Consider the following 144,179-nt stretch of genomic DNA (forward strand, 5'->3'; position numbering starts at 1 on the left):
AAAAGCAACTCAAAGAGTTTATGCCTTCCAAAGACACATCAATTAACAAAATCGATCCAGCAGAACTGTAGATTTAATTGTACAAAGTTAAAAAGTAATCTCCAACTTTTTTACCACTAGAAATTTGGAGTTTACTTGACGTTTTTGCAAATAACTTTTAAATGGTGAGGAAATCGACCATAAGTGGAAGGTAATGTTCCGAAAGAGGATAAAATTTCCTACAATCTACTATTACGCATTTCTTGAAAATACTCAATAAATGTAACCTAAATTTGGCTTAAAATAAAAAAGAGTGAAATTTATTGTTTTCTATGTTTATTGTCTACATTGAATACGGGGATTTTAAATTTCTTTTCATTTTGAGGCAATTTTTGGTACCTTTCTTGAGTATTTAAAAAAAATGCATTATACTAGATTGTAGGAAATTTTATTTTCTTTCGAAATATTACCTTCCACTTTGGTCGATTTCCTCACCATTTAAAAGTTATTTGCAAAAACGTCAAGTAACCTCCAAATTTCTAGTGGTAAAAAAAGTTGGAGATTACTTTTTAACTTTGTACAATTAAATCTACAGTTATGCTGGATCGATTTTGTTAATTGGTGTGTCTTTGGAAGGCATAAACTCTTTGAGTTGCTTTTTCAATTTATGTGTATTTTATAGCGGTAAGTTTAATAGTATAAAAGTTATAAAGCGTTAAAACTGTGTCATTCATTTTGAATCACCCTGTACTTTGACCAAACAAATTCGTTCTTCCTAATTGTAAGTTATTGAAAGTTTGCTACCAAGAGATAATTTTAATGTTTTAACTTGTTCTGTACACAAAGTCCAAAAACGTTATTCGTAACTATATTCCTGTTTTTGTTGCTACAAAAGGGATACATAAATATCTTAAAATCATTTCATATTGGTTTACCTTTATATTCTTATTTTCTACTAGAAGTACTATGTAAACTTTTTTTTTCGAAGATATAATATTTAAGTCATACATTCCAGCTAAAATAAGGCATAGCGTATTTGAAAAATCCTACGAATAAGCAAGTTTTCTTAGGTACGATGAGACAGTTTCAGACACAACTTTGTAACTTCCCTGTCGAAACTTTCAACAAGTCTTAGTTGTAATCCCTGGCGAATCCTGTGCAGAAGTCGTGCTAGAAATTCAAATAAACCATTGTCTCCATATATTACAACATCGTGTTAATTTACCCTTTTAGCTGTTAAGTATTGTCGTATAGAGTTCGATAGCAGTTATTCTTAAAAAAATACATTACTTTAAATAAAAGAAGTAAAATAAAAGTTAAGTTCTTGTTGGTACATATAACCTCAAGGTATGCTTATTGGATTACACTTCATCATGATTTAAGAAAATATTTCAGACACACTGCAGGGAGAAATTCACTATAAGATAGTTTGTAATTACTTGAACCATTGACGAGTTGAACATAAAAAAAACTTTAACAAAAAGCATTAGATTGTGTAGAAATGGATATTCACAGACATTCAGGTGAAAACGGTAATTAAATGATGACTCCACCAATATCCTTACCATAATATATGATTCTTACCAATAATACAATTAAAGACGATGAGTTATAATTTAAAACGTTTGAGCAAAGCGTCCGTGTTATACTCTCACACGTTTAGTGTGAAGGAATTGAACCTACCTTAAACTCCTAGAGGTCCAACCACGAACAGGGTTTAGTTTTCTTACCACGAAATGAAGGAGACATCGTGTGGATTTTTAAGGATCATCACAGGAAGTACAATACGAGTTCCAACATCAGCTTGAGGCAGACCCAATTACCCTTTGGTTAGATACCCCTGGGACATCTGACGTTCAAATTTTCCTCATTTAAATAACGTATTTTGTATGTATTATAAAAGAAATTCATTCAATTTAAAATCCACCGACAAACCTTACCAGTTGTCATTTTTAAGTATAATTGGAAATTTGACAGCAGGCATTAAACAAATTGCGTTTAAAACTTTTGCCCCTGGGGACTTAGCGCTTCTTTATATGAAGGTTACGATGAAAACTCCTTACATACTTCATTATTCACGTGTCACTCTCAGTTATTTCACAGTTGACCATTGTATACACATTGACTTAGCTACGTATGCTGCTTGTTGACTAATTGGGTCCGTCGCTCGTTGGAGGTGATACATTCGTACTTAGCATCAAAGAGTCGTTAGAATTCCTCCGTTGCATAGAGTGTTTGTTCATGAACCCTTTGCAAAATAAATATGTTTAGTTGTTGAAATATAAACAAGTATGTACGTATATAATTACTCAGAACCAATTAAACATGGTAATCCAGTGACATCAAAAAGTGTTAATGCTAGATAAACGCGCTTATGCAAGTGTATTATTGTGGAAAATCTTGGACGTTTTACTAATATTTGGGATGACAATCTAAAAAATATGTCTTATCTCTTTTGTTGCGATATGTATGGAATAATCTCCACAACGAGTTAAAACGTACGCCCTACATACTTGTGCACTTTTAACAATCAAAGTTTACATTTAAAAATTTAAAGTTACTAACAAATAAATTCTACACCAATATAAATGTTAGATAAAACAAAGAATTCACATGTTACTTTATTAACTCATCATTACAATTATTGATGTGTTTCAATACTAGTATGGACAAAATCAGTAAACAAATCCTTTTAACTCTTTTATTATATTAACTTTTTTAAGAACTTTCAACTTATGGTCTTTATTTTTAACTAAAAGGGATCTTAAAATAAAAAAAACTTTATGTATGAAGGGAAAATGTCAATTTAAAACTTAAAAGGCATTCAGCGCTCATATATGTTTACGGCTACAATATTATGAATAGAGATGTTGACTTTAGAGGGTCAGGGTGGCCCGAGGGAAAACGAATTATTAAAGTATTATGTTACCATGTTTACCGACCTCCCTTATGGATTGTTGGTTCTCATGTTATAACATTTTATGATGAGGAAATATTTTGAAAATATATCGGTTTTTAGGTTGGATGTAAATACTATACAAGCCGTCAAATAAATTTTCCCTCATTAAAAGCACAATATTCTGAAAACTAATTTCTTTTGTTTTATTTCCACATTAAAATCTGTGTTACAACATTTCATATGCCAATATTTTTTTTTTAAATCATTTTTCGCCCTTCCTTGAACATCTCATAATTTGTGCAAAGAAGAATGTAGGTCCAAATATTGACGCAAGGTTCATTAAATATCCAAAACTAAATTCTGAAGAGATTTCACCATGTTTCCGAATGTTCACGAATCATTTGATTTATTATCTGGAATGGTTTATATATACAACATTCTTTTAACCTTAGTCAATAGTTTTGTTTTACTAATTCAAAGGGTTCATATCACTAATATGAATGTATATTATCAGATTTAGAAACCTTTCCTTTGTACATTTATCTAGGTGAGTTTATCATGTATAATACAGTTATATGAAAAGTTCAGGAAAGGTTAGCCAGTGTTCTCAGACTCCTAAATGCACTTCCTTAAGTATTCGCTTTTAACATTCTTTCTCAAAGCAGAGGTAAAACTTTCAAGAATTCTGGATAAAAACTACTCAGTCTCGTACATTCCTTTGCTAACTTACTTCAAATATACCCTATTACTACATTATTGATGTGCGTTGTTTTGCATATTGAAGTTAATTTCTAAAGTTAAAAAGGTTAAGGTTCCAAAATGAGTTATTGTAAATTGTAGTTTTAACAAATATCATCTTTATGTACAGAACTATCAGTTGATAGGATAATGAGGAATAAATAAACAATTTCTAAAGGCATTACAGGTTCTGATGGTTAATATTTATCAAAATGCATTGCAAATGACTGTTTTGATAATATATCAGTGGTTATATCATACTTTTAGCTAAAACCTAAATACCATTAACATATTTGGTGCAGTTAAAGGCAAAACAGTTTAAGAGTTTTTTTTTAGATAAAACACCCACTAATACCCTCTAATAAGGCATCAACCATAAAAAAACACCCTCCATAGCAAACCTGCAGAATAAGCGAACAATAACTATACACCCATTAAAAACTCTTAGGGGTTTTCAAACAAAAACCAATGAAAATCTAAAAAATATAAAAATTCTACTAAAACTAAGGAGGTGGTTGCAGTTGACAATCATAACTTCGACTTGCTTAAAGTGACGAGTTACTTTAAATTATGTGTTGTTTTGGTTTACATAATAATGAAAACCCAAGAGGTAACTTGCTTTATCATTGCAGCTTTTGTCTTCCAGATTAAATAAATATATTTTATATTTTTATTTCAGACTCAAGCTGCATAAAACCACTATACAGAGAGCAAGTAATTAACCGTATTTCTACAAACAGTATCTTAAAGAGGATAAAACATTCATTAACTGGTATTTGATTTTGCAATCTTGAAAGTAATTAAAAATTAGTTAAAGAAACACAAGGAAAATGTGTTTAATTGCTCTTTAATGAGTATCGATGGTGATTACCTTTTAAAACAAGTTGTTGTAACAGCAGAGAAAATAATCTTATTCCATATTCCTTAAATCTTTAACCTCTGTTATTCCAAATTCTAAAATTATTTATAATATTTTGTCGGCAAGGTATATACAAATACTAAGAAACACCAAACGTGTTTATGTTTTAATTGTTGTTATATACTAGATGTAGCAATAACAGTTTTGTGAAATACATTCATTTATTTAATGTGTTAATTTGACACTGTTGTATAGTTAAATAAAAAAATTAACATTTCATATCCTCCTCTGAATTTTCAAGGACAAATATTTTATTTACGCTAATGTTACAATATTTCCGTTCATAAAGTTGTTAATATTAATTCGATCATTTTGTTGAACCTGACTGTTTGCTTTTGTAGTTATTTACTGAGTTGTTATGTCGTCAAACTTAAATGGATTATGTCCCATGCGATAGTTTTATTGAACAATAGTGATTATTGATTATACGAGTAGTTTTTGCCTAAACAATTTCTAAATGATCAACATATTAACATAAACATAATATTTAATGTTGTATAACTCTATAAATCATTAACCATCCAAATTAACAGCTAGCCAACAAACTAAGTTTAAAACCAATGCGATTGATTTTTTAATGGCTTCAATTCAAGAATATTTACCTTAGGTTGTAAAGTAGCCTATAGAAAACTTCGGTTGATTATGTACCGTTATTATTATCAAATCACACTTTTTAAAATCACAAATTACTCAATAAAAATCTATATAGGCAGTTTTTTTTACTATAATTAAAGTAAATCATTTAATTCAAAGAATTATTATATTACAAATTAAATATTGAGATAAGGACACCACCTGGATAGTTTTTTTTTTTACCAAAATATCCAAATATACGTAAAGGATTAGGGTAGAATAATGTAAGATGATGTGTGTAGCATTGTTACTGACTAAGATCAGCTGCTTTTTAGCCAGGATCAATTTATTAGACTCCGTTCAAAAAACTTAGATGGTTTTAGGGGAAGAAATTTATCCTCTACACGTCTTGATCCTTCCATAAAACTTTTATGTTTGAAGTAAATACATAAATTGATAGGTAAATTAGTTTAATAAAATAGAACTGAACTTATTCATGAGTCAAAAAACTAGAAACAAAAACAATAATCAAAACAAGTTAAAAGTCAGCTGCAATTTAAACAATGTTAAAACATATCACTTCTTCCCACCAAGTTTAGGCTTCTTCAATTAACCTCCTCTGTGGCCTGAAGGTCCTTGTTGATCTTCGCAGCTGAGGAGGTACATTCGGGTGTGGTAAAGCTTCTGCAGGGGATGTTCTAGGTCGTAGCTGAGGAGTGAAATTCGGATGTTGTGAAGCTACTGTAGGGAATGTTGTAGGGCTAGGGAATACAGCTGGTGATCCATGGTTTTCTGAATTCCGAACATGTACTTCTGCATTTCGTACTTGGAAATCTGAAGAAGACAGTAGCTGTGGTAATTGTTTATTGCAGGGGTCGTCTTCCTCTTCCGATTCATTGTCTTGGTAAAATTTCCGCATTTGACTTGTATGTCTTTTAGTGTGTCCATTAGAATCAATCAACCATGTGTTCCTACCTAACTGTCTAAGTATGGTTCCTATTTTCCATTTTACTTTCCCTTCAACAAAAGTACGAATGTACACTTTACTCCCAATAGAAAAACCTCTGGTTTTCTTATATCGCAGCACTTCAGAAGGTTCATCTCTTGAGTTTATCTCTTGTGAAGGTTTGATAAAATCTAATTTAGTTCGCAGATTACGACCCAAGAACAAAAATGCAGGTGTTTGTCCAGTTGCAGTGTGAGGTGTAGCTCGATAGCGAAATAAATATGTCCTCAAGTTGTCTGTGAACAAGCTAGGCTCTTTATTGTACTGTAATTTGTTCATAGCTCTTTTAAAAGTATCTACATTTTTCTCCACTTGTCCATTTGAACTTGGGTGAGCTACTGGAGTCGTAATATGTTTGATATTATTACGCAAGCAGAAATCTTTAAAACCTTGCGAAGTAAATGAAGTTCCGTTGTCTGAGACGATTGTTTTAGGTATTCCATATTTACACAACAAATTCTTGAGCGCTTCTACTGTCTTTTCTGTGGTAATAGAGGACATAGGTACTATTTCTGGCCATTTCGAGAAAGCGTCAATTACTAAAAGAAACATTTGTCCATAAAATGGTCCAGCAAAATCTAAATGGATTCGATTCCAAGGTTCACTTTCTTTAGGCCAGTTGAATAGATGTTTTTTACTTGGTAAATCTTTTGCAAACAAGTTACATTCACGGCAACGGTGACCAGTCTGTTCAATTAGAGCATCTATACCTGGCCACCACACATGACCCCGAGCCTCTGACTTCATTCTGACCATGCCATTGTGAGATTCATGCAAGTAGTTCATGATGTAAGTTCGGTATTTAGGTGGAATAACAGTTCTTATTCCCCACAGAAGACAGTTATTATGTAGAGTCAGTGCATCTTTCTTAGAAAAATAAGGCTTCAAGTTCTCATCTGGACACTTATTAGGCCAACCAACTTTTACATAGTGCATCACCTTCTTCAAAACAGGGTCCTTAACCGACTCCTCAGCGATTTCAGTACAAGTAATAGGAATCTCGGACTGCACTTCTGTTTGAATTATCGCTACTATTGTATGGTGTCCCTCATCATTGGAATCAAAAGAATTAGGTTGAAATGACGGCAATCTACTCAAACCATCGACTTTACCAAAATTTTTTGTAGATATGTATTCAATGTCATACGTATAGTTAGACAGTATTAGTGCCCAACGCTGAAGTCTATTGGCAGTTGTGGTAGGTACCCCTTTCTTAGATCCAAAAATTGTAAGCAAGGGTCTGTGGTCGGTCTGTAAAATGAAGTGTTTTCCCAGTAGATATGGGCGAAATTTCTTGATCGCAAAAATGATGGCCAGCCCTTCTCTTTCTATTTGAGAATAGTTCGCTTCAGTGGAAGTCAATGTTTTTGAAGCATATGCAATAGGCTTTTCAGAGTTGTCAGAAAATCTATGAAAAATTGCAGCACCGATTCCTACAGCTGATGCATCTGCAGCAAGAATGATGGGTAACCCTGGATTGTAATGTGTTAGTATAGGTGCATTCATTAACAAGTCTTTTAATTTGTTGAAACTGCGTTTACATTGATCAGTCCACAACCAGTCTACTCCTTTCTTCCGCAGTTGATTTAAAGGATAACAAAATTTTGAAAATTCTGGTATGAATTTGGAGTAGTATGTAACCATCCCTAAAAATGCCTCCAACTCTTTGACATTTGATGGCTGTGGCATATCTACAATGCCTTGAACTTTAGAATCCGAAACTTGTATGCCATTTTTAGTTATGACAAACCCAAGATATGTCACTGTTTCCTGCATAAACTTGCATTTATCTTTGTTCAATTGGAATCCAAACTCTTTAATTTTATTGAAAGTATTCTCTAGATTTTTGTAGTGTTCTTCATCATTGTGCCCTGTAACAATTATATCATCTAGATAGTTTGCTACGCCTGGCAACCCATTCAACATGTTGTACATAACTTTAGAAAATATAGCTGGAGCGGATGCGATTCCAAAACAAAGTCGCTTGTATCTGTAAAGTCCTTTGATGGTATTAATCACTAGTAAGTCTTGCGAATCTCTATCTACTGGTATTGACAAGTAGGCATCAGATAAATCTATGACTGAGAATTTTTCTCCTCCATTCAACTTAGCAAATATTTCCTCAGGTGTAGGTAGAGGAAATTTCTGAATCTTTAAAGCCTGATTCAATCCTGTTGAAAAATCTGCACAAATTCTTATTTGACCAGAAGGTTTTTTAACAACTACACAAGGTGCAGCCCAATCAGAATAGTCAATTGGTTCTATCAGATCAGCTTCTACAAGCCTGTCGATTTCCTCGCACACTTTGTCCTTTATTGCAAATGGAACCGGCCTTGCCTTCTTGTAAATAGGAGAAGCGTCTTCCTTTAAAATTAAGTGTGCCGTGAATTTTGTACAATGGCCACTTTTGTTACAAAAGAGTTCCTTATTAGAATCAATTAATTTACTTAAGCTCATTCTTGGAAGTGAACTTTGAAACCCTGACCTTGAAATGTCATCAACTTCCTTGGAAACCCATAAAGAATCACTTTGTAATGAATTAAGTGGCAATTCGTTGATTTTAAGCTCCTCGATCCAGTCTCTACCTAAAAGATCCTGAGTGCCACCTTCAGCAACGTACAGCTTTAGCTCTCTTTTAGTTTTCCTGAATGCCACTTTAACCGTTTGTTCACCAATCAAGTTTATGCAATGGCCACTATAAGATGTCAGTTTTGTATTTGAATGTAACAAAGAAAATTTTCCCAATCTTTCCCAAGTTTGTTGACATATAACAGAAACACAACTTCCTGTATCTAGTTGCATAATAATTAAAACACTATTGATACAGATAGAAACCCAAATTGGAGAAAATACACTGACGTTATGACACTGAAGACCAAGAGAAAAAATAGCTTCATTTGTCAACTTAGGTGAACAATCAAGTATGTTAGAATCGATACAGGTCCTAGAATCTCTTCCTTTTTCATTGTCAGTGAAATTTACTTGTCGGTTGTACGTTCCTTTTCCATGTCCACCAATTTTTTTGTTTTGAAAATCTGTTCTCCTTTTAATTTTGCAAACTTTTGCTAAGTGACCTTTTGTATCACAATTATTACATATTGCATTTCTAAATCTACATTGGTTCCTAAAATGGTTATCACCACAAGAATAGCATAAATAGTTTGAATTTGTATTTAGAACCTCTCCATTGCTCTCATTATCAGAAAATGAAATCAGATTTTTCTTTGCTGAAGTGGTGAAAACTGAACTTAATGTTCTAGCAAATTCAAGTACAGTATTGAAATCTGTGTAATCTTTCTGAAGTAAATTAGCTCTAATAGAAACTTCATTTATGCCCATTATGAAGGATGTAATGAGAGCATCTTGATAAAAGTCACCAGGGAAATCACAACTGCTGGCTAATTCTTTTAAGTTACTTGCAAAGGTGGACAAAGATTCAACACCTTGCTTCAGTGAAAAGAATTTTACTCTTTCGGCAACTTTAAACTTTACTGGTTTGAAATGTTTTACCAGAAGTTCATAAAGTTGTTCATAAGTGAATTCACTAATTTCTTTTGGCTTGCAAATAGTTACCAATGTTTTAAGAACTGTACTATCCAGGCAGTCAATGAATAAACATCTTTTAATATCATCATTTGTAATATTGCCTAAACATAAATTTGCCTTGAATTTAATATTCCAAACATCAATGTCGCATGAATTAGGGTTAAATTTTTCACATCTAGGTTGACTTACCAACATAGGATTATTAAGAGTTGCTGGTAATGTATCTTCAGACATTATAATGAATTAGCTTTTGGAATTGAATAAACTATCTTGCACTCTAAGTTTTCCATAAAATCATCCTCGTCGCCAGTTTTATGTTTGAAGTAAATACATAAATTGATAGGTAAATTAGTTTAATAAAATAGAACTGAACTTATTCATGAGTCAAAAAACTAGAAACAAAAACAATAAGCAAAACAAGTTAAAAGTCAGCTGCAATTTAAACAATGTTAAAACATATCAAAAACAAAGCTCAACAGCTGAGCTTTGTCAAAACATCTATCAGCTGCAACATACATTAAGCTGAAAAAATTATATTGTTAACGGAGCCCAATGGTCCCAGCTTTGAACCTTAACGAAAACCACAAGCTCATGATTGAAACGGCAATCTCTTAATTTCTAGGCGTGCCCTATAACCACTAAACATTATTTGTGCAATAGTCGTTGCCTTCAAGGCCTGAGTGGCTAATGACTAAGCTAGCATCCCTAACAACCACGTTTTCGTAAGATTCTTTAGAAGCCAGATGTATACTAAGACGCATTGAAGGCTCCTGAAGTGTGGATAGTGACAATTAGAGCTTTGAGCTGGATGCGCATGCATACACAAAATATTAACCATTTTAGTCATTTTGTTATTAATAGTCATAACGAAATTGGTTAAAGCTACTAGCGTAGAGCTATATGTGGCACTCGATGTTGTTAGGAGCATTCCATAAACTCTCCCACTCACAAGCCTAATAGACACGATCTTTAGCTTACCTGGTTCAGGGCTTAGGGACAATGGTTTAGCGTTTTGCATGGCAGCACGCCTAAGTACTTATTTCAATTAATGCTATTTAAATAGGAAATAAATCTGACAACTTATGGGTATATTTGATTGGAAATTCAGCCAAGTAAATGAAAATTTCCTTGGTATGCAGGTTTGCTGTGGCGGAGGTATTTATTATTTTGACATGTTATAGTGTTTTATAATCCCTTTATAATAGTTATAGAATAAAGAGTACTTATCAAAACAGATGTATGTTTATCTTATTTTATTGTAAACTTTAGGATGCATACTGGGAAGGAAATTTGAAAACATGTCCAGTCCAGGACTAAATTTGCCAATGTGATCTCAACGGATAGGTGGTTGTTTTCTTTTTACTTTTGTTTGATAGCCTAGTATTAGTTGGAATAAGCAGAATTGTTTATCGTTTTGTATATCTAATTATGTAATTACAGATAACAATTTAAATTTCTTTACCATTTCGAGCTGTAGGCATACTAGTGATTTCGGCGCAATAAACATGCAGATATACTTAATTTCATACAAACAAAATATTTTTTACCCAGGACGTACGTTTAATTAACATAGTAAGTATTTAACTAACAATAACCGTATTTATATTATAAATACCGATTAAAATTGGAATTAATTAAAAGGCAGAAAACTTCCCTCTTTAACATGATTCCACACGATCTTTGTATAAAAATGTCATAAAATATCCAAAACTAAACAGTATACGTATCCTGGAGATCTTAGCAGCAGGTAATTAGATCTGTCTTCAAATCCTAATTAATCTTCTTTGTCCTCTGGATTGTGTTAAGCTGATCCTTCTCAGAAACTAGATCACGTTAATGGGAATTGTGATCCATCCATCTGTAGAAAAGATGAGTTAACGAATTGTCTTGTTATGCAGTATTTGCATTCAGTGTAATATTATGCTTGGTGAAATACCACTTTAAATTATATGAGTTTCATCAAAATCCAAGTAACCCATATACTTATTAAGGTTTATTTTCCTTCGTATACTGAACACTAGTTGTTATTCATAAAACTAATATCGTCATACAGTTCAATACTATGAACATACTCACTCTTTGAAGAACTTACTTAAATTGTAATAAAATTGTAATTAAATTGTAAATTGTAAATATGTAAACTATCGTATAAACAATATAAACATTTTAATTAAATTAATATACATATAATTTAAAACTTGTAAAATAGTATGAGAGGTTTGAGACAGTATTGTGCTAAGCAGTTCTAAAGAACCTAATACGCCAATTTTGTTAAATCTTAAAAACTCTAACAAACAAATGTTCAATATAACACAAAGATAAGCAAATGGCAAAATAAAAAGCCATATCATGCGTTGTTGGAATTAATTACAAAACTTAACATTATTATGACTCATATCAGGCTCAGGAATTTTATATTTTTATGTTATAACTATTTTTTAATTTGACAGCAAAAATAATCAACACAAAACAAGCCACATATTTGCATTTATTTTACCACTAGATTATAAAAATATTAACAGTATTTATAAATAATGTTTAATTAGTTTTCTTGATATTTCTATCATTACCTTTTTAGTATTATACAGATATATACAATCCCCCAAAAACTTATAAACATTAGTTTTTACATAAAATACCAATAATTTTACCGTAATCGTCATTCGGGATGAAGTCTAATGTGCAACCTCAACCAAATATTTTTGTCTTTTGTTTATTTGGGATGTTTTTAAAAAGAGCAGTGAAATCTACTTTCCATAAGAAGCTTACCGAAGCACTCTAATTTATACGCCCAATTGGAAATCAAATTCAACCCTCCTAGCCTTTGTGGTATAATGTTTTATTCGATAAAGAATACATTCAAACGTAGATTAAATAATTCAAAGCCAATCACTAGCGTGTTTAGAAAAGGCAAATACAAATTTTGTATTCACATTTCCCAATTGAAAATCTTCTATAATTTTATGAATTGATTGGTTTTTAACATATAAAAAAATGAGTGATTTTTCTTCTTATTAGTGTATACGTAGATTAAAATACAGTGTCAGCAAATTTAACAGAGGGAATGTAAAACTCTTGATTCTTCAGGTTTCTTTCGGGCGTAGCCCTCTTTCTTTTCGAGACAGAACTGCGAACGACAACCGACTTACCTGATGGCCTATACAAGATTCACACGAAATCGCAAGTTAATAAACATTAATTTAGCGTATTTATTAATGATCAAAAACGTTTTGAGTATCACACGATACCAACATTTACGATACAATTTGATGCAGTAAATTTTAACAAATAAATCTAAAAGAATATTTGATTAATTGAAAAAAAATTAATGGTACTACAATTAATTCGTAAATCATTACAATTTCAACCAGCAATTTAAAAAAATTCTCAACATAATTCCAAATTTGTTTAAAACTTTTGTAGAAAAAGATCAACAAATAAAAGTGTTGTCGTAGTCACATACTCAAAAATGTTATATTTGTCTGGGGTTTTACATTCATCATCACTGTTTTCAATGGAACTGTCACTATTATATTAACAACTAGATATTTTTTGTCACTTCATTAATTTTATTATGTTTGTTTGTAATAAAATTATTCCTAAATAAATCCTAATTATTCTAAATTTTAATACAGATAAAAAGTCATACATATAAGATACATTATATCCTGAGTCAAATCGATGTTTATTTTTAAATGGACTGTCCTACAATGTAAGGAGGATCCATTAATAGCATTTGATTGTAAAAACAGACATTCAATTTGTAAAAAAAATTCAAGTTTTTATTTTGTATAATAACCTAGACTATCAGAAGAATTGGAACAAAGAGTATTTAGCATAGTAGTAGCTGCCATTGCAATAGGAATGCTATGCTTTCTCCAATAAGATGCCATTATTTTTATCAGAGATTTTGATTATCAACATCGTATTCAAAAGTGCTGAATGTAACACGCTACCTATGTCTTATTTGGAAATATAATTTTGTACCACACGTTGATGTCATTTGTATAATTTCTTGTCAAAAAGCTGTATGACCCCTAACAGTTCAAGATTGATTTTCTGGTCTGGGTAACACGTATGGTTCACTACACCTATGAGATACCAAAGGAAATTATATGCACGACTTTATGCAATCCGGACCCTAATGGAGACAACTGACATCCGCATGCCAAGGAATTACAAGTTTTACTGCAATTTCAAGGCCAAATCTCACAAAATGCCGCTAGGGGTTAATCATTTAGCACATGATGAAGTATGATGAGGGCCAAAGTAGAAAGGGTAGGAATCAAACTTGCATGGATTGAGGGTAAACCTCTCTTAGAAGTTAGAATGTGACAGCTTTGTGAAAGGACATATATTTTTGATCTGCTAGTAAAAAAATAAATCTGCCTACTATGTATTTTATTAATACACCCACACCCACAGACCTACTTATTACAAAAAAAAAACTTAAAATGCTTACAATACTTTGTATGTTATGTTTCAATTAAGTGGTTACATTTTGTTGACAAAATTTCAAAATCAGCGGTTGAGAGAGGTGCTTTAAATTCGATTTCACGTGTATCATCATACAAAAGAATCATTAGCGGATGATAACATATATTAGGCATAACTAAATTGAGTATACTACTTAGTTAATAAACAAATAAAAATTCACGAGTACTCACAATGATGTAAGGTTGCTCGAGTTCTTAGATTTGTTTCATTTTACATTTACATTATATTAGTTACAACATTTCTACTGATAATAACTTGATGTTTTTTTTTTAGTTTTTTTACAGAGAGTCAGGCTTACAAGTAGAGCGTGAAATTGCATTACAGCTGGAACAGCTTATTGTGCACCCTCATTCACAGGTCCTCACTCTTCGTCAAATTCCAGGCACTTAGTGAACCATGAGATCCTTTTGACTATGGTTACCTGTTGTTCTCTTTGATATTCATGTTTGGTTACGCAAAAAAAATCACAAACCTCAACATTTGTCTTAAATCCGATTCAATTGGCTAATACTTGTTAAATTTTTTCAAGGGTTTATCTGTGTTAATGAGGCAACCAAACTGTTACTGAGGCAAAACAATTTTAATCCCTAAATAGTTGTAAATACCTGGTTCGATGCATAACATCACACGTAAGAGCCGTAATCAGATGCATTGAAACCCCAATATATATGTTAATGGAGGAGATTAACTGAAAGCGGGATCTTGTACTAGCAAGTAATCATAGAGAAAATCCATTCAATATCACATAGTAATAAGGATATATGATTGGAAAAGTGATCAATATTAATTCTTAATTTTAAGTTCTCAGAAACATAGCCATACTTGGATATCACAAATAAAAATATTGAATTGTAAATTAAGATATGAACCTATTTGCAATTAATTACTTAAAAATGGGAGTGAATCTATTTGGGAAATTTTTAGTCAGGCTGCACACACAGTTAAAAGATTCTCTGATAACAAAACACAACTCGTGGTATTTATCGTGTGGTGTTTTGTCAATTATGAAGTTTAACTTTCACTAGCCTTTTTATATTATGGTGGTTTAGTGAGTCATAATAGATATGGTCAAATACTGCTTGTTCTTTTAATTTATCATCGTAAAATATCCTTGTTAATTGATTTTAGTGCATAAACTGCTAGTGGTTCAGTTTAACCAAGTTCTCTTTTTGGTGACATTGTGGTGACATAACAAATATAATGTTTGAATGTTATCTCGACAAAGCCGTTACCTAAGGTGTACAAGTTAATCCATTTACCTGATTCTTAAGAAACACACACACTCTGATGTTGAGCGTTGTTTGACATTTTGGTTAGTAGTTGATATTGATACACAGTTAAAAGAAAATACACCAATACAATAAAATGGTAAATACAGGTCAACTCGAAGTGATAAATAAACTATCATTGCAAAAAAGAGTTTTAGATAAAGAAAATAGTAGTACTGTATAAATATAAAATTGTAAGTACACTTTTTACCCAAGCTATGTATTTTTATTGGTTTACCATCCCACCACTTTCAAATTTTAAATATTTATGTTGTAATAAAATAAACTACCATTATTGACTTATAATAACTCAATAGTTTACGTTCATAAATAGGATCAGCGTTATAATTAACCATTCAGAAGAACTGTTATATACAAAAGTGAAACTTTTTATATAGATTGAATCAAAATGACAAAAAAAGATTTGGAAGAAAACTAAACACGTTAAAGACAAACCTAAAAAATACAGGTGCTTCTAACACAAGATAAACATGCAACGTCTGACTGCAAAGGCAACAATGGGTGAAATATCAACACGACAATGTCACACTCTTTGTCATTTCAGTATTTTTCAGCTCGCCAAAGTGGAAGAAAACAAACATTTGATATTCACAAGCTGAATTTTACCAGCAACAGATGGTGTAATTTAACTGCAGGCATTTCCTTTGCAGAAATATTAATTTAAACCGAAAGATTAGTTTATTCTCGAACATTATTTCGTGCCCTTGTAACCAAACGGGATGCATGGATAGAAAATTACTAAAGCTGGTGCTTATACAGGGTCAATAAAACGTTTAGAGACCACTTATTAACATTTAAATGGGTTACACTAGGAAAGCCAAACTCTGCACACTTCTATACAACATAAAAGTGCACTTTTTAGTTACCATCCCAATTTTGACCAAAACCCGAAATGGGTTATTTTGTGGGTGGTTCAAATTTTGTATATACAAAGCATCAAGTGACACCTTATTTTAAAGACCATTACTGTAGTTCAAGTGACACCTCATTTGAAGGCCATCAGTTTAAAAGAATATCAATACAAACTTAAGGTTCCTATCTAAACCCAGTACAGAATGGCGATAGTTTTTAGTTTTCAGGAATTAAATTTAACATTTTGAGCTGTCCTAATATGCTTTATTTAGGGCTCCCAGCCTATGTGGGACCAACTAAAAATACACGGTATTTTAATGTATGAAATGATAAGTTTTCGTGGTATATCCTATAAAATGGTAACTAATATATATATTTTTAGTGGGGTCTTCAAGGCTTTTGATGAACACTAAAAACTACCTCAATTTTGTCTGATATTTAATCCCTTATCACATCATTTGTCAAGTGGAACCATCAAATCAGTGTATCAGTAATTATGTATGTCAGATGGTTTTTTTTTTCTTTGTTCCTATAATCGTTCTGTAAGATGATGGTTTATTACAGATTTTTTGATAATTTAAACACTTACTTTTTATTATTGTATAGTTAACCATTATTAAAATTAGTCTAGTTTTTACTTAAAAGACTTATTAAATATCGTTCTACAACTTTTGTATATTACTTGATTTAAAATAGTAGAATACCCTCTCCGGCCAGATATTATATGGATATATGCATTTACTATTATACTTACTTAGGTACATAAAGATTTAAAATTATAAAAAGGAAATGAGAACATCGAATATAAGGTTCTCAGAAGAAGATAGATGTAAAATATTTTTGCAGCATATGCCGAGAGTATTGTATCCCTAGGGCTGCGGTAAACCGAAGCTCAAAATCAACATCTCCATTCATGATACTGTAAACATGACTGAGCTCTCCAAGCCCCGTAAATATACAGAGTTTTCTACCCCTAAATGTAATAAAATCATACACAGTAAGAGTCTTTGTAATTCGAGGAATTGTAATTTAATTTAATCGCTGGTTGAGATAAATTTGGCATTAAAGTTTGAAGGAAAATATAGTACCTTTGATAACGTTACAGCTTGTAAATTTTAAATCATTATTCAAATAAACAAGATTGACAAATTTTTGTTGTAATCATTGCCATCACGCTTCATATGAAAAATTTACAACAGCAACAAAACAGTTTAAATTAAGTTAAGCAAACGATACTTGAATATAAAAAATCACAACATAACCATATACAAAATTTTAATCAAAGAACACTCTAAAACTGCTCCCTCTTTAGAGGTGCAGCAACATATTTATTAAAAATTGTTTCCTACTTTGACAATTATTTTTAAACTTGTTGTTCCCAGAAGAAATGAATTATAATGATTCTGCAATAACGTCAAGATTAAGGGCTATAAGTAATTTAGTTTTAATAGGTTCACAAGGGAGTGTTAGAAACATAACAACATGTGATGTTGAAATCAAATTACGAAGTGAGAAGTAATTAAAATTAACTTTAATCATTTAAGTGAAGAAGCAGGTGCTTGAGATAACTCTTTACAAAGAAGATTAATTAGAACTACATTCATCTACCACTACTTCCACTTAAAAGGAAGGATGATTTTGACGTTTTCCTCTTCGGATTAGTATGAGATGAGTATTAGCTACACTGGAGTTTCAGTTGGATAACTTTACAACCGTAACCAATAAAAGGTATTCCTTTGGATATCGTTCTAAATTGTTTTTCAACGTTATAGTCGCTATAAATCCAACCACTTTATACACGTGAATTTAATCGAGTGAACGACTCAAAGCACTGTACATTAACTCCCTAAGTATACGTTGTTTATATTTAATTTAAACTACAGACATATCAAAAGTTGATTTAAAACTTCACGAAATAGTAATAGTAGTTTACGCAACGATTGCGTAAAGATAGTGTTAACGAAACGAGTAGAAAATTTAAGGTACGAACTTCGGCGAGTGCCTTAAAAAAGTCTACGAGTGTCGTTAACACTATTTACGCGAGTTGAGTACACTAATTTACCTACGACAGTCTTTTAATTACTAAAAACACTACTCGTAACTTCTACGAGAGGTTATGATTTCGTTTATAACCTCTAATTGCCACTGAAAGTGATGCAACGAATCATTGTACCAAACACTAATTGTACCACTCTACAATTAAATTAGCCTGAACAGCTGATTAGTTTAAGTTCGAATCATAAAAATCTTACTTCTTCTCTCACAATCCTTGAACCTTATCGGTCCATCACCCATGTTATATTGTTATGAGTAAAACTATGCTGTTATGAAAGTAAACAATGATGTTATAAGAAACGTTTCAATTCTAAGAACTGCACTGATGGTAGCCGTTTACCATAAAAACGGTCGTAGGTAAAGAATATAACGTCACTGCTATAACTTCATACTTAATATACTACGAACACTGCACACTGTTCATGGCCTTTACAACGGTGTGCAGCTTAACACTAAATATTCATGCAAAAGAAATACAATTTTCTCAGAACAAGTGTAAAAATATACATTAAAGAAATGACTTAAGTATTTCTGTAATTATTACAACTGAGGGTTGTGTAGTGTACATAGATGCATTAAATAGTCAGCCACAACTGTTGTAAAACAAACACTAACGAAACTTTCAGGACCAACAGTGACATAAACTAAGCCTCTTCTACCGAGAGTCTCTCTTTCTCTAAGCCAGATCTCTAGAAAATAAATACTTTAAAAAAAGTAGTGTTTTGACTGGCAAGAATCTTTTTTAACCATCCTTATATATAGTGATTAATTTACATATAATGGAAATTGTATTTGAAAATAGTACTATTTACATTACGCAGGCCTAATTTCACTATACTAGCAATATAAATTTTTGTCCCCGGTTTGTGTATTCTTCTCACAAAGGGAAGATGAATTTGAATGAAGGATAACTGTGTGATTACTAGGATTATGTTTGTTAAATAACCGAGGACAGCAGTTGTTTTTTTTTTTTTTTTTTTTTTTTTAGTAAGTTTATCTAGTTAAGTTTTACTTTGTGGTATCATCCATTAGGTGGGGTTATCACGTTCGCTACCGATATGTTAAAAAAAATTCACCACAGACCAACGTCAACTATTGTTGACGCCAACATGTATACCCCTTATGGCTTGTTTCAAATGTACGGTTTATTTTATTGACTTGGTCGTTAGTTGTAAATAGTCAAAGGTTGTAGGTCTAATGGAATAACCCCTAAATATGCTGTTTCTATGGTGATTCTTTTCGTACAACTGGCAGCATTCATTTTATATGAATTTCTACAGGTCTTGATGTGTTTTAAAACGTTTTGTGAGGTAACGGTACAAGCACTGGAAACATATTCTAGTGAATCTTTTTGATCAATTATTTATCAATATAGCTAATTTTACAGTAAAAATATCAATGTATATCTTTTATTACTACTTTACTTACTAAAATTAAATAGAAGAATAATAAACCATTTGCTTGCACTAGAGGAGCAACCGGCAAATGAAGAGAGTTATTTTTAATATTCAAATAACACTAATTACCGTACCTTCACTTTCCGCTCCCAACTTCCTTGTGAATTGTTAATTTTCACTCAACGGCTTCAGACACGACCACCTGCGTCAATTTATCGTTAAAGACTTACAGACATGAATATTAGTATTATTTTACATCATATCAAATTAAAATTAATTTAAAAACAAATCTAAGTAGGCCCTTCATTTTCAAAAGAACGATTAACAATAAACTTTATAGTAATTTAATGTTAAGTTTTAAATAAAATTTGAAGATATCGGTATTCTATTTTTAGACCAAACGAACTCTCACTTTTAAAGATAGCTTACTATTATTTTTTTATGCAAACACAAATTGTATAATACAATGTAATAAGACTAAGTTACAGAAAATGCGTAACATATATGATTCAACATATATGATATAAGTTTATGATTCAACTAGGAATCATATTTTGTTTAGCAGTTTATTAGACTGTACCTACTTAAATCATATGTTCTCCCAGAAAACACCAATTACTTGTACTAAGTCTTAATTTTGCACTTATCTGAAGGTGCAAGACTTAATGTTCATCATTGTGCAACTAGTATATTTATAATTTAAGCTATGCTTCCTTACGTGTATCGAGACTAAGTATTGTATAATTTAAAAGATACAAAGGGTAAGAGAATAAAGCAGTTATTTTCCTCTTGTAAAATAATTAAAAGTAAAAATCATTCTTAAGCTAGTTAGGTTTAATAACTAAATTCTAATTAGACAGTATAAACGGTTTACAAAGTTTGAAAACGAATTTTTTTAAAGTGTTGTATGCAGTTTCTGTATTATTTTGTCCTGTTGTTTTAATAGTTTCATTATTTTAACACTTTTTTATTTATTATCTTTGAAACAATGCATAAAAAATCAATCAGCTTTAATAGTTTTTGCTAAGTGAAGAAAAGCCTTTTAACTGGGACATCAAGCCACAAACCAACAACATTACAAGTTGAACAGTTAAACAATTAAAAGTTAAAACAATTTACTGAAAGCATATAATTTTAGTAGTATCTGGTGAATGGAACTTTGAAAAAGTTACACTGTAAAAATTACACTGTGCAAGTTGTTGAAAGTTTCATACGGACAAAGGGAAATGTTTCACATAATGTTAATTTTTGCTTTTGTTTCACTATTTATTTATTTCACCACTACTTACAGTATAATCAAAAAAATCTTTTTGATACGCTGGACATTTTCTCATATTCCTGTACAAGTATATTTTTGTATACGTACGTTGTAAATGGACTGTGTCTAGATGATTATTTTTTAAATTAATTAATAGATCACATATTTTGGCTTACATTTGCATTCTTTTTTTTATATGGATGGTTATACCCTTGAATAGTTATGTTTGAATACAATTTGAGAGTTGTTGTTCAATTTTTTTTAGCTTATTTTAAGTCTATCTCTTGGTGACCGGGTGACAGGATAGTAAGATGATGGAGGGAACTGATGTTAGGGAATTAGAAAGGACAAGAAAAATAGAGCTGTTGTTAGGGTAAACTTTTCAATACTGGTGAACCATTAAAAAGATGAACTTTCAGAGGAAACGGTTCAGTTAAATGAATTCAAGGGTTTGAATGATTTGAAAGGGAATCACTTCTTGAAGAAGTGTCTAAAGCCTCTACAAGAGCTTTCTAAGAGTTATCTAGAAACATACAATTAAGTAAATGTTTTAGTACAAAGTAGGTTGAATGAGTCTAGATATGATGGTTCAGCTATTTTTCATACAGCTTAAGCGTAAGAATACAAATTTAAAGACTAAGGTTAAACTTCCAAAGATTAAAATAGTCCAATTTGGCGGGAATATTGAAGAATGGCTTCCTTTTTGGGCAATATTTAAGAGGATTATGGTTCACTTCAAAATTCACTGTACTGTGTCTAGATGATTATTTAAATTAATTATTAGATCACATGTGTTAAATTTCCTTTTAAATTATGGTTTGTTTTTTAATATTGATTTTTTTGCTCTTGAATAGTTAGTTTCGAATAAGATTTGAAGAATTATCGTTCTATGTTATTTTAAGTTTATATAAAGCCTACTCCTTTTAGAAGACTCAGTCTCGTGTTTTAAAAATGTGTTTCGTATTTATTAATATGCAACTACATATTTATGTAAGGTTCAGGTATTTTAGTTGTATATATTAATGTAAATATGAGACATTTTGTTTGCAGGCATAAAAGGTTGATGTACATAAGCCCTGTTTACATATGTACAAGCTAAGGGAGTCAGCACTCGCCAATCTCACACACCTGAGTGTTAGGGATAAAACTTGTTTCCCATTATACATTTATATACCATCCTTGGTTTGGATAGTATATTCTGTCACGATTTTTTAAAATAATCTTCAAACTACTGCAGCTAATCTAACGTAAAAAATATTTTATATAATACTGGAATTTGATTATCAACGATTGTAAGTAATATACATATATTAAAAGTTTCATAAAAATAATAAAACGATGATGGATTTAAGTTACCAAGCGGGTCAATAACTTTATTAATATATAAATATAATATGTGTATAAAAGATAGAATAATGTAGTTGCAAGGAACATTGGTCAAATAAATTAAAATAGTTAACAATATATAATTGTAAACGTAAGATAATTGACAGTCAAATAGTTCTGGAGTTGAAAATATTATGCTAAAGGGTAAGGTTCATCGAAGGTGTGGTAAAATCTTAACTTTTAATATTCTTACACAACTTTATATTAACTGATGGCTTAGTATTTAAAGGTGCTACATTTGAATACGTTTGTTTTACTAATTTACATTTAAATTTAATATTTGTAACACAAAGTTTATCGCCTCACAAAAGACACCTTTGAGACTCAAATGGATAAAACATTTTAGCACTTGGTTGTTTGAACTATAAAACAGTTATTTATTAACAACGACTTTCTAAGGAAATAGTTCAGCAAAGCATTGCAAGTATAATCTTGTGTTAGATGTGAACAAAACTGTGGTGGAAAATGTCAATGTGACAACTATTGAAAATGACAGTGAGTAACAAATGGCATCGATTTGTCTTACCAATTGTTACATTGGAACATTTGAAGGTAGTTCTTACAAAGGTTTATTGTCAATAGTTGGGTTTTTAAAAAATGACACGAGGTTTTATGTATTTTAGAGCTACAAAATCAATTCATTACTTTCTAGTTTTAAGTGTTTTTTTTTTTAACTAGTGTTTTTTACTAGGATATGGAGGATCTGTAAACTGGTTGTTGCTGGTTTCTCCCCAGTATCGATTATTCATTCAGTTATTTACCCAACACAGAAAATTTCTTTTAACGTTCCTTGAAATAGAAAATAAAGTCCTTAAAAGATATATGACGAAAAGCAATAATTTTTTACATTCTCCTCCATATTAAAAATATTGTCCCACGAAGGAGTAAACAATCTTTATTATTCACCAGACACCCCAAACACGGTTTTGAGCTTGACAAACGTAACAGCAACAGATTTAAACAAGCTACATCTGTTTCCCACTTCAAGAACTTTTAAATCTGTGGTACAAAGAATGGTCTACAAAAAAAGCCTTTCAATCTTACTTCATAAACTATGTATTTATAATATTTCGCAGTTTTGACCTTTATTTAACCTATGTTTTAATCACTTCCAATTACTGCTGTTCCTGTTACACTTACCATCTCCGTCAATTACCAAGTAAATAGTATTGGTTTCGTTATCAAGAGTCTCGTCCTTTATTTATGAGGCTCTAGGGTAATTATGTTTACAGAACTTGATGCCAAGAAATAAATTGGAATTCAATAAACACTTTTCCATTAGCACTCAATAAAGTGTTTAGGATTTGGTAGCATGTTAAGACAACATGGTTAGCTTATTTATACACAAGCTGCTATAGCCGTGCTTCGTGCTGGGTATCAGGTGTAAAAGAGAATAAGTCTGCTCTTTAGACACATCCTTTGTTTATTTTACTAACAAAACTTAATTTTACTAAGGTGCTTGCATTAACTAGGGAACCATTAGAGCGTATATGTGGCCCTGATGTGTGTTTAAAAATACTCTAACACTAAGATATAATTTTAAAATATGAACATGTTTTAACCTTTATACCTCATTACTCTTAATACCTTATATGATCATATTCTTACGATGTTAGTAGAGCCAAAATAATCTATCAAAATACCTGTACAATTGAATAAAACTTCATATTAAGTCATAAAAAATTGATATTTTACCTAATGTCTTGAGTTTTATGCAAGCCTCTTTACTAACATGTTATATTAATATAACAGCACGAAGAAAACTGTTCATCAAATCTTATTTTAATTAAAAAAAAAACAAACACCTGTTAATTGCATTGACCAGATGTTTATTTAGTAAAAAAGAATAATGTAAACTCTCAAAGTATGTAAAACGTAGTCCTTTTGGAAACTGGCTTGTGAGTCCCCAGAGCCCTTAGGAATTTCGTTAATCCCAAAAACTCTTCAAGAAATAGATGCACTCTAAGATTCAATTGTCAATAGTTTTATTTGGTTAATAATCTTAAACCGGATAACAAATTTGTCCCATTTATTTTTAAATATGATCAAAGTCAAGACCATTGTTGTTTTTTATTATTTAAAACAACTTTTTCTTTAAATATAAACGAGAGCACGCCCCGTGGTCGAAAAATCGACCAAAAGTATGTTTTGTGCGAACTTCTCTACTTTCACCCCACACTGTTAAATAAAACATGTGATTGGAATGTCTTCCATTTGTTTTGATTTTCTGTTTATATTTTGTTGTTATTTCGTCATCACCATAGCAACCCATAAAACCCATGTTAATTTTTAAAATTTCAAATTCATTTTTTGTGCTTATTTGTGTGCCTATTTTAGTTTATAAAGGGATTCTGCACACCTACAGGAAAATAGCTTTCTAACGGTATGCGTAGATTTTCTGTACAATACACATGAGCTGAGAAAAAAGGTTTTAAAGAAACATGCTTGCCTATTAATATATAGATAGATTGTTATTATAAAGTTATTCTTACTGTTAAATAAATAGTGCATACTTAGAATTTCTTAAATGAAGTTGCAATTATCAAAATCATTTGATTGGTTACATTGGTAAAATGTTCATTATACCTTTTAAAGGTAAATTTACTCAGCTCAGTGGATACTGGTAATTAAGACTTGATATTTCTAAAACTCATTTTACAAATTCATCTTTATTTCACTGAAATGAATGTTTACTCTTCGTTGTTTTGTTAATATTTAATATGGTTGTAATACTGAACTAGTAGGCGGTTTATTTTGTATGCATGTTTGTGTATATTTGTTCTCAACTAGTGACGTATATCAATCGATTGATAAATTTACTTATAAAATCGCCCACATTTATTGTTTTAATCCCACTGCAAAATCGATGAATTTGGACACGAACCAATTAACCGTTACCGCGTTTCTTTGTCAAAGTTTTTTTCCTTGCTACGAGCTGGAGACATGTTGAATTTATAAATCATATCCCCATGTGACAATCCTTTTGAAAGAACACATTCCAAGCTCCATTTCGTCTAAGATTGTTTTAGTTTCAAACTGTATATGTATAAAGGTCTTCCTTTGGCAAGAAATTTGAAGTATATGTAATATTTAGAATTGTATAGTTTCGATTCTTGTCTTTTAGAGCATGTTTTTCTGCCAGATATGAGACTCAAATCCTATTTTATTTATTAATATTGTTCAAACTATGTTCGAACTATATGATTTAAGCAAATCTACAATAAACAAACACAATAATTTCTTTTCTTTTATAAATGAGGTAAATTTAAATAACTAGTGGCTGTACTCGTGCTTCGCAAAGCTAAGATGTACTATACCACCTAATCCAAACATTTGTTAAGTATTTTAAATCTATAAACAAAAATCCACTAAATTTATACTTTAAAGTATTGCCTGCATTGTAATAGTACTACTGTTTACATGAACATATATCAATTACATTAACTTTAACACCTAATATATTTGGTATATTTTCATATATTAGGTATAAAAAGTCACACGTGAATTAATTCAACTCAATCAAGTTAAAAGTTACGGTTAAAAAGTTAAGCAATTCATGTGGGAAAAATGAAAAACTTGAAGTAAGACTCCCAGAAATTAGCAGGAGATTATTAAAAACAATATGCCATGTGGCGTGTGTTTAGAAAGGGACAACTCCCTACAGCTTTATCAAACTCATATCTCTCTAAGGTTCTGATATAATAAAAAAAAATGGAGTTTTAAACGTTTAGTTGTATTTTGGTTACGTTTGAAAACCCATTAAGCTCATAGTTTCGTAATACTTTTTAATTTGTTCAATCTAAGCATATCATTAAACTGAAAACCCCTAAGTTCATGACATAGGTGTACCATTACAAACCTAACTCTCTTCTTAGTGATTACATCTATCATTGAGGAAATGTTTTTATGAGATATTAACTACTTAAATATTTACTTGTTTGGTTGTAAACCATAATTCGTTTATTCAAAATGTATGGACATTAGTAGGGTTTTAAGTAATTTACAGGTCATTCATTAAAAACAGTTACTTCTGAAATAAATGTATAACCTGGGTTAAAAATCTACTTCCTTAGTCAGCTCAGTTAATGCAGAGTTCATGTGGAGAACATCTTTGTCCCGTAGATTGCATTGAGTTTACCCGCTATCTTGTAATAGGGAGTGACACCTACTCGCTATCATATTTTATACTAATATCATTAAATTCAAATGTGTGTATGTTGGATTTTTGGGGTTCAAATACGTGCTAACCCCACAGGTCATGCTAGGATGAAATTTAGCTTGGTGATAGTTCACATTCCTGATTACTATACACTCCTATTTATATCTCCGAAATCCTCTCAGGCTCAGTGGTTCTGGAGTTACCAATGTAAACATTGGGAGCGAGCTGGCGTAGTGGTTAGAGCGCGGGACTTCAGTCCCTGAGGTCCCTGGTTCGATCCCCGCCAAGTCACCAATGGATTTTATCTAAGTGATAATGCCGCAACCCCTAGGTATAGCCTGAAGTTATTTGAAAAACTATCCCAGGCTTGTTCCTAGCGTACTAGGACAAAAAAAAATGTAAACATTATAAGTAGTATTAAAAAGAATTAATAGCTGATTCAACTAAACAAGTTAGTTCTATGATGTTCAAAAGCATTAAACATGTTCAAGATTTACCATCAGGGTGCAGCACAATTAATTGTTTTGTTTGAATTTATGGCAACAGCTAATATCAACCAATGAATACGAAATCATTGTTTGAACTAAGCAGCAACAAAAAGCGACTTGTACTATCAAAACCACGTCACCAATAAAAAAATGTGTGTGCCAATTGTACCTATCTTTACCCTAATCAAATATATTTAACACTTTTGACGCAATAATATTTACATATTATTTGCATAGTAAACTAGTCACTAAACCACTAAAGTATTTTTAAGGTAATCATATCACCAGATTATATTCGTTTGTCATGTTTAAGTAACACACGCGGAATATTTAATTCGTAATATTCAAAATGCCACTCTGAGGTTGACAACTTTAGTGGTTTTCTTTGTTATTCATATTTCAAGTAAAACGATTAAATAAAGGGTAAAAAACAGACACAAAAACTTCAGTTGATTCCCTCGGATGACATATTGTAATAAAGAGTTGAAGCCTCAGGCCAAATTTTACAGCTGGTTGCTCTTGTATTCCATATCATATGACAGAATTTTTCTTTCCTCAGATAGACTTTCTCGCTTACAGTTGATTTTAATAAAAAACAAAATAAATCTATTTTATTTTCCAATTTGTTCATACTACCCTAGTATAGATGCTACTCTGATTTTTTGGTTGTTCGTATTGCAACCTGTGTATCTCCTAATTGTTTTTATAAGTTACTAATTATACGTAAATGTTTATAGGAATGATACTATTTATAGGATGCGATACTCCTTGGTGTGGATTGACGTTCGCACTAGTGGGTTCTTCGACTATCTGCTGTACTATACTGATAATTTGATCGATTCGAAAATTACAATGCAAAAATTTGGTTCGGATTCCACTTAAAACTGTATGTCCATTAGCTGCCATTGGCTGTATGTGATAATTATTAACAGTACTGTATATGGAACATGTCGGCCTTAGTCAGTAACAAGACTACATGAACTCATCTTACACTCATCTTCATTCATACTTGGCTTAAATACCTACCTTCATTGGTAGCCATTCCAAAAGAATGAAAAGACTATAGTAAAATGCAATTTTGTTCTCAATGAATTGATATTGAGAATTAACTTCTTTATACAAATAGTTAAGCAAAAAATAATAAAAACTTCATCGTTAGCAGTTTTACTATTATTTCTCACTAAAACAATACAGGGCGGCTGAAAAGTAACTTGCACCCCCCCCCTTAGCGTTTCAACCAATTGAGATATATGAATTCGGTTTGCGGCAACCTTCTTAGATATGAGGAGCTACAATAACTATGGTGAATTTTGAAAATTTTGCCCTTAGGGGTAGCGGGGGTAGGGGGTAGCTCAAAATTTCCAAACGACAAGTATAGTCGAGCTTAGTATCATTTTACAGGTCTCGACGAAAAATAAACATTGACATAAAGAAAACCAAAATCGGCTCACTAATAACAAAATGGCGCCCTAAAACGTTTCAAATCCAAATAACCATGATCGTGGCAAAAAAAAACTTGCACCCTCTTTAACTTTTAAACTATTTGAGATATTTGAAATCAGATTGCGGCAACTTGTTTGGATATAAAGGGCTATAATAATTATGGTCAGTTCTGAAAGTTTTGCCCTTAGGGGTAGTGGGGGTAGGGGGTAGCTCAAAATTTTCAAATAGCAAGTATAGTCGAGTTTGGTATCCTTTTGTAGGTCTTGACGAAACATAACAATTAAGATAAAGAAAATAGAAATCACACCATTAATAACAAAATGGCAGCTAAAAATGATTGAGACAATGGTTATTTAAAGTAGTTTTGAACTGCCAATTTGTTATTATGGTCCGATTTCTATTTTCTTTATGTTAATTGTTATGTTTCGTCAAGACCTACAAAATGATACCAAACTCGACTATACTTGCTATTTGAAAATTTTGAGCTACCCCCTACCCGCGCTACCCCTAATGGCAAAATTTTCAAAATTCACCATAGTTATTTTAGCCCCTCATATCTAAGAAGGTTGCAGCAAACCGATTTCAAATATCTCAAATGGTTGTAAAGTTAAGTGGGGGTGCAAGTTACTTTTCAGCCACCCGTATATCTCACTTTGCTGCTGTAAGTGAGATATAGAGGTTTAGGTAGATTGTCAACAATTTATATTAAACAATCCAATGTTTAACATAAAAATTAGTGACAAATAAAAAAAAACTGATTTCGAATATTTTTTTTCCTACGAAAATATTATAAAGATATACAAAGAGGGATTACGTTTCGTAGCTGAAGTTATGCAAAACTCGTCTCTTGGAACGCAGTTACTTTGAAAAAAGTTACTTTATGTGAAATACGAGAGTAGGACTCGTGTTTGCCTTCTAACGTGAATACTTCTATGAAGTATTATTTAGACTTTATTATACCATAATTTATTAATGTAATCATTTAGTAATAATTGTTTGATAATACAATTAAAGTCTTGATGTAGTATTTAATGGACACAACGACATTACATGGTACATTTCATTAGAATTAAAATAAAGAGGAATTAATTGATCATTGTTTAGTTGTTTTTGTGCACGAGGGTACGTAAGCTTACCTCTCATTTTGATCTGTAATCTTAAGTCCTAGACTTGGTTACCATCACATAGACATTTAACCTCAAACATTGGATCTTGAATATTTTAGTAAATCAATCTTGATTTAGCTTACTTAGTGTTCATGTACTGTGTATAAGCCTATGATTAAATAAACGATAGTACCAATCACAAATTCAGTACTACTAATTAACACTTTATACGATTCCCGATTGGCCTAATATATTTGCATCGTTAGAAAGCCATAGATATGTGTTAGTAAAACAAAATATTGAGATATTAAATTAAAATCCAAACTAACCGATAAAGTTATCCTACAAACCCTTAATTTTATAAGAATAACAAAACGATTTTCCTGGAGGGGAAGTCGTGGCCCGAGGTGCGGGATAAAGGGCAACATGATCTAATGGTTATATAAAAATGGTGAGACCAAAATAGTCTTTCCTTAAACATATCAAAAACAAAATTTATGCCTAATTCTATTAGTAAAAACACAGATTATAATTTACAAAACCTAACAATTCATTCTTGTAGTGATCTCCTTAACTTGTCTTGTGATTGCGAAGCTATTGAAGAGGTAGCTTTATATAAATACTTGGGTGTAATTTTTGACCGTCGGCTGAAGTGGTTTGAACATATTTTAAGTGTAAGGAGTAAGGTCAAGAAATACATGTTTGCCTTTAGACAAATGAGTGGAATTCTAACTTTAAAAGAAATTAAAATTGCCTACTTTTCTTACGTCCAATCTTTGCTTTTAGTTGGGATTATAGCCTGGGGGGATGTTTTAAAAGTTTCCTCGAACCTCTGACGCCCTATTTAAGGAAACATCAATTCTTACAGTTCGCAAACTATATAACAACCTTTTCAACAACAAATTCTTTTTATATATCTCACATAGTTTTTGAAATTTTCTTAAATACTATCCTGAATTAAATTTAGTTGACGCCACCTCTATTGTCTCTTTTAAACGTCTTGTTAAAGAATGGCCACTTAATTTAAATACGGCTGATCTTATTATTATCTTACCGGCACGACGGGATCGGCCCGCGACCCTTGACTTGACCATTGACTTGACTTTGACCGACTGACAGCACACCCTGGCCGCTCTCTCTCCGACGCTTCATTGTTGGATTATAATTGCATGTTCTTTTTCGTTGTAGAGTACTGTCACTAATTGCATTACTATTTCTTAGCAGCTGAAAGTCAATTAAATATACTTTTCACTCATACAAATATAATTAAACTAAATTGCACCACTTAATTTCATTCAATCTTTATAGCAACTTAGCAGACGCACAGGCACAGCCTATGTCTGCTAATTCCAGAACTAAATAGTTAAAAACCTTGACACATGTATATAGTTAAGTAGTTATAGTTAATTAGTTTAGTTTTGCATAAAATCCTTTTTCTTTTTGTATTTGGTTGTGTAATTTTATATATGTGGTGGAATAAATTCATTTATTCATTCTAAAAATCAATATAACTTCTTATACCAAATAAGTTCATGTATAGATTAAACGCATTGTAGCTTGAGTATTTATAATATAAAATTAAAATTATTATATAAATTTCTTTATTTTTAATTATTTAAATTAAAATTATCATTCGCCTACTGGGTCTGATGATGATTGGAGTGTCTAATCGAAATCGATCACCACTTACCATCTTTTGTATATTTACCGTCTTGTGAGTAACAGTATAAGCGTAAATATATGTTTAAAGTGTTATAAGACGTATCTTTATTTACTTTCCGTAAATTTAATAACACGTACAATGCTGACCAGTCAGTTATACTATACACTAACCAGGGGTGCTGATGTTGTGGAGATAAAAGTTATGGGTATAACCTAGTCTACAAGCCAGAGCTGCTTGCAATAACCATAAGTACAATAGGTGTTTGGAGTTCTGGCTCAGCGACCTCTACAGGTGTGCAATGATCACAAGATGGCGTTGTAGTGTTTTACATGTTTGAAAGTGTTAAAGAATGTTATAACCACAACATAAAATTGTGTTTCTGTATTAAGTTGATAATAAGCAGAATCTAATGACCTCTTCATAACAGCTTCACACCAGCCTATTTATAAAATGTACACAAATCATAGTTGATACAAAATCGTTTTGACTAAATAAATGTGAATCATGTAACGTAGTTTGTTGGTCATTATAGTATAAAATACATTGAGTTTGCCTTCATGCTCCTTGTTGTTTAGAAATATTAAAAAAATGTTGTAAACGTCACCTCAACGTTATCTCAATTCTTCATCATTACGATACAAAGGCATTTAGCGAAGCATATAGGCTAACTATAAAGCTTTATATGATTGATGTAATTGATTCAATTAAAAAATAATAATTACGAAACTAATCGGCTTTGTTTTCATAATTAATTGTTATGTTTATGTTCGTCTTTATCAAATATTTTCAAATTAAATCTAAATGACCTCAATATACACTGTGGATCAAATGATATAATTAAGTCCATAATGGGTTCGTTAGAAGCAATTGTTTTTCCCCCTTTTCAATTTATATATTTTACAATATAGTTGTACAGACACACAGAACCAAGGCGGAGTAAATAACAAGCTGGCACGTTTTGTTTTTACTGTCTGTATCAGAAAATTGGATCCCTTACGCTGTCCCAAAAATCTTTTGCACGCGGTCAAACAGAATTATATTTTTGTATTGTGAAATCCTGTTTGGCTATGGTGTAGGCACTGCTTATACACTATCGAATGATTAGTATCATAAAGAAATATGTTTCGTGCAAAATGCTTTTAAATTTGAAAAGACAGTTTTTAAACCAGAAAACAGATGGTATTAAACTTTAGCCCTATCTAATGGTAAGGTAATATATTATAGAGGTTTTATATGATTTGGTCTATTTGTACTGTCCTACATTTTATAAAATAATCCATGTTGGAATTATTTTTTATACGGCTTAAACTAATTAAATGCTAACCCTTACTTTATTCACAAAATAAATATGAAATATTTTTACGGGCCTACTCAACCTATTTTAAAAAACAGTTCCATGATTTTAATGATGAGGAAATATGAAAACAAAATACCCCCGCCGCAGCAAACCTGCAGACTAAGCGAATTTCAACTTGTCTGATTACATTTTTACTAAAATATTTCCATAAATAAAACATAAGTTATATATTTCCAATTTAAATAACATTAGATTTAACAAGTGCTTAGGTTTGCTGCTACGGGGAAGGTAAAAAGTGTTTTTTGACAATATGTCAATAGTATAGGATGAAATAAATAAATTTGCCAAATTTTATCAACATTATATCCATAAACAAGTAAATTACAACAGTTTCATTTTCTCCATAAGAATAACATGGGAATTTTAAATTACCTTTTTTTTTAATTTTCTCCGTGACCGTTAGGCATACAACAGCGCTTCAATATACTAAATTATTTCTTTTTTTAAGCTCTACAAAATGGTTTGGAAAGGAATTGCTAAATTTTAAGTTTTTAGGGTCAAAAATGGGAAAAACCTATTTTTACCCCATAAAACCCCCCATAAACCCCTGTTCCCATGGTCCGATCATGCTGGTTCGCGAACTCGTTCGAATAAACGTAGGTTTACACTTTTGTACCAAATTTCATCAAAATCGGATCATTTTTGCTCGAGTTATCGCGCTAACGGACACATATATAAATATATATATATATATATATATATATATATATATATATATATATATATGAATTTGAACGGATGGTGTTTTTGGCCTCTGGTGACCTCAAAACGAAAAAGTAAATCGGTCCCGGGTCTAGGTCTTACCATGAGACCTACGGTAATAGCTTATTCCCTATATGGGAAATTCGCTAAAAACATAAATGTGTAAGTTTTTGCGCATTAAAATTTGTGTTTGTTAACCTAGTATACCCTATACACCAAGAAGAGTTCAAATGCCTCCTCAGGTGTTTGGGTAAAAATGTGCATGTAATGAAAAGCCTTAAGATGTTATGTAAGTTTGTACTGGATGAAAATAATTGCATTGGAAAGCTCCTTAAAAACCTTGAAATAAATATTGGAACGGTATACACAAACCTTAGTCATATATTTCAACAGTTCACTATTTAAACTGATTTGGGATAATATTTAAACTTTGCCTCTGCAATGTGATTATTGGATGTTTATATACATTAGGTCTTTTATAAAACGTCATCCTGAGGAATGGGTTTGTCAAGTTTCTAAAGTTTTAGTATGCCCTTTTTTATTCCTTAAAATAAAATTACTTTTCAGTTTTCGAAAACAACACATAATTAAATTTCAATAAGAGTTTAACTTTTAATAAAAAGAATATATACCTCAGATCCAAACTTCAACAACGTAATAAAATGTACTGCACCAGTATTTTAAACTAATATTTAACTAATAGAGATTGTAAATAGTTTAGAGTATTTGTAGTTATCAGTTTGATTGCCTGTAAACGTTGCATCGTCTGATTCAATCCCATACCTATAGGTAATAAACCATCAAAATAAAAACGTTTCATTGAATTAAGAGTTTTCCTATTACTTAGTACTGTCAAACTATACTTTTTCAATGCTCAGTACATTTTAAAGTATACCATTTCACACCTTGAAAAGTTTTTAATTTGCATGGAATGTCAATTTCCAATTATTGTGTATGATTGACACGAAACTAACTAGTTTTTCAAACACGTAAAACTAGTTTTTTTTAAGTATCCGTTTCAGTTCAGTTCTTAAAATTGATAAGTTTCACATAACAGTATAGTGTTTCTTTAAAACACGGATAATGGACCAATGAGGTTTAAGGATTGAAAGAGAATAAGTAAAAATGTAATGATTCTAACTGCATGTACTCAGCTGTTCAGGCCAATTTAATTGTTGATTGGTACAATAATTTGTGTTTGGTACAATGTTTCGTTAGTGACAATCAGAGGTTGTATATGAAAACATATCCTCTCTTAGAAGTCATGAGTAGTGATTTTTAGTAATTAAAACACTGTCGTGTTTAAAGTAGTGTACGCAACTCGCGTAAATAGTGTTAACGACAATCGTAGAAGTTTTTAAATAAATTAATAAATTTAAATAAATATTTTTTTTTATTTCTACTTGTGTCGTTGACCCTATCTACATGCAACCGTTGCATAAATTGCTATTATATAATTTATTTTTGACTTAAACTATGAAGTACCTACGTCATTAGTCTCTGTTATCTTTAGCTTAGCTCAGCAAAAACACATTCATCATAACCAAGTCGGAACGTAATTAACAAGGCATTGATTAAAGTAGTGTCACATGGAGCTATCTTCCATAAACAAATACATTTCGCGAGTAAAATAAATATAGTTTTAAAACATATTTCTAAATAAAACCATTTATTTTATATAATGTAAATATTTGATTCGTAGAAACAAGTATATCACACTACAGAGCTTTTACCTCCTGGGAAAAAAGTTCGGTATGTGAGAGAATTTTTTACAAATAAGAAAGCATACTTCTAAACAATCAAACAAATATTTTGCTTGGGTCGTAAAGTGGTGAATGTGAAATGGAAATTATTTCTACCGTTGTTAGTAAAATAGTGAATGATTTATAAAAGGATATTGTATGTACCCTAGCTGTAGTACGGTTACTTAGTAGTAGGTGTTCTTAGCAAATATTAATATCCATTTATTTGAAATAATTTTTGTGTACTTATTATATGAGATGGAGTAAAAATAAACAGTGATTGCAGAAACTATAGTTTTTGAATTTAAGTCACCATTAGCAGATATGTTCATAATTACCTTCAAAGCTAAGATATTTATTTAATAAATGAATAAAATCACAAAGGTTATAATTCCCATATTTAAAGAGCTATATAATCATAAAAAGTGTGTTAAAGTTAACGTGGATTTTACTGTTATATGACATTGACATTGTGTTATATGACAATGATCTCGCACCCTATAAAAATATAGTGGTTTTTGCAAATATCTGTTGAGTTTTGGAAAGATGTCTCTTGCTCTGGAGTCATTACAAGGGGAATGTATATCACCATTTGACTTTTAATGAAGTCATAAGTCTCAAATAACCTATCAAAAAACACGTCCATAAAGTTTGCGCCACTGTAAACTCTTTAGACTCTTTAGAAATAATTTTAGAATCCTTCACTACTACAAATGCAAATCCATATGGAGTATGGTTGTAAAAGTTTATAAAACATGCTAGAGGTAAAAAACATGCTAGAGGTATAAAACATGTAATAGAGGTTGGCAAGCCTGGCTTGCATTGTGTGGCAGAGTTTCTTTACTTGTGGATTTTGAACTTTAAAATTTTTAAGTTCATAGAGTGTTACTCAAATTTTATTGGTTATGTTTGTTTTCTATGAAGATTGCCGTTTACATTGATGTATGGACGACGTTGTAAGTAGCTTTATTATTGTTGAACCACTGCTCGTAAAATTCTACAATTAGACTGAGTGTGAGCTGTGATCTCGTGTTCTCTACGTCTGCGCATCGGCCGACGCGCAACTACATCCAGGTTGTTCGCCGCCGGGAAGTTTTCCCTGTCATATTTCCACCGCTGTGTCGGCCGCAGTTGCACTGATTGCTGGCTACTGGATTTTTGCTGCGCCTGCATCTCCGGAAACGCAACTTCTACACGCACCTGAGTTGTGCCTGCGTTCAAGACATGCTGGCGCTGTATATGTATGCATGGCACGACTTATTGGTAGGCCTTAATTTGTAGAATATTTGACTATTGAAATAAATCATTGTTTCATATCATAAATGTTTTGGCATATTTGGCACGAGTGAACTTTTGGACTGCATCTGATTTTTGTATATTGTTCTATTTATATGCAATGGACAATTTTGAAGATTTTTTATTTGGGTGTACTAATTTCTCTGAAGAAAATGAACATCTTATATCTGATTTTTGTCTACAGTTAAGTAAAATACTGGCTAATTGTGAAATTAGTAACTGTCAAGAATTTGTTAACTCAGCGAGTAATGTTGTTATCAAATTTAATTCTGTTTGCGGTGATCTGTCCCTGTCTAATTCCAAACTGGGGGACGCTGTGGCTGAACTTACGGACCTGAATGCGCGCTGGGAGTCTGTCAAGAACTCTCATAGGATAGAACTCAATGATTCAATCGTTAAGAGTGACTGTTTGTTCGATGAAAAATGTGTGCTGGAGAACCAAGTACGGGATTTAACTAATAGTCTTTCTAAGGCAAACAATGGACAGTTAACTCTGAGGAAGTTACAGTCAGAGAATGATAGACTTGTAAGCGAGTATGAGAGTTTACAGGGTGCTAACAAAAAGTTGATTATCGAAAACAGTACTTTAAAAAAGTCTTGTAATAAATTAGATTTAGCTTGTAGTGGGTTAAAAATTCAAAACTCAGAGTTGTCAAACAAACTAAGTAATCTGGAATCTACTATCAATGACAAAAGTAAATACATTTCCGATGAGTTTCTGACAACACATTTTAGTTTATTAGATGATGAAGTAGCTAAGTTCTGTAACGATGTCTTATTTGTAGGGCCATCTGTAACAATGCTGCTTAAAGTCAGTAATAAAGTGGAAGTTGAAGCCTTGTTAAATGACATTAGTTTTAGTGAGAAAAGATATGTTTTTTTCTGTTTAAATAACACATTTGACTGTGATGGTACTCATTGGAGTTTATTGTTTTTGGATAGGGTTGCAAAACAAGCAATACACTATGACTCTGTGAAGGGTTTGAATAAGCACCATGCGGTGACACTAATGGCTAATATAGATTCTGGCTCAACCATCACCTTAACAGAAGGCAGTGTGGCTCAGCAGACTGCTGGTCACGAGTGTGGCTTACATGTCCTTGTAAACGCTCGTCTCTTGGCCAGTCAAATTTCCCCTCATGTAATAACTCCCCAGATCCCAAACAATACTAATTCTATTCCATATTCCTTAAAACCTTCTCTAGTCAACACTTCCATTTGCCAAGCTCCTACAGATCCAGACACCATATGTAACGATTCTCACGCCTATGCCTCTTTGAATGATCCCTCCTGGAAAATTCAGAAAAAAAGAAAGAACAAAAGGAAAAGTAAAGCTAAAGTTCCGAAACCTTTTGATAGTTCTCCTGTTGTTTGTAATAATAGCTTTAGTACTCTTAGTGTTATCTCTGAAAATCTTCCTGACAATGTCATTGTTACCTCTTCTGGTTCTTGGTGTGAGAAAAAACGCTACAGTAAGAAAAAAACAAACTCTGAAATCAAGAAAGGTAAAAAACAAAAACATTTTACTGTACCTAGTCTTAGAGATGAATGTTTAATTGAAGTGACAAAGCAAAGCAATTGTAGTAGTTTAGCTGGTAATACTGTCAGTGAAAACACCCGTGCCTCACTCCTGGCTGACAAAGTCTGTTCAGGAACAGAAGGGGACATCAATTGTTTGCTCATTGGAGATTCTTTGTTGCGGTATGCGGGAAACCGTTGTAAGCAGGGTGGGTGTTTTGTTAGCGTACATCCTGGTGCCAAGATCAAAGATATAAAACATAAAGTTAAAAGTTTCTCTAAACTAAATCCCAAAGTAATTTATTTTCATGTTGGCACCAATAACTTACCAGTTGGTTACAGGGGTGGTCCTGGGTACAACGGCGACTGCGGTAAGCGCGAGGCTCTCCATAGCATGGCAGATCTGCTATATACCACACCAGACATCAGCAATGCTGCCCTTGCCTCTTTCAACGACCAGCTAGAGCTTATGTGCGGAAATTTCGGTGCTACTTTTGTAGACGCCGGAAGGTGGGTGCACAGGTATCACCTTGCTCGGGATGGTAGACATTTAAATCGTGGAGGGGTATCTGTTTTTGGGATAAATCTCTTAGAAACCTGCAGGCGTCATGGTTCTTGTGAGATTTCCACTGAAACTCCCTCGACCATTACGTCTCCTGGTGTGGGAGGGCAGATTTTGACTCCTGGTGGAGAATCTCGGGATTTTGAGGGTAACGTCAACCAACTCAGACCAAAAAACGTGAGTGTAAGGATGAGTCAATCTTCAGCATAGGCCACCTTAATATGAACTCACTTTCAACAGGTTTTGAGGAGATGGCTTCTGTGGTACTGGACTTGAACCTGGACATTTTCGGTGTGACTGAAACGTGGCTCACAGAAAATATTAGCTCTGATGATGTTATATTGCCTGGATACTTGTTGTATAGAAACGACAGAAAGTCGGGCATATCTGCTAGTAGAGGGGGAGGTGTGGCTGTGTATGTAAAACGTGGTTTGAGTTTCATTCCTAAGACAGTTCATTTACAGTATCCTATGGAAAATGTTTGTGGTGTTGTTAATGTAAAAGGTAGAAAATTTTGCATATGTGTGGTATATAGACCTGGAGACACCCCTTACACGCATATCGAGCCTTTCCTTTTATCTGTGTTCCATGACATGATTGAGTTTACGGACAATATAATTGTAATGGGTGATCTAAATATAAATCTGCTAGATAATTCACAGCCAGATAGCCGCTTTTTAATAAAAAAATCAATGACCTTCATCTACGGCAGCTAGTTGATAAGCCCACGAGAGTCACAAAAACATCGTCCACGCTGATCGATCATATATTGGTGAACAATCAGATTGATTACTCAAGATGTGATGTTATAGACATGTCAGTAATTTTTGATAAGCGTGGTGTCCGAGTCTCTGGCCATAAATTGACTTTTTGTGACATACCCGTTAAGCATAACAGAACCACTGAAAAGGCAAAATATATCACTTACAGAGACTTTTCAAATTTTAATATAGAGAATATGATTGAGTGTGCTTCCCAGGTTAAATGGAACACAGTCCAAAACATGAGTGATGTAAACAATATATTAAACTTCATAACCACTGCTATTTTAGAAATGTTTAATCGAAATGCCCCATTAGTAACAAAAAGGGTTACTAGAAAGAAAGCACCGTGGAGAAACCAAAATATTATATATCTCACAAAGCAAAAGAACTTTTGGAAGAAAAAGCTAATGATTTCTAGAAATGACATGGACAAAGATCAATACTGTAGAGCTAGAAATGCTCTAAACAGTGCTATTAGAAGAGCCAAACGAAATTATTTCCAGAAAGAATTAGCAAAATGCTCAAATTCAAAGGATTTTTGGAAAAAAATTAAGATGAGTGGGGCAATTAAGGCAAAAAATGCTGAACTCCCATCATTTCTTAGTAATCCAGATGAAATTAATAAACATTTTTCAATGATGGGAACTGGCTCTCAATTTCACTTTGAAACTCTTGATTATTACTTAAATAACATTTCTCAGAGTGTAGAAAACACATTTTCTTTTAGAGCAGTAACAGTAAGAGAAGTAAAAGATGCCATAAACAAGATCACCTCTATGGCTGTTGGCATTGATGAGATAACGATCAGCATGATAAAGATGGTAAGTCCGTACTGTATTGAGGCCGTCACGCACCTGTTGAATGTTTCTTTGGCTACGGGGGTGTTTCCGGATGACTGGAAGGAAGCCATTGTCATTCCTCTGGCCAAAGTTGGTGCTCCCTCTTCTTTGGCCGATCTTCGCCCCATCTCTGTGTTACCCGCCCTTTCCAAGGTCTTGGAGACTATTTTTGTCTCTCAGTTGGTTGAGTTCCTGGAGTTGGAGTCAATAATTCCAGCAACACAATCTGGCTTTCGTAGGGGGTACAGTACTTCAACTGCTCTGTTACTGCTTTGTGATGATGTCATAAAAGCTAGAGCTGAAAAGAGGTGTACTTCTCTGGCAATGCTGGATTTTTCGCAAGCCTTCGACTCTATTGATCACGATCTACTGTTGGCCATGATGTATCACTACAGATTTGACCAGCAGGTAGTGTCGTGGTTTCACTCCTACTTGAACGGAAGATGCCAAAAGACCAAAGTTGGATCTGAGATCTCCGCCCCCATGCAAAAGTCCAAAGGAGTCCCACAGGGCAGCTGTCTTGGACCTGTCCTGTTTACTTTGTTTGCCGCATCTATGGGAAGAGATTTGCGTCATTGTCGGTTGTATTCATACGCTGATGATGCTCAGCTGGCTTTTCAGCATGACGCTGACCCAGCAAATCAGGCAGTCTCTGATTTCAATTCTGATTTGGATTCTGTCTTTGCATGGTCTATGTCCCATGGCATCAAGCTGAACAGAGACAAATGTTCATTGGTGACTTTTTCTGCCAGCAGGGTTGTTCGGTCCGAGCCCCTGTCTGGAGTATGCCTTGGCGGAATTCCGCTCAAAGAGTGTAAAGCTCCCAAGCTTCTTGGGCTTCATTTCGATCCTGAGCTCTCCTTTTCTGATCATGTGAGATACGCATGCCAGAGAGCAATAGGTCGTCTGAGAATTCTGTACAGGCATCGTGACTTGTTCCCCAAACCCACCAAATTTCGGCTTGTGCAGGCACTTGTACTGTCTGTGTTTGATTACTGTCTTCCGGTGTATGGTAATGTTATATCACTGGGAGACATGAGTCGGATGCAGAGGGTGCAAAACATGTGCGTCAGGTACGTCTGCGATCTGCGAAAATTTGATCGAATTTCATCAGACCTCACATCTCTTGGCTTATTGCCTATGGCTGACCTGTGCCTTTTACGCACTTCCTGCATCATCCGGAGGGTACTGTCAGAGGAGAGACCTCAGTACCTGAAGGTAAGACTGAGAGTTCGCTCTGAGATGCGATCCCGATGCACACGGCAGGATGACATGCTGGAGATGCCCCGTGTGCGCTGTGAGTCCGACCGTTGTGGGTTTTCTTATTTTGCCCCTAAAATCTGGAATAAATTGTCATCCAGGACTGAGCCAGGGGTGTTGGACAGTGAAAAGTCATTCAAAAAATATATAACAAATTGTTTGAAGAATGGTAAAATAATTAGGAATAGAGAACATATTTTAATTTTTAATTAGCCTAACTTAAGATTTGAGAGTTGCTTTTGTTTTATATTATTTATTTATGTTGACGTGAGTTGTTTTGAAAAACATATGTTGTAATATGAAAAACGCTCAAGAATAAAGACGATTTTCATTTCATTCATTTCATTTCATTTCATTTCATTTCATTTCATTTCAACATTCAAAATCTGCACAATAAACATTTCCACTCGTTGGGCATTAAGGAGAGACTGTACCCTTTTTTGGTTCAATGTTTTTTAAATGGATATTCTCTACAAGTTCAAGTACATATATCACAAAAACTACTAAACCTATCATACTGATTTTTTGCAAACTTAATTATCACATCCATATCTTTAAGTTAAACCACTTTTTAAAGAAATAAATCAACATAAAAATTAATTTCAATAATTTAAAAAATACAAATTTTTTATGCGATATTCTTAAAATAAAAATTGATTATTTTTTGAATGAAAATTTATAACTAATCAATATATGATTAGTTTAATGTACTCACCAAGTACCCAGACTAATGCATGCAAAATTTTAAGTCTATATGTATTACAGTTTTTGAACTATGTGTACCTAAAGATAAAAAACAAACGTTCGGAAAAACACACTTAAAGCTTTGCAGCACACACTTAAAGCCATAAGAATAGTGTGACCGAACCCTCGGTAGAGTTAGCTTTGTTTATTTACTGTTGTCATAAGAAGCTTTTTAATATTCTAAGTAGTATATATTTTCTTAATCAGGAAGAAACGAAGATTAATTTTAGATGAAAAACAAAAATTTAATTTTTTAAGGCATAAAAGGTTCAGTCTCCCCGAGGAATTGGAATTAATATCGTTTCTTGAATCAAAAAAACATAAGCCAGTGGTTTGACTCCAATTTATTAAATCTCAATCCCAACTAAACTGAATTGCTCCGTTTTTCCATCAAGGCAATCGACTCACAACTATTCTTTTAGATGACGTGGAAATTGAGTCGTCAGAAGGTGTTAGGTTCTTTGGCTTAATATTAGACTAACACCTTCGTTTTTATGACCATGCCAACAGTGTCTGGATTAGGATTGGTTCTGGAATCTTTTTGTTAAACAACTGTCCTATTTATTCTGTCTTTATGACAGCCTATTATGGGTCATATACCCTCATCTGGTATATGCAGTGCCGGTATGGGAAATGTGAATAAAAGGGCCCGATTTTTTATTTCGGCATCAAAATTATCAATCAATTTTCAAATTCAGCTCACGAACTTCCTGCAAAAACTTTTTTCAAAATAGTCTTCAAATATTTCAATTTTTCCAGGCATATACATCCTTGAAAGACTATCTTTCCTTTTGAAAGACTAAGTTCCAGGACATGGCAATATTCTTTGCGAAACAATTTCAATCTACAGATTCCAAAGCATTCAATCACCTTTTTCAAAAAAACATCTTCATTATAACGTTATAGTGCTTTTTAATGCATTGCCAAACTATCTAAAAATTGAGTTAAACCCTGTTATTTTGTAATAAGATCACATCAACAATTGCTGGTGTCTAAATGCTTCTCCCACGTCCATGATTTATTGCTGACTGGTAGTCATGGACATATGGTGTACTTTGTTTATATGAATTGTTAAACGTTGTTCAGTTTTTAAAGTTTTTTTTTTTATAGGAAGACAGATTGTATTATTAGATAGTAATTTCTGACTTAGCCAATGCATTTATGTTGATCTGGCTAAATAAACACCTTATGACTTTATGAAGTTTTTAAAATAATGATTATGAAACTTGATAACGTTTTTAACGTAAACAAGACCTAAATAAAAAAATCCTAATTAGTAATTTCAATGAGTGGTGATTTTAATTTTTATAAAACTTTATAAATAACTTAAAATTTGATACTTTTATAAAAAGAATGCCAAAAACACTCTTATTTAGCATTTAAAACTCCCTATTGAACGACGCCAAGATCTAAAAGATCGGATGACAATAAATGAAATAGATAGTTTTGTTAATGTAAAAATAAGGCAAAGTTTGTCAGTGTGCACATTATTTTGCCTTACCTTACAACTTATAACCTTTTTCCTATTCCATCCTGATCTCCTTTATCTATCTTTGCATGTTCCTAAGCTTTCTATTTACTTCATTGTTATTTATTTTTTCCTACAGTTACCTAACAATGTACATGTTATCTCACTGATTTGAGAAAGCAAAGTGACCAATTAATTCGCTCATCAGTTAGACAATGTTAATATTGTCTCACTCTAATTACTTTGTCTCACTCACTCTAGATTTGCAACGTGAAGGCACGAAATAGTGAGCGCGTAACATGCAGACAAGGTCGTATGCGCGAAATACGTTGGCAGCACTGGCTGTAAATAAGCTGGTCAGCTGTTGTACTGTTGTATCATTAAATGTAATATTAAAAGTTCACTTCTGTGTAAAAATATGTCACGTTTCTTTACCAATTTATTTGTTTTATGGTAACTGTAGGAAAAATATAAAGTGCAACTCGAGTGCAAACTGCAATTGCCTCACTCGAGACACCAATACTCACTCGCCTACGGCTGGTGAGTAAGTTCTCCAGCCACGACATGTCGGTCGTCAGTTTTCAAGCCGTGCACGTGCTATAATTGTTTTTGTGTATTCGTGTTTTCGTGTGTCCGTCCTGTACATATATGTGTATTATTTATTTGCCCCATGACGCAATGCAAATGAAGAAAACTCGTGTTAAATGTGACAAGAATATAGTTTAGTGTACCACTACGCACCTGACGATGGAGTCATCTCCGAAACGGCCGTAGTGGAATATTACTCCTGATTGCGTTGACGGTAAGAACTTAGATATTATTATTATAAGTATTTATCTGTTTTTTTATCAACATTGTTCTGCCTCTATTTACTCAAGTTGCATGGTTTCACTGTATTGCTGTCATTATTGTTCTATGTTCTTATACTAGTTTTGTTTTTGTGAATCTATTGTATTGTTAACTTGTTTTGATAGTTTGACATTTATAGTTTTATCATTATTTGAGGTTATCGTGTAAGTCTTGTTCTTAAAATCATGTTGTTTCTAGTCTTTTTCACTACTTTTGTACTGGCCAGTCGTTTGTCACAAAGACACACTGTATTTTCTATGTATTTTCTTCTGTATAAACTTCTCTGTATTTTCTATAAAAAAACCGGCAAATAAATAAATACATAAATAAAATTTATAATTCAGTCATTCGTCATCCGATCTTTTTGATATCGGTGTCTTTGATAGGGGATTTTCAAGGCTAAAAAAGTGTTAATGTTGATTGTAAAAAAATTTTCCTTGTTTAAGTTATTTAATCTAAACAAATTAAAACAGACGCCATTTGCAAATTTTTGATTGTACCGACCTAGATATTTCCCATAACATAGGACCCTTACCGATAACATATATACCTAGTTTCATAAAGATCTGTTTGAAAACTCTACAGTAAGAATGTTAATATGTATTTTAGAACATAGCTTTACATACCTACACTTTTTTCTTTCTTTTAGTATAATAATCTATATACAAAAGTCCAAAAACGTATTTTTTACACCCTGTATATTTCTAATTCTTAAGCATTGAATCAATCACGTAATTGGTCAGGATGAAAAGGAAACAGTCGAATTTCACAAAACAATTCAGTTTAAAAGGTTGAACAATATGAAAGAAAATCACACTAACTTCCCTATTTTACAAAGTCTCAGTTTTTGTATCACGGACAAAATGTTTTCCACGTGGCTTTTATAAACGTTTCTTTTATCAAATGTTGATTTCACAACATTTTTTAGTCAACATCATTGTAAATTATATTTTCATTTGCATACACTAACGCAGAAAATTCCGGTAAAAAATGCACCCGATTGAAATATGACTGCAATGATTGGAATGCATCATTAGTGGGTTGTGGAGCGTCATTATTGTGGAAAAGCTATGTCAACAACTATAACCTTTAGGTCCTATGTTAAGCGTATATTCCAAAATTTTACTTTATATTTGTCCATTATATGGTAGAGTTACTCGTGGATATTAAAACCAATTATTAAACATACAGGGTGATTGAAAAGTCTGGGTACGGCTTAATATTTTAAAAAATAATGCAGATAGAGCTAAAATACTTGGTACAAAGTTACAGGTCATAAAACTCTATTTTAACACATATTCAGTGATTCAATAACTCTCAGAGGGACGTCCAACAAGGAGTCAGAAGAAAATCTTAAATGGAAGCATAGGGCAATATGCACATCAAATTAAAGGTCTTTTTTAGTAAAATACAATTCCGCAAACCGCACTTCAAAAGGTTGATCCTGCGCAAAATGGCAGATGTTCAAAGATTTCTTGAATCCGCCATTTTGAATCTTTGAACGGCTGCCATTTTTTACTCAGGCATTCTTTTGAGCTTGAATTTACGGCATCGTAATCTAAAAGTGAAGACCTTTAATTTGATGTGCATATCGAACTATTCTTACGTTAACAATTTTCTTCCGATTCCTAGGGCTGTGCCCCCTGAGGAGAAAGCGTATAATAGCAATGTAAATTAAATGAATCTTTGAACAACTGTCATTTTGCGCAGGATCAACCTTTTGAAGTGCGGTATGCGGCATTGTATTCTACTAAAAAAGACCTTTAATTTGATGTGCATATTGACCTATGCTTTCATTTAAGATTTTCTTCTGACTCCTGGCAGGCCGTCCCCCTGAGGAGGTAGCGGATCACCGGATATGTGTTAAGATAGATTTATATGCCTTATAACTTGATTCCAAGTTTTGTAGGTCTACGTTTATTATTTTGCAAAATATTAAGCCGTACCCAGACTTTTCAATCACCCTGTATAAATAGTAAAATTAAAAATGATTGAGATTATAGGTCAAAATTGGAATTCAAGGTAATAACTGCTTCACAGTCTTGAAAAAAATACTTTAACTGTTTGTCATGTATATAATTAAATGTGTATAAATAGTTAAGTTAAAAAGCGTAGCTCTATGTTGGAAATGTATAAAATACTGTTCCCTAAACGCCATATTTAGAGGAAACAGATCAGTTCAAATTAATATATATTAATTTACAGTATAATTTGAAACTGTTAATTAAAAAAAAAAAATTTATCTTACAAAACAAATTCCAATTACCCAATTAAGGATAATATTATTAATGATCCTGGAATTACGGAAAGTTCTTCTCGTTGGCCTTAAAATTTTTTTATCATATCTGTATTTAACTAGTAATGTAAATATAACTTATATATGCTTACTTAAATTTTATTGCAGATTATAATAATAGTCTTACAAGGTTCTCTAATTAAAAAACGGGAAACGGTGCGAGTGCCATTCTATTCAAATTAAACTCTTGAAGTTTCAAAACTACTTATTATTAAATTAAAATAAACAATTATTTTTTAGGTAAATCTTTTTCAAATTAAATCACAAATCCTTTCTATCCTTTCTTTCACTCACAATAAATGTTAGCAACACTGACATCAGCTGTTATAAACTGTTATGAAGAGATCAATCTTGATAGGTGCTCTAATGTGCCTTGCGTTGGCTGCGGCATGCAATAAGACAGACAGGAATTGAAATAAAACTCGTTACGGCTTTCCTTAAAGTCTTGAAATACAGTATATTTGTTATTTAGTGATTAAGAAAGGTGAAGTAAACAAATCAAGAATGATTAACTTTTATTTTTAATCCAAAGGTTTTTTGGAGCGACTCATTCCTCTCTTATTGGAATGGACAATCATCCCAGGCATCTTCCATTGTTGAATCAACCTCTCTTAAGTAAATTATTTTATACAACTGAAAATTAAGAAATTAATTGATCAAACAGTCTTCGGTAAATATCAGGAAAAATATGTATGTATATATTCTAAAATATGTCGAATAAGTAAAACAACTTCAAGAATTCTTTTAACAGTTTAACTTAACAAGTGTAGTTGTTGTGGAAATTTAACTAGTGACAGGTATCAATAATTCTACAATATAAAAACAAATATGTCCGGTTAATATTTAGAATTTGCTTTCTTAAACTTAGTAAAGATAGAGGAACACATGGAAATATTCAATAAAATCTTAATAAACGGCATACGTAGGGCTTTATTGCCGAAGAAAAAGAATCTGGAGCTACTACTTGAGTTTAAAGATTTATTTAAAGAAGAGATAGGATTGCACACTTGTACAGTTAACGTAAATACTAACAAGTATCAAAATAAAACATGTGACTAAAACAGTACAAAATAAAACCATTACATATAATTTATAACATTTCACACATAGGGGTTTCTCACGTTCACTAATTTGGTTGCCGGTCTCCTCCAGACTACAATTTGGTCGTCAGCTACTCTGACTTGGTCATCTAGCCTAGGGTGTACCGCATCCACTATGCCCTTAGTCCATTAGCTTAGTTTTCATCCGTTTTAAGCACAAAGTTTCCAACTCTCAGATTTTCTTGTCTGGTGTGCCAATTGGAGCGTTTGTAAGGGCTAATATTCTTGCAGCCAACGTTTCCAGAATTTCTCTGCCAGATACTCACAGCTGCACTTGTCTTATGAGCCATCCCAGATTTGAGCTTCAATCGATCTCATTAACTCTGATCTAAGAAAAATCCTTTTGTGGTCAGAAGCAAATGGGTTGAAACTCAATACTGGCAAGTGTACTGTGATGCATACGGCGCCACAAGACTTGGTGCAGTCCCTCAGCGAGAGAGGAGTGAGTGTTGTGCTCAACGGGGAATCTTTGACTTTATGGCAAGTCAAAGACTCTTGGCGTTGTGCTTGATAGCAGCCTCACCTTCTCTGACCATGTCACACATGCTTCGCAGCGCGCGTTAGGAAGGCTGAGAGGGCTGTACAGGTTTAGAAGTCTGCTGCCAGAATCTGCGAAGCTGCGCCTCATGCAGTCACTAGTCCTGTCAGTGTTTACATATTGTCTCCCTGCTTATGGAAACAGCATATCTGGAGTAGACATGACCCGAATGCAGAAACTGCAAAATTCAGCTATTCACTTCATATTTTGCCTCAAAAAAATTGAACATATCTCTCCCTATAGAGCTGTAGTGGGGATGACAACAGTAGACACTGTTTGCAGGATCATGACGTGCTGCATGGTGCACAAGGCTCTTGTCTTACAGGAGCAACAGTACCTTCTTGATAGGCTCTCTTTCCGGGAGGAGGTCTCTCAGCGCAGTACCCGCCATGGTGGTCTCCAGCTTCACTTTCCAAGAGTGAGGCTTGAGTTTGGGAGACGAAGCTTCTCGTACTTCGGTCCAAAACTGTACAACGACCTCCCCTCTGGCGTCAAAAAATATTCTTTATCATCATTTAGAGTTAAGATCAAAGAATTGTGCACTGATGGTTCATTATTGTTACTCATATTGTCTTGTTTCTGTTTTGTTATTGCTCTATTTATTTGTTGTTAGTTTTATATTGTTATTGACGAAAGTTGTTCTGAGAAGCAGTATTTGTACTGAGAAACGCTTGATAATTAAAGGCATGTTTATTTATTTTATTTATTTATTATTTATACTGTGCGATCTTCCATTGCTTATGCAGATGCTTCTCCATTATACAAACATCATTAGGGTCTTCTGAGACAGGAAACAAGGGTCTGCTGTTGATGATATAGCCCAATTCACATAAGACATATGTTGAAGTTTTTTATTTGGAATCATGGGAGCCTACAATAATTCTTAAAAAAATTTCACATACTTTATAAGGCGATGGTGCGCCTCACCTTTGTGAGTGCTTGCCGGTATCAAATCAAATCAAATCATCTTTATTTTTGCACAGAAAAAAACTGTATAATAGCGTCACAAGAATCTTATTATATAATAAAACTAAATTATAAATGCTGTTAGAACTAAAACGTAACTGAACAGTATCTTAATTCGATCGGCAACTTAAAACATCTTTCACAGTGTAGGGAGCTTGTTCCAAGAGTATGCGTTTGACCGCTCTCCCAAATTTGTCTTTGTCTTGCTCCACTTTCAGGGGTTCAGGCAACACATTGAAAAACCTGATACTATTATAAAATAGGTGTCTCTCAAAGAAACTTGTCCTGTGCTTAGGTAGCCTAATATTGTTTTTTTGTCTGAGAGTGTACTGCATTGAATGGAACTGCGGTTGATACAGATGATAATTTCTTTTTAAAAACGATAGACAACTGAGTATGTATATGGATGGAAATGTGAGGATATTGTATTCCTTGAAGAGAGGCTTGCAAGAAGTACGACGGGATATTCTGAAGGCTGCTCTTAGGGCTTTTTTCTGAAGACGGAAGACAAACTTTGTTCGTACGCTCTCACAGCCCCAAACTGCCACCAAATACGACAATAATGGGTAAATCAGTCCATAATAGGCACTCAAGGTTACACGAGAATCGGTAAACCTCGAAAGACCTCTGATCACAAAAATTCCTGTGCTAATTCTTCTGGATATGAGCTCTATATGGTCACGAAAGTTGAGCTGTCTGTCTAAAACCAAACCAAGAAACTTAGCATTGTTGCAAGAAGAGATCTCTTCGTCACCTATCAAAACAGTCAGTGGGACTTGCTTTTTTGAGCTGTTAATATGGTATTGGAGCATTTTTGTTTTCTTGCAGTTTAGAAGAAGTTTGTTGTTTTGGAACCATTGCAAAGCTCTATTGGAACTCTCAAATGTTGTTGTCTCCAGATGAGCCACGTCTTTAGCTGAGACGCAAAGTGAGGTGTCGTCGGCATATAAACAAACATCTACATTTGAACTTGGATTATTTGATACAAAAGAAGGCAGGTCATTAATGAAGAGCAAAAACAGGATTGGGCCGATGATAGAACCCTGGGGAACACACCGAATAACAACAGACGAAGCAGAGGTAGCATGATTACGAATTCCTTGGGAGTCAACAAAGGGTATCCGGACTGATTGAGTTCTTCCTCGAAGAAAGGATGACACCCATTCGTGAGCTAAGCCCCGTACTCCAAGACGGTAAAGCTTTTCCAGAAGAGAAGGGTGATCAACCATATCAAATGCTTTAGACAGGTCAAAATTTATTCCCAGTGCAGCGTCTCCAGAATCTAGGGCTCCTGACAAGAATGATACAACATGATTGACTGCGTCGAGGGTCGATTTTCCCTTTATAAACCCAAACTGGTGGGAAGACAAGATATTATTTTCCTCCAAAAATGATAAGAGTCTGTTCAGAAAAAGACGTTCGAAAACCTTGGAGAAAGTTGAAATTAAGGAAATCGGCCGATAGTTGCTACAATCAAATTTGCTTCCATTCTTATGAATAGGCCTAACAATAGCATGTTTTAGGGAAGATGGAAAGCATCCCTCTTCAAAAGAACAATTTATCAGATGGACCAATGTAGCAGAAACTAGATCATATGTTTCTCTAAGAAGTCGAGAAGAAATTTCATCTGGCCCACTCGATGGTTTTGGTTTGAGTGAAAGTATGACTTCTTCCACCTCAGGTTTGGTGACAGGGGACAAAAATAGAGAATTGCTTACAAAATTGAGAGACTCTGACAGCGAGTTCACCCTATCTATACAGTCACTTTCAGTGTGAAATTCAGTCCCGATATCAGAGAAGAATTTATTAAAGATTCCAGCGACTGTCCCTGGATCTCCTACTGTACCGCCATCTTTGTCAACCAATGAAATGTCGAAGTTGTCCTTTAATTTAGGACCTTTGGTGTCATTTATGATTCCCCATATTGTCTTTGATTTGTTCGATGACTCAGATATCTTACTAAGGATTTTGTCTGATTTTGCTTTACGGACAGCCATTTTGAAGTTTCTTTTCATATCTCTGTACTTCAAGCGGATAGGGTGTGACGAATCAAGATCCTTTGACAATGAGTAAAGAAACTGCAGTTGCTTTTTAAGGTTCAATATCTCTGGCGTGATGACTGGTTTATTTGAAGACTTATGACGATGGACTTTTGTTTTCGTTATAGGAAAGGATATATCGAAACAGTATTTTATGGTTTGAAGAAATTCACTGAATTTTTTATCTGTACTCTGTTGATCTAGCATGCCAGTCCAGGTTTCCTTATTTAAATGATGCCTAAAACAACCAATATTTTCCAAATTAAATATACGACATTGAATAAACAAAGGTCCAGATGGTGGAAGTGAAGGAGATAGATTAATTACGGCTTCTTGGCCATGGTGATCTGACAAGGCGGCCTTAACAACCCTACAACTAATTAACTGGGAGTCAATGTTTGTGAAGATATTGTCAATGACCGTCTTAGAGTTCTTAAACTCCCTTGTATATGATGATATTTTATGATGCAGGCCGTATGATCGCATTATGTGCAGAAAGCTTGTGCTCGAAAATCCGTCACTCAGAATATTAATATTGAAATCACCCAGGACAACAATCTTGCGTGCATTTTGAAGAATAAAATCCAGACATTCTCCTAAGAGCTCAAAAAACTCATCGCAAGCATAACTAGGGCTCCTGTAGACACCAAGAACTACGACTGCGTCATGGTTCGATAACACAGTATTTGAAAAGTCCACGTCATCATCTTCCCCAAGCAGAGTGTCTTAATTTGTTCCTTGTAATACAACTCAAATCCTTTTCTTAATTTCTTCTCTGCACTCTTAAAGCTGGTACCGTTGTCTGATACGTTATTTAATATGGATTGATTGTTTAAACCTATAAATAAATGTATAAGAATTGATATAATTTCCAAAGGGCAGTTGCGCCTTGCCGCAGATCTCCAGATTCCAAGAGTTGCTGAGTCCATATTGAGAGAAGCTGCGGTCTCCAAGTGTACCGCTAGCACTAAAGACATGTGAACAACACTCCATATCAATTTTCTCTTCTGCGGCCTAAGGTGACTTCCAGAGCCCCAAAATAATCCACAGCCGTAAAGTTGAATGGCCGTTCATTATGTCTAATCTGTCTCCTGGAAGGGGACTCGTCTCAGGAGTTTTAGCTGTGCTTCGGAATGTATTTGGTATTATACCGACAACACCTATAAATTGACTTTAAAATACAATTTTAATTCGTTTAAATAAAAAAAAATGTCCTAACCTAACCTAACCTACTGTAAGATAACATTCCTAACCAGACTAGTTAGGTTAAGTTAGGTTCGGTTATAATTATTAGGTGTGGTCAGTATAGTATCAAAGTACCTGCGATTCTGGGCAGCTGGCGCATTTTACAATTTGCCCAAAAGCTCAGTTAATTGTTTTCATATAAAATTGTTAGGCTACTTCATTGCATTCTTCTTTTTCCGAAATCCTTTCAATTGTTCACCACTCTTTTTATTTTTTAAGTAAGAATACTGGACGATAAAGCCAACGGCAATCGCTCATTAATGGAGTTGAGAATTCTCGCGAAGCTTCATCAGCTACAATTTGCTGTTGTACGTTGGCATCTCCATTGCTGTTTGTCGGAGTTTTTCAGAACTTTTTCAAAACGGTTAGCATTTTAGACTGACTTTTGCTTTTGAGCTGCTTGAATCCAACACCACGCAATTCTTGAGTCCGTCCAAACATTATGTTTGATCTATAATAATGTTGTGAAAATGGTTATGGGCATAAATAGGGGGTTTACCTTAAATATAAGTTTTAACTATTTCCTACAAAGTATATTATAATTTCAAATTTGTCTTACCATAAGATAAAAAAACAACAATTTAGTATATTGAGTCTTTGTTCCGCGTCAATTAGTTAAAGAGATATAGAAATTAATAACTAGAGTATGTTTTCTTGCCGTGATAAACTGAATGTTAATCTTATGCATAATAAACATAAATATAGATTTTAAGTAAACTTATACAAATAAAACTTGTATTCTGCTTCATATTTTAAATTTTAATATTTTTTACTGAAAATTCATATTTAATTGAATCGGACTTGACAATTTCACGGTGTAGTATGTTATAGGCACCTTTAAAATTGGTTGTGTTGTCAGAATACATGTCGTTAGGAAATCCTCTTCGACCAACAAATCGTTTGAAAGCGCTCAAAAAGGCATCTGAAGTTAAATCGGAAACTAACTCAATGTGGACAGCTTTGGTAATCAAACAAACAAAGAGTGCAACATAACTCTTTAAAAATACTTTCACTCTTCTTCCTATTCTTTTTGTAGCAATAGGACCTGCAAAGTTGATTCCTGTTTTACTAAAGGCTCTTCCAATATTGACTCTGGAGATTGGTAAATTACCCATCATATTGGAAGCTGTTGACGATTTGTACCTGATACATGTTGTACAATTCCGAATAACTGACTTTATTTCATTATTCATGTTAATAATCCAATACCTTTGTCGTATTACATTCTGAACCAGTTGGGTGCCAGCATGTAGATGTCTGATATGTTCATTTCTAATCAGAAGTTTTGAAAAAATATGCTTACCTGGCAATAACAATTTATGTTTCATGTCAAACGGTATATTTGCATTTGTCAACCTGCCTCCAACTCGCAAAAGACCCTACTCGTCCAAAAATGGAAATAGATTTTTCAGTTTACTCTTGTTTTTGACATGTCCATGTTTTTTTCAGTTGCTTTATTTCATCCTGAAAACATTCTTCCTGGATAAGTTTGACAATTGTTTTTGTAGACTCAATTTCACTGCTGTTTAAAGACTCCTTTTCTCTTTCTTCTGCCGGATTTTTTGTTTTATTTGTAAATCTCAAGATGTAAGCAACGATACATATGATCTTGAAATAGCTTGAGAAGTTCATCAATTTCTTAAGCAAAGTTGACTTTTCTTGGGAAAACAAAATTTGAGTGGATGGTTTTCGTAACTCTGGGATTTCCTTTAAGTTAACATTCATATTATTTCGAGGCCAACTTGATTTCTCTTGTTTTAGCCATTCCGGCCCATGCCACCAAATACTAGATTGCTTCAGATGAGAACCAGATGCCAGATGCCTCTAGTAGCCAATTCAGCTGGATTTTCAGACGAACTAACATGATTCCAATTTGAAGGCGGAATAGTGTCTTATATTTCTGACACCCTGTTAGCAACAAACGTCTTCCATTTCTTTGGCAACTGAGACAACCAACACAAAACAATTGTGGAATCAGTCCAACTACAACACTTATTTATATCAATATTCAGAGAAAAGGCTACCTTACTTAATAATTGAGAAAGAAGCGAGGCGCCACAAAGTTCTAATCTCGGTAAGGAAATTTGTTTGGTTGGGCAACTCTTGTTTTAGAACAAAGCAAATTAACATTTACCTCATGATTGGTTGAAATATATTGCACATACACACAGCTAGCATAAGCTTTCTCGGATGCATCACAAAATCCAATAATTTCAATACTTTCACGTAAGTAATTGTGAGTTGTGACTTGTCTTGGGATGCAAATACTCCCAAACGGATCATCTTCAAATGGTCCAAAATTGTTTGGTCCAACGTTTATATTGCCGTTCGTTTGGTCCAAAATCGTTTGGTCCAACACTTTAATACGAGTTCGTTTGGTCTAACAGTATAAACTATTGCGTCCCTCACATTGAAGGCATTCAAATATTTGCCGTCGTATACAATAATAATATTAATACTGTAAAATTGTTGCTTTAAACATGCCGACTTTCTTTGTTTTATTTATTCACTTATTAATCACTATTAATACACTGCTATAAAAATACATGACTCCTCTATTATATATATATAGATAGAGTTAATGGTTAAGATAATACCATTGACAATATGCCACAACAAATATAAACTCTTTTCTTTTCAATAATTTACGCTTGGTTCTCATGGGGAGTAAACATAAAATTTTTGGGGAGTTTTACAAATAGGATATAGGCTATCTTCACTGAGAAATTCACTTTATATCATTACTTTATATCATTTATTATCATTGACGTTGTTGTATTAATAGTCAAAGGTATTATTAACTACATGATCGTTACAAATACCATGAAAAACACGCAACAAACATAGATTTAATTTAATGTATAGATAAATTAAATAAAACATCTGTTTAACATTAAATGCAAACTCAAAGCAAAGTCAATGTTTATCCACAAATCTAGGGAATTAAAACTCGTTGTCTTAAGATTGACTGGGGATAAAAATTAAACAGGACACAAGCACATTATATATAAATAAATATATGAATATGTACGTGTATATAAATGCAAACTATAAATTATTTAGAAACATAACACAAAACAACAAATAGGCCTCGGAAGGCAGGCGGTTGGGTTGACGACGTGACGGCGATTATTTGAACGCCTTCAATGTGAGGGACGCAATAGCTCATACTGTTGGACCAAACGAACTCGTATTAGAGTGTTGGACCAAACGAACTGTTTTACAACTGTTGGACCAAACGATTTTGGACCAAATGAAATACTCCCAAACTGAGGATAAAACGATTTTGGGCCAAACGAACTGTTTTACAAGTGTTGGACCAAACGATTTTGGACCAAAGGAACTGTTTTACAACTGTTGGACCAAATGAAATACTCCCAAACTATTGATAGTAAATAGCTCACCTTTGATTTGATCCCATTGTTTTGATATGTCTTCACTCACCGGCTCATCCCAAGTTAGTCCAGTTAACCACAGTTGTTGTAGCATGATTTTTGAAACTATTACTAAAGGACTTATTAATCCCAGTGGATCAAATACACTTGAAATAGCCCTCAGAATTTCTCGTTTGTTTAAACTAGATTTATTTTGAGTTGTGACATTGATGTTTACTTTGAACATGTCTGATTTGGGTTCCCAAGCAACTCCTAAAGTTTTAATAGGTTTACTCTCTTCTAGACAACAAATTAATCACTAAGACCACATTTCCAACTTACAATCCACTCTTTAGGTCACAATCATACTCAAGTTTGGAGTTTTAGGTTCAACACTTACTCTTTTGTAGGCTTCATAGTACACCACAGGGTATTCCTTTGGCTCCCCCTTTGCTTCGCATATTTTCTGAAAGAACTCAGTGTCACCTTTAAGAACAGATGACGTTCGTACTTTGAGCAACACCATTTTTTTGTATTTTGGACCAATCGTCCAATGTTGAACTCTCTGAAAAATGTCAAACAATGAAGGACAGCAATTTTAAACGAAATTAGCAACTAGATAGACAAACTGATTAACTGCGTTTCTAGACTTTGCTTGGATTGATTTCATTTTGGCTAAAAATAAGGCTTGTAGGTCTAATAAAATGAGAGTACCGAAACACTTGAGTTACTATTGTGGGTTGGATGTCACCCGGCGCGGTCGGTAACATACAGAAATGTCGTCTTTCTGTAAATACCATTATTATTCGTTATATGTTTCATGTGCGTGTTTGTGCTGTATGTCGTGAGCTGTTATTAGTTTTACCCAACGACGTCCATTGGACTGAAGACTCAAAACTGGCCCACCTGATGATGGTACAACTTCGTGCTGAAACCTGGGTAGCAACAGCTGACTTAATTTGAACTGGTGACTGAAGGTATTTAAAACCATTATATTCGTTATGAATTTATACTTGACGAATCTGTTGTTCCTGTAGTGGTTCCACCTCTAAAATATCCTCTGTTTTATAAGATGTGTTAAAAATTTAAATACAACAACTAATTAAAGACTTAATTAAAAAGAAAGAATTAAGTGTAATACGTAAGGTAACTTAACCTTTCTCATCGGTCAGTGTTATCATGGTTAATGTTAAGAAACCAAAAAATGTGATTTTTTTGCCAATATCAACTAAACAAAGCTGTCCAGCGGTCACATTATCAGGTCCCCACTATAGAAGAAGTTGTTCCATAACCTATAAAAGCTAGGATACTGAGTACTATAGACTTAAAAGATCTATTTATTTATTTAGATGACAATACCACAGTAGGTAAAATATAGCGGTTTTACCTCACTTTCGGCACGGTTTTCCCATGTTATTCTTATGGGTATTATTTTTAGCCACTTTTTTAAAGACCCTGCTCTCGGCCAATACAAGCCCATACAAATGTTCAATACTATTGTACAACTCCATTAACATTTCAAATCCATATTTATTCCCATGTATATTTTCAAAATCGTCCGAGGATTGCACGCAAACTCGAGCGGGCTCCATTATGCTTGCTTCTCAACATCCTTTGTGGAAATCCACGAGTTCTGGCTACTTGGGAATCCAAGCCATTTGACAAATCACCCTTTCTCCTAATTACCTTCTCTACCAAATACATGTATTTATATTTGGTGGTCTTTAACAACTCCTCTGTGTAGAACCCTCCCCTGATTATATTACCATTTTCATCGTTCAAGATAAAAGTCAGAGGCTTTTTATTCTTAACTTCTGCTATTGTAAAAAGCTCCCCTGTCCAATTTGGGGTATATCCTTTACTAAACAAATGTTTATACTTGGAAATCCTCACGATATCGCCCACCTTATATTTTGGCTTAACTTGCACTACTTTAGAAGTCAACCTCTCATGCACATATTTACTATTCTTAACACTCACTTGGTTAGGCTTCATTCCTATATATCTATGCACTTTATTATTGTATTTTCTAATTAACTTTGGAAGTAAATCCAACCATTTATAACTCCCCTGAACACTTAATTCCCTATATAACCAATTCTTTAAAGTTCTCTGGAACCTCTCCACAATTGTAGCCTTAGTTGTAGAAAAAGTGTGATAATGATTAATATTTAGTGTTTTCATTAGTTTGCTAAAATATTGAAGAAAAATGCTTTTCCATTGTCAGATTGAATGTTTTCAACCCCCTTTTGTAGAATGGTTTTAATGTCTTCTGTAACCACCAACCCTGTCTTATTCTTTAGTGGAGCAGCATAAGCTTTTTTATAAAATGTATCTATTAAAGTTAAAATATATTTATTGCCAGAATTATCTCTAGAATAGTTTTGCATATCAATTAAATCTATTTGTATGGTTTCGTCTAAACCTAATACTTTAAAAGACCTTCTAATGAAATTCTTTCTTGCAGACTTATGAAGTTCGTACGCAATTTCATTAATTTTTTATAACATCACTCTTTCCATTAACTATAAATATACTACCATTAGCCCCAATCAATAGATTATCTTTTTTAGAATAGAATAGAATAGAATAGAATAGAAAAAATCTTTATTGCTCAATGTACATAATATACAGTTGTTGTAAACAATCACAATAGTATTGAACACAGTTCTGGTTATAGTATTTATACAAATATGCCTATGAACTTACACAAATTTTTTTAAACCTTAACTGATTATAAAACTATAACCAGACAGTAAGTAATAATTTTTCTTTTAAATACATAGTTTTCTGGTATATATGGTTTATTACCTATATACTTAAATGCACTCAAAGATGTGGGGTCAGCAACTAATAAATCAGGATTTTATTCCATTTAATTAAAATTTTGTTCTCCATATACAAATTTCGCTCTATCATAATGCATAGCTTGTGACATTAGACAAATTTCATCCAAATTTTTCCCCTCTGGTAGATTCCTTATAAATATGTGTTTGGCATCCCGACGATGTTTTTTATTACGGGTCATAGTCTGTTCTTTTGTAACACAATCAGTGTCATCAATGCCAGGTTTAACACGTACTAACCTTTTATTATTAAAATCCCAATAGCCTGCTTCCATTTTTGGAACTTGTGAAACATTCACAGCATCTTTACTATCTGTACCTTTCATCAAAACACTAATTTTCTTAGCATTCCAAACACTATTCTCTGATTATAAAAATTCATAATTATTATCGCCTTGTACAAAGGTACCACCATCTTTTCGTATTAAAGTCTGTTGTAAAGTGGGCACATCATCTAAGCTTTCAACCCTTTTCACATTAGTAATTTTCCGTTTCTTAGCATTTGAAACACAATTCTCTGATTCTAAAAGTTCATAATTATGATTTTCTTGTACAAACGTACCGTTTTTTCGTATTAAAGTCTGTTGTAAAGTGGGTACATCATCTAAACCCTTTTCCACATTAGTAATTTTCTGTTTTTTAGCATTCCAATTTTTATTTTTATATTGTAAAAACTCATATTTAGTTTTACCTTGTACAAAGACATCACCTTTTCTAGTTAATGTCTGCCCCAAAGTTGATACATCATCTACAAACTCCCCATCTTTAACATTACCAATTTTACGGTTTAAACAATTTCAACTATCGTCTTTTAAATTTAAAGTAGGTTCATTACTAGCTCTGGGTTCTGCTGGCTTATTATATTGATTAAATAAACAATAAAATGTATCTATAAACATATTTTTATTTAATAAATAATTCCACTTTCTATCAATTCTTCGAAAATGGAATCTATTTCATAATCCACTCCTGAGTTACCGGCTTGGCGACTTAGCCAAAGAAGTCTTAACCTATCTACAAGCTCATTACCCAAGTAGCAAAAATCGATGGCAAATCGTTGGCCAAACTTTTCTGTCGATCGTTGGCCAACGGTATGTTTTGGCACTCAGTCTTACGGTTGGCCAATCAACCAATTTTTGCGGAAGGGCCAACCATCCCATTGGGCCTAAACAAAAAAAAAACACAAAATACTAAAGATTTAGTATGAAAAGCATAATTATCAGTCGAGTAAATTGATTAAATAGTTCATAAAAACTCATTTTGAAAAAAAAACGAGATAAAATTATTTGGCCGGAACGGGTATCAAAACCCGGTACCTTCGCCTTGTGAGTCTCACACCTTACCTCTGAGATAACTGTGCTAGTTGATTATGGGTGTTTTCAAGTGGTCAAAGAGTAGCCGATAGGTGCAATGGTCACAATACTTAAATTATTTTTGATGCTACAGTATAATATGATTCTGTTAATCTGTTTAGGCCTCAAGTTGATTTGTTTTTCTGGTAGTTGGAGAGGATACTAGTATTTAAATATATGCTAAGTGGACGTGGAAGGAATTGCATTCATTGGCTTTCAAGACGTGGTGGCATTTAACATGGTGACCAACCCTACAGTATTACAATAAAGACTCTCCTGTGACGTTGCAATGTGATGCGAGCCAGTTTGGCTTGGGTGAATATTGCACAATGGTAAGCCAGTTGCTAATACCAAGGACTCAAAATCAAACTGAATGCCATTACGTTCAGATTGAGAAAGAATTACCGGCAGTAATATTTACCTTTGAAAGGTTTGGTCAGTATTTGTTTTATAAGTGTGATATTATGGTAGAAACTGACCACAAACCTCGTGAGACTGTTTTCAAAAAACCTTTGGTCAATACACCGAATCGATTACAAAGAATGTTGCTGCGTTTGCAGAAGTTTAAATTCACTGTCGTTTATCGACCAGGTAAAAAAAATGTTAGTAGATATTTTGTCACGCGCTCCAGAAACTAAGTATGAAAACAGAATGCAAGACAATTCAGCAACGATTTTTAAACCTCAATGAACATCTCGTCAAAGGAGTTAAACAGTGTAAACCCTCAAAATACATAAATGTTACGGACGAGCGTTTAAACCCACTTACAGAACAAAAATACAGTGACCCCGTGCTTCAGAAGCTTATATCGGTGATTATAAATGGTTTATGATCACCTGATAGAAATACTCAAGTTCCCAAGGAACTATGGCATGACTGGCCTTTTAAGGAATAGCTTGGAGTTGAAGGTGTATCCTCAAAGAAAAGTGGATAGTTATCCATAGTCAATGAAAATTGAACTAGCCAATAGGAACAATTTTTAACGTCAAATTAAATCATGTATAAGAAGAGTAAAATATATATTTTTTGGCCGGGAATGATAGGAAAGTAGGCTTCCTAGTACTGTTTATAGTACAGAAAGCTGCTAATTGCTGTATATTTATACTTTGTCGTACGGTTTATACTTTGTCGTACGGTTTATACTTTGGCGCACATCAGGATTCCAACGAAACAACACAAAACAGCGTGGTTCTATTATGCACGTAATCCGTGGACGCTTGGAAATAGGTTGGCAACACTTAAAGATAATAATACTATGAGCAGCTGATTAACTTTTATAACTACGATTTAACCTGCCATTTCGTGTTTATAGTTTATGTTCTCTTTTCGGTTTTTCTGAACTTTCTGGACTTTTCCTGTAAACGTTTTTAAAACATTCCTACGATCTTAATAAACAAGAAATTACCTTTAAAGCATTTTTTTGGCACGGAAACCACTTCAAATTACAAAAACATACGGAACTTTTTTCTCAAGTCGCGGAGCACATTGCTTATCGAGGAAAAAATAGTGGAGTGATACGGACCGGTGACTACTTTCTCTAGGGCACCTATTTGTGTTTCCAGCTGAACCTAAAAACGTGTTGTATAGTGTTTGAAAAACTAATTATTTATATGCTTTATAGTGACTGTAGGAAAAATATAATGTGTAACCATGTGTAACACGTTTGCAAAAGGCCTTTGCTGCACCCGATATCATTCCGCATTCGCCTGTGGCTCGTGTGTAAACATTGCTCTCGTGTGCAGCAAAGTGCCACTTTGCTCACTAGTTACACAAATAAATATAGTATCACAGAAATATGCTCCAACTCATTGGAAAGAACCCTTTTTTACTGTAAGAAACACTATCATGTCCCTGGCAGCGAATTTGGATTGATTTTGCTCAAAAAGGTTCAACTCACTTCATTATTGTGTTCTGATTACTATTCTTCATTTTTGAGTTTAGGAAAACACAAAATTGTACCTCTGAAACATTGTTTGTTTTATGTAAAGAGTTATTTGCAATATATGGCATTCCAGACGATGTAGTTGGTGATAGTGTTACCCTTATATTAAGTCAAACATTTAAATATTTTATAGAAGAGTGAATATTTCAGATAATTAATTCCTCTCCATATCACCACCAGGCAAATTATGCAGCAGTTCAGTCTGCTGTAAAGATATTTAAGAATATATTTTTTTCGTTTAGTGAGGGAAGACATAGGAGACTTTTAGCACTCAGCAGGATCTTCTTGAGTTGAGAGATACATTAATCCAAGAAATTAGTAAGAGTCCAGCTCAGTAGTTAATGTCTATAAGAACGACAAGCTTTGTACTATCTTGTAAATAAACTCTGCTTTGTCCAAACGTCTCTGTGAAAGTTATGGAAAAGTGGAATAAAAAAAGATGCACACAACAAATATTTTGTCAAAGGAGCTAAAGACCTTGCCTACATAGACCCTTCTTTAGCCACATTAACTTTTTAAATGTGCACAACTTTAATCAAATATAAATACCATACTTTCCTATGTTCCCCAGCACTTTTAGTTCTCATTATGGGGGTGAAATTAGTAACGATTATTATCACAAACATTGTATTTGTCAAAGATTGTTAAAAAGTTAAAAATGTACAAGTATTAATTAAGAAACTGTAGCCTATAAGTACTCACCATATATTCCATTAGAGGTTTCCACTGAAATTTGCCATCCTCCCCAACACGGACAACATCATCATGGTCGTAGTAGAGAGTATGTATATATGCGCCTTTGTATTGGTCATGTCTCCTCTCCAATTCGTCCTACAATCCCCAAGGAGTTAGTTTATTTAGCTGCTTTTAAGCTGAAGGTTCAGATGACTTATAATACTTCAGATGGTTCGCAATCATAAGATTTTTTATAAGTAACCAAATATCATGTTTCTATATTTTCTGCAGTTTATGTAGGTTTATAGACCTAACAGTAAAAGAAATCTTGCTAAAAATAAGTTCACACTCACTGTCTAGGGTAAAAAAAACTTTAGATGGACTTAACATTTTTCCTACCTAAGTCCATTATCTCTTTAATAGTTTGCGTTATTTGTGATTAACTTAATTGCAAAGCCAATAATTAAGTACCGCCTTCCTTCCAATACGATTCCTATTTTACACGCTAACTGTGAAAACTTCTAATGATACCTGATAGTTATATATTTTCTAATGTAATTTGTCAAACTTCTTCTAGCACTGTGTAATCATGCCAGTAATTAGAAGTCGTTGTTTTAACTATGTATCAAAGTTTCTCATTCTTTCCCCTTACAAAATAAATTGACTGACTCTCACGCACGGGTTCTCTTTTACGTACCTATGGGGATTAATTTAGTAGATTTTAGTAAATTTCTCATATTAGGAATAAGCTTTTACCGTAGTACTCATGGTAAGACATGGACCCGGGTCCGATTTCCTTTTTCGTTTTGAGGTCCCAAGAGGCCAAAAGCACCTTCCGTTCAAATTCATTTATGTACAGAGTGTCCATAAAACACGTTTCAGGACTTTGGGATATGGATCCTCATACTAAAAGGAAGAAATAAGTTCCCTGAAGGTATGTCCAAAGTGCATATTTACCGAGATATCTACCATTTTGTTTTCATTATTGCTATTTTTATCTTTCAAGTATTTCAACTAATGATTATGAAAGTCGGTAAGAATGTTTTCCGAGTGGATTTTATTTAGGCGTGTCTTAGAACTAAAAAACTTGTTGTTTTATTTAATTGCCGTTGAATCTTTTTGATCTTGGTTTTGTTTGATAGGATCTTAAAAATTTTAAAAAAGTATGCTTGAAATATTTTTATAAATCAACCATTTTGAGCTATTTAAGTTTTAAAAATTAATAAGGTCGCCATTTTGAAATTTTCAATCAGATTAAATTTATCTTCTTTCTACAATAGGTCGTGTGTACGTTACAATTGTTCCCAAGTTTAATAATCATTGGTTTAAAAACTTTAAAGATAAAAATAGTTACGTATAAAAAACAAAATGGCGGATGTGTAGGTAAATATGCATTTTCCGACATACCTTCACGTAACGTTTTTCTTCCTTTTGGTATGAGGATCCATTTCCCAAAGTCCTGAAACGTGTTTATTGACACTCTGTATATGTATGCATTAAACGGAATGCATTAAACAGATGAAACTTGTTGAGCGTGCTCCGGAAATTGCCATTTCTAAATACACTAAAAAGGTACGCCTACGCTGGAAACCCATCTCAGATACAATAAAATGTATTTTATCTTTGCTACCTATCGAATAGTTTACGGACTGAGAAAATATCTAGGGACTCACCTTATCAGCAACATCGATGATTTGTATCTGTAAACAAGTTATAAAACATTGCTTTACTCAATTATAATAATTATTATAAATAACAATAAAACAAAACCGTAGGCCTAATGGTAAAATTCGGCAAGGCCTATTTAATTCTTTTACGGTAGTATAGTAATGTTGAGTATTTTTCATAAGATATTAACCCCCCTTTTGAATAGGTACCTATAGTATAAGGTGGAATTGTGCCGGATTTAGATTTTAACAGAGATATAAATGTAGATAGTCAATGTTTGGTTATAATGAGTTTTCTGTGTTAATATCATGAAAGTAAACCTTTAATACAAACCCCAATAATACAGACTTTGTTTTTGTAGATCGTCATTCGACAGTTTAAGTTTCAAAAGATTTGTTCGCTCAATTACGTCAATAGAAGAACCATTGTTCTTCACTTATGTATTCATGGAAAACGGTTTAAAAGCGTCACATAGATTTTACATATAATTTAGGTGGGTTCGGTGTACAACCATAAAACTAACTATGAATACATATTTCTTCAACGATAATTATTTTTGTTTCAGCGTAGAGGGGTTCCACTGTTATCCAGTACTGTATGTCAGTTTGTTCTCTGAAGGACATTTGGTTGGTTTCTTGATTTAGGTTTCTGGAAGGAAGTTTTCTTTTATACTGGCCCTAGGGGTTGTGTCAATATCATTAAGAGAACATTTATTGGTAATTTTGTGGGTTTTGAACCCAAGACCTCAGGGACCAAAGTCCTAGCTCTACCACTAGCACTAGACCAGCTCACTCTCCGAGGGATAGATTCCTCATAGATAGTGGAAGGAGGTTAAAATATACAGATACTTTATATCATGGGTTTCATTCTGCGATCGTTCTCCGGTATATGGGAGATTTATTTATTTATTTATTTACATTCCAACGGCAAAGACCATTACAAAAATGATTACGATACTTAAATCTTAAATTAATAAACAAATATGCATTCATATAATTCAATAAATAGATATTAACAGGAAAACAGATAAATATATAAATAAACATTTTAAGAGATCAACAAGACAAGAAGCACAACTCAATTTACATGCACATTGATTAATAAATATTCAAACCTATCTATATAACAAAAAATATAATAACCTACAATAAATTTTGTTGCTGGCGCAGGGAAGTCAACCGGACCGTAGCCTTCCTTCGAAAAGTCCTCGTGGTGTCTCCGAAGAATTCGATACTGGCCCCCAAAGTGTTTCCAAGACGAAGAAATCTTGCAAGAGGAGCGTGATACTCGTATTGGCTACTGAAGTGCCTCTTGCCAAACAGATCCTGCGAACGGGTTCCAGAAGGCACACGAAGGTCCACTTCGGCAAGTAAAGCAGGGCAGTCAATTTGGCCATTGAGGAGTTTGTGGAGGAAAACAACGTCTGCCACACAGCGTCTCAAGTGAAGATCTAGTAGGTTTAAATTGTTTAGGAAGACGGCCACTGGGACTTCACGGTACTGCATGCCTTGACGGGCACCGAGAAATCTGATGTATTTCTTCTGGATCCCTTCGAGTTTGTTGATGGACCTAAGGTGGAAGGGTGACCAAACTGGGCTGGCGTACTCCAACAGCTGTCGGATCAGGGAGCAATACAGAGTCTTTAAAGCAATGGCATTTGTTAGCCCACGGGTAGCCCGAAATAGGAAGCCCAGCAACTGATTGGCTCTTTTACATAAGTAATCCAGATGCTCATCGAATGAGAAGTCCGATGAGAAAATCACTCCCAAGTCTTTCACCATTGAGACTCTCTTTAGAGGCTGGTTTGTGATGGAATATTCTACCATGTATGGAGCGCGAATCTTACTGAAAGTCATACTGGAGCACTTTGACACGTTCAGGGTCATGTTGTTAGAAACGCACCAATCGTGGATAGCGGTTAGGCTAGCTTGTAGACGGAGAGTGTCTTCAGGGCGTGATACTTCAACAAATATCTTAACATCGTCCGCGAACAAAAGGGACTCCACATCAAGAGTATCCACGATGTCATTAATGAAAGTTATGAAGAGGTAAGGTGCTAGCAACGAACCCTGGGGGACGCCTGAGAGTTGGATAAATTCATCGGAGTTGCAAAGAGGCAGTTTAACATTCAAGCGACGCCCTGTAAGATAGTCTTCCATCCACTTGAGAAAGGGACCAAGGATCCCGTAGGCTTTCAGTTTGGCAATAAGGATAGAGTGATCAACCTTATCAAAAGCTTTTGCAAAATCAACAAAAACTACGTCCAGTTGTTTTCCGTTTCTCAAAGCTGATAGAATGTTGCTCTCAAATAATAATAGGTTGGTCACAGTAGACTTAGAGGCTGTAAACCCATGTTGCCTAGGGGTGATGAGTGGTCTTAGGAATGGTTTGAGTCTAGAGAGAACAAGCGATTCAAACACTTTACCAATAGCTGGTAGTATAGTTATAGGCCTGTAGTTTTTTACTTCTGAAGGATTTCCTCCCTTTAAAATAGGCACTACTTGGCCGACCTTGAGAATTTCCGGAAAGATCCCTTGATAGAGTGAGGAGTTGAAGAGGAACGAGAGAGGTCCCGCTAGGAGCGTTCGGCAATGCTTCAGAAACGAGGGTGGAATGTTGTCAGGTCCAGCGCCTTTATTAATGTTTAGCTTGGAAAGGCAATCCAGAACTTCGGATGGGGTGAAGCTAATAGAGGCTAGAACAGAGCTACTGTTGAACTCGAAGGTAGGGGGAGATTGCACAGGCTGGGAGAAGACTGACGAGAAGAATCTGGAAAACATAGAAGCCATTTCGTGCGGATCAGCAGTAGTGTTGTTGTCCCAAGACATCTGGGATGGAAAGCCGGGAGATGTGAAGTGTTTATGCATATATGTTGTGTTAAGTGTAGGTCTGTTTTGTGGCGCTGCCATTGTATAGGAAATTGATTGTTTTGCGAATGTTAAGTAATACTACGGTCAGTATTTCTATTCCAAAACAGTAGTAGTCTTATTGCTTGGTGTCAACTAGGAAACTATTTGCCAATTTTGTTGGATAAGAACTCGTCTAATATGATTGCGATGGTTTCCATCCTCTATACCCTTTCTAAACAGTTATTAAAAACGGACGAAATAGGCAGCCTCAGCTGTATGTGGTTACGCGTCAGAAGTCCAATGTAAAATATGCAGTTTTGTTGTTAAGAAGTCCCATTAGACAATGCTTTGTTCTTTACTATAAGATGTCACTGGAAACAGATCACTTCTTGGTCTTGCTTAAGAAATTTTTAGAGACGCTTTTCTCATAAAATATGGGTAAGACATAGAATGATGAATTAATTAAACATGAATTATCACAACAAACTTCTTTAGGTCATTATAGTTTTAGTACAGTAATAACCCTCCCAAGAAAACATAAAAACTGGTCCGATCATGAAACTTGCAGTAAACGTAGTAATTACCATTGGGTTTTGAAATCTGAAGAGTACCTTGTGATTGGGGGGGGGGGGGTTGAGGTACTATTTTATGGGGGTTAAGGTTTAGGAGGGGGTTGTGATTTTGAAAACATTTTTATTTATAGGATTCAAGCAAGTGGGGTTTCGTTTTCTATTTTTTTTAAGATGCAAAATCGAAAAAAGCATAATAAAATCAATATAACCGCCAGTTTATGAGAAAAAGACAAATTAATTCGCAAAACTAAATATGACAAATTTAATTTTTTTTACATAGTATTTTTGGGTAAATAGTCCAGTTAATCTATATTATTAAAATAATTTGTTGGATTTTTGTGTGCAGCAAATTGGCCCCTAACTATTTTTATAGGCATATTGGGTATCAATTTAAAGCTATTATCCTCTAGATGTGCTTTTTATAGGTTTGGATGATATCCCGTGAAAGCCCTTCTTCCTATAGGCTTTTAAAATTTAAAAATGTGTGCTGAGTTCTGTTGTCAATCATTTGAACTTTTTTAAGTTGACATTTGTTTACATCAAAACAGATTGTCATGATACAATTTTGTTTACATCCATACGAAAATGGTGTTATCAGTAGTTAGTGATGTTTCAGTGAATTCAAGTAAAATAATGTAATGTTATTTGTTTAAAATTTAAGAAGAAAATGACTTACGTTAGATTTTGTGTTGTGGTAGGATTTTGTGTTTTAAAAGTATGTTTTACTGCACAGTTTGAAGTACAGTACCTAGTTTGTTTATGAAGTTCTAAAGCATATTTTTTACTATAACTTAAGAGGATGGTTATTTATTTAGATTTTCCCGCCCTTAGTGCCACCTGCAGTGGCCGAGGTCCGGACTGCTTATCAGTCCTAGGTGGAACGTTTATTTTTTTTTCAAAATCTTAAATCGTTGTACTAGTGGAGGTGCTGGTGACGTGTTTGCATGGCTTATTTAAAGGAAGTAGCATATTGTTTGGTGAATTAAAGAAAGTGGATCTAAATTTACCTCCAATAATTATATTCGATTGGCCTCCTTGGAATATAATTAATTTGCGCAACTCTGCTAACACTTCCTGAGCTATAAGACACCCAAGACATTGAACGAGGCCATTTACTCCAAGAATTTAATTTTAACTTTTATGAACACCCCAAATCCAGTGTGGTGTTGCGTGATTGTTAATTTAAGTATTATAATAACTGTATAATTCTCACTATAACTGTAATTACTGTTTTTATCAAGGGATGATGAAGGACATATGTCGGTATAAGTATTTTGTAAAAAGAATTTGAGGACATTTTAGGGCATCCTTAAATCCCTAAATCCTTAAAATCATAGGGCAGGGACCTGATTTTTCAAACATTGAAAATAAATTGACTGTTTTGGCGGAAATTAAATATTGCCAAATACCTTCAAGCGTATTGCAAGGTGTTAATCGGTCGACAGTCTGAAGAGCCTACGGCGCTGAATTTAGCGATGATTAAAGCGAAGCTAGCACACTTAGAGCTAAGAGTAAACATGTTAAAAGGAAGTGTATTGTTAGCAACCTACAATACAATACAACCGTTGAAGAGTTAGTTAAAACCAGAATATCTCTAAGTAGTAATTTCTCTAAGAAGTAAATTGTCAGAAATCGAGAGTAAAATCGCCCCGGATTAATATCTGCGTTTTCAGGAAGAGTTAAATAAATCTTCAATCGAGAGTGAGTCAGCCGATGAGGAAATAAACGGCGTATCAACCGGGCAGCCTATCACCTCTTCACCTAGTAATCAGCTAAGATTAACTACTAAGCACGACACGGCACACGTCCCGCCTCAAGGTCACTGTTCGCCCCCGCACCCCACGGACCCGCTTCGTCCTCCACCGCTGCCGCCGGTCAACTTGTTCCAGAAACTAGCAAACCCATTGGGAAAAAATATTTTTGAAATTTCCGGAGAACTGCACTGGTATGGAGATGACCCCATTGCTAAACTTTTTAAGGCAGACTAATTTTGCAACAGGAATCACGACTACCCGAAGACCAAATATTGAAAATATTTGGCAGGTACGCTATTTCTCCGCTCAAAGGATCTATAATAGAATGCCAAAACAGCGGGAAAACTATCATACATACACACAGGGAAATAAATTCATTCATCCCAGCATCTTTGGGAGAGCAACTAAAATATGAGTAGATTCGTCGTCCCGAACGCTACGATGAGAGTATGTCGCAAAAGCACAATCAAGTTTTTATGGCAAATTTAACAGAGAAACAAATGCTTGATTCTATTAGAAATTGATTAAACCCGGAAATCCACAACAAAATCGCAGTATAAAAATTCCCCAAAAATGCACCACAACAAGTTTCAACTTGTTGTGGTGCAGAAAATAATTTGGATTACATCGATTACTTTCGTACATCGATTACTTTCGTAACAAAGCCTGCGCAAACGTAAACCCTTCGAGACCTGTATTAAGTGCGGCCATGCCAGTTTCACGACCTGTTAGATTGTTAAATGAGCAAAATGTGTACCGGCACTCAAACTACCATAGCCACCAACCAAGTGACACAAAGAGGTGTTTATATATATATATATATAGACCAGGTCAATATATATATATAGACCAGGTCATTTAGTGCGCCATTGCTTTCGTGCTTAAAAAACTCGCAAACGCGGGAAAATTTGCCCTCAGTCAAATAACCACTCTAAGATAAGTATTCCCGCTAAGAAAAACAGTCAATACGGTTCTGAGTTAAATAATGGAAACGAGAGTAGCATTAATGTATATGCTCGTAATACTTTTTCCATATTTGACCTTAATAAGGCTTTTTTGCAGTGCCCATTAAATGAGGAAAGTAGGGATTTAACCTCATTTGTATTTGCGGTAGGAAAGTTCCGTTTTCGCAGATTATGTTTTGGCCTTAAGGTCGGTAGTTCCATATTGAGTAACTATATGGATAAAATATTTTATTATCTGACATATAAGCATCTATAGATATATTGTGACAACCTTCTAATTTTTAGTAAAACCAAAGAAGAGCATCTAAGACATCTACATGAAGTCGCTGGTATTTTAGGGGCAAAAAAGTTAACTTTTAACCCGGACAAAGCCAGATTCTTCAAGAATTGCCCTGTCCATCACACAGTAAAGCAAGTGAATCAATTCACGGACATGTGTGGTTATTGAGGGAACTATATTGAGAATTATTCCGATATTTGTAGACATCTACATACGCTCAAACGAAAGAATACAAAATTCGTATGGACAGCAGAATGTCAAGGTGCCTATGAGACTCTTAAAGATAAAATAGCAAATCCCCCAATATTAACAATGGCTGACTTCAAAAAACCGTTCGTGGTACATACGGACGCGTGCGCCACAGCTGCCGGAGCGGCTCTTCTGCAGTATAATGATGCTGGTGATCTGATGCCGATTGCTTTCTATAGTAAATCCTTCACCGAGAACGAGCTGCGTTATTCCATCTACGAGAAAGAAGCGTATACAGCCGTATTGACTATGGGAAAATTGAACGCTTACTTATCACCTCAACCCTTACTTATAACCAGAATTAAGTTACGTCTTAAACACTAAGGGTAAATTAGGACGCCTTTCCAGATGAGTAGAACGACCACTAGCACTTATCATTGTCATACTCATCATTGTCATTGTCCTGACATAATTCTAGGCTAAGCATTGCCCAGTCTACACCTGCTGTGAATCGTAACGTACCATTTTATGTTTTAAGGGTTCTAATATGTGTTATTTTATTATACATGATAAGGGTGATTTGGTAAAAAGGGATTAAATTGCTGAACCGTCATCTCGGAGTCATTATTGTTAGAGCTCCCCTCGTTCACAGGTCAACTTCGCGACCCTTTAGCTCTGATAATCCAGAGAGAGGATCTAAATTCACCACTAATAATTATATTCGATTGGCCACCCTGGAATAGGATATGATGATAAATAAACGTTTTCACCTTTAACAACTATACATTAACTATATATCAAATATATCACGGATTTTGAAGTCACAAAGTGACGCAGGTTACTATCTATGCTAGTATCCATTATTAAAAAAATTGGTCATGCGTCTATATGTCATATGTTAACCTTGTAAGAAACAGTAACTAAGAAACTGGTAGTTACGCCTCTTTAAACCACTAAGTGTCATATTGTTCATCAGCCACTGATGCATCATCACCACCCATCCCATGGAATCGTCAGGGTCTTTGACTCGATCTTATCCATTATCGTCTTATTTTGACACAATTTAACTGCCAACTGACAGCACAGGAGTTGGGTTTTTAGAGTTTGTACATGCCCCTTCTTCAGGAAATCGGCATAAAGGTGAACATTTAATACCGCTCTTTACACAAAGCATTGTGATGTTGAGCAACTACCTTTACACGAGCAATATACTAATTTCAGAAAATTGTCTCTGGAGCTGGTACATTAGTTGTTCTGATTGGTATTGTGTCTAGTCCAAACCTACTCCTCTGGACGCAGTTTATTCCCTAGCAAGAGTTGTAGTGTGGTCGTAGGTGCAGTAGGAGTGTTGGAACTTGAGCAGCACTCACTACCCGATGTTAGTGGTAATGATTCTAATCTGGCTACACTTTTCTTTAATTATCTCTGAAAACGATTAAATCTAAGTTGATTTAGTGCAAGCGTCCCATCCTTGGATCCGTACAAGAAAAGTAATACACATTCCCCTGCCTGTTTAACCTCAATGTGATTGGCGTCAGGTTTGTGGAAGGTGTGTACGTGGTTGGCCAAACCCCTTTCAGTCTCTAGCAGTTTGACGAGTAGTTTCTTTCCTTTGCCATAACTCATGCTGCTGATATTACAACCACTGAATAAATGTGCTAAGAGCGTGTAATATTTTACATCTTGATGCCTGCTGATGTTGAATGCTGATTGAAAAAAATATACTCTAATTGGTACAGCCCTTATTTGGCTTGATAAGAAGAATTGCATGATTCACTGGTGCAAGGGCAGTCAACAGTACAATGATTCTTCTGTCTTGGGTGTCTATAGCGCTACGTTTTTTCTAAGTCTGGCTGCACATTTAGCCCATCAGCGTCTCCAGTAGACTGTCTTACTTCGATTCCTGCCTCACGAAATTACCTTGTTAACATGCTCATTAATGGTTGTTTGTTGTCAGTATTAGCAAGAAACTTCGAGGTTTTTACACATAGCGATATTTTAAGATATTTTGATCTGAGAAGCAAAAATCCCTCTATCTATCTGCGTAGCCGCTCACGGGTTTTAACACTATCAGGATCACTGTAACCATCAAATACAATTACCGGAGACCTGTACTTATTCTGTTTAAATCGCAAGTATCTATTGCATACATCTTAGTAAGATAGATTTTTTGCTTTGCTACCCAATTTTACTGCGTGTAAAATGTGCCCTTAGTCAATGATGCAAGTTGAAAAATTTTCAAGATCCTCCTTCACGTCTTCTTCTGGAGTACCATCAAACTCTTTGCACAGAACAGATTTGCCGTTCTTCCTCAATCCTGTGTCCTGTGTTACAAAGACAACGGGAAAGGCTTAATCTCAAATGTGAAGTAATACGATAAATTTCTTCTTTCCTTAAAAGTATTCTTTGGTACAGGATGAGCGGGTCAATGTTAACGACATTGTAGTATAATTTGATTGACGTACAAACTCTAAAAACCCAAATCCTGTGCTTTCAGTTGGCAGTGAAATTGTGTCAAGTTAAAGACCCTGACAATTCCATGGATGGTGATGATGCATCAGTGAATGATGAGCAATAAGAAGAGAACGTAGTGGAAAGTGACGTAACTAACAATTTCGTAGTTAATGTTTCTTACAACAATGACACATAGACTTATGATCAATGTTGTAATAATTTAAATTACCTGGATTAATTTTACCTTAATTTGTCAAGTATTTAATTTTTATGAATTCATTTGTATTTTCTCACAAAATATCAGTTGCATTGATTTTATTATGTTTTTGTTTTGCTTCTGCATCCTAAAAAACATAGAAAATGACCTTCCACTGGCTTGGATCCCATAAATAAAAATGTTCTCAAAATCACTACCCCTCCTAAGCTTTAAGCCTCATTAATGGTACTTCCGCCCCACCAAATCACTAGGGACTCTTCAGATTTAAAAACCAAAGAGTAATTACTGCGTTTCCTGCAAGTTTCATAAACGTACCAATTTTTATGTTTTTCACGTCGAATTTTACCTGTAGCCTACTATTTACAAAATGAGCAGAGAATGTTTTCAAAATCAAAGAATTAATGATACAATCAACGCTAAAGATGAGCTGATGCTGATAACACAGCTGATGTGTTTAAAGAATAATGAATTGTATCTTTTAAACAACATATGCCGCATACACACGAAGTCGTTGGATTTGCTTCAGTTGCGAGAATTGTATGCTTCAACTCTATTAAAGTTATGATAGTAAAAAACCTGACACACCTTATTTTCCATATCAAAATAAACATTTCTTCCTCCTTTATCAAGGATTTCTCTAGTCATGGGATCCTTGTCAGCTTCCCAAATGACGCCATCAAATACAGCTAAAACAATGCCATTTCTTACGTTGTTTCTGGAAAATTCTGCTGCAGCCTGTAACTGTAAGAAAAGCTCATAAGTGATTTTGAGATAAACTTGTTGCTAAGTGGAACTGTAGGATAATAGTCCAGGCAAATTAGACCCAAAATAGATCGTGCTTCCCGGAAAATCTTCTAAAGCTAGAACGTATTTCATACTTTTGTTGGGGTGGTCCCAAATAAGAGTCGAGTTTGTGACAGATTCAGACGTCTGCTTAAGTTTTGGGAATGGAAAAACTGTGATCATTTTGACCTTATTTTAAGGTTTTCTCTTATAACCCTCAAATGACACATCCCTTTGACATTTTGTAATTCAGTACTTTAAGCCCAGTAAATTATGTGTCGACTGGTATAAAATATCTCAAAGTCTGCTGAGCAGTTTACTCGCAGTAGCTTTTCAAAGACGAGATACTTTAACTAGCATTGCCAAAAAGTTAATTCCTTTTTCAGTTTCACCTTTCGATTCCCAATATAATAGTATTATAGATTGCTGGGTATCTAAGTGATTATAATCCACAGGTCACCGGTTCGGTCCTGAGAAAAGTGTGTTTTTTGATGGTTCGAAACTGGACCCAGCTGTCCTTGATCATTGGGCATTCAATAAATGGTCGTGACTTATGATACAACTGGTCTTTGTCAGTAACAAAGCTACACAAGGCTCACACTTCATTCTACAGTAATCCTTCTCTCTTATTTTGGTTAAAATACCCACATAGGTGGCGATACAATCTTAAAGTGTAAAAATAATGATAAAAATACAGTAAACGGAAATATTATTGTTTATAGACAATAATATTTTTGTAATAAGATTGTAAAAACTTTTCAGCTCTAGACGATATTTTGGGATGCAAATGTCTAATTTGCCTGGCCTACAAACGCCATATTATGGCTAATGTTGCAATTTCCAACATAAGCAATGCTATTTAAAAAAAGCGTTTTAGCGAAGGAAAGTAGCTATAATTATGATTAGGTATCATGGTATGTAAGATTTAGTAGACCTGGGACTATTAATCTATTCATTGAAATTATTTTAAATGTATATAATATATGTGTCTGTGAGTCCGTTGGATGATAACTCAAGTAATTTTTGTTAGATTATAAGGCAATTTAGCATGAATGTGTAGGTGGCATCAACGTGGGTGAGTTTGCATACTAGCAATATATGACCACAAACAATGGGTTAAGGAGTTTTGAACTTTTTAGAATTTTCCCCCATTTGTTACCCTTAAGACATAAAAAGCCCAATTTCAAATACAATACAACTATATTGTAAAGCTAGAAAACAAACCATTTTTGTATACTGAAGCATTGTAATAATGAAGGCTATTGAGAAAAAAAACTGTATGTTTTAAAGTCCCAAGTTAGCTATTGTTAAGGAAATATTCTTGTAGTTAGTTTGTTTATGGATACATTTTATGGTCCTACATTTTATTTTTATGGTCCTAACCACGATCTCTGTTTTTTCGACCGCCATCGACAAGCCATGGTCCTGCATCCACTCGTTGACACGGAACATCGCTACACCACGTGTAAGCTCTGGTTCTTCGTTGCTTCTGCCTACAACCAGAGCAGCGACGTCGTCAGCATAGCCAACGAGAATATTGGAAATTTAGCACTTCCAATATCCCCAACAGTTTGATACCCGATACATCCCCAAAAGATGTTTCGGCAAAGACGACCGAGGTTCCAACGACGAGGTGGATGGGTTGAGTTGGCATATGGATGCCTGCGCTCAGGAAGTACCCCGAAAACAATTGCCTGGTGATCGCTTGCAGAGTAGTCTTCGGAAACTCGCCAGTCAGTGATCCGACTGGCTAGGCCTTCAGAAGCCAGAGCAATGTCAGAGATCGGTTCTCCACATCCAGGGTGACGGAAAGTGGAGACATTGCCCGTGTTTAGGATATAAAGACCCAGCCTGGCTACCATCTCTAAAACATATCGCCCCCTTGTGTTTGTTTGGGGTAAACCCCATTTCACCGTCCTAGAGTTGAAACCTCCGCAATCACCCCACCAAGAAGTACGTGGATCCAACGTTTATGACTCTTGTCCTCTAGAGAGTCAATTATCCGGTGGTACTCTGCAATGAGCTAGTTAGGTGTAAGGTAGCAGGAGAAGAAAATTAGACCTCTGCTCCACATAAAGGTTTCCCGCACCGGAATCCAAGATCGGTACCTTCCCGGGGTCAAGAACCCAAATGGGCGCTGTCCTGGAAACATCAGGGAACAACTGAGGAGAGCGTCCGTTCTGATATTGCTTACTCAGCAGCAAAATATCGGCGCCTTGCTTGGTTGCGAATTGGTACGCCGACCGTCAGTTGTTCTACTCCTTTGCATTTTTAGCTGAAGGGCGCTGATCATTTCTGGGTGGATTGGCGGATCTTCTGCAGTGCTTGCTTATAAGCAGCACAACGGCTTAATCCCGCAGCGTGCTTGATGGCGTCGTTCTTCAAGCCGACTTCTGTGCATAGGGCCCCCAAAGGCGAGGTAACTGCTCGGTGTCGGAATCGGCATTTCAAGTAGGTCATAGTTATGGACGACTGGGCAAGCCAGCCTCTTTGGGTTTACCCAAAGTGAGAGTACCCAGTGACATTCCCCCATCCAGGTTGTGGGGGGTGTTCAGCTCTGCAAGAGGTGGAAGTGCGCCACCAATCCATCACCTGCCTGTAGCTATGATCCTTTGGGCTTCGGCCCGCTTGTTGATGTGCGACTGGCATTTAGTGTGGCAAATCCTCGACTTTGGAAGTAGCCTTCCTTCAGGTGAAATCGGGCGAGTACCCGTCAGCTTACGGGGACACTCTAGGGGAACGTAACTTTCCGCAGTGTGAGGGCAACGGCTGGGCGCACTCCATCAGCCAATCCCTGTCTCTGAGACCGGAAGGTATGGTTATCTAGAGTGTGGGGGGTTCTCCCTGGAACCTCAATTGAGCAAAGGGTGTCGCCACCTTTGGTGGATAGGTTCATCCAGGTGGGACCCACTTCTATTCCTGCCTCCTTTTGGGAAACCCTGATGGCCTGGCAATGATGTCCCCTTCTTCCTGGCTTTGATGGCGGGTTTTGCCTGTCAGGGATTGGATAGGTCCCGAGTGTTGCTTGCACTAAATGCGTCAGGGCATTCCACTATGGTCCTTCTGAGTTTCGTACCTGGGGGAACCCACGTGAAGTGACGCTTAAACAAGTAGCCGGTATCCCTGGTTAGGATTGAGGGGCAACCCTCTCTCCGAAGGGTTGCTTCGGCAGCCGGTGAGCCTGATGACCTTAAGTCATCCTCCCATGGTGTGCTAAAGGTCGGTGCGTATGCTTCGGCCTACATCATGGGGCCCGGCTAGGTTTAATTATAGGTACCGGGTTTGTAGTCAGGGAGCTTCTGGCTCTTATGACAAAACGAAATGAAATGAATGAAAATGAAATGTGCATAGGGCACAAGATTCAGCGGAGCTGCATACACTGGCCCTGTAGTCATGGCCGCCACACTTGTAGCACATATTTCTTCTGTTGGAAAATTTGCTGCGATTAGCTATGTGGTTGAACCCCAGGCAACACCTGGGGGCCACGAGCTTCTCGTGGACCCGGCATCTCACCCATCCGACCTTTATGAGCCCTTCATCTAGGAGTTTTCTCCCATCTCTAGCACCCAACGTCAATACCGCCATCTTCTGCCTTCGATAGTTAGCCTTCGATACGAAGATCTTCATCTCGGTGGGTTCCCCGAGGACAGACTTGACTGCAGTGGAGACCTCTTCCACAGTCGTGAGTTCGTTGAGGTCCCTCACTTTCAACGTCGACTTTGGCTCGAGAATTCGTACCGAGTTGTTTGCATCAAGGATGGATTGCAAATCAGCCCCGAAATATGCCTTCGTCACGGAGGAATTACCAAGCTCTACTAAGAGGTCACCAGCTCTGGTTTTTCTGAGCGATTTGATGACAGCTCTCTTCTCTTCGGGCTTCGCCTTTTGACGTATCTCACCAAGAACCTCAGCGTATGTCTTACCACTTTCCGGCTTGATTAGAAGAGCGTCAGGGCGTTGCTTAAAGGCTCTCTTTTTCTTGGGCTTCTTTGCCGTCTTGTCACCAGGCTGGACAACAGACTGTTCCATGCCCTGTGCCCCCTAATACCCAGAACGTTCCAGACAAGGCGGAGGGCTCGGCAGAGCCCCCCCCCCAAGGCCGCAGCAGGGCCCTATCCGGTCGCCATCAGGTCATTGCCGGCTAAGCTGATCCGGGCCCCTGTACTATCCGGCAGCCTGGGATGTGCAAGAAAGGCCCAGTTTTTAAGTATTCTCTACCTGAACGGACGTCCAACGCATTGGGAGACAAAAGGACACGGAGCCATACAGAAGAATAAACCAGAGTGATTTGGAAAAAATTTGTCTATTGATTTTAAACGGGAAATGTTGGTATGCAGAGGAGACGCTAAAAGAATGGGTGCGCTACCCCCCCCCCCTTTATTTGACTCTTACGACAAGCATGGGTTACTGTGGTCTATTCTAATGCCGGAGCCGCACAGTGGCGCAGAGCACTCAATTTGTACTATTAACAATTAATCAAACACACTTTTCTCCGTTCTCGTAGCAAATCTTAGTATAGTTGGATTTTTGGCAATGACCGTGTTCAGGCCAGAGTTATGAGCGTGAAAAAATTTAGGGGTGACGAGACTTGGAATTCTTTGGACTCGAGGAAGAGAGATGAGATAAGGCCACGAGCTGAAGAGGGTTAGGGAATACGTGTGCTTTGAAGGACTATTATAACATTATGTAAAGAAATAGAACTAAATTTATAAAGATGTAAAATCAATTTCTTTTGTTAATTTACAGTAACTAAATATTTTTTACTATTTAAATGTAACTTGACTTTTCTAAATTATTGAATAGAGATTGTGGTTCATTTTCTAAGTTCTCATTTGGATGATGCCACTTGTCTTTTACTAAATTTACCTTTAACAGTATTACATGTTTTATCACACCTTGGCATTTTTATGTCTATTTCGCTATTTTACTTTTCTAGAACAACCAAACAAGTGTAGCCTTATTTCAAAAGAGACATGGGATTCGCAATATGTTATTTGTATGAATTTGAACTGTAGGTGTTTTTGGGCTCTGGGGACACTTTAATGGAACAGTAAATCGGTCCTGGCATGAGACATGCAATAATAGCTTATTCCATAAATCGGATAAACGGGAGAACCATTTAAGAATGCAAAAACTGTTCTTACCACCATTTTATTGCGAATTTCGTCTGCGATGTGTTCGTCACCGTAACAATCAGTGAATAAAAGTGCAATTTCTCTTCCCTTGTAGATTTTTTTCCGGTTGGCAAATTGGGTCTGTAACACAATTTTTGTTAAACATTTTCATTATTACAATTTACATATTTTTTTCCATGAAAAGGGCCAATATACCACAGGATTATGGGACGGATTATTTTATTTTATTTTATTACTAGGAAAGTTCCAAAAGCACCACCCTGACGGCTTGCGAAGTTTTAATGCGATATTATGAATACGCCTAATATTATAATTGCGAAATTTATTAACTATTTGAAATGTATTTTGTTGGTGCTTTTATTATTTATGGGTTAATAACTATTTATGCTGCAGATTTATAGAACAAATTATTCTCTTTAGCATTCTTTTCCCGTTACAAAGCATGGGTATGATGGCTAGTAATCCATGTACACTGAAGTTATGCAGACAGCTGTTTGTTTCATGACTTTGCAAAATTATGTAAACATTAATTGTGGAGTTCTCAATCTTATTAAATACTAAGTTTTCGTAAAGTGTTAAAGGTTTTAATCCGTTATTTCTGATATTTTTCCTACAGTCACTATAAAGCATATAAATAATTAGTTTTTTAAACACTAGACAACACGTTCTTAGGTTCAGCTGGCAAGTGGCAACACAAATGGTGCCCTAGAGAAAGTACAACCCGCGGTCCGTATCACTCCACATTTTTTCCTACAGTCACCCGACAAAGTTGGCTTCCTAGTACTGTTTATAGTACAGAAAGCTGCTAATTACTGCATATTCTCGTAAACATTGCTCTCGTGTGCAGCAAAGTGCCACTTACACCACTAGTTACACAAATAACTATTTGTAAATTTAATTATACTTATTGTATTAGAGTCTTTTTTAAAGGACACAGTCTTTGGAGCCTTTGAATACGTTTCAATAAATGTATGTAGTAGTCGTTATTTTATTCCTACTTACATGTTTTTACATTAATTTTAATAATTTCTTGCAAGCTTCTAGTTTTTATTTCTGTTGCAACATAGATTAACCCCCAGGGACATTTTCAGTGTACATCTTTACAAAACAAATTTGTTCTCTACAGTCAAGCTAGGGATGTTGTGCACGAGTCTTCTTTTAAATACAGTGTTTTTAATTATAACCAATTTACATTGTTGCCTCCCGAGGTTACCTATAAAACCCTGCTGTCAGTATAGAAAGCATTACCAGCTGCCAAAGACTAGCCTACTAGTAAACAACACCCTCTCCCAGACGCATAACTAGACTAAAAGACTGCTCACCACCCCATGCGTTAGCTGGGGTTTCACTTGCGGAAAAAACAATTTGTATTACCTAATTAATTAACGTCATAGTTATCCCAACCAAGTTATCAAAGAATGTGCATAAAATGAGGTCACTAACCTGATGTCAATCAATTATATATTTGTTGTAGATGATACATACGAGTATATAAATATAGGATTGATTGACGACAGGTTAGGAACCTCATTTTATTTCAATAAATCAATCCTTGGAGGCAAATTATGTACAATAAAAATGCAATCTTATTCAAGGGTATCCCGAACATCCCCCTACGAATAGAATTACAAAGAATTTAATAGCATACTGACCCCTACACGTATCCTGTCATATTGCACCTGGAAAAATTAAGAACAAAATTACAACAAATAAACTAAATACGCTATCAATCAGTATTAAGGAATAATGTAATTGATAAAGCTTAGACGACTGACATCCACATGTCAAGGAATTCCTGCTTTAACAGCAACCCCACAGCCAAATTTCTCAAAATTATGCTAGAGGTTAATTCATTGGCTCAAAAGTACGGTGTGATGACCGACGTGATGAAGGGAAACATCTAACTTACACAGCTTAAGTGTAGATCTCCCTTTGAAGTAAGAACGTACCTTCTCAACGGATATTTTAAAATCTGCCTAACACTGATGAAATCGCGGAAGGGGTTTACCACAAAAGATCAATCGAAACGATTTTAATACTATCTAAATGTTCATCAAAAGGAGATGAAACCAGTTAACGTAGTAATAAAAACTCCGATGATGTACTGGAAAAATGTTATTCATTGTATAATCATTAATCAAACCATATATTTTGTAACTTGCGCTATAGTCATTTTTATTTTTACACTCATTTCTTACTCATTAAACAAAGCTAAATGTTAGAAGTTTTAATGGTTTCACTCTACTTATCGCAGATAGATAAATTTGCCTTGAATGTAAACATAACCGCAAGTAACCGGTTTCTTCTAGTGATAAATTATTTAAGAAGTTTCGTTCCAAAATTTTGTACAAAGATCTTCTTGTTTTAGTAAAGGACCATTGAAATTTGTATAACCAACACCTGATATAATGAAGATGGCAGAAGATCCAAACAAATATTTTTTATGTGGTTTTCATGGTAAAAAGAAACTAAAAGAAAACAGTCAAAGTTAACTTTCTAGCCTTAACATGAAAAATGTTCTTTGTAAGATTACAAATATTCCACTCACCTCCCAAGTAGGGTTTCCCTTCGCATACGCCTAAAACATATAGCCTATATAATACATTTGTTTACAACATAATTCACTTTATATAACTCAAAAAATATATATATTATATATATATATATATATATTATTTCTTACACTTGACGGTAAGTAAAATCTAAGATGATGTTGATGCAAAACTATTTCTCACACAGGGAGATAACGAGGCATGGAAGTAGTGCATTTCAAAAGTTATGTGTTTAACTATTTAAGAACAAAATTATTACTTGCCAAAAGTAAAAAATAGCATCCGCTTAAAAGTTTATATATATATATATATATATATATATATATATATATATATATATATACTAGCAACAGACCGTTGTGTTCTTGAGTGTGACAGATTGCGTGAAAATATAATAATAATATCTATGGATGGTTCTTACCGTCAACGCAATCAGGGATAATATTCCACTACGGCCGTTTCGGAGATGACTCCATCGTCAGGTGCGTAGTGGTACACTAAACTATAGTCTTGTCACATGTAACACGAATTGTCTTCATTTGCATTGCGTCAGGGGTTTATTATTTATTCATGTGTATTATTTATTTATATTATTTATAATAATTATTATTATTTATATTTATTTATATTTATATTATTTATATATTATTTATATATTATTTTTAATATTATTTATATTTATATTATTTACTTATATGTGTATTATTTATTCAACCCCTGACGCAATGCAAATGAAGACAATGATCGTGTTACATGTGACAAGACTATAGTTTAGTGTACCACTACGCACATGACGATGGAGTCATCTCCGAAACGGCCGTAGTGGAATATTACCCCTGATTGCGTTGACGGTAAGAACCATAGAGACCGTTGTGGTTAAATACAACGGTCTCTAGAAAAATAACAGTTATGAAATCCATGTACAACTTTACTAAAGGCGAGGAAATCCACCAAAGTGGAAGGTGATATTTGAAAGAGAATACAATTTCCTACAAATTGATATCATGCACTTCTTAGAAATACTCAAAAGGGCAGCTAAAAGTTGCATCCAAATAAAAAAATTGAAAACCCCGTTTTAACGTATTTCTTATGGAAAACATGTTTTTTTTATTGCTCAACATAAATCAGAATAAAAACAATCTTTCATGATTATTTGAAAATCTACACAAACTAAGCTTTCTAATGACTCATTAATTAATAAAATCGGTTGAATAGATCTGTAGATTTAGTTGTACAAAGTTAAGGTTTAACACAAATGTATCTCATTATTGTCTCCCCACGATAGAGGTTGCTTAGCTATTTTGCAAATAACTTTTAAATGTTGGGGAAATCGAGCAAAGTGGAAGGTGATATTCTGCAAGAGAATATAGTTTCCTGCAAATTACGACAAAGCACGTCTTGAAATATCCAAAATAGGCAGTCCTATAAGTTTCCAAATAAAAAAAAATGTGAAAAGAACAGTTTTTAATGTATTTATTATTGAAAATATGTTTTATTTTTAAATTTCACCATAAATCAGAATAAAAACAAACTTTCATAATAATTTGCAAATCTACACGAGTTAAGCTTGCTTTTTACAGCCAAAAGTTGCATCCAAATAAAACATTAGAAAACCCCGTTTCCAGTGTATTTCTTATGGAAAACATGTTTTTTTTATTGTTAACCATAAATCAAAATAAAAACAAACTTTCATAATAATTTGCAAATCTACACGAATTAAGTTTTCAAATGACCCAATAATTAAAAAATCGGTCCAGTAGAACTCTAGATTTAGTTGTACAAAGATTTTTAAAACTGAATTATATATTTAGTAGATAAAGTAGATATATATATATATATGGACCCATTAGCACGAAAACTAGAATAATACTCCCGTCGCAGCAAACCTGCAGCAAAATAAAATTTTTCTGAATGGATTTTAACTAAAGTATTTTTATATACATGTCACTAATCCACATTTAAAAATACCTCCGTCGCAGCGAACCTGCATACTAAGCGAATTTCCATTTACCCGGCTTGGTTTCTACTAAAATATTCCCTATAAATTTTCAGATTTATTTCCTACTAGCTGTACCCGCGGGCTTTGCCCCGTTTAACTTCATAAGTATTCGCATGGCTCATTCACGTCCTGGTTGAAGTTCGTTCGCTACGCTCACTCACCTTTAGGTTGGAGCTCGTTCGCTGCGCTCACTTTCCTTCAGGTTAGCTCGTTCGCTACGCTAAGTCGCCTCCAGGTTGAAGTTCGTTCTCTACGCTCACTCACCTTTTGGTTGGAAATAAGCTGTTGTCATAAAAAAAAAAATAATAGTGCTGCACCCTGTTGGTAATCCTTGTAACTTTTATGCTATTGAACATCATAGAACAGAACCAAATTGTTTAATTGAAACAGCTGTTAAGATTCATTAATTCCTTTTAAATATGAAAAACCATAAGGTTAACATGGGGAACTACAGAGCCACTGGGGCGGAGCCCGAAAGGATTTTTGGGATAATAATATGATTTAATGATAATCGGGAATGTGAGCTATCATCATGCCAAATTTCAGCCCAATCTGTCCAGTAGCTTAAGCGTGATTGAGCAACACACACACACACAAACTCACAAACTTTCAGATTTATATTAGTACGATTTAAATAATGTAAATTTTAGTGAGTAGTTAGGTTTGCTGCTATGGGGAAAGTGTTGAGGTGTGTTTTATCAATTGAAATATTGATAGCTTAGTATGAAAAAAGCCAAATTGCCAAATTTGATTAAAATATATCCATAAACAAGCAAACTAGATCAGTTTATTTATTCTCCATAAGAATAACATAGGAATTTTAAATTTACAATTTTTTAAATTTTCTCCGTAGTCAATGAACGTCCAAAAAAACTTCAAAATACTAAATTATTTGTTTTTTTAAGCTCTTCAAAATGGTATAGAGAGAAATTTAGAAATTTAAAGTTTTTTGGGTCAAAAATGAGAAAAACCCATTTTACCCCATAAAATCCCCTATAAACCCCTGATCCCATAGTCCGATTATGCTGGTTCGCGAACTCGTTCGAATAAATGTAGGTTTACACGTTTGTACCAAATTTCATCAAAATCGGATTAATTTTACTTGAGTTATCGCGCTAACGGACACGTAAATAAATATATATTGAATATTTAAGTAAATAAGTACAACTGAGCACCCTGAATATTATATTTTATCAAAAGAATTGACATGTTTCGGACATAAGTCCATTTTTAAACTTCAAAATACATTAAACACTTAACTGTTGTTTATATTGTTTTTTTTTTTTGTAAATAAATATAATTTATATATACAGATGAATTATAGAACTAGACAGGATTTGGAAAAACATTTTTGTTACTGATTATTTAATTTTAAAATTTGGTCAAAAATTGGGTTTCTTGAAGGAATTTGGCTATTTAAAATATGATTTGGATTTTTTAGATTTTCTTCGTATATGAAATATTCTTCAATTGAATCCATTCGATTTCCTTTGTTTAAAACTTTTATAATTCATTTCATTTTATAATTTTACAATTTTTTTAAATGAAACTTCTCTTTTCCAAGCTAATTATAAAGTTCTATAATTCATCTGTATATATAAATTATATTTATTTACAAACAAACAATATAAACAACAGTTAAGTGTTTAATGTATTTTGAAGTTTGAAAATGGACTTATGTCCGAAACATGTCACTTCTTTTTATAAAATATAATATTTAGGGTGCTCAATTGTACTTATTTACTTAAATATTCAATATATCAGCAGCCCTATCACGTGAACACCTAAATTAAAAAATATATATATATGAATTTGAACTGGTGTTTTTGGCCTCTGGGGACCTCAAAACGAAAAAGTAAATCGGTCCCGGGTCTAGGTCTTACCATGAGACCTACGGTAATAGCTTATTCCCTATATGGGAAATTCGCTAATACCTTTAGGCTGCTATAAGGAAAAGAAAAGTTTCATTAAAAAAAAATGTAAAATTTTAAAATGAAATGAATTAATTTGCCAAATTTAATCAAAATAAGATATCTATAAACAAACAAACTACAGCAGTTTTATTTTTATCCGTAATAATAACATGGCTATTTAAAATGTAATGTTGCTTGGAATATTCTCTGGGGCATCTAATTATTATACAACAATGTTTCAAATACGCATGTTTGTTTTTTAAGCTATAAGCCTACATAATGAAAATTGGATATCTCCTAGTTTTGAAAAGCAAAATTTAAAAGCAAAATTTAAAAAAATTTTAAATACCTATACACACTGTTTGCACAATAACACTACATATGAACTTAACAAAGTTTTAAATATTTTAATCTCGAAACGGTTCAAACCCTTGTCAGTCTTATAAAAATCCATGTCTTATTTAGTCTCATAAACTACCAAACCACAATTAACATTGGGTGTGTTGCTATCCTAGTGGTTAGCGTTTCGGACTTCGGTGCGGGAGGGACGGGTTCAATCCCCGGCACATCCACAAAACTTTAATGGGTTTGGACCGCTTTCCCTTAAAAGTGTTTGACTTCATACTTCATTGCCACTGGCGTAGATACGAGCAAAAAAAAAACATACACCACAAAAATATAACAAAAATACATTTATTTTGTTTAAACCAAGTCAATACATTAAAAAAGTATATTTCAGCGGAGCGAGTGAATCTATTTAAGATCAGACCTCATGCGAGCTATTTAATTAAACCACTTAATAGCGGCTGTACATATTGAATTAAAACATGTTACAGATATTCTGACAAACAGTGTTCTTGTTATTTAACAAACAATTGTCAATTTGTGAATGCCTTTACCATTTAAAACAAACATAACAGTTTTTAATTTTTAACATCACCATTATGGATAGCTAGCATGGTTACAAGACAACGACGTATATGTAAAAACGAATCATAGCATATATACATACAGTGCAAATGGAAAACCAATTGGATGAAAATCATTGATCAAAGTATACACAGAAAGTATTACAGGGAATTTGTATGATACCACTGGTTAAATAGGTGCACTATATTACTGTACTGATTTTATCTATCTAAATTGGATCTAAAAAAATAATTTACATCAGATGGAAAACTGCCAAGCTAATGTTTATCCAAAGCTACAATTAAGATATTAGAAAAACTTTGTTTTACTATTGAACAAAATTATTTACTGGTTTAGAAACATGATTCGTGCTGGAAATGTGAGCTTATGTTGGGTAAATGTTTTTATAAGCATAACAAATAATATTGATCCATAAAAATGGGAATTATAAAATACTTTTAGAATCAGCAGTTTTATCTTATTAGCAATAATACAATGAAAATAATGGCTATTTTCAGGTTATTTTTATAAACGAGAGGTTTTATTATTGACTTTAGCCAGTGCAAGTAGACTTCCTCTCCCTAAAGTAAAATCAAAATCTGAATCCTTAACGAACAGAAAACAGATTGTGGAGACGGTTGAGCCCGCCGATGACGACTAGATTAAACAAATATTTTGATATCAAAAATAGTATTGATCTTATGTTTATGGGAATTAAATATGCAATTTAAATCAACGGTTTATTAACTAATCAGCACATTGTACAATCAATAAGCATCTTGATAGCTATTACAGTATTGATAGCTGATAAGCTTTTAGAAACAAATATAACAAAACGTTTTACCAATAAATTTGAACATTGAAATAAACTTTTCATCCTGTTGGCAGCCTGTTGAGGGTGGAAGAATGTATGTACTGGTGTTATTTTAGTGTGTTGATATTGACTTAAATGGTATAATGGTTATATAAAATGGCTAATTAGATAAAACTGCTAAATGCAAAATGCTTTTTTATAATTCCCATTTGTATAGATAAATATCGTTTGCTATGCTAATCATTTTCCCGACATAAGCTCACATTTCCACCATCAATCATGCTTTAAAACCATTAAATAATTTCAGTCAATAGTAAAACATGACTTGCTTGTATAAACTGTAAACATACATTGACCTACTGTTTTTGTTTTTATTTTGAAAAAAAAAAACAATTTAAATAATTATAATCACTATCATGTGTTTTCACTGGGAACCATCACACACAGGGTAACACAGGGGGTCATCAGGGGGGGGGGGTCAGGGGGGGGGTTGGTAGGGGTTTTATGGGGTTTAAATTGGTTTATCTCATTTTTGAACACCATAGCATAAAATTTCCCGATTTCTCTTAAAAAACTAATGATTTTGTATATTTAAGTGTTTTAACGGTTATTGGCTACGTAGAACATTCCAAACAAATTGTAAATTTTAAATTCCCATTTTATTCTGATGGAGAATAAGTAAACTGTTGCAGTGTGCTTATTTATGGATATATTTTGATCAAAATTGGCAAATGTATTTTATACTAAGCTATATTCGAAAAAAAAATTATTACCATTGTTCTAATTATTATTACTAAATTATTACCCTACCTGTAGCAGCAAACTTAAGTACTTGTTTAACATAATGTTATTTAAATATATTTATTTGAAAATCTCATTAGGCAAATGGAAATTTGCTTAGTCTACAGGTTTGCTGAGGCGGGGGTATTTTTTTTTTTTTTACTTAGCTTTATTCGCATTGTATGTAGATAATATATTTAGATTTTTGTTTAATAGACAATTTAAAGATTTAAAGCTATAAATTATCAATAGTAATACCATAGTTTGATTTACAGTATTACGACCAAAGATGTAGTGTAAAACCTCTTTTACAAAATAAACATAATTTTATCATCAACTATCTAGTGTTGTATTCAAGTATTTATTTTTTATGTAAGTCAACAGAAAACTACTAAATTTATAAATAGTAATTTGATTTTTTTAATCGGTGAAGTAATTGCAATGTAAAAGAGTAAAAGTGAGAAGGTTAGCTAGTAAAGAATAGGATACTTGAAGCGGGCTCAGTTTGTTGTTAGATCAATTACTGGACTGCAACATGGAATCAAAAGAAAAAAAATATCTGTTTTAAACAATTCCGTAATAAAATTATTTTGGAAATAAAATTTAATATGAGTTTGGTTATACCATGGGGTCAAAAATTTTAAAATGGACCATGAATTACAGATAAACAATAACGTTTTGTCAATGGGGACAAGAATCTAACATAGAGATACAAATAAATAGCAATAAGTTTTATATCGTCAAAAATCTCATTTCACTGGTTTCGAAATTGAATCTGGTTATGGAACATGGAAAGTTATAGAAAGTTATACAAGCTATAACTTATTTACTATAACTATAAACTAATGGACTAATAATAAACAAATAAACTATAACTATATAGAGATGTAGATCCCGCCTTAATATTTTTTTCCTGGTGACATTTTAGAAAGGTGATGAATGTATGTAGTTTTGTGAAATTAATAGAAAATATGTCGGGTGAATAAATTAAAATAGTGGAAATTGAATGACCATACTCACTCGCCAAGTGCCATCTTCAGGATGTTCGGGATCCATTAGAGTCTGAAAAACAATACTTAATAGTTATTTTAACAGTTTTTAATTTCTTATAAAAACTAAAAGTTACAGATTAGACATAGGTGTATTGATTTATAATTGTTATCATGTTGGTGTAGGAAGATTTATATAAAAACAAGGGAATGTTAACGCCCTCACTCGAGTAAAAAAATAGGCCTACTATTTTTAATTTAAACATTTGTTACTAAAATTTATCAAACTTACTTTTTAAATTGGCAGGTTTTAAACAACTTACGTTCGGTATTTGAACAGTTTCCCACTGTAAACAAAAGAAACACATGTAAATAACATTATACCTCCGATGAAAAATTGCAACTTATCTAATCACTATCATTTGGTATTTGGGTTGATGTTTAGATTATGAACCACAAAGTCTGGGACTTAGATTTAGCTTAAAGGGATACATTTATTTCTGTTAAGTTATAATACTATACGCAACGATTGCATGATTATGTTAAGATAATCATATAAAAATAGTACATGACTATCTAAACATGAACATGATATATAAATATGAAACATGACGGTATCTTTTACCGTCATTTTGACGGGCTAATTACGCGAGTTGCTTACCCTATTAATGCGAAGGGTATTAATATTGACGAAAATAAGAATTACATAGTAAGGTATCGTCTCAGAGTGTAACGCCAAGGGTATTAATACGTATATTTGACGAACATAAGAATTACGTAGTAAGGTATCGTCTTACAGTGTAACGCAAAGGGTATTAATACGTAAATTTGACGAACATAAGAATTACATAGTAAGGTATCGTCTTACAGTGTAACACTAAGGTCGTTAATACATAAATTTGACGTACATAAGAATTGCATAGTAAGGTATCGTCTTACAGTGTAACGCAAAGGGTCTCAATACGTAAATTTTACATACATAAGAATTACAGAGTAAGGTATCGTCTTACAGTGTAACACTAAGGTCGTTAATACATAAATTTGACGAACATAAGAATTACATAGTAAGGTATCGTCTTACAGTGTAACACTAAGGTCGTTAATACATAAATTTGACGTACATAAGAATTGCATAGTAAGGTATCGTCTTACAGTGTAACACTAAGGTCGTTAATACATAAATTTGACGTACATAAGAATTGCATAGTAAGGTATCGTCTTACAGTGTAACGCAAAGGGTCTCAATACGTAAATTTTACATACATAAGAATTGCATGGTAAGGTATCGTCTTACAGTGTAACACTAAGGTCGTTAATACATAAATTTGACGTACATAAGAATTGCATAGTAAGGTATCGTCTTACAGTGTAACGCAAAGGGTCTCAATACGTAAATTTTACATACATAAGAATTGCATGGTAAGGTATCGTCTTACAGTGTAACGCTGAGGTCGTTAATACAAAAATTTAACGTACATAAGAATTGCATAGTAAGGTATCGTCATACAATGTAACACTAAGGTCGTTAATACATAAATTTGACGTACATAAGAATTACATGGTAAGGTATCGTCTTACAGTGTAACGCTGAGGTCGTTAATACAAAAATTTAACGTACATAAGAATTACATGGTAAGGTATCGTCTTACAGTGTAACACTAAGGTCGTTAATACATAAATTTGACGTACATAAGAATTGCATAGTAAGGTATCGTCATACAATGTAACACTAAGGTCGTTAATACATAAATTTAACGTACATAAGAATTGCATAGTAAGGTATCGTCACACAATGTGACGCAAAGGGTATCAATACCTAAATTTTACGTACATAAGAATTACATAGTAAGGTGTCATCTTACAGTGTAACGCAAAGGGTCGTTAATACATAAATTTGACGTACATAAGAATTACATAGTAAGGTATCGTCTTAGAGTGTATCACAAAGGGTATTAATACGTAAATTTTACGAACATAAGAATTGCATAGTAAGGTATCGTCTTACAGTGTAACGCAAAGGGTATTAATACGTAAATTTGTCGAACATAGGAATTGCATAGTAAGGTATCGTCATACAATGTGACGCAAAGGGTATCAATACGTAAATAAGAATTATAGTAAGGTATCATCTTACAGTGTAACGCAAAGAGTGTCAGTCCTTGATGTTTTATTAACCATATTATTTGTTATGTTGTCTTCTTTAAAGCTCAAGTTCATTTGTAAAGATACGTACTAATAAAGATAAAGATAAAAAGACAAAAGTGTTATTTATTATTATTTTAAAAATAAATTTTTATTTGCATTATACAGGGTGGCTGAAAAGTAACTTGCACCCCCACTTAACTTTTCAACCATTTGAGATATTTGAAATCGGTTTGTGGCAACCTTCTTAGATATGAGGGGCTACAATAATTATGGTCAATTTTGAAAACTTTTCCCTTAGGGGTGTGGGGGTAGGGGGTAGCTCAAAAACTTCAAACGACAAGTATAGTCGAGTTTGGTATCATTTTACAGGTCTTGACGAAACATGAACATTGACATAAAGGAAGCAGAAATCGGCTCACTAATAACAAAATAGTGCCCTAAAACGTTTCAAATCCAAATAACCATGAGGGTGGCAAAAAAATTTACTTGTACCCTCTTTAACTTTTTAACTATTTGATATATTTGAAACCGGCTTGCGGCAACTTCTTTGGAAATGAAGGGTTACAATGATTATGGTCAGTTTTGAAAATTTAGCCCTTAGTATTGAGATGTATAATGGTTTTGCCGTTGGAATGAAATAAAATAAAATAAAATAAAATAAAATAAATAAAGTAATTTTGAGCTGCCATTTTGTTATCAAGTATCTCAAATGGTTGAAAAGTTAAGTGGGGGTGCAAGTTACTTTTCAGCCACCCTGTATAATTAATAATTTCAAATTTTATAGTATACAAGCAGAGTACCCGTCCTTCGTAAGGGGGTGGCATATAAGTATATTTATGCCTAATGCAGTTTTACTCAAGCGTTGCGTTTGCAATGGGGGAGGAAACAGTTTGATAAAATTTGCTTATTTAAATTTACAGTATATACTATAGTATTACACATCTACCATAGCCATAATGCTCTACCACTTCGCCTAAACAAAAAGGAAAAAAATATTAAAAATTCGAAAAATATCACAGATTATTCATGAAATTTAAAACATAAACATAACTGTAAACAATCCTACTTTGACAGTTCTCATTGCATATTACAGTTGAAATTAGCTGTTTTCATAAATGCAAAAAAAAAAAAATAGTGCAGCACCCTGTTGGTAAATCTTATAACTTCTTAGCTTTTGCGTACTATAGAACCAACTTTTTTAGTTGAAAAAGCTGACTAAATTCTTTAATTCTTTAACCCTACTTTAGTTGTTTTCACTGTAAGATAATCAATATGTTTTATCAATTAAGATTAATTTGACTTGGCTAATGCATGTATATGTTGATCTGGCCTAATAAATGACTTATTGACTTATTCCCTTTAAATATGAATACTCGTGAGATAAGAATATGCCTATATGTTAATCGGGAGTGTGAACTATCATTACGCCAAATTTCAGCCCTATCCGACCAGTAGTTAAAGCGTTATTGAACTTCAGACAAACAAACGAACAAATTTTCTCGTTTCATTTTAGTAAGATATATTTTTCTGTAATATTTTCAGAATACTGATAGGACACAAAAATCTTTTTAACGTTTATGAAAGCTCATTTTTGTGTTGAAATCCATTGTCCGTAGAGATTAAGGGACTTGTGATCCGTAATTTTTAGGATACCGACACCTAATATTTTTTTTTTTTTATTTAAAAAAAGTAATTTTAAAACTTCAAGATTGAAATTTAAAATGTCAAAAGTAAAGAAAATAGATAAGTAAATAACAGATACGAATTTGAAAAAAGTATATAAACATGTAATAACTAAGCTCGATTAGATTTGTTCATATTTGCCTAAACAGGAATTTAGAATTAAGAAAATCCGTTATTTACCTGATTTAAAGGCCATACACGCTCATCAAATGAAGTGTACGGTTGAACTTTGTTAAAATACTAAAAATGTTTATATTTTTGTTCTTTCCCTCTTGCAAAGCACAGGTCAGGTACAACAGCTAGTTCATAATGAATTCCCAACAACACTGAACCATGTAAACAATAATGCATCAACGCTAGATCCGATATTAAGTAATGAGGTGAAGAACCAGGTCTGCCAACTCTTAAGTTTCTTTAACTCTATTTCAGTTATATTGGTGACCCTATTGCTTAACTTGCAATTTGGGATTGGGTAAAAGAAACCAACTTGTATTTTACAAAACAGTTAGTACAAAAATTACAACCCTAGATTAAACCAGGTCTTTGAGGAAGATTTCCACAGGGGATGTAGATTGTTGAATATTTTTCCCTGCAAGACAACAGAATATTGGGTTTAACTAGTGGAAATACTAGCTTCAGATTTTCTTGCAGCAATTCATGTTATGTTTTTATCTTCAAATCCTCAATAGTAACCAAATAAAATGCAATTTAGCCGAATTGCCATTCATTTGAAACCTCGGCTAGTATTTACATCAGTTTGGCTACACAGTCGTCTACCGTACACCAAGCAATGATAGACATAATCCTACTATCATCAATGCTCTAATTAAAAAATTACTAATACATTATAGAAATTTGAATAAACACATTCTTTAAATTGCATAATATAATATTGTATTATATACCTTTGGATTTGCTTGTTCTTCTCCTAGTACCGGTATCTTTTGTGTTGCATCAATCTCCCATTGTAGCAATGCCTTAAATAAATAATTGCATTAGTCAATAAAGTAAAAGATTCCTGGTTCCTGTGGATTCTGACTGAAACTTCTCGGTGCGCCTGTGACCCATGTCCTTACCTCTCTGTATACAGATATTTCTAAGGTGATTTACAGGGACCCAGATCCTTACCTCTCAGTATACAGATTTTTTAAATGTGATTTACAGGGACCCAGATCCTCACCTATCTGTATACAGATATTTCAAATGTGATTTACAGGGACCTAGATCCTCGCCTATCTGTATACAGATATTTCAAAGGTGATTTACAGGGACCCAGATCCGTGCCTCTCTGTATACAGATATTTCAAAGGTGATTTACAGGGACCCAGATCCTTACCTCTCTGTATACACATATTCCAAAGGTAATTTACAGGGACCCAGATCCTTACCTGTCTGTATACAGATATTTCAAAGATGATTTACAGGGACCCAGATCCTTACCTCTCAGTATACAGATATTTCAAATTTGATTTACAGGGACCCAGATTCTCGCCTATCTGTATACAGATATTTTAAAGGTGATTTACTGGGACTTAGATCCGTGCCTCTCTGTAAACAGATATTTCAAAGGTGATTTACAGGGATCCAGATCCGTGCCTCTCTGTATACAGATATTTCAAAGGTGATTTACAGGGACCCAGTTCGTGCCTCTCTGTATACAGATATTTCAAAGGTGATTTACAGGGACCCAGATCCGTGCCTCTCTGTATACAGATATTTCAAAGGTGATTTACAGGGACCCAGTTCGTGCCTCTCTGTATACACATATTTCAACTGTGATTTACAGGGACCCTGATCGTTTCTTTACTGTGCAAATTTCAAGTGGTGTAAGAGTTCTGCCAAAACATTCCAACAGCAACATTTTTAGAAAATATTTTTATAACATAGCTATGGTTAAAGTTATAACATGATCGACAGATTGGTAACCAAAAATAAGAAGTAATGGCCTGGAAATAATCATCTGCAAAATAAAAAGTATGTAAGTGTGGTATACTCACATTATATTCATACGTGCTCACGAAAGAGCTAAAGAAACACGACATTGAATTGGATTTTAAGACGAAAAAAATAAGAAACTGATTCATTCAAGTAAAGTAGGTGAAATATGTGCAAAAGGTCAGGCGTTTATAAAATCGATTTTGCAAGCTGTCCGAGCATATAGCGAAGACTGGACGTTCATTCAAAACCAGATACAAATAGCAACATCCATTTCCTAGAGCCGACAAACAAAAGTCATCCTTTGCACAGAGCTTGGCTGACAAAAATCACGATGTGAACTATCTGAACACTGGCTTAGAAATACTCAACACAAGTAAGTAAGGTAATAGACCGGTCACCCTAAAAGAATATGAAATTTATAAAGCTTACACTAATAACAATATGGAAGATATGTTTTTAAACTACGAACTACAGTAAATCGCATTTTATATTCAATACCATTTTGAATGATAAAGGAACCCCAAGCCAGGAGTACAAATTTTAAATGATAATGCCACCACAACGGGCACGACATAGGAATCCTATAGTCGACGGCGTATTGCTCGTGCCAGGAAAATGTTAACCATCACAGATTGTACGACAGGCCTGTTCGTTTTTTGTTAATTCTTGTCGTAATTTCGTTCGTGTGCGTTATGTGTTTAGACTTCAACGATGATACTTCAGCCGAGATTTTGTGTCTGACGATGGTATTGTGATGCCGAAACGACCGTAACCAACGCAGTTACACCATTTTAACTGGATTGACGAAAGTAAAGCCCATTTTTAGTTGCGTTACTGCTTAGGGGCTAAAAACATGAATTTTGATCATGTATTTATACTAGGGAAAGCTGCTAGTAGATTTTACATTACAATATTGTTAATGTATTAGCCTTCTTTCACACCAGAGCGGTGCGGCACCGTCCCGCACTGTCGATGCGGGACGACCCGCAAGGCTCACACTAGCTGCCCGGATCCGGGCGTTTCCAGGCTGAAACTTTGTGATTTTAGGATGTATTTTGTTTAAATAAATAAAAGAAAGATGGTTATGCTACTTGTTGTATCCGAAAATAAATTACAGTGCCCTCTTGCCAACTAACTTGCGAAAATCTGTCATTACATGGTTAGCTTATTACGGCAATAGAATGTTTACTATGTGAAAGTAATGTTTACTATCCGTTTTGGATTTCACCGACGTAAACAAACAAATATTTGTTATTCTTTTATCGACTGTTTTAATTTTCAACAAATAAAGTAAACATTAATTTTAAATTGAAGGCATAACCTAAAACATTCTATGAGCTTTGTAATGGAAAAATAACTATTCTTTGTAGTGCAGCGAAAAGTAACGTTAAAAACACAACGGAAAGTGGGTCTATACTTATTCTCTACCATTTAAAGTGATCGATAAATCTCGCATTGTAACAAATGTAATGACTCACTTACTACTCTTTTTATGAAATATACTATAACATCTGGGGCTTTCATTGCACTATATAAATCTGGGGCTTTCATGAAGATAAAAACGCAGCACAGTCTATAAGCACAATTCAGAGCGAAGAAAAAAGCTCAAATACTAACGCAAGACGTAGTTACACAGAAGTTCTAAGATCAACTAAAACCAAAAGTGTTCGTGCTGGTGGCGGGCAGCTACATGACACAAAACGCTACCCACCATTGCAGCCGAAAAATGATAGGGTTGTACGGAGTAACAACAACCGAAACCGAAATGAAAGTTATGGAAATGAAAATCGAAATATGGCTGCCGATCCCAAATCGGATCAAGATTCTCGAGTTAAAGAACGCCAAGATCGCCAAGTAATTATCGGAACAAGTACTTGTACGAGTCTATGTGCAGGAGTGAAGAAGGCTTGGGTTTATTTGGGACGGTTAAAGGAGGAAACCGGTGAAGAAGACGTCAAAAGATTTCTTCAAGAAACCTTTAATGGTATCTCTTCATTCATGAAGAGAATCCAGCAGTGGTGTGTATTAGTGAGCATCACGTTAACCATCTTGGCATCTTGCAACTGGATGGTTTTGTGTCGGCAAGTTCGTACTGTAGATCTGAAATGGAAAGAGGTGGAGTGGCCCTCTTCGTTAAACCAGACGTTTCCTTCTTCCAAATAAATGTCAGTAATTACTGTGTTGAAGGTGTTTGTGAACTGGCGGCAATTTCTGTTGAACTTGACAGTTCAAGGCTTCATATTGTTTGAGTATACGGACCCCCCTCTAATTGTAAGGAAGTCTTCTATGAAAATGTATATAACTGTCTCTCACAGGTCATGAAAGGTAGTGCAAACACAATTGTCCTAGGTGATTCTAACATTGACTTATCGGTTTCTTCTAATGGCTCCAAAATGATTTTGAACTATATGTCTTCTTTTGTTCTTCGCCAAACAATTAGTTCATTTACTCGTAAGTTTAAGGAGTCTAAAACCCTGATTGATCACATTTACACAGATGTGCCTGAATCCTGTTTTTCCAGTTCGGTTATTGTGTCATACCTGAGTGACCATCACGCTCAAGCTGCTATTCTGGGTTCTCATCCATCTCCTAAGTTTTCTCCGACTCTTTTCTGCTACAAGCGCAGTTTTTCAGAGGAAAACATCAGGCTCTTTAAGTTTTACTTGAGTGAAGAAAAATGGGCTGATATGATCTCATTGACTGACTTAAATGCAAAGTTTGAGCTGTTCTTGAGTTACATTGCCTATTATTTCAACGTTTCTTTTCCCTTAGTTAGGAGAAAGGTCTCCACAAGGAATAGCGACAAGGGTAAGATCAAACTCGATGATGAGGCAATAATGGTAAAGGATCAGTTAAGATCTTCTTACTTGGAATCAAAAGATTTGCCTTCTTCCCATCTTCTTAGGCAAAGGTATCTTGGCCTCAAAAAACTTTTTCGCAATCTTATTTTGAAACTTAAGTCTGATAATGTGGCAAAACAGCTTAAAACTTCTTCTAATAAATCAAAAACACTTTGGGGAATTGTCAATAAGAGTCGAGGTTCTCAGATCTTTAAAGAGTACCGTAAACCAGCGATTCGTAATAATGTGGGTGAGGTTGTCAACGATCCGTCAGAGGTGTGTAATATATTCAATAATTATTTTCTCAATATCGGTGACAAATTCGATAATGCTTCGACAGCTTTCAGCTCCTCGGTAGCAAACACTTCGCCTTTGAATTCTTTCTTCTTGTCACCTACAACCCCCAAAGAGGTGGCCGAATCAGTTCACAGCATGAGAACAAAGTATTCTGCTGGTTTGGACGGAATATCATCTGCCTTGATGAAAAAAGTTGCACAAGAGCTAGCTGAGCCTCTTTGTGATTTGATTAATCACTCATTTTCGATTGCGACATTCCCTGATTGTTTGAAACTTGCTATGGTTACCCCCCTGCATAAAAAAGGATGCAAACTAGACTGCTCAAATTACAGGCCGATTTCAAAAATTTCTACCTTCTCCTAAGTTGTAGAAAAAATTGTATTAAATAGGATTTGGAGTTTCTTGCAGCGCAACAAGTTAATGTTTTAACATCAATATGGGTTTACCCGAGGGAAGAGTACAGTTGATGCTATGTTTTGTGTCGTACAAAACATTGTTGATACTGTCGACTCGGGCAACCGCTCCAGTGGCTTGTTATTTGATCTAACTAAAGCATTTGATTTGGTAGACCATAGTCTTCTGCTAAATAAAATGTTCAATATGGGGATTAGAGGTAAATTGCACTTCAGTGGTTTCAGTCATATCTGGTCGAAAGGGTGCAATTCGTCAAGGTAAATTCCGTTGATTAGTCGAATAACAAAAAATGCAATAGGGTTTCAAAAAAAGGAACTGTCAATAAAGGCATGCCACAAGGCTCAATTTTGGGCCCTGTCCTTTTTTTGTTATTTATCAACGATCTTTGGCAGGGCTTGTCTGTTCCAAACTTGTGCCTCTATGCTGATGACACGTCATTAACGTTTTCTAGCCCATCAAGAAACCGCCTAGAACTTGATACGTTCTTAGAGGGGAATGCACTTGTTAATTGGCTTGAGCAAAATAGACTACAAGTTAATATCTTGAAAACTACCCTTATTGAATTCTCTATCAACTGTAATTCAAATAGCAGTTTGCTCAGTATTTATTTGGGTGATGTACCTGTGTTTTCAGAACGCTCCGTTAAGTTCCTTGGTCTAATCATTGATCGCAATTTGACGTTTCATGATCATATAGATAACGTATGTAATGAACTGAGTCAGGGTATTTCTGTGCTCCGGAAACTGGTTCGCTTTGCATCGACTGATATAATCATGACCGCTTATTATGGTATTATCTATCCATTTATATCCTATGGGGTTTCAATTTGCTGCTCTGAGAGCACCAGATCCAAATCAGTGTTTAGGCTTCAGAAGAAGGCTATAAGATTAATTTTTCAGGTTTCATCCAGAACCTCATGTACCAAACGTTTCTCGTCCAACAAACTGTTAACCTTCCCATCGATTTATATTTTTGAAACTTTATCATTTTTGCATAAAAACTACCATCTTTTTCGTCAATTTCTTCCATCTCACACTTATGGAACAAGGAGTAATCCCAGATGCATTATGAATATCCCGCCACACTCCACCACATTTTTTCAGCATCATTTAAAATATTCAGCAATAGTTCTTTTCAACATTCTCCCACCAAGTTTAAAATCCGTTCAAGATTATGTAGTATTCAGGAGGAGGTTGAAGTGTTTGTTAATTGAAAAGATGTATTACTCAGTAAATGCCTTTTTAACTGATAAGTTTGAAGATGTATAATTAGTTTTTAGAGGGATTGTTTTATTTGGTTGCCATTTTGTAATTTTGACTTGGCATATACATTGTAACTATGTCTACATGCTTAATAAAGAATTTGAATTTGAATTTGAATTTGAATTTGAATTTGAATTTGAATTTGAATTTGAATTTGAATTTGAATTTGAATTTGAATTTGAATTTGAATTTGAATTTGAATTTGAATTTGAATTTGAATTTGAATTTGAATTTGAATTTGAATTTGAATTTGAATTTGAATTTGAATTTGAATTTGAATTTGAATTTGAATTTGAATTTGAATTTGAATTTGAATTTGAATTTGAATTTGAATTTGAATTTGAATTTGAATTTGAATTTGAATTTGAATTTGAATTTGAATTTGAATTTGAATTTGAATTTGAATTTGAATTTGAATTTGAATTTGAATTTGAATTTGAATTTGAATTTGAATTTGAATTTGAATTTGAATTTGAATTTGAATTTGAATTTGAATTTGAATTTGAATTTGTATGGATATATCAGTCGAGAAACTAGAAAACAAAGGAATATATTCAAGCTTTAAACTGGGTGTTGATTTTGACCAAAAATACGCTCTTTATGACAGTGCAGCATGGCCTTTAGCTCTCTAGTGAAACGTTTTTTATTCAAAAGGACAAGAAACCCAAATCTGGGATAGCAATCTTTGAAACTGGTGTAAATAGTAGGCCTATATGTAAGACTGTGAGTAGGCCTAACCCAAATTTAAATCAAACTGTTAATAAAAATAGTGCAATAAATAGTAGCCGTAGAGTAGGGCTAAAACTAACTTTTAGTAATGTCCAATGCTTCAGGACCAAGATAAATCTAGTTGAAGCATTTGTGAAGAATACTTATCCAGATGTGCTATGCTTATGTGAGCACTACCTAAATAGTGATGAAGGAAATTATTTTGCCAATATTGATACTCTTAAGCTAGCCTCTGCATATTATCGCTCTAATCATAAAAATGGCAGAACATCAGTGTACTTGAAGCCAAGTCTTGCTCATAAACAATTGGACCTTGAAATGTTATGTAATGAATTGGATATAGAGTTGTCAGGAGTTATTTTACTAAAATATTCAATCATAGTGGTATCGCTTTATAGATCCCCGAATGGCATGACAGATGTTTTCTTCCAAAAATTGGATCACTGTCTAACATACTTAAGTAGACTGAATATGTTGATAATTTTGGGGGGCGATGTAAATATTCATTTAAATGTGGTTTAAATGTGGAGGACAACTTGTGTTTTGCCTTCAGACACATTCTCATGTTTCAGACACATTCAGACACATTCATTGGTTTTGGTATGTACATAACCAACCACACTCCTACTCAAGGGAGGTATTGCTTGGACACTATTGCCACCTCGTTAAATTCATGGGACTACACTGTCACCGTTGTAAATCCTGTTGTGGCGGACCATGATGCTGTTTTATGGACCTGAACCTCGATGCTGACTGCAGTTTGGTGAGTGACCAAAGTCTAGTCTTAGATTGGCATAGTAACTATACTTGTACTTTTAGGATAATTAAGGAAGATTTTATTACACAATTTAAGCTAGCCTTGGCCGTTGTTGACTGGAGAGCCATTGTAGAAAATCCTACTGTAAATGCAACCCCAGATCATTTGTGTAACGCTTTCTTCGATAAGTTCTTATCTGTTTTTGATGAGTTATTCCCAAAAAAAACAGTACCTATGGATAGGCAAGTGACACCTCGGCAGCAGACAGTCAATAAGGATTGGTTCTCTCCGATACTCGCCCAGCTTAGATCCCTTGTGCTTGCTCTTAATGACCGAAGCAAAGCATCCACAGATGGAAATGATAAAATCAGATTCCACGCTAGTTATTTAAGAGTAAAACAAATCTATAGGCGTGAGGTAGATCTGGCCAAGAAATAAGCTAACATGTCGCTTATTGTAAATTCAACAAATAGTTGTAAGGCTGCTTGGAACATCGTAAATCAGGTTGGTGGCTCCAACAAAGGTAAATCAAGACCAAAATTTAGGGAAAGTCCAGACCAGTTTAACAGTTATCTTATAAGTGAAGTACAAAACATTATTATAAAATCCCCAAAGATAATGTGAGTCCGGAAGAACTGTGTAGGCCTATCTATCGTATATCCAATGACGTGACTCCCTTTAGGCACTGGCGGAGGGTGACACCCAGTGAAATTATCGGCATTGTGACTAGATTTAAGAAGAAACAGAGCTGGGATATTTATGGTATATCTGTAGAGCTTTTAAAAAAGTTTATAGAAGTTATTGTATATCCTTTGTGTCATGTCATCAATGTATACCTTGAGAGAGGTTATTTTCCAGACATACTAAAGGTGGCTCGCACTGTCCCAGTTTACAAAAAAGGCGATCCTACGGCCATGAAAAGCTATAGGCCTATATCGATTATACCTGTCCTGGCAAAGATCTTTAAAACTGTAGTCTATCATTTTGAAAAAAAAATCATCTCTTTCTTGATGCCCAGCACGGGTTCCGTCGTGGTAAATCCACAGTTTCTGCTGTCCTTCAACTGGTCGAAAACATTCTAGACTCCTTTGAGTCTCAAGAATCCACAGCCTTGGCATTGGTTGATTTAAGGAAGGCGTTTGATTGCGTCCCGCATGGCCTGCTGATACAAAAGCTCTCGGCGTATGGAGTAGAAGGGGAAGTTCTAGAAACGTTTCGTACCTACCTCCATAATAGAAAGCAAATTCTCACAATCGATGGGGCAAATTCTGAGCCACTTGAGGTATTTCACGGTGTGCCACAGGGCTCGGTGGTTGGGCCTGTGCTGTTTCTGATCATTATAAATGACCTAGGCCTACTGGGAAACATCCTCCTATTTGCAGATGATACCTCAATCTACACTAGCGGCCATGATCCAGAGACAGCCCTGACAATAGCAGAAGCGAAGCTTGTTGCCGTAAAATCATGGTTCGACAACAGTAGCCTAAGCCTAAATGAAGGTAAAACTCAAAAGATAGTATGAAGTCTTTCAAAATACCACAATGAAATAGATGAGGTGAAGCTCCTTGGCTTCCAAATAGATCCGAAACTAACTTGGGAGAAGCATGTTAACTACATCTGCAAAAAACTAAACCTTGTGATCTGTCTCATACGTAGGCTGAAACGACTTGTCTCCAAGGATTTTCTTGTTACAGTCTACTTGTCATTGTTTCATAGCCACATCATCTATGGTCTTGAGCTGTGGGGCCATGCCTCAACCTGCGCTAAAATCCTAGTCCTACGGAAGAAAGCTCTCCGAATAATGGTCTCTTCAGTGATGAAGAGCACTGCAAGCCCATATTCAAGAAATTGGGCATATTTACAATCTTCAACCACTATATTTTAGTCAGTCTTCTTCACATTCATCAAAATTTACCAACGCTACCAATACGAGTAGACCAGCATAGTTATAATACCAGAAGGAAAAACACATTGACCTACCATTCTGTAGACTTACCAAAAAGAAAGACTGCTACCCTGTCCTGGCTATGAAATTTTTCAACCTACTCCCGGCTACCGTCAAAGAACTAGAACCAAGGACGTTTGAAAATAAAATTGGGACTTGGCTTAAAAACAACCCCTTCTACACACTTAATGAGTATCTAGAAGCCGACTACTTCCTCAATAAAATGAAGTGACCTGCCGCCAAATTTAAATCAAGATCTAAGAATTTAATTTCTCAAAGTTTTTTTTGTTGTAAATATATGTTTTGTTTGGTAATAGTATTGACGCCATCTATCCAGTTATACTGGTCAACGATGAAGAGAAAAGTATGAAGTAAGTAAGTAAGTGATAAAGTTATTCTGTAGTTCAAATTTTGATATTTGGATTTATATGCAGATATGTGTAGGCGGTTTTAGCTTAAGGGTGTTTGGTCGAAAATTTTCATGTCTGATTTTTTGTTATTGTTTAATTGTACTAAAAATTAGAGATACAAATATATAAGAAATTTTTTTTATTTTGAATATTAAGCGAGATATGGAGCTTGAAAGTAGCTTTTCGCTGCACTACAAAGAATAATTATTTTCTCCATTACAAAGCTCATAGAATGTTTTAGGTTATGCCTTCATATCTGCATGGAGAAACAACAATCCAGAAAGATCAAACGTCGCACAACACCTGTTACAAAACGGACACTCAATAGGAAAAATGGAGGATAATCTATGTATTTTAAAGAATTGTAAGAAGGGATATGCGATGAATGCTTGGGAAGAATTGTATATTTATAAGGAAAAATGTAAAAATAGAAATAAGTTGATTAATGAACAAGTAAATTTCGATTCCAGTTGTACTTATGAAAATGTATTGGCCGGTGTTTCCGGTAGCCAATAGGGTGTAAGTAGGGACGCCATTCAAGATTCTTGTCATTCGCCTATTGGGTCTGATGATGATTGGAGTGTCCAATCGAAATCGATCACCACTTACCATCTTTTGTATATTTACCGTCTTGTGAGTAACAGTATAAGCGTAAATATATGTTTTAAGTGTTATAAGACGTATCTTTATTTACTTTCCGTAAATAATTATGCAAAACATGTCAGACGAACATTTACAATTTCAATATCATAAGTAATTATATAAAAAAAAATGTTATATTTACTACCATCATATCCTATCATAACTGTTATGTTGACTGGCAATATACTTTTTTAAATCGTTGGAAAAATTTTCTGTTGGTGGGATTTATTATTTAATGTTGATAGCACTCAATCATTAGGTGGTTCGGGCGAAGCTCAGTTCAGCTGGGTACAACTCGATAAAAAAAAAATAAAATTTAATTTTCCCTTATTATCTTATTCGTACCCTAACTAGAAATGATCTTAACCTATCTGATTATGGTTTCTCACCAAAACTTGCGCATTAATAAAAAAAAAAAAAAAACAACATATTGGTAAAGTGGATAAAAGAATATGGATAAGACTTACCAACACGTACACCCCAAGAACATAATGAAAGGGCTTCATGTTGGGGCGATGTAATTGAACTAACATTCACACCAACTTATACCAGGCAAACGTGGAATGTGTGCGTCATTCACTAATGATTCAATTAATCACTAGCAGCTGTGGCCCCGTTAACACGCCAGGGAATGAAGTATTCGGTTAGAACTGTTTTATTTATTTATTTTAAACGGCAGCAGCAAATTTACAAAGACAAGCATAGATGGTAGAATACAACAAAATAGATATACAAAATTTGATGATATTTTTTTTGATACATAAGAAATCAGCAGGATCAGAATTATTTTACTTGTCTGCACATTGACATTTCTTATTATGGTTTTGTACAGGAATAGTCTCAGGAATAGAACTCTGGTGTATCAAACAACCTTTTGTTGGATTTCACCATTAATGAAGAGCCTATGACAAATTTCATCTGGGTCTGGTAACGATTTTACTTGGAACCGAACTCGCAAACTTCAAATTTAAAGGTGTTAACAATAGGCACTGAGCTACCAAGAAAAGAAAGTCAAACCTTTTGAAAGAAGCATACGAAAAAAGAAAATACACATAAATTAACCTACATGAAGAAAGATTTTAAAATGTTCAACGTATAAATTGAGGTTATGTGGCAACCTCTTTTTAGCCAATCGTATACATTTTAGTTCTAATAAGCTAAAAAAGATGAAAAAGATTGGACTTTTTGTTTGAATGAATCAATTCAGATAGTAATCTAAGGTATTAAGTAAGAAATGTCATATAGTTAAGCTAAAACCTACTGCTTACAACTTCTAAACATTACTTGGAATTTACCATGGTTATCATTATCTTTTATTACATTCCTTGTCGCATCTTTTACAAGATTTGTCTTGATTAAACGCAGGCTTTGGATGTTTTAAGCCTTACTTTTGTAATTTACTTTGTGTGTAAGTATTGTATATTGTATATGGCACAAATGTTGTTAACATGTACTGTATCTTGTTAGGCTTATAAGTACGGATAAAAACGGTGGACGGCATAAGTAGGAAAAAATGCTGTTCTTGACTCAGCTCTTATCAACATTTGTGATCAGTGTTATATTTTGTACAGCCATTCTAATTTTATTCAATTTTATTGGGCATAACAGTTGTTGTCGTAGAGTTAGCAATGTGATGTTTACAAAATCAGGACAAACCATAGGATTGGTTGAGAATAATCGTCACTGATAACTGAGTCCATTCATCAGTAAACCTGATCCTAACGAAGTACTTGTTTCAAATTTAGGATTTTTTATTTCGAAACTGTTTACAGTTTTAGGGGCCTCAGAATAGCCCTATTATAGGTAAAATTGTTAATATTGTTTGCTTGGTGTTGTTATTATTGGTTTAGGCTTTGCTTGAATATATATCATAGACAAATCATTAATTCCTAAAAGCTATAAACATAACACAGATACAGATTCTTTGTAGCTACTGTGAACCACGCCCTGGCACCTACGCCTAGGCGAACACATTGGAAGCTACCATGTGCAGAAACGAGGAGCGGCTCATAGCCCCACCTTTACAACAAGAAAACCCGTGGAGGAAAGGTTCAAGAACACGTCACCGTTTGAGGGGAACAAGCTATAATAATCATTTAATCACAACAACAAAACACATGCAATTCTAAAGTTTTAAAAATTCAAAATTGTGTTTTCTCATCTATCCTACTACGTAGCTAACATCAATTACTTTAGTTATAAAAACGTTCAGTTCAGATTACATTTCCCTTATTGACCTTCAAAACGAATTACCAAAATTATATCAATAACAACAAACATTCTTTTTATTTAATATATTTAAGATTTGTAAAATTTATCCATTTAGATCCCCAATAGATTTATTAAAAATAAATCTATATAATTAATACGCTACATGAAACTTTGTCGGTTGAACTACTCCGCCATTTCTTAACTGATTTCATCCATTGACGTCTCATTGAAAAGAGCGTGACGCGTAGATTTGCAAACTGGCCTTACCAAAAAGTCTCTTGGGCTCTACCCCAGTGGCTTTGAAAGTTACCATGGTATCCTTATGAAGAGCATAATTGTTTACATTTTGATCAGCTGTATTATTTAATTGCTGTTATTTATTTTTCAATTCAACGAAACGCATTGAGTACATTTATTTACTATTTGAGTTGGTGTAAACATAATTCCTAAGACGGATCGTGTTTAGTATGGTTTTATCTGTAATTTGTGTATTTGTCGTTGTTTTGTGTTGCTATGACGGACCGTGTTAGCGTGATTGAAACTTAAATTTGTGCATTTATCGTTGTTTTGTGTAGCTATAATTTGTTTATTTGTTGTTTTTAGCGAATTTCCCTATAGGGAAGTAGCTATTACCGTAGGTGGCACGTCTTACACCTAGGCCCGGGACCGATTTACTTTTTAATTTTGATGTCCCCAGAGGCCAAAAAACCATTCGTTCAAAATTTTATATATGTATATATATATACCAAAAAGCACACTTTATCCCAGGGACATCCCATAGTAGTCCCATATGTCCTGAGAATGTCTCGGGATATGTACGCTATCCTCAGGATATCCCGCAAAATCCCGGGACGAGTACGAAATCCACAGGATATCCTACAATATACCGTAATGTCCCGGGATTTGTAAGTTAACCTCGGGATATCCTGTAAAATCTCGGGATATGTACGAATGCCATAGGATATCCCAGAATGTCCCATGGCATCCCGGGACATGTACAAAATCCACTGGATATCCTGTAATGTCCCGTAATGTCCCGGTAACAAACTGAAGAAAAAAAAAATACTACCACTGATGAAATGTATATCTAAATTTAAACGTTCAACAAGGCCAATATATAATAATTTGTTTTTTTTTCACTAGCGCTTTCAGAAACTAGGTTTCCATCTTCAGGCTGTGTTTACACTAGTACAAAAAGTAAATATTTACTTGATAAATTAATTTTAAACAAAGTTAAAACAGATGATTTAAAGGATATTGGAAAAATAAAAAATGATATTAGAAAAATTAATCTTTTGAATTTTAGATGTATTACGGTGTTGTTCTTGATGTAATTATTTTCAGTAATTCCGAATTTATAACTGGGCCGTCTTCATTATTTAACAAATAATTTTAGTCTGTTTTTTTTTCTAAAAATAAGATTCCCACGCATTAAGATGTTGAGGCTTTATAATTTGTTTTAAAAGTTTTAAGTTTTCCCAGATTGTAAATATGTCTTGTTAATACTGTGGCTAGCAAGGGCTGACTTAACTTTACTGACATATTACTACCACTGAGTTCAGGAAAACTAGAGTTCTATCATAGTTGTGTGAAATGTGAATTTAATTCTAACTTTAAATTAATAAAACAATCAAAAACTAATTTTAATCATATAACAATCAATTATAACAGTGCTAATCTAATGGCAATTAAATAATCTATATTCAAATACCAGTATCCTCTCCAACTACCAGAAAAACAATTCAACTACTTGAGGCCTAAACAGATTAACAGAATCATATTATATACTGTAGTATCAAAAATATTTTACGTATTACGACCATTGCAACTGTCGGCTACTCTTTCACCACTTGAAAACACCTATAATCATCAAGCGCAGATAGCTCAGGAGGAAAGGTAAGAGGCTCATAAGGCGAAGGTACCAGGTTCGAGACCCGTCTGAGGCAAAAACTTTTTTCTCGTTTTTTTCTTCAAAATTTGTGTTTATTAACTATTTAATCAATTTACTAAACTTATTATTAAGCTTTTCATACTAAATCTATATTATTTTGTGTTTTTTATGTTCAGGCCCAGACCACACTTTATCCCAGGGACATCCCATAGTAGTCCCATATGTCCTGAGAATGTCCTGAGGACTACCCTGGGATGACCTCGGATGTCCCACGGATATGCTGTGAGCTTATCCGTAGGACATCCCCGGGCGGGGACATTACGCATTCCTGTGGATATCCTGGGATATCCCAGGTTGACCATAGGACCACTATGGGATATCTTGCATATCCTGTCGCAATATCCGTGGGATGTCCTGAGGAGAAAGTGTGCTGTCTGGGACGTTCGTGAACGCGATAACTTGAGTAATTTTTGCCCGATTTTGATGAAATTTGGTTTAAAGGTGTAAGGCGGGATAAACTTGAATGAGTTCGCGAATCAGTATGATCGGACCATGGAAATGGGGTTTTATAGGGTAAAAATTTGTTTTTCCAATTTTTGACCCTCAAAACACAAAATTTCCCAATTTCTGACTGGACCCTTTTAAAGAGCTTAAAAAAACAAACAATTTAGTATATCAAAGGGTGTTTGTACAGCTATCGGTAACGGAGAAATTTCAAAAAACTATACATTTAAAATTTCCATGTTATTCTTATGGAGAATATTGTAAAATGTTGTAGTTTGCTTGTTTATGGATACATTTTGATCACACTTGGTTAATTTATTTATTTTATACTAAACTATTAATAATTTTACAAAAAAAATACACTTTATTAGTTTCCTTGTAGCTACAAACCTAGGTACACATTAAACCTAATGTTATTTAAATTGGTTTAATTAAAAATCAATTGACACAAATGGAAATTCGCTTAGTCGGCAGGTTTGCTGCGGCGGGGGTATTTCTTTTAAATGCTGCCAACGCGACGACAACGAAACATAGACAGGAGGCGTATTCGTGATAACGACCGCAGCTAGCTACAGAACAGTGCTCGAATTCTAGCAAAATGTACACTAGTAATTAATAAATTCTCAGCAAGGAAATTTACACTAAATAACAATTAATTAAAGTTTGCCAGTCAATAGCAGCAACAATAATTAAAAGAATTGATAAATAAATAATACAACAATGGGCACAAATAACAGATGTATAATCTGACGGGCCAGGATAATAAAGAAAAAAAAAATAAGATTTTCCATGCTAAGAACTGAATTGAAAAGGCTTTTTGTAAACGGTCGTAGGGAAAATATCTTCAGCCCAAGATATGACCTACCATTTTATCATTCTGTACCATGCTTATTTTTTTAAATTAAAATTAACGTTGTATTTGGTTGATTAGGAAAAGTTAGCTGTAGAAATTGCCTTCTATATAGTTGTGTTACACAACCTGAACACAGCTGTAACTGACGTACTCACGTAATTATACTAAACAACTGTAACTGATGTACTCTTCTCATTGGACTGTTCTGGTAGCTTACAAAAATTTCAATGTGTAACTTATACAGTACTAGCCAATGTAATAAAATATTCAAATTCAAATTCATGATATGTAATATAATATTGTAAAAAGGTGAAAATACCTGTAACTGCCTCGTGATTCCTTTGCTCCTATACTGGACTACGCGCGTTTCAATGCATTAATTAGCATCATATTCAGGTCACAAAAGTTAAATGATATATATTTCAATTCTAATTAGTCAAAATATAAATAAGAAATATTTGATGTAGTAAATATACAATGTGACAAGTCAATAAAGACAAATAAATTAAAATAACGTTATCATAATATACTAAAATACAAGCTAAGTCTGTTAGTCTGTCTGTAATATATATTTCAAAATCTAGCGGAAGGATTTTTACTACATTTTGGAATTAGGTACTTATAGTCCTAAAAACGTGATTGGTGGATGCCACTATCTCAGGAAAATCTGTATTTCGCTACACGAATCATTTGAAAAAAAAAATTACCATTGGCCATATGGGTTGCTAAGTAAATATGTCGGTTGAACAAAAGAACAAGGAGAAGTAAACAAAATACTTGAAACATGTGCTTACAACAAACCACCCACAGTATACTAGCAAATTACAAAATACAGTACAAAGGGAAAACATCAGGTGTAACTACTGAGCAAAGATTAAACTGAATATTACTCGACATTGGGGAAAAGTGTTCACATTGGTGACGTTTTAGTGCACTAGCGTCAACTCAATGTTTAACTTTTATTTAAGGGTAGATTTTACAATTTGTATTCACTCTTTTGTTGTATTCACTTCAACCTGGAGGCGAGTTAGCGTAGCGAACGAGCTAACCTGAAGGCAAGTGAGCGCAACGAACGAGCTCCAACCTAAAGGTGAGTGAGCGTAGCGAACGAACTTCAACCAGGAGGTGAATGAGCCATGCGAATACTTATGAAGTTAAACGGGGCGAAGCCCGCGGGTACAGCTAGTTAGTATTAAAGTTAATTGTATTGCAATAATCTTTATGGTAAGCAATATACGCCTGAATAAGACATATCTGTCTTCAGCTAAATATGATGGTATTTTTAAAATTATGCTCATGCTGAAGTTTTACTTATACTTAAAGAAAGATTAAATTTAGTTCCAAGAAATAAATCACACCCCTTACATACGCTGTACTACGCTGTATTAATGCTATTGTAGCTGATTGCTACTGTATTAATTCTGAGAAATATTATTTCCTACTATAGGAACTGAAATAAAAAATACAGCTTTTTATTAAAAACGTTAGAAATGTGTAAGATTAAAATAAACAATGTGTTGGGTCGTCAAGTTAAAATTTCCATCACAGTAAGTTGAAATTCACCTGAAACGTAAATAATAAAATCCGAAATTAGTTATAGATAAAACGGAAGTTTCCTTTATTATGCTTTTGCTGTTGAAATAAACATTCTGAACCATGGCTCGGCCCCCTGGTACTAAATCCATATAGTATGTTTCCTTAGTTTCAACTTTAATATAATCAGCAGTTTCAAATATTATTGTAAATTTCAAATTATTCATGTGTTAAGATGTAAACATTTATTTTTCCTACAGTTACCCGGCAAAGTTGGCTTCCTTGTACTGTTTATAGTACAGAAAGCTGCTAACTGCTGCATATTTTTATTTTGTCGTACGGTTTATACTTTTTCGTACGGTTTATACTTTGTCGTACGGTTTATACTCTGGTGCACATCAGGATTCCAACGAAACAACACAAAACAGTGTGGTTATATTATGCACGTAATCCGTGTACGCTTGGAAATAGGTTGGTAACACTTAAAGATAATAATACTATGAGCAGCTGATTGACTATTATAACTACGATTTAACCTGTCATTTCGTGTTTATAGTTTCGGTATTTCTGAACTTTCTGGACTTTTCTTTTAAACTTTTTTAAAACATTCCTACAATCTTAATAAACAAGAAAATAGTCGCGAAGCACATTGCTTGCCGAGGAAAAATAGCGGAGTGATACGGACCGGTGAATACTGTCTCTAGAGCACCTATTTGTGTTGCCAGCTGAACCTAAAAACGGGTTGTATAGTGTTTGAAAGACTAATTATTTAAATGCTTTATAGTGACTGTAGGAAAAATATAATGTGTAACACGAGTGCAATGGCCTTTGCTGCACTCTAGATCATTCCGCACTCGCCTGCGGCTCATACGTAAACATTGCTCTCGTGTGCAGCAAAGTGCCACTATGCTCACTAGTTACACAAATAACTGATCTCTATGAGTATAATATGAGAACTTTGAAGGCCTATTGTAATGGGAAGCAGAGCCCTGATGTAATTTCAAAAATATTTTGTTTGCAAATCTACGTGCCATGACCTATCCAACGATACCCTGGTGATTGAATGCGTAGCAGCTTCAAAACAGATATCACAAAATTCATGTTGGCCTATTAAATATATAGAAGATTGGTTTAATGATTCTATATATGGCTCTCATTTGTAAAAAATTATTATAAATAAAAAAATAAAATGCTACGTTCTTAAACGAACCAAAAAGTAGAAAATAATGTATAAACATGTGGAGAGAATAAATACTTGTAGGATTTAAAACGAAAAACGTGGAGTGCAAGCAACAGATAATAATAGTTTGATAGGTGAAGATAATAATTGTAATTTAGGTATTGCGTGAACCCCTACGTTTATCGTTTTAAATCTTACAAGTATTTATTCGCTCCACATTTTTTATAAATTGTTTTCTACTTTTTGGTTAGTTTAAAAACGTGGTATTTTACCTAAGTCTTTTTTTATTTATAATAATTATTTTCTGCTTTTTAGTCTAATGTGTAAATATTAAAAATGTTTAGTCTTTAATGTGTAAATATATAAAATATTTAGTCGTTAATGTGTAAATATATAAAATCTATTTTATATGGCTGTTGACACATAACCAAGTTAACTGTAATCAAATGTTGTTGCTACTATTCTCATAGTCATAAAACTTAATAATCTCTAGGGAGCAGAACGTGTACCTCTTAACCTCTGCTCTTTGAACAAACTGTCAAATTAAAGTATTTACAGCTAACTGATTTTGCTTACATTCTTATAACAACAAACATTGAAAATTTGAAATCCCATTTTGTGCAGCACAAGGGAAATACGATATTTAAATTATGTAATATTGTATCGTCATCCGTTTGTGAGCTATGTTTCAAATTTCAAGTCTCTAGCTGATCGGGAAGATAGTTTAAAATCGATTGCAAATTTTGTACCGAACGGAGAAGAAAGCGGGCTAATAAAAACGTTTTGAAAACAATATTCAATCATGTGATAGCAAAACTGAAACGAGATTGTTACATTTTCACACAAGGCTGTAAAACAAATTCTCGGTTGGTCATAAATACCTTTGTGTGTTTAAACACCAGACCTCCATCACATTAATTGAATCATACATTTTCAACAAAAAACTAATATTGCTGTTTTAGCAATAAAAGAAAATTATGACTGGCATACACCCACGAATATATTAAGGTTACATTTATACGTTATAAGTAATCCTATTACTTTGAAGCAAGCCCTATGCCTAGGTTAATGAACATTACTTTCTTGAATGGTTACTTTTTATTACCTTTCTACTACTAATATATGTATTATTTAACCGATTTCATGTATATATTTAATACGCTAGGCATATTAGTAGTGGCAATATAGCGGTATGACGCCACTTTCGGCACGTTTTTCCCATGTTATTCTTATGGGGATCATTTTTAGCCACTAAATCCAAAAATCTTGATCTTTGCCCATACAAGCTCACACAAATGTTCAATACCATTGTACAACTCCATTAACATTTAAAATACACATATATTTTCAAAATCATGTGAGATTTGCAGCAGAACTCAAGCGCGCTCCCGGCTCATGCTTCTCATCTCCAGCGGTGTGTAGTAGTATAGGTTGTCGCTGCCGTTTTGTGAGGTTCGGCATCAGCTCCCCCGCCCCATGTCTAATAGCTAGTACATCCACCATTCCTCCTTCCAGTTGTTATATTGACTGATTTTATATGTTGTAGTCTATATTTCTGTCTTATCTATAGATATATTAGCCGTATAAGTTGTTTAATATTGTCATTCCTTTGTCTTTCGGGATATACCTCTTAAACTTGCTCTCGGGCCTATACAAGCCCGTACAAATGTACAAATGTACATCTACATTACAATTTCAAATCCACACCCATTCACATGTATATTCTCAAAATCGAGTGTGGTTTGCACGCTCCCGGTCGTGGGCGCGCTCCTGCTTCTCGTCTCTAGTGGTGACGCGGTGAAATGCCGCTCCCTTAGGCTTGCTCCTGCTTCTTGCTTCTTGTCTCTAGTGGTAGCTCTTGATCGAGTCATGTGTGGGAAACCTCCTGTTGAAGGAATTTCTAAAATTTCATAACTTCTGGTAAAAAAAATTAGAAAATTTCCAAAAGTCTATATATAGAGGTGGCTCAGGCCGAGACCTCATTCCTAAACATGAAGCCGTCATGTCAACACTGCTCTGTGTCGCTCTCCAACAAAAGCGACCTGATTCGCCACTACAAGGTAATACATCAAATGAAGGTGAAACTGTGTTAAGTTTGTAATTTTATACGTGATAGCCACATGGCTCTAAAATCACATACATTACAAAGTCACAAGAGTTGTGCATCATTCTCACTAAAGGACTGAAAATAGTCATCAAGAATAGCATCCTCAACCCATCTACTTTTAAGCCAGGAATTTTCCTCTGCTTTTTTAACTGAGGATTTTAGTTTTGTGGCAAGATCAGTCATTTCTAAATTTTGAAGCCTGCTAGTTTCCAAGTCTACGTTAAGCTTAGCAATAGTTTTATCATTTAGTTCAATAACAGACTTTAAGTACAAATATTCATCAGTAATGTTATTTAGGTTAGACTTAACACTAATTAGACTAGAGAAAATGTTACATTTTTCTTTTAAAACATTGTCTTTTTCTTCGCGGATGACATCCAGTTCATTAAAGGAAGCATTTAGATCGCTTTGTCGTTGTTGTTTTTCACGATCAAGCCGGGATTGAAGAGTTAATATATCACATTTGAGGTCTTTGATCACTGCTCTATAGCTATTATCTGAAGTTAGCGCATCGTCCAAACGCTGTAGCAATTTACATATACCTAATTGGATATCAATCAAAATAATATCTTGGTGATTCGCTTCTAACTTTTTTAAGTCCAGGCAGAGATTAGAGACCAGCATCTCTGTTTCCAAGTCAATGTTACCTGAAGTGGCGAATGTTTCTTCAATTATATTTGCAGTAGTGCTCGACATACCACGTGTCACCACCATTTTTACAACGCACATACTACTTAAAATGGTGTATAAGGGTCACTGTGTATATTCGTCAGGTGACGAAGTGTCTAACCCCTTCATGAAAGTAAATGCAAGCCTGCAGTACAGTGAGGTGATGAAGTTGCAGCGCAGAAGTTGAAGGCGCAACATAAATCATTCGCAGCGGCTAGGTAGGCAGCGCCAGTCGGTTGTCATCAAACAGCGGTTAGTGACAAGCGGACATTTACTGCGGCGGTCGCCCGATAGTTGGCAGCGGCGCACGACGTCTGCGCAGAACGTCAATATGTAGCGAAGATGGAGACGTCTTTCTTCAACTGGTCGAGCTGATGTTAGTTACTGAGTGTGACAATCAGTTACTTACAGACGTCTGACATCGTTCGTAGACGACACTGGTCCTCCAAATATTAACAAAGCGTTGAGACACACTAATAAATATAGTCACTGCCAAATAACAGAGATGAAACACAAAATAAATGCAGAGTCACAATCCGTACCAATCTCTTGCAGACCAGGTCTGTCACCTCCATATTGTTATTCTCCGCATTGTTATTGTTATTCATAATCTTTCTGCATTGTTATTGTTATTATTCATAGTATTATAGCTATTATTGTTGATTGTTTGTATTGATGCAATTGTTGATGAGATGTTATTTTGTTGTGTAGTTTTTTAAGTCAGTCTTGGAGTTTTTATAAATCTTATTTATAATCTTAACTGATTGTTTATTGTAAATGGCATTGCCGTGGAAAATAAAATGAAAATGCTGGGTTAAAATAGTGTTACAAAAACTGACTATCGATAAGAAGTCTAATAATAAGGATTTTAAATCGAATGGAAGAAACTGCAATACGAATATTTCAGAAATGTTTTTTCATAGTTTGGTCCTTAGATTTCAGGAGTAGGCGAATGTTTTTAAACGTAAGATGTAGACAAAGTGTTTGCTAAAGCTCGACGTTCTTTTAATTTTAGTGAGTCGGTGGCTCAGTCGGTAGCGTCGCGGACTTCGGGCCCAAGGCAGCGATGTCGTGGGTTCGGTTCCTGGTCACTGCCGATAACATTTTATCAGTACAGTTCACCTTTGTACTGTACCGGTTGACTCCTTGCTTTGCTGTAAACGATCCACGCACGGGCGCTTAGTCTATGTGGACGGGCAAATGCAAGGTTAAAAGAGGAAAAAAATCAAAATCAAAATCACAATATGTACAATACAAAGCCAGACGAGACTGTAAAACACAGAGCTTGAGCAAAGGCTTGCCTGAACATCTCCAAGCTACTAGCAGACTTCGGGGCTCCATTTCTGAGGGGCCGGGCTAAAATTCCACTTAACACTAATGTTTTTAGCAATGTTATAAATCACGATCGTCTATACCTTACCTGAAGCGATGTGTAAAACATTATTGGGTTGGGTCCTGGGGTTCTAAAATAGAAAGGCATTCCTAAAAATTATTAACTACACTGTTTTGTCCTAATACTTTCTCGTCAGTGCTTTTAGTTGGTCACGTTTAAATTTGGAATACGTTTTAAAATGACAACCGGATAGCAAAAGTCATGTTGGTGTTTAGTCAAACAACTATGTTGTTAGCTTAATACTTCAGCTGTTATACAATATCGCTTTCCATGGTATTTTATTGAAACTAAATTAGACTCTTAAGTATCAGTTTAAAATGGTTGAACCATTAATTTTACTACTCGAATAAAGCTAGTTTAAAAGTCATGGCAAACATTGTCAAAACTAACTTAATTTATACGTTTATGTGTATTCCTCAAATTACTAGACGATATGACAATCCATTTATACTAAATTAGCAATAAACGTGTAGCAGCAAGCGTTGTAAACGTATTCGACAATGATTGTGATTCTGATTAATCTGCTGTTGGTTATGTTATTGTTACGCTAGGATTTTACGATGCTAAACTGAAATGTTGCAGAAGTAAATTTTGTTGCCAATGTTGTATACAATTATAATGTTTTGTGTACGTCCTAAGTAGCCTACCAGGTGATTTTAAGACTTCTCCGAATGAGAACCTAATATTTCACATATAAGTTGTTGAACCATGTGCGATTTAGTAAATGTTTTTCTTTTTGTAAATTACCGAAACCAAGGAAGCACAGAATAATTCTGCAACCAACCGTAGTACAATGTTAAGATGTGAAACATTATTGGCTTCAATAGAAATCCTAAAGAAAGACTGTATTTTTACTAGAATATAAGCCGTTTGTAAGGTGGCGAGAAATTCTATAAATATATCTAATTATCTTGTGTACACAAGCTGAGATGACTAACGGACCGTTTCACACAGATCTGTGATAACAAGCGTATACTTCTCGTAGTTTGTTTGATAAAAACTAAAACTATTTTGATTACAAGAAATACGGCGTTATGTTAGTTTGTTAAAACTATGCCCAACCTCAGTAAACGCTAATGATAAATTGATTTGAGATATAAATAATTCTAAGCTTTACCTTGTGGATTTTGGGAAATAAATTGGATGAAATAGCAATCTTATGTTTGAAAATAATTCATAATTAATTAATTTGGCATTAGTTAAGTTTTTTTATATAATTATTTTAAATTCGTCCAAGATTCAGATTTTAAACCACAGCAATACGATCTTTTTAGATACATCGATTAGTTCCAGAATAAATGTTTCTTTTGTATCTACAGCAAGGAGAAGAAGCCGATTGGTTAATTGTAGAACTATAAATTTTGTACCTCTATATAATTATGGTTTATCTGGATAACAGTTGATTTTTTATAAGTCACAATAAATCAGCTTTTGTAAGCTACATAATGTTCAATGAAATTATCAAATGAGTGGGAAACATGAATACAACTCAGAATCGTGTGGACATACAGTTAGTTTTCTGTTTAAGAAAACTATAAAAGCAAATGCTAGAAAAGGACGCAGCTTAATGGTGAAGTAAATGCATTTTGTGGGGCGTAAACGACATTAAGCGTCCTGATGAAAGGTACAACGTAGAGTAAAGCTGTATTGTAACCTTTTATCTTACCTCAGGTCTTACTCAACTTATGTATAACCTACTGGTAGTGTAATAATATGCGAAATTAAATATTAGATTTAAATCGTTCATTTAAATAGCCAGGAATAAGCTTCTACCAAAATTATAACAATTTAATTCAAGCAAACTCAAGCATATTAACCCATAAGGTCTTCTTCCCCTGGGGCTTTTGTAACTTATAATATTCTGTGTAATATCTGATATATCTATTTGATATGTATTCACGAAACGTCCGCATATCCTGGACATATGATTGATCACCTCATATATCATTCACCTGTCAATCTTTGGTCTCCCTGGTAAAGTATGATACTATTCGGACGATAGTAATATTTGTTTTTCTTGCAAATACCACTAAACAGTTTAACGATCTTATGGACTGCATCTAGTTGTGTCGTTACAGGCTTGTGTTTTTTAAATACGATATATGATGTTAATGTTGATTTTTCGTCTTTAAGATGCGTTACCTTTGTCTCATACATATTGCTACCATTTGATATAAACTCAATCTTTGCAAATGTTGAATTATTTTATTATATTGTTCCAAATAGACGATTAAGTGGAATTTTACATGGTTTAACACACGATAGCTTTTTACCCCAAATTGCTAAACCAATAGAGACCTAAATCGCTCTAGATTATGGAAGTTTTGCCTTTTAGTTTATATTTTACATCTTTTAGGACTAAAACAATATAACAGATGGTACTGCTGTGTAGATTAAAGAAAAACGAATTCCCTGACTGTTTCTGATTCAACAAATTTTGAGTTCTACATTGAGAGTGAGATTGTACAAATATGCAGATGTAGTATATTTACAGGTTAAACTACACTGTCTATTCTTTAAGCTATTGTTTTGTTTTGTTTTTAAAAAAGAGGTTGGCGGCCTCTTTTACCTTGAATTTGCCCGTCCACATAGACTAAGCGCCCGTGCGTGGATCGTTTACAGCAAAGAAAGGAGAACTGTACTGATAAAATGTTATCGGCAGTGACCAGGATCCGAACCCACGAAATCGCTGCCTTGGGCCCGAAGTCCGCGACGCTACCGACTGAGCCACCGACTCACTAAAATGATAAAATGATGCTATAAATAGCATCTAACTTTTAAAACTTACTTATACATTGTCGATATTTTCGATGCTACTTAAAAACATTTTTACTAATATTTAAAGGATATACGCGCAAAAACCTACTTTATTTTGTTAGATTATTTATTTATCTAAATTATTTCATTTTTTTTAGAGCATTTGAAGTCGGTTGTATTTTTTGACAAAAATAATCTATTTCATGATTTTTAGTGACTGTATAATTTGTTATATATTAATAACTTGAAGTTTTTTGATAAGCAAAACTGTTTGAAACAATCAAAAGTGCCAGAATAGAAATTGCAAATCAGCTTCCCATTTCCGAAGCAGGCATAATATTATTGACAGTGAAGAATATTAATAAACGTTTCACATCTTGACATCTTCAAATGAATGTTTAGTATTTAAAATATTTAACACTTTTAAGACGATTGAAGATTATGCAATCTCACACATCTTATGTCGTTTAAGGAATAATTGCATCTAATTTATATTTGGACCTCTTCTACGAATGCTTTGGTTTTCACAATACACCTTAAATTGTCAATATCATACCGCTATTCACTGTGTTTTTATAAGTCAGAACATTCAATACTCAAAACAAAATCATACACAAATCAGGTCAAACGTTGAAATACCTTTTTTATAGTAACCAAAACAAAATGCATTTTTTCAATGTTACTTATTTAGGCTCCATGGCAAGAAATAGTTTATTAATCAATATGAAGCAACTGTTTCATGAATAAACTGTCTGTAGCTTCATTTAAATGGTTTTAACTAACAGCTGTAGGAGTGTTATTATTATTTATTGCCTTATCTGCAAAAATATGAACAAAATAAATGTTGAATATTTGAGGTTTTCAGCATTTTTCACCAAACAAATATTTTTCTTCATAATGCTATATATGGTACCAAATAGAAACTCTCCTGGTTATTTTGGTGGTGGAACCACGCTGATCGGTAAAAGAATCAAAGAGAAATTGGTGAACATACATAAAAAAAAACATCGCCACAGACAAATTGAGAACCTCCTCCTTTTGTTGGTAGTGGGAAAGTCGGTTAAAAAACTAATTCCCTGACTGCTTCTGATTCAACAAATTTTGAGTTCTACATTGAAGAGCGAGATTACACAAATATGCAGATGTAGTATATTTACAGGTTAAACTACACTGTCTAGTCTTTAAGCTATGAATAGCATCTAACTTTTAAAACTTACTTATAAATATGTCGATATTGTAGATGCTACTTAAAAACATTTTTACTAATATTTAAACCATATACGCGCAAAATCCTACTTTATTTATTACATAATCATAAAATAATTATGGTTTCCGTCTATTCTATTCTATTATATTCTTAACTCTAGTCTTTTTTGTAGTGCGCACTATTTAACAAAATATAATATAATTATACAAATATCGAACATAAATAAAATCCGTGGAATAATTCACTTCAAATCTACGAAATTTTTTATTAAATTTCGACCACCAGGTGATAAGTGGCTTATACAAATTCAACAAAACTTTGTTTAGATTACTTGACATTCTAGCTTTTGCATACGTGATGTTGAATATAAAAGATATGCAAGGTTTGCAGATTTTCGCAGGGCAATACTCATGCAAATGTTATTACTTTGGAAAGAAATGTGCTGTAATAAAGTGTTGAATGAAAACCAAATAGATGTTTTTGTAATGTGGCAGTAATTTGTTTCTTTGCAATATGTATAAGACCAACAATGTATTGTTACACCAGATCTTTAAATTTGTTGACGTACAGTGTATAACTGATGTAGAGTGTATATTTTGTCAAAATATATTTTTTATAACAATCAATCATCATTTCGTTATCCTACTAATATTATAAGTGAGGAAGTTTAGATATACGGATAGATGAGCGGATGGATGTGTAACGGGCCAAATGTATAGGGGGGTAAAACAACGGTTTGTTATTACAACGTCAATACCACGAAACTTAAACAGCCAGATGTTGGATGTTGTGGAGGCCTAGTCGCGGCACTAAACTGTTGTCATTGTCATTCTCGTCCCGCTATTCGTATCGTTCGTTTGTTTTGAAGAGTTGAGTTTGAATCGTAAACCATCGTTTCGGTAAACTCGTGCAAGAGTGCAAGCTGCGTTTCTTAAGCTATGAAAGCTTGAGTTTAGATTTAAAGGTTTGTTGTGAACGAGCACGTCGTTTCTATTTTATTTCGTTGTTTGGTGAGTGGTGCAACAACACTGTTGTTGCATTATTTTAATTTTAACTTATAGACCTATCAGCAAAACTTTGTTGCAACTTGAAGGCTAGGCCTGACTCTCAGACCTAGTCGTACGATATTTTAATCAACAAGTGTAAATGACTTTTTTATTTTATCGTAACGTTCCTTAACCAAATTTTGGGACCTGCATTTAAGTTTTAAATCTCTTTTAATTTCGTTGAAGTACCTAAGTTTGCCCCAGCAGACAGGTTTCTGCTGGACTAGTTTTGCAGAAGTTAGCTTAAGTTGTCCACGTGATTAAGTACAAGTTTTAGTTTTGTTTTTAAGCTCAAGTAGCTGATTTATTTTTCGTTCCTATTTTTCTCGTTTCGTTTCTCAAGGATAACTTAAGCCAGCTTTTTTTTTTTTTTTTTTTTTTTTTTTATATTCCGACTCTGTGGGACTAGGCTAGGCCTATCTTAAGCTAACCTTGTCTATTTCAGGTTGCCCCACGTGTACCTTAACCCTGTAGGTAAGCAGAGTGACTACTTAGATTACTGATTGCTTAATTAAGTAGTTAGCAGCGTGTCAAGTAGTTATTGCCAACAGAGCCCCGTCAAAATTGTCGATTCCCCACACCCCCCTGACAAAAGCGGTGATGTAAGTGTGTCTGGTAACCTGCTAGGTTTGTTCCGAGCGCTCATAACCGAGGTATCAACACTGAGGCTATCCTAATCCCTATCAACTCCTGGGAAACCCCCGCAGTCCGGCTCGTGCGATTCCTGGGACTTCGTATCGTTACGGTGGCGTAATTTCCTGCGTTACCAATCTACGTTTCGTCGTCAGGATATTTACGTCACAGATGGGCTCCGCCCCAGTGGCTCTGGAGTTTTCCATGTTAATGTTATGAGTATTCATATTTAAAACGAATTAAAGGATTTCGTCAGCTGTTTCAACTGCACAAGTTGGTTCTATGATATTAAATATCATTAAAAAGTTATAAGGTGTACCAACAGGGTTCGTCACTATTATTTTGTTTCATTTATGAACAAAAAGCTGTAGTACACAATGGGAACTTTATTTTTTTCTGTGGTTTAGGTGCAGTGGTAGAACATTATGGCTATGGTAGATTAGATATACTATAGCCTACCATATAAATTAAAAGAACCAAACTTCCTTAAACCTTGTCCTCTTCCATAAATGCAATTAGCATTTTATACTTATAGCCAATCCTGTTCAATGGGCAGGTATTCTGGTAGTAATACATAAGCTATAACTACCATAGAGTGCCTAATTCAAATTACAATTGTGGGTACTTACGTATTAAACGGAGGCCACATATTTTACAGCGCGCTGCAGCGGTTATGTTAGGTTGGGTTATCATAAATATATGTTTTTTTATCAAATTAAACTATCTTAACCTAACCTAACCAACCAAACTTGCTGATGGTGAAGGTTTACTAATCGAATCGAATCTGTAGGTTAGGTGGCCTCCGTTTAATACGTAAGTACCCAATTGTGTTATAAAATCGGTTTTAATCCAAAATATAAGTATTAGCAGTCTATAACAAATCCAACTTATAATACATCTACTAAAACAAAACAAAAAATATTTTCGAACCCAAGGTTTTATGTTGGTTAACTGTTGTGGGCTCATTTCTTACAGGATAATACATAATGATTTATTATTTAGATATAATTAATGGTAAAAGTATCATATAAGTTTTTTTCAATGAAGTTAGGATTTCTTTACAGGTTTACATTATATTTTGTAGGAATAACTTGGAATATTATAATAACCGGTATTTATGGTAGGTCTACATTGTCTATTTTTACCAATGTGGCATTTTGATTTTATCATAAGCAATTTGTATAGGAAGTGAATTCGTAACTTAAATGCGGTGTTGGTATTTTTATGCATCGCAGAGACAGTAGTCAAATAAAACTTATTTTGTATAGTAATAGGTAAGTTAGTTTTTAACATAGTATATATATTTGATAAGTGCACTTCCATGTAATGTAATTAAATAAATATCTCAAATTGTTCTCTATAGTTTGTGTGTTCTATAACTGTAAACCCGAACCCATTTATGTTTTAACATCAAAGCTACATCCAAGCTCATAAACTATTTAATGCATTGCGAATTGAATCTATGACAAGATAAATTATTCATGAATTTCATCAAAGCAGCATCACACAAAATAATTTTGTTTATTGTTTTATATATATATATATATATTAAATATTTAAGTAAATAAGTACAACAAATAAATAATACAACATAAATAAAGACAAAAAGTATATATAATTTTATTCCTAAACCAATATTGTTTATATATTTTTTTACCATAATCATGAAGTTACACTTTTAGGCTTTCATACTTGTAACAATGTACCTATTTTAACATTTCTAAAATTGAAAGTACTTTCTAATTTACTCACACATATAATCCACGGTATTAAAATTTTCAACATAAAACATTAGAGCTTACTTTGAACTTGCATTAAATGCAACGGAAGTGAAAAAAAAACCTGTTTGGTAAACAGGAACTACCCTGATCAACATCTAACTCTGCGCTCGGGCAAGTCTGAACCCAGACACTTCTCTTAGAACAAGTACGCTTAGACCGCAGACCAGTAAATAAGCACGCTCTGGACTGCCAACATCATGATTCATCCTCCCTCTATATAAAAAAATTTCCAAAACATTGTTATAAAATGTTATAATACTTGAAACTGGCTGAATCGACTACTAAAGCTGGCAATAAGCTTACAAAGAAAGAGCACCAACAATTATTTTATGAACCAGTTCTCTTCTCCATTAGTCAAAATATACTTTAGAGGTACAAATTCGTTTGCGCACTTGAAGGGTGAGAGTGGTACAGATATCCTCACGTTTCTAGTCAATTGTCTTGATTCCTGAATCTGGAATCTGTGTCCAAAGATATTCAGTTATATTTCCAAGTAAGTTTCTCGCTTATCAAACTCACTTTTAAATTAAGTTAGTAGGTTCGTATGATACCACGTTTGTATGTGTATGTTTTCCATCACATCGAGCAGCAAAGGATGGCCCAGGATCAGCTAATAGTTGGTATATACTCTATAGATCGAGATATAACCATGGAAAAAAAGAATCTGTTGTGGCTTTATCATTGTGTAAAAACCTCTTGTGACTGATGAAACTGAATCCTAGAAACATTGTTGTTATATAAATTATTTATTTGATAGGAAATAACCCGAATGAAAATTGCAATCTGTCAAATTAATTGGTTAAATGATATCATATAAATATAAAGATTCAACATGACATCTAATGATACACTAAATAGCTTACTAAATGTATAGTAGAAGTTTGATTTCACTGGAAGAATACTATCTATTCTTTAATTTAAAGGCATTTTTTATAACATAAAAACATGTTACTGCAGTAAATTATGTAAATGATTTCGTAGTGTCTTAACGGTTACCGTTGAGGATATTCTCAATCGTAAATACATAATGGCTGTACAGCTCTCACACGTTTGTAGTAATAATAATATATACAATAAGCTGGATAAGATATGTAACCACAGTCCGGTCGATGGTTAACATCCGTTACATATCACGTTTTATCCATGGTTCACCAAAAACAGATGGTCCAGCCTACATCATTATCCAAAATAACAATCCTATTGTAAAAACAGGAATAAGTAGTACCATCTATAAAATATCAAAGTAATTACACGTATGAATAAGCTTGATTTTACTTAAAATACTTAACCACATTTATTTTTGTATTGGTCTACTTAAACAATCATTGTCTCAAATTATTTTGCACTTACAATCGTCGATTATTTTCATCAAAATATGCTAAATTGTGCTCAATGATATATACAGAATAAAACAAAATCTAAGTTAAATCTGCATTGTGTATGTGTATACAACGGCATATTGATTAACTCTTTAAAGCTAAACATGATAATATGATGTTAGCTGGTGTGACGTCCTAACCAATATTAGCTGACGGTTTTGAGCCTTGTCCTACGCATACAGTTTCACAAGTAAGGGGGGGGGTGATTATGTAGTATTAATATTATTAGTGATTAGGAGATTAGCATAATGGTACTTGTTCTCCCTAAGTGATAGTAATACCTCTTTCTACTGATAGCATGTTTTTCTTTTTTTTACCATCAAATGCTTAATATAATAAAACGCGATAAAACTTGAATTTATTATTTACTGTGTATGATTAAATACCATGTAAAAATTTACAAAGGACTGCCTCCAAGTAGTATAGTGAAAATACAAGTAGTATTGAAGTTCTATTACACCAAATTGAGGTACATAAATAAGACTTGAACTGATTGAACGGTGGTAAATTTCCATTCGTTGTAGTTTAAAACTTTCGCCGTTTCGGCTAAGATGAATCATTTCAGTTATGGTTTGCAGCGCTTTTCATTATTGGACCAATTTAATAAACTTTACTACTCAACATTATTAACCTCCTTCTGACTCCTTGTGTAGCGTCCCCACTGTAATACAATTTTGATATGTAGCTTAGAAATCCAAAATTTAGTTACAATTCATATGTGTTAAGTTTCGTTATATTATTTGCATAAGTATAAAACAATACATAACGGGATTATTGGTGAACCAACAACAAAGAGTAGCAAAAAAAAATAAATTATAATGATGTTGAAAATGACTATACAATCAAAGATAAACAATAAAATCTTTTGTTGTACGTACATTAAATTGAATGTTTAAACAGTTCTGTCAACAAGGTCACTAAGTTCACAATTTGGACTGTATTTAAAAGTCTCATACATATCGTCCTTCCTATTAAAATTACAACAGTTTTTTGGAAATACGGTGTAATTAACCTGTGTTTTTTATTCAGTGTCATAAAATGTACTTAAAGACGAATATTACTAACTATTACTAACGATTTAGTTATTTGTTCAGTATTTGCAATTAGTCATAATTATAGTTACATTACATTTTACATTAAATATCAATTTTGCATTACATCTGTTTAATACATACAAGCTTTTTGCATAAGATTAGCTTTAATGTGACAGGCTTGTGTATAAATGTAACAAAACGTGATACGTTTAGTCTTGTATAACTGTCATTACTTTCTTTTATTGCCTAAACTGCAATATTAGTTTTTTAGTTGAAAATAATGATTCAATTACAGTGATAAAGGTATGTCGCTTCAACACACAGTGGTATTTATGGTCAATTGCAGCATTCTTTACAAACATGTGTGAATATGTAACAATCTCGTCGCATTGTATTACTTTTCCACAAATGTGACTGTCTTAAGCATACAGTATATCTAATGAATGAACTATACAGCTAATGACAACTAAACAGTTTATGGTAGAATCAAAACCACTTTTTTGCCTCAGTATTAACAATTGGTCTAATTATCATAGATGGTCACTATATGTCATAGCGATTTAGTACAATCAATACCTCTCTATAGCTTTATAAATCATAAAAAATCTACATTCCTAACTGTAAATAATTTCTTTTTCACGTAATAGTTTAGGAAAAAAACTGTTTCGACAGACGACCAGTTATAGCTTTATATTTGAACAAAGCCATATTTGACCAAAAACTGGTACTAAACTGTTCTTTAAAAATTATCACAAACAATTAAAGATAACCTTTGTCATTTACTGTGACATAAAAAGTAAGTTAGTCAAAGAGGATATCTGTGAACCAAATCCGAAAACATCATTCACTCATCGTATAGGGATATACTCAATAGAAAGTCTCACATTCAATATCATAGATGAATCAAGTAAAATAATACATACACTTACCTTTCCAGACATATCGTCATTCATGATTTCATTAAAAAGTGAATGCGAATCAATAGGAAGGATATATTTAAAAAATACCCCTCCCAACTGTTATCCACGCAAACCACAAATCAATGACACCTGTCACATCTGTGGTCACATTCTTGACAACGACTACGTCCTCGACCACAAAATCACATAAATGTAAAATTTATTATTATTTATTATTTTATTGAGGTGAGCTCCACTGTGAGGCACAACCGCACAGTGGAGCTCACCTCACAAGACTGAATGTGGCACCGCGACATGTCTCCATATCATGAGATCAAATCAAATCGATCAAATAAAAATTCCTTTATTCTTGAGCGGTTCTCAATACAATATTGGTTTACAGAATAACTCACGTCACTAAAACTAAACATTTAAAAGTCAAATATCTAAACAAATTATGTACAAGAATAAAAAATCAACAAAAAATTACATGCCTGCTTTACAATGTATTTTAACCCTTATTTTGAAAGCTAAGGCCGAAAGGCTTTTGATCTGATAGGGGAGGAGATCGTGAGATCGTGAGAAAAGAAAAGGGTCCAGTGCAAGAAACCAATACCTGTAGGATTTTCAATACTAGATCTAAGTAAGAGATACATAAACCACATGTATTACAACTTGAAAAAAAGTACTTCCCACCTTTCAATTTATTATACACAGACAACGATTCATTTGCAATACAAGTACTCACTAGTGATACTACTTCATTTACAAAAGATCAACATTTCATTTCTAATCGTCTCTTCTTGTTAGGTTGATTCAAAGATACATCTCCTAACAATCACATTCTAGAACTTGTTACAGCAAGAAGTAAAATATACGGGTATAGAACATTAAAAGATATAATACAACTGAAGAATTTACCAAAATCTTTTAATTTTACAAACTGTAAAAACATACTAAAATCTATTAAAATGTTAACACACCTATAACAGTGTAATTGATAATAAATTATATCAAGTAATACAGAGTAAATCACTAATAAAACTCACACACACACACACCGACACACACACACACACACCCCAACATACACGAACCAATACCCTTAACAGGAACCTATGGCCTTAACATGAACAATCACATAAACGACCCCAACACCCAATACACCACTAAATAACATCATCATGATCAATCACTCGCTCTCTCTCTATCTCTCCTCTCTCTCCTATCCCTTACATTTTCTCTCTATCTCTTTCTCCCCCCCCTCCCCCGTCTCTCTTCTCTCTCTGTCTCTCTCTCTCTCTCTCTCCCTCTCTCTCTCTCTCTCTCTCTCTCTCTCTCTCTCTCTCTCTCTCTCTCTCCATCTCTCCCACCTTTACCACATTTTCTCTCTCTCTCTCTTTCAAACCCCCCCCCTCAACTATCGCTCTCACTCACACGTAACAACAACCCTTCCCCTCAAATCACTAATACCAGTGTGATACTGGTAATTTAAATGAAATTGAAATTTTTCAGATACGTGTGGTATCTTAAAAATTTCAATTTCATTTCAATTTTCCATAAAAATCCTCTCCTACCATAACTACTAACACCTGGTGAAAACCCGTGTAACCCATATGAAATGAATTTGGCAACATGTGGCTGTACGAAAATTATGATTTGAGTTAGTCCATTTTGACAGGTAAACCTAAACATGTACACATATATGTGAAAAATCACAAATTACTTAGTGATTAAATTAACTATAACTTCATTAGAATAATGCAATGAAATTACCAAACAAATAATTCGTATTTACCTTTGTTTATTATTATTCTTTATTTAATTAAAGGATTATTGTATTATTATAAACCATACATACAGCCTTTATTTGGTGGAAAATTTGTCTCACTCTGTTTATAATCTACAATATTATACAATTAAAGTGGTTTCTGTCTGTCTATCTATCTGTCTGTATGTCTGGACAGCTGTCACGACTAAAATACTAAACCATTAAAGCCAAAATGAGGCAACAAGATGGTCCTAGTATCTAAGAATGTCATAGGCCTAATCACTTCCCTAAGTTCATTTCGGGCTCCGCCCCTGGGATATCCAAAGTTTTGAAGTGAGATTTTTAAAAGTAAATATTAATTGGTCTCAATGGAATCACGAGAAAACTCAAAATGTTTACCTTTGTGTTGAAATTTCTATTTAAACCAGCAGAACTGCCAAATTTATTTCAGACAGCTGATACAAAGCAATTAAATACAATATTTTACACAACCATGTCGCTGGTTAATTTAAAACAGTGTCATTGATTATGGGGAAAAAGATTGTATAACTGTTGGTTTATCAACATAGGCTCTTCTTTTGATTTATTAGAGAGTTAAAGTTATGAAATTAACGTGTTTCATATATTTTTATGCAAAAAGTAGGACAGTTACAATGTAGGTTATACTTTTTTTATAAATGTTGTGGCTTTGTGTTTATAAATTCAAACTACTCAACAAGTGTTTGGATTTAGAGGTCTAGTACAACTTCCCGTTGCACGGGTACAGTGGCAAATTAAAATAATAGTCATATGACTTAGGTAACACCACTAAACAACTAATTAGATTTTTGGTTTACTATTTTATTTATTTTGAAAGGCTAAAAGTGTAACGAAAAAGTTGTGGCATCTAGTGATAAATGATAAAAATTTAAATACAATTAGGGCTGTAATTAAGTAAAATATCTACAAAATGTATAGAAAAATTACAAATTGTATTACTAAAAAACATTTAAACATGTACGAATCATTTCATACGTTATGTTTTTTTTTTCATAACTAACGATATTTAGAAAATCGTTCACCAATGTGATGTAATGAATACAACAACTACAATAGTACAACAATACTTTTATTTGTCTTGTAGATTAGTATTACCAGCCTCTAAGTTGTAAAGGCAACGCTCTGCTGAATCCCTCCACACCATTGTAAGGAGTGCTGAGCCAAGTGTGTTTGATGAGGTCCGAACCTTTCTCTGCTATCATGATGGTTGGGGCGTTGGTGTTGCCTCGTGTAATCTTCGGCATCACAGAGGCGTCGATGACTCTCAATCTACTCACACCTTGTACCCGGAGTTGAGGGTCTACCACGGCCTCGGGGTGTCCCGGGGGTCCCATGCGGCACGTGCCTACAAAATGATAACCGACGCTCGACAGGTGTCTAAGAAAACATTCCCTGTATGGACGAGAATCATAAGGGAATTTTGAACAACTTCGAACAAATACTTCATGATATCTGGCATTTACTGCTTTGAACGGTTCTGTGAACACCAAACCACGAAGGAAATCAATGGCTTTGCCTACAGTATCAACATCCCTTGGGTCCGAGTAATGGCCAAGAGTTATCCTTGGGAATTGCAATGGGTTTTTACTTTGAAGTCGGACAGAACCTCTACTTTCTGACCCGACGAGATTCGGTGTAACAAACAGAACGGGTGAGTGCTCGTTGATAGATCTAAAACTCTCAACGATTTCTTCATTATACCCGTTACCCCTAGCAAACTGTAAAATACCAGTTGAATTCTTATTATAGTGATAAAAATAAACTTGAACATCTGGGTAGTCCAAACCTTTCCTCTCACTCTCCATAAACAAAACGAATGAACTGATCCCTTTTCCAGCTAAAGTGCTGTTGAATTTCAATAAGAAGTTAAACATGCTTTGTCTTTGGTCGACTTCTGGTAAAGATACGTCAAGTGATATCATTACGCCATATGCCATTGGATGATCTTCCAATCGTTTGCCAACAGGTAGATCGTGTATAACATTTATTCCATGCTCCCATAAATGTTCACTCGGACCTATCCCTGAAAGCATTAACAGCTGTGGACTGCTGATGGCTCCACTAGACAATATCACTTCCTTCTTAGCTATAACTCTAACTAAGTAGCCATTTCTGTCAATCAGCTCAACGCCATATGCCACCTTAGTGTTTTCGTCTATTAATATTTTTGTTGCTTGCGCAAACTTAGTTACTCTCAAGTTTTGTCTGTCTTTTATTGGAGTTAAAAAGGCCTTTGCTGTGCTACAACGTCTATCATCTTCCATAGTGGCTGATAGTCTACAGAACCCTGACTGATATCTACCGTTATGATCAGGGTTTATGAAGTATCCAAGTTCAGATAAACCTCCCGCCAATATGGAACGTATTGGTTCTATATTGTCAATGTTATAGTCATCAACCTTTAAAGGGCCACCGACTGAATGGTAGTTGAAGAAATCAGGGGTGCACTTAACTCCTGAAGCTCTCATATCCTCAGACTTTTTAAAATAGGGCAAAACGTCTTTATAACTCCAACCAACATTTCCTTGAGCCTCCCAACCATCATAGTCCTTATAGTTTCCCCTTACGTACATTAGTTCGTTATGTGAACTGGATCCACCCAACATTTTACCCATCCCACAGTTGCATTGGCTACCAGTAAATCCTAAACAGATCGGTTCTTCAGAGTTAGATCGATAATTCCATTGATATTCCGTATTGTATAATGTATCGAATAAATTGGGCACTTCAGATGTTTTGGGAGGATCCCCTCCAGCTTCAATCAGGAGGACCGTCCACCCGGCGATCTCTGTCAGTCTATTGGCTACCACGGAGCCGGCAGATCCTGCACCTACGACGATGAAGTCGAACTCCTCCCAGTCCCTAGGATTGTACTGAGGAGGGTAGTTGCAGGGGTTGGCCAGCTCGCAGTCTGCCTCAGCCAGGGATAAGAACACCTCGTCTATTAGCAGAGCCGCAGCGTCTGAGTAGCGGGAGGAACACGTGCCTTCCAGGAACAGCGGGTTGTACGTGCACACGTTGGACCTGGGACAAACCAGATGTAATGTTTACCTTTATGTAAACTAAATTTCTGTAGGTATTGGGTCATCATAAAGAATAAAGGCTAAGAAGGAGTTTTTAAGATACTTAAATTCTTTTTGTATCATATTATTTAAATTAAAACTAAAACAAATAAATTTTAATGCCTTTTTTTCAAGCGTTTCTCAGTACAACTGCTTCTCAGAAAAACTTTCGTCAATACCAATAATTAAACTAACAAACAAATAAATATAACAATAACAAGACAATATAAATAAATATCAATAATTATCTATCGGCGTACGATTCATTGATCTTAATTCTTAAAGATACCAAGACATGTTTTTTGATACCAGAGGGGAAGTCGTTGTATAGCTTTGGTTGTACGGGAAGTTTCTCCTTCCAAACTCAATCCTTACTCTTGGCAAGTGAGCTGGAGATTTCCGTTTACAAACATCTAAGTAAGGCTCATTAGCCAAGGTTAATACGTATGATTGTTTGGTTGACGAATTTACGGAGGGATTTACTATGCAAATCACATATCATTTCCTTGCATATTTTAAACCTTACCTTTGAAAGATATAGAGTTGTTTGTATCGTTCCGGCAATTTGTTTTATCACTTTTCTACTATATAAATATAATACGTATGATTGTTTGGTTGACGAATTTACGTAGGAATTTATTATGCAAATCACATATCATTTCCTTGCATATTTTAAACCTTAACTTTGAAAGATATAGAGTTGTTTGTTTTGTTCCGGCAATTTGTTTTATCACTTTTCTACTATATAAATATAATACGTATGATTGTTTGGTTGACAAATTTACGTAGGGATTTGTCCTATTCAAATCACATATCATTTCCTTGCCTATTTTAAACCTTACCTCTGAAAGATATAGAGTTGTTTGTTTTGTTCCGGCAATTTGTTTGATCACTTTTCTACTATATAAATATAATTTAATTTTAAAGTATCCACATACTATACCCGACTAACAGAACTGACTGTGACTGAAAACATAACCTCTCCTAGAAGTTATGAGAAGTGGTTTTTAGTAAGTAAATCACTGTTGTAGGTAAAGTAGTGTAGGCAACTCGCGTAAATAGTGTTACCGACACTGAAATTTTCTACTCGTGCTGCTGGCACTATCATTACGCAATCGTTGTGTAAACTACTATTTTATTATCAACGGGGTAACCACTGGTACGTGTACCACCGATAAGTACGTTATAATACAATTGGATGACACAAAACAAATTTAAAAAAAAACTAGGTTAAGCCCGTCGAAACCGACGGTTGCTTTAAAGGCTTGTGATAATTCTTCTAACTGCGACAAAAAGAGTAAAATAAAAAATGAGAGCATTTAGCATTGTTTAATGAGTATAAATAGGTGTTGAAACAATAATAAATATTGCGTTAGTTAGTCATATTTCTTATACCGTCCGTCATAGGAGTTATTGTTCCTATGTTAACTGGTTTATCTTCTTTTTGATGAAGATAATACGAAGAATGCTTTTGGAAGAATCTTTAAATAGTATTGAAATCGTATTGGTGGATCTTATGTGGTACACACTTCTGTCATGCGGCTTCATTGGCAACAAATCATGCAAATGACAAAGCAATGCTGCATTTCCAAAAAGCAAATACTGTGAATTGTTACCTACGTAAAAAGTTACGTTTACATAATCAAGCTATCTTAGAAAGAATGAGGATATCTAGTTCAACAGGAAAGCGAACTTCCTGTCATGACAGTAACTGCTTAAATGGTAATTACTCTTCGTGAAATTTGTTTTACAGTCGATGTGTAGTGTTATTTTCACAAATCTCACTTAAGGCCAACCAAGTGGGCCCCGGTCCGTAATAGGCCACTGTAAAACATCTGTCAAGATATAGGTACTATTTTAGGCAAAGTTTCTCTGTTTGGATGTTATTAGACACGATAAGAGCACAATGAACTTCTTCTGCAGACTAATAATGCGTTGGTTAAGAGAAATATAAACCGAATTAATAAATTTCACAATCCAAGCGCATTAAAATGGCTCTGTCCTGATCTTTTTTGTAGTATCGAGTTTGGGCTTTTTGTTTATGTAAGTCTAGGTAAGGTGTAGGTTCTGTAATCTAGGTAAGTTACCGGTGCTCTTTGAGAAATTTCTTTTAGAGATAAATTAAATGGTTTTTTGTTGCTTTTTCGTGCTAAATCGTGCACATGTTTCTTTATACAAATTATTGAAATATTAATCCAGTTGCTGTAAACCACGATTAGTTTAACGAAATATGGACACTCCGTTCATTTGGGCAACGTGCCATTCTGTACTTGTATTATTTTTTATTGTATTACACGATCGAAATCTTTTCCAATAATTGAAAACCTGTATGAAAATAATCTCATGACTCTATGATGTCATATGACCTCTTGAATAATATGACAAAATATCGGCATAAGTGGTCAAAAAGTCAGACGCCAACCCGTACAATAGATGTAAGATAATTCGATAAGAAATAATTTTATCAAGATTTTCCCATGATTTCGGAATTGAAAAAATATATATTTGAAGTGTTATAAGACGTATCTTTAATTAATTTCTGTGAATTTAATAACACGTACAATGCTTATCAAGAAGTTTTTTATTAACTTATTGACTTTCTTTTTTCCAAAATGCTTATAAAAACTAATTGAATTTGTATGGTTTATTTCCCAAAACTAGTCCAGTCAATGAATGATCCAAAAGTAGGTGTAGAGTGCGTGAGCAGGTAACTAAGCGATTCCTTCAGAAACTTGTTCAGGGGGCTTAGGGTGTTAACATACCAAAAGTCCTGACTCCTAGGTGGTGAGCCAGGGGGTGGAGGGGGGAAAAAGAGGGGGAAAAGGTACGCATTTTGGGTTTTTTGATTATATCTCGAAAACTATCAACTTTTTGTATACTATAGTAAATTATAAAATTGAAGAAGATTAAATTTTCTACAAGAAAAGTATATAATGTGTTTATTTTGGTTCAATAGATTACGAGTTATAACTTATTTAATTGATATCTTATTAAAATACTCCTTCCATAAGAAATACATGTAAATTAGTATGCGAAATGGGGCGAATCCTATTTCCAAAGGAAATATAACTGATATCCTGGAAATATTGACAAAATTTCCAGTAATTTGACACTTTAATCATGAAATTTTGTCAAAAATTAAAGCGAGGGTGAGCATTTAAAAATGGGATGATTTAAGGTTTTTTTTTATATTTCCAATAAAAAAACACCAAAACTCGAATTATTGTTACCTCGCCCTCGCCTTAATTTTGGATCAATTTTAATGATTAAAGTGTCAAATTACTGGAAATGTTGTCAAGATTTCCAGAACATCATTTATATTTCCTTTCGGCGGATAGGATTCGCCCCATTTCACATACTAATTTACATGTATTTCTTATGGAAGAAGATTTTAATAAGATATCAACTAAATAAGTTATAACTCGTAATCTGTTGAACCAAAATAAACACATTATATACTTTTCTTGTAGAAAATTTAGTCTTCTTCAATTTTATAATTTACTATAGTATACATAAAATTGATAGTTTTCGAGATATAATCAAAAAACCCAAAATCACCACCTAGGAGTCAGGACTTTTGGTATGTTAACACCCTAAGCCCCCTGAACAAGTTTCTGAAGGAATCGCTTAGTTACCTGCTCACGCACTCTACACCTCATTCCTTGACTGGACTAAAACATAATGATTGGGAAACGAAAGTAGCCAGTTAAAATTTTAAAGTTTTAACTTTAAGTGTGATACTAAAATTTATCTACATACAGCAGATCTATAGAATAATAATTATTCTCTTAAGCGTTCTCTTCCCGTTGCGAAGCACGGGTATGGTGGCTATTACAAATAAACTGTTATTGACATTACTACTTACGAGCAAAATTTATTTATTAACAACCTTTTATAGTATAGATCGTTTCTTTAATATTTCAAAAGACTACCTTTTGATAAGGCACGGCAATATTTCGAGGTGTATAACGAAGTTACAGGTTTAATTTTGTTTCTAAAAAGGGTTGGCGGATGTTTAACTATTTTATACGACATATGTAAAAATGTTATAAATATCAAAATGTTTCTATTCGTGTCCTCTTCCCGTTGCAAAGCACGGGTACAACAGCTAGTTTGATATATATTGTATCTGTGCAATCTTTTTGTTGGCAAAGTAAATGTCCCAACTCAATTATGAGTTTTTTTCTGCATGTTCATTTGTTTCTCCTGGTAATTCATTAGCGTCCTTATTTCTCAGGGCTTCACGAAAACAAGAGCAGTACTGTTATTCAAATTCCAACTTGTTATCGCGGCAATAGTGAGTATCATTATTTAATTAAAACGATTATAGAAGTTGCTTTAAATTGCTATTATAACGCCAACCTGTTCATCGTGTGCAATAGGGAGTATCATTATTTAATTAAAACTATTATAGAAGTTGCTTTAAATTTAACATAATGGCTAGGCTCTAGGAGGCTATTGTATTAGTTTAGTATTTGGATATAAAAAAGAGAGAATAAATAGATATCAACATATCCCCGTGATATAACATATATTATATCAATAATATCTTGTTGTAATAACTTTCATTGTTTATAAATACCATATTTCAGAGTAATACCATCAGATGCACAGTTCAGGCGAAATCCAATGTTTTATAAGATGCTAGACCATAAATTACAACGTCATGTCAGCCGATAAGTTAGTATAAACAAACTGGTTACACTACTGGATCAAGTAGCCAGTCATATTTCTCTACATCTTATGTATTGTTATATTGTGGTTTTTGTAGGAAATAAACTTCATTTTTCATTATTCATATATGTTTGAGAGATTTATGGTTTATCTTTAAACCGTCCGATTTGATGATTGTGACTGTTAAGTGTATAATAGTTTTGCCTGTATATCTAAAAAAAATTAAAAAATATATGCAAACATACTGCTGTTCTGAATATAATAAGGGTTTAAACTAGGTAACAATAATAATAATAGGTTAAATACCTTATTTACGTCTTCAATCCAAGTAGTCTTTTTATGATTACTATAGTTTCGGAGCTAACAGCTCCATTGTCAAATCTTCTTGTCTTGTTAAATTACTGTTAATAGCATTGGTCATGGTTGAAGTTCACATGGATACATACACACATTATACACACATGAAACATTTATATATACAAGCAGCATTTGGAAATTAATATTTTGGCCGGCCTAAACAAAAGTGACTAGCGTTGTGGTTGTACGGACCGGTACACTGAATTATAAAAAGTATAGTAATCATAAAAAGACTACTTGGATTGAAGACGTTGTAATAAGTTAAAAAGGTATTAATAAGGTAAGTGAATAAGGTATTTAACCTATTAGTATTACTCTTCATCAATCCAGGAGGCAAAACATGGTTAAAAATTTAAACTAACTACTACGTCCCAGTCCATAAAACTGACACACTGCTAGTAATTAAACGATTAACTTACCGTACACATACTGCGAACTGAGAACAAAACATTAATACTAGACCATAGCAAAAATTCATGACTATCAACCTACAGAATGTTATGGCAACTACTGTTAAAACTGATAAGAACGAAACATCATGATAAGGAAATCAAAACAAACTTGAAGGTAAATGTTTGCTATTGTTTTGATAAGTGATTCATGATGAAAACTTTCAAATTATAAGTAGGCCTAATAATTATTGGAAATCGATGCATACCTTACCTTACCGTACCTCCTTCGCTACTTAAACCTAAAGGTAAGTTTCCATTCTTACAAATTTGTGCTGGGGACATGTGCTCACCGTGTACCCGTCACAAATCTCCGAGTTTGTAGGAATGGAAACAGTCTAGCAAAGGTTGCGGCACAAGTGACGGTGCGAATTTTGTGCCCATCAACTGCGCGCCAAAATATATGCGTGGTTGGAATGGAAACGTCTGGGCGTTATGTGCCCACAACTCGTGCATGCGCAGGTCCTCCGAACTACCACTATTGACACAAACTTTAAAGTTTTAAAAGCTTAATGCCGAAGGCATTCCACGAGATATCACCAAAACCCATGAAAAGGTACATCTGTAGAATAAGATCTTTGATACAAAATATCTCTTGAAAATATATTGGGAATATATATATAAGTGCTATAATAAAGTGTTGAATAGAAAAACATTTTGCCCAAATGGGTATTTTTGTATTGTGGCAGTAATTTATTTCTTTGCAATATGTATAAGATCAACAATGTATTGTTCACAAGTTCTTTGGTTATATCGACGTAGAACGAACTCTATAACCCGTTCTTTCGGTATATGCATAAGTTAGAACTACAATAGGTAATACCATTGATTTAATATTGAGATGTACATAATTTTAAGAGTATCCTATTAGGTTGTTTCTACGGAATTAGATTTTCTAAACAGGTGTACATAATTTTTTTTTAGGAATAACTTGTGACATTCGAATAACTGGTATTTACGGTAGAATTACATAAACTATTATTTTCAATATGACATTTTGATTTTATCATAAGCAATCTCAAATAGGAAGTGAATTCGTAACTTAAATGTATTGTTGGTAATTGAATTTATCAATAAGCTCAATTTTACTTAACATACTTGGAAACATTTCTTCTTTGTATTAATCTACTTTAACAAGATTTGTATTAGTTAATTTTGCACTTACAATCGTCAATTATTTTCCTCTAAAGTGTAAGGTATGATATATTTTGAAAATAAATCTAAGTTAAATCTGCATGATGTACGTGTATACAATGCATGGTGGAAGTAAAAATACCACTATTTACTTCCACCATGTATACAATGGCTTATTGATAAACTCTTTAGAGCTAAACATGATAATATGATGTTAGTTGGTGTGACGTCCTAGCCAATATTAGCTGACGGTTTTGAGCCTCGTCCTACGCAAACAGTTTCAAAAGTAACGGGAGAGAGGCATGATTAGGTTAATGATACTTGTCCTCCCTTGGTTGAACGTTGGTAAATTATAGAGCAATTGAGAGATTAAAATAAGCATCGAATACCATATACTGTCAGCAATCCAGCTGAATTGGCCGCGCTTTTAAATGTAGTCTATTAGGCCAGTTTTTAGGCAATACTTAAGTGTTTCTTTTTTTCCATCATCTTACCAAATAAACTGGCCAAATCAATCACAGTTATAAAGGGTGCGCCAAAATAACCCGACAGTTTTTAATACTGAATAACTCAAGAACAAAATACATTTTTATGTATTAAATAATGTTAAATTGTACACACTACTAACATTATTTAGTAGTTCAGAGATGGTTCGAAATTTTGAAACAAACTCTTTTGATTTTTAACTACACCCATAGACAAATGTCGCACGAAATTAAGTCTGGGGATCGAGCTGACTACAGCACATAACAAAACCAAGAGATCACTTTACCAAGAAAGAGTTCACGCAAAACTGTCATTGAATAGTTGGATGTATGCCAATTGCGCCGTCCTGTTGAAACCATGTGTTCGTCATGTCTATCCCTCCTAACATTCGCAGTTGTGGAACCAAAAACCCCCTCAGTATTTCAACATAGCGTTCCGAGTTTACAGGGTGTTCCCACTTTCGTCCTCAAAAACATATGATACAATGACTCCAAACAGGGCCACACGCGACACTAGACAGTAACCTTCTTTCGACGAAATGATGTTTTACCAAACATAAAAATGGCATAACATAAGCAATCATTTACTACAACAATGAGGTATCTAGTTAGTATAACATCTGACTTATTACAAAACAGTTTCTGTTAGGTTTTTTTGGCGCACCCTTTATTATTAATATGCTTACAATTTAAAATCATGGGTAAAGTCTTTTTATTAAGCCTACTACTATTTTAATACAACAAAGTGAGAAAACGCCATAGGAAAGTTTAAAACGCCATCTGTTAAATATAGACAGCTGGTTAGAGAGATCAGCAATATCAGCAAGATCAGCTATTTCAGCAATATCAGCACACAGTAGCCTTACTTTCAACACAAGACACATGCGACATTCAACAGCTGTAATGCGACTTTCACGTGCATCTAATTGTATTTAATTTACCCCAAAACTATTAAATGGCTGCATTGCAAGCTTTAAGTAGTTTTATTTTATTTTTAAGTGATTGTAATATCTATTTCTAATGATCGAATGCTTTTTTTGTTTTTTTATTAACCACCCAATTTTAATATAATACATGTTAATACTTCAACTTCAATGTTCAATGTCATACTTCTTTTACTTCAATGTGTATTTGTTATTTACTGTGTATGAATAAATACTATAAAAATCTTATAATGAATCTTATAATTGAAGTTCTATCACACCAAATGGAGGTATTAAATAAGACTTGAACTGATTGAACGGTGGTAAATTTTTCATTCGTCGCAGTTCAAACTTTCACCGTTTCGGCTAAAATGAATCTTTTCAGTTCTAGTTTTTAGCACTTTTTATTATTGGACCATATTTAATAAAAACTACTACTCAACATAATTTAACCTCCTTCTGACTCTTTGTGTAGCCTCCCCACTTTAATAAAGCCTTGATGTGTAGCTTAGAAATACAATATTTAGTTAAAATTCATACGTGTTAAGTTTAGTTACATTAATTGCATAGGTAAAACAGGATTGTTGGTGAACCATCTACACAGATAATATAATCAGTTGATCAAACATATAATAAAATAATATTGAAAATGACTATACAAAGAAAGATAAACAATAACATATTTTGTTGTACATACATTAAATTGAATGTTTAAACAGTAATATCAACAAGGACAACATGTGGAGTTAATTTAAATACCTCATACATACAGCCCCTCCTATTTAAATTACAACAGTGTTTCGGTAAAATATGGTGTAATTTACCTTTCAGGTGTTTTATTCAGTGTCATAAAGTTTACTAAAATACGAATATTACGAAACACCTAAATACAATAATTTATAATTCATTATTTGTTCGGTATTTTCAGTTAGTCATAATTGAATTTGATAATAAATGTAAATTTTGCATTACATTTTTTTAAACGCATACACACTTTTTGCATAAGATTATCTTTAACGTACCAGGCTTGCGTATAAATGTGACAAAACGTGATACGTTTAGTCGTGTACGACTGCCATTACTTTCTTTTATTGCTAAAACTGCAATATTAGTTTTTTCGTTGAAAATAATGATTCAATTACAATGATAAACGTTTGTCGCTTCAACACACAGTGGTATTTATGGTCATTTGCTGCATTCTTTGCAAATTTGTGTGGAAATGTAACAATCTTGTCGCATTGGGTTTTCAACAAATGCGACTGTCTTAAACATATGTAAATAGTATATATCTTATGAATAAACTAATCGGATGTTTGGTTGAAAACCTTATATTTAATTAATTAGATCCATAGTCTTTTTTCTTATTGTAAAGCAAAAAATGTTATACAAAAATATTTTGCCATCGTTACCCTTTGTAATGTAGGGTGTCCCACGAAGGGGTTTAAACGTTTGATTTTATATGACGTGCCCATTCATTCACCGAACTTGTTTAAACTTTACACAGTTTACAAAGTAGGTTCTAAAAATATTCTGGAAAAATTTCAACTCCCTAACCTTAGTAGAAACAAAAATGATGGCATATTGACAAATTTACCAATGTGCTATCTATAAAAACTACTTTCATGATTTAGGCTATTATTAGTTATTTATTTATTATTATTATTTATTAGTTATTTGATTTATTTTTAGTTTTCCATTAGGCTATGTTCTGGCTTTTTTTTATTTAAAAGTCATATTGCCCTGGAAAGTAACAATAAAAATATTTTATAAAACCAAAAATACCTTTTTTAATGTTTTTAAAGTAACGTTTTTGAATATACCACCATTTTGTTTCTACTAAGGTTAGGGAGTTGAAATTTTTCCAGAATATTTCTAGAACTTCTTTGTAAACTGTGTAAAGTTTCAAAAAGTTCGGTGCATGAATGGGCGCGTAATGTAAAATCAAACGTTTAAACCCCTTCGTGCGACACCCTATATGTGTAAACTTTATTTAAATTTATAGTATTGGCTATAATTTCAGGATTATGTACCTACAATTAATATAGTCTGGGTCGTTGGTTAAGTTCAACTGTAAGTTAGAACACCACCAAACGAAAATAAAGCCAAACTCCTCCAATGTCCAAGGATTGTATTGTGGAGGTGTAGGAGTGAACGGAAGAATATAACGAAGATAATATATAATCTTTGTCTGCCATGTTCACCTCTAATTCCAACTAAAAAAGAACTAAAATAAAATATTAGGTTTGGGTATTTAAAAAGCAAAAATGAAATATGATAAGGAAAGTCTTTAAGGAAAAAGTAAAATTTGGTATCAGGCATGGTATATTGACATGAGAAAAGATTTCCACTATGTAAAAAGAAGGACACTAAATAACTTAGGCTATAATAATATCAACCGAACACTGAAGTAACTTAAGTTATCTCCAGGTGACCATGTTGTGTAACCCATTAAGAAAATTAACGACTTTGTGGTCGGAATAACTTACCTTTATTGCCAGCAAAAGTGAAATTTTAGGCATTTATTCTGTTAGACTTTTAAATACCAAGGCAGCTTTCATTAGTTTTATCTACCATAACATTACAATATATTTTGGAAAGACATTCTGTAAATTGCTATTTAATTTAAAACTGTAAGTAGTTTTTAGTTATTTTCTTTCACTAATATGATTTTAAAATATTTTTATTTGTGAAAAATCCATTGAATCGTTATTGGTATAAATTATTCTCGTAGTGATATCCATGTATAAATGTTGAATAATTTTCTTCACTTGAATAATAAATTAACCCTTTCAAAAACTAAACGTAAAAAAAATAGTGTATCAGCAATGAAAAAGCAACTGCCAAACAGGTAACAGGACAATGCTTTTAGGATGAACTGCCACCTACCCTTGTTTTGGGGATCTTAGCTTTATTGGCGTTAAACCGTGTGTTACTTTGTCAACGGGTTGAAAGGTTTTTATTTGATTGTAGGGTTTATATACTGCAAAGAGGAAATTATATGAGGAATTGTTGTGTTTATCGTTTAATCTACTATTACTCTACAGTTTCACAGCTGTTGCCAGGAAGAATGTATCTAACAAAGAGGATAGAAAGTACAGTGAGAGATTTGAATTGTACTGATCAAAAGTTGTGACCGAAACCAGTAACCAAACTCACGACATTGCTGTAATAAATCTAAAGTAAGTGGAACTACCAACTTGAGCCAACGAATCACTTTCAATTATTTTTTACACCACAAACCTTCAAAAGTGGTACCTTAGCTTACATGCTATTTCACAACATACAAACTACCGAATACCGAAGGGTCATTTCAAGTCAACCACTGTAGAAATTTAAATCAGACAAAACAACAAACAAAGCTGCATACTGGTAAATATCATTATTTACCCGCATGACTACAGAAGTAGAGGCATTCGAAATTGTGACTCTAGAATAAACGGAACATTTTTTATAGAAAATATACTTATATTTTAAAATAGTCATGCTTTCCCCACCTGCAATAGATTTATAATATTTTAAATGATGGTTTACAATTTACTATAATATGTTAGAAAAAGAATGTGGTTCTTATAACTTACTAAATTTTTTACGGATGAA

The 144,179-nt window shown here is 33.9% G+C and overlaps 2 protein-coding genes across 3 annotated transcripts; both read right to left on the reverse strand.

The window, feature by feature from the left end:
* Positions 1-47,082: 47,082 nt before the first annotated feature.
* LOC128993581 (uncharacterized) lies at positions 47,083-105,193 on the reverse strand. 2 transcript variants are annotated; one of them, XM_054417561.1, is made up of 12 exons: positions 105,079-105,193; positions 94,283-94,354; positions 89,873-89,896; positions 89,581-89,622; positions 82,142-82,171; positions 81,246-81,272; positions 79,603-79,713; positions 74,261-74,416; positions 64,401-64,427; positions 62,755-62,883; positions 56,313-56,477; positions 47,083-47,283 (listed from the first exon to the last, which is right to left on the reverse strand). In XM_054417561.1, the coding sequence occupies exons 1-12, from the start codon at positions 105,142-105,144 to the stop codon at positions 47,209-47,211; spliced, it is 924 nt and encodes a 307-aa protein (XP_054273536.1). In that variant the 5' UTR covers positions 105,145-105,193; the 3' UTR covers positions 47,083-47,208. The 2 variants fall into 2 exon arrangements, with proteins under 2 accessions (XP_054273536.1, XP_054273537.1); XM_054417562.1 differs by lacking the exon at positions 81,246-81,272.
* Positions 105,194-130,531: 25,338 nt separating this feature from the next.
* On the reverse strand, positions 130,532-143,743 carry LOC128992992 (glucose dehydrogenase [FAD, quinone]-like). The gene is made up of 2 exons (XM_054416742.1): positions 143,739-143,743; positions 130,532-132,522 (listed from the first exon to the last, which is right to left on the reverse strand). Exons 1-2 carry the CDS (start codon positions 143,741-143,743, stop codon positions 130,590-130,592), a joined length of 1,938 nt encoding a protein of 645 aa, XP_054272717.1. The 3' UTR covers positions 130,532-130,589.
* Positions 143,744-144,179: the final 436 nt, after the last annotated feature.

The sequence above is a fragment of the Macrosteles quadrilineatus genome, unplaced genomic scaffold (genome assembly GCF_028750875.1).
Source record: "Macrosteles quadrilineatus isolate MER2022 unplaced genomic scaffold, UCM_ALF_1.0 Scaffold_4__1_contigs__length_99947679, whole genome shotgun sequence".
NCBI classification, from domain to species: Eukaryota; Metazoa; Arthropoda; class Insecta; order Hemiptera; family Cicadellidae; genus Macrosteles; species Macrosteles quadrilineatus.

Excerpts from the sequence above, each read along its gene's own strand:
- LOC128993581 (XM_054417561.1), bottom strand. The coding sequence starts at position 105,144 with ATGTTAGTTCAATTACATCGCCCCAACATGAAGCCCTTTCATTATGTT. Across the intron at positions 94,355-105,078 it reads TTCTTGGGGTGTACGTGTTG|GCATTGCTACAATGGGAGAT; the intron begins GTAAGTCTTATC and ends TATTTATTTAAG. Across the intron at positions 89,897-94,282 it reads AAGAACAAGCAAATCCAAAG|TGGGAAACTGTTCAAATACC; the intron begins GTATATAATACA and ends TTTTGTTTACAG.